The following is a 134,661-nucleotide window of genomic DNA, read 5'->3' on the forward strand; positions in this document are numbered from 1 at the left end:
AGTAAATGGATGAGAAAGATACAAACAGTAGTCATCAGACAGCTAGAGTGGCTATTTTAATAATAGATCAAATAGACTTTAAAACAAGAAAGATTACTAGACAGATATTTTATAATGACAAAAGCATCAACACATCATAAGATATAACAATTATAAGGGATATATATATGCACCTAATAGAGCATTAGATGTTTTAAAGCAATTAATTTTGACCAGAGGACCTGCCTGGAGTAGCACTGGTGTTGGTAAATTCTGCTTCTAACTTCCTGAACAGAACGTTAACTTTTTTTTTTTTAGATGAAATTTCTCTGAGCACAGTGACCTCTCTACTGGTACTAATATAAACTAAAGTGCAATTTCTGCCTTTTTCACAGAAAGGTTTCACTCCAGCATAGGGTCGGTCATTTGGTTAGAGACAGGATCAGAGAAACCTAGAGAATACATAATAGAACTCTGCTTTGAATCACACATTGAGTGCTGTTAACTTTATTATATAATAGCAGTAAGCTAGGCCAATCCAGTAACTAATGAACTAGGCTTAGCTGGCTAACATTAGCTCCTATGGCAATTTTCAGTTCTGGCTGTAAATTAAAATCACCAGGGGAGTTTTTTGGATTTTAATGCCCAGGATTCACCCTTAGCAATTTTGGTTTCATTAGGTTTTAAAGTTCCTTGGGTCCTAATATATAACTAGGAATGAGAACCACTGCCCTAGAGTGAAAGCTTTTGCCATTATTCTCTCATAAAACTCACCTATATTGTAAATGCATAGATGTGTTCAGCTAGAATTTGCTCCCTGGCTTCATGAAGCATTTCCTCAAGAATGAGTCACAGAGAAACAATCCTCTCAGACCAAAAGTATGTCGTGGTCAGCCCTGCAAACCCTGCTGCCAATAATCCTGGCACCCAAGATCTTCAGAGATAATTACTTTGAAGATTGGAAACGGTTGAAAATACGTGTCTAAACCGAGGGTTGGCAAACATTTTCTGTAAAGGGCCAGAGTGTTTTAAGCTTTATGGGACTTGCAGTCTATTGTAATTACTCAACTCTTGTCATTGTAACATAGAAAGTCGTATACCATAGGTAAACAAATGAGCATGACTGTGTTCCTATAAAACTTTATGGATACTGCAATTTGGATCTCACATAATTCTCATGTCCTGAAGTATTTTTTTTTTTTTTTTCCCAACCACATAAAAATATAAACACTGCCCTGGCCAGTTTAGCTCAGTTGGTTGGCGCATCGTTCTGTACACCAAAAGGTCATGGGTTTGATTGTCCATCAGGGCAGATAATTACGTTGTGGCTTGGATCCCCAGTCAGGGTGCATAGTGTATAAGAGGCAACCAATCTATGTCTCTCTCTCTCTCAAATCAATAAATATAGCCCTGGTTGGGGTGGCCCAGTGGATTGAGCACTGGCCTGTGAACCTCAAGATTGCCAGTTCAATTCCCAGTCAGGGCACATGTCTGACTTGTGGGCCAGGTCCTTGGGTAGGGGACATGTGAGAGGCAACCAACTGATGTTTCTCTCCCTTTCTACCTGTCTTCCACTCTTGCTGAAAATTATTTTTAAAAATCAAATGTATATTAAAATAAAATGTAAAAACCATCTTAGCTCATTAGCTACTCAAAAACAGCAGTGGATCAGATCTGGCCTGCAGGCCCTAATTTCCTGAATCCTGGTCTAACAAATAGCCAGCACTCTCAAACAATAGAAACATTATAGCACAGCATATTCATCCTTAGGCAAAGGAAGCAGTATGTTATTACAGGAGCTCAGGACTCTGGTGATTGTCCGCCTGACTTGAGATCAACTGGCCCATCTGCCTTGACCTTTGTCATATATGCAGCCAGAATTCTTACCCTTGGTGGTAAAAGGGTTTTCTAGAATCCAGATTTCTCGGAAGATATGTTACAACCCCAAATAAAAACTAACCATGTCTTTGTATACGATCACATCCAACCAACTTCCATTTTAGTCACTAAGGTTCCTTTTGGTCAGGGAATCTAGAGGTGGAGACATAACCTTAGGCAGCTGGTAGTCACATGAAATGGACACAGCTGATTCAAGGACTTCGCCTTCCTTATGGGTTAGGCTCCCTCACCTGGGCTCAATAGAGCTTGGGGTGGGAGACAAGTCTGCACCCTTTTTTGTAGAGAACTTTCTGCACAGAAATTTTCCACACCCTTTCTGAGCAGAATTCTTCAACTTAACCCAGATTATAAGAGAAAAACCTTGTACTAAAGTTGCAGAGTAGAGCAAGGCGTTGCAAATAGCAGCCTAAGGATCTCAATCCTCTGCAGACAGATTCAGACAGGAGACCAAAAGGAAAATGTGGTCTTTGAATGCAAGTGGTGATTATAAAGGCCGCACAGAAGACGAGATTAAACTTTTATGTGCTTGGTTTAATAGAATGCAGTCACTCATCCATGAACTCACTTTTTATTCACCATTTAAGTATTAATTAGTGCTAGGCAATGAGGAACTGGAACAGGCCTGGCACCGGTTGTCACAATCTGTCCTGTTGTAGCACACCTGCAGAGAAGTAAACAGGCCATTACCATGTAAACAGGTGTCCCACCATAAAAGAAGTTCAGTGTGCTGCGAACAAGGGAACCTAAACCAGACTTTTGAACACATGAAAGTTTTCCAGAGTGGGGAAAAACATGTATTTTACAAAAAAAAAAATTTGCCGAGACACCATTTTCAACACAAGACTGGTAAAAATAAACAACTTGATAATCCCCCATGTGTACCATGTGAGCAATGGTACAGGAAAACAGGCACTCCTACATACTGCCACCAGGGCAAAGTAACAATACCTAGCAAAAATATAAACGCACGTATCTTCCTCTGACCCAGCAATGCTACTTATAGGGATTATCCTCCATAGGCAGGGCCACATGTGCCAAATATTGTACAAAGATATTCACTATATCACTGAAACTGTAATTAGAAATAGCCCTCCTATCAATAGGAAAGTGATTCAATTGCTGTTACTCTTTGCTCAGAAACTCTTGAGGGAAAAGTGAGTCTTCTAGGGCATACAAAGTCCTGTGTGATGCATACATCCCACATCCCCCTGCCTTCCTACGCCACGTCTTCCCACACTCTCCCTCAGTTCACTTTCCATCGGCCTCCTCACCCTCCCACAACTCAAACTACTTTTGGGCCTTTGCACTCACTGCACCCTCTGCCTAGAACACTCTTTCCCCAGTAGTGTGGCTTACTCCCTCACTAGCTCACTTTCAGAAGCCTCTTTAGACCACCCTTCTTACACAACAGCAATCGGCTCCCAATCCCTCTTACCCTGCACTTCATTCTTTAACATATCAGTTATTACCCACCTGATACTTGTTCATTTCTCTCTCCGGAATTTAACCTCCATAAGGATAAAGGCTTTGTTCACCTCCATATTCCAAGGCTAGCAGTACCTGGCACATTGAAGGGGCACAGTATTTTACTGCATAAATTATGCAACATCCAGGCAACTAAGTAGTATGCAACATTTTTTAAAAGTGCCATTTTTACTTATATGAAAGATATTAAATGAGAAAAGCAAGGTGTATATATTTTGTTACAGAAAAAGGAGAAAATGTTTGTGTATATTTGCTCAGACTACATAACTGGTTAACAATGGTTGCCTTTTGGGAGTTAACTAGGTGGCTGAAAGTCGGGGGGCCTTCTCACCATCAACACCTTGAGTATATTAGCAAGTCTAAAAATGAGATGAAAATAAGTTGAGCCAGTGGCCTCTGGAAAAAGAGAACAAGCACTAAGTTTGAGAAATAAGCCTCAAAGTTAACTGGCTACTACATTCCAAGTGCTCCATAATTATCCTTCTATTCAGCATCTTTTCCCCATTAGGTCTGGAAAGACAACTGCCAAGTAATTAGCAATAGCATCTACAAAGGGTAGGAGCATCAGTTATGTTTTCTTAATGTCTTTTCCACATGCTTTCGTTTGAAATGAGCAGTAAGGTGCTTTATTGATTTAAAAAAAAAAGAGCAAATGCTTTAAAACCATAGGGAAGGTTCATACTTTTCCTACCCCCACAGCAGGCTAATAGTAGCATATTGTTACCAATCACCTCTTTTATGAAATGGGGTTAACAGTACTATTTGGTTGTGGGTATTGAAAATGTCCTTTGATATTTTTATGAACGTTAACAATAAACCTTTAAGGTGTGAGAAAGAGGATAAGGCTTTGAAACCATTTACTGGTGCTTTTTCCCCTTTATTGAAAATAATCCTGGCTCTAATAGCTTTAATACTATCATACTATAACCTAGGCACCCTTGCCCATTTGTTTAGCTTCTCACTCTAAACACTCCAAGGCCAGCCAGGTCCCTAGTATTCGTCACTTTGGCCTTCTTTTGCTTCACGTTTTTCCAGCTATACAATTATGTGTATATATTCCAAAGGTCTCTAAGCAGCAGCTGCTCACTAAGCCAGAGCTAATGAATTCTTTACTATTATCCTTCACTCTGATCAAATTGTCAATTTGTCAATTTTAGAGCTTTATTCCTAGTCACATAATGTATCTTTAGAAACCACTGTGCTCCTTTACTTTGACAGGCTATACAAAGACAACTATCACAATGCTACACACCACTCATTTAACCAAGTCTCAAATTGATGACATCTCAGGAACCCATTTCTATCCTTAGAAGGTACACTACAAGATGTAGGCCCACTCTTACACCTGTTACTTATCCTACCTAGTTCCAAGCTCAAGGGGCAACTACCATGTGAGGTCAAGGGTATGTATGCCATTACTTATGTACATGGGTGAGGACCAGATAAGGTTCTATGGTCAAAGCATGTCTGTTGTGTTAAGCTGTAATCAGAGCCAGGTTTAAAATTTAGAATGTCTTTCTCTTTCCCATAGGGTAGAACTTTCTGTGCTTGATATTCTTAAAAACCATTTTGTCCCTATCCCTCCCTCCATATATCTTCTATCCTTCATACTAATCTCTAGGACACTGCTAGTAATCCATCCCAAAGCTACAAAAATAACTCCTACTCTTGGCTCAGAACTCCCATTTTCAAAAACTGAGTATCAGGATTGTTGGTTCTTTGCAGATTTATTATTGAGTAACTTATCTTTATATAACACAGAACAATTAAAGCTGACCAAGTGCAACAAATAAGCCTGCCAATTATACAGTTTTATACCAACCATAATTCAGCCAGTATTCAAAATTCCAAATACAAATTATCCAAACTTCCAACATACTAGTGATCGTTCAGATCAAATAATTTGAGGCAGACCAGTATCCCCAAATTGCAATGCTATCCAATAACCTAAGGAAATGGACAAGGGCAGGTACTGTGCCATCAGCATTGCCCTTGTTCTTCTTCGCACAACCATTTTTCTCTTTTGCATCAAGGCTAGAGAATTCCTGGTAAAAGCTTGGCCAGGAAAACTCAAAATTAACTGTTACTGCCCTACTAAAGATACTTAAAATTTAAAGAATCTACAGACCATAATATTCTAAGGTCCACTAGATGCTACCTAAGAACTGTAAGATGTTGCTAAATATAGGTAAGATTTACAAAACTACCTCATTAACATTCCTGATTGACATCTTTTAATCACTTTTGCACCAGCTTGGCAAAATAAAAGTATGTTGGTGGTTGAGTACTGAAAAAGAAATTAACTGGGGAATTAACAGATCTCTGCTCAGAATAAGGCAATCCATTTGAAGGGATAGAGGAGAGTATCTGGGCTGGAAAATTTTGCAAAGCTGGTTTACATAGTCCCAAATTTAGACAATTCCTCAAACATGCAAAAATGTTGGTATAAAATTGGCTAACATTGAAAACAAAACATTGAGAACTTCCTAAAATGAAAGTTCTCATTTGACACCATCCCATCTAATAGCCTGAAAACTTCAGTCACTGTACTTAAAGTAGCATTCAGAAAATTCAGTTCCTAGAGCATTGAGTTCAATTATTTTTGGTACCATTTGTTTTAAGCTTTTAAGTTTTCTTGTCATGCTCATTTATAGGCAAATCAGTGGTTCCTCTACCTGACTGATTTGAGATCATTAGCCTGATAATACGTAATACCAACTCCAATTAATTCAGGGACTTGTCATGATGCATTCATGCTACTAAGGGACGCTTTAGTTCTTATCTTACCCAAACCCCTAAGGGGAAAAGAGAATTTCCCAAGTGTGTGTATACTACAGTTAATGATGTTGAAGACTTAAAACACCATTAAACTTTGAACATAGGTTTGTAAGAGTATGGCTGATATCAGGGTTGACTACTGAAGCTTACCAATTGAGTATTAATATTGAACACAGATCAAAAATCTAGTTAGAAAACATTTTATTTAAATGTGCCAAATAAAAACCCACATTTTCCAAACCATAAGATGTTAATACATTCAACAAAAATTTATATTATCTTACTGCTGTGAATTTACAGAGTAATAATCCAGATCCATTTTGATTAAATGATTGAACCAACCTTCCTAGGTTACATTTAACAAACATCACAAATCCCTTATAATAATGTAAACAAAATAACTTTTCCCTAAAAGGTGAACTTGAGAACTTCAGTCCACTCTTTCAGGACTTGCACTTCTTCGTGGACTTCCTGATGGGGAACGACTAAAAAGAAAAACATTAGGTTTGGAACCCATTAGTGTCTACTGAAACGTAGTCTTCTCATGAACCTTTCAAGGCAAAACTCAAGTTTCAATAAATTCAAAGGTGGCCAAAGAAACAAAGTTTCCATAGCAGAGATCTAAAAATTCATTAAAAATTTATATACAAATCCTTTGTCCTGGTTTAAGATTAGGCTTAATAGCCTCCTTGCTAAAACTGCAACATTAAAGAGAACTATTTGAATTTGGGATTTGTTTTTTTTTTTTTGCTTTTTTGATTAAGTGCCAACTAGATAATGGTTTAGCTGCAAGATTTCAACCTAAAAACATTTCTTCATGTGGCACTTCCTTTTTTACTTACTGTCACTATGTGGGCGATACTGAAACAAGAAAAACAATCCTCTAAGAAACTTAGATCTAATATATATATCACCAATTCTCCAAAGAGCTCAAAATCAAAGCCTTCAAAGTAGGCAGGAAGAAAACAAATTCTGTAGAGGCCACAAGTGATTTAGCTTACCTTCTTTTTGGAGATGGAGATCTGGACTTTGATCGGCTGTCAAAACATGAGAAATTCTATTAAGAAAGTGCGCTAACCAATCCCTTTCTTATAGTCACAGTATCATGAAATGAACCCCCAAACTGTCCTAAACTTTAAAAAAAATAAAGCCTAGCAACATTAAATAATATCAGCTTTAACTAAAGCCAATCTTCCAACAACTGTTCTTCATAAAAACGGACTGCTTTATCACAATTAACCTGCCTTAAGCACAACTATCTCAGAATGCTCTCCCATGCACCTATCATTTCTAACATGGGCCCTTCCTAATATATGTAACACCAAAGTCACTTAACTTCTTTCTCATTCATTATAGCTTGACATTCCCTTCTCTAGGAAGTCAGCCGGAACAGGCCAGGTACAGATAAAGTTCTAAAGTGTCGTTTATTATTAAGGTACTTTTACTGTGTTCCCACTTAACAACTAGGCTTATAGTTAACACTTGAAACTTCAACAATTCAAAAACACTGAACTTTTTGGATATTGGTGCCATATAACTATAATAGCATTAATCAAATTTTTACCCTTACCTGCTTCTTGGTCGTGAAATAGACCTGGACCTTGATCTTGACCTTGACCGGGATCTTAAAAACGAAAATTATACATTGGTCCATACTAGTAATTTCCTTAAACACCTCCTGAGTACCTTGTTAGGTAGGTTCAGAAGAGGCTAAAACTGACCATGTTGCAACTTTTGCCTTACATCAGTCTAAGATTGGACAAATTATCACATTTTCAACAAGCTCAGATAGCAAATAAGGAATCACCATTTCAACTATTTGTTTTTATCATACTCAATGAGCTGGATTAACTGTCAGTTACAGAGGTATAATATTCTTAAAAGTGTAGTGTCCAAGAGAAAATACATGATTTTCATTTAAGACTGCTATGACTTGATTTTTATCTTAAAAGAATCAAATCAACAGCACATAGACCCCTGAACTGAGAATTCAATTATTCAGGTGATAATAAGCTCAGCAAAAATAAAGTCACAATGGGTAAGGCTTTATTCTTGAATCAATAAGTTTTCATGGTTCAAGGCTATCAATTTATCACACAAGCCAAATCAGGCTGACATACACATCTTGGGGTCCTACAATCAAATTAAATTAATTTATCTAGACAGGGGGGTTCAGAGCTTTCACAAACAGACCTCAAATTTTACTCTGCATTTAAAGACTGAGAGAACAATGGTGTCTCCCAGTGGCATTCCCTACTAACTCATCATCTATAGTATTGACAACTCCTTATTTGTAGACTTAATTTCTTTCACCTTTATAGGCCTTCTAAAAGGAGTAAAAAAAGCTTACGTTTCCAGTTTGATTTTTAACTCCTTAAATTTCAGTGTCTAAACAAGCCACATTCACTTGTATGTACGCTACTAAATACTTCCCTAAACAACTTTCCAAGGTCTCAAATTCACCCCATCATCCCAGATTATGTCCTTAAGACATTACTACTGTCATTAAGACGTGACAATCCAAATACAAGTAAGGGGGGAAAACTGTTACATACTGGAAATACCTCGATCCTTTTATAGAACCAGACCTAGATCGTCTGAGTGAAGCTGATCGTGATCTACGAAGAGACACAGATCTTGATCGTTGAGGAGATGCTGATCTTGATCTAAAAATTAAAACCAAATAGGTTTAGGTCCACCTCCAATTCGTTTTTTATTGCTTGTTAAAACGAATTTAAGATTTCTCACCTCCTTCCCCTGCTCCTGCTTCGTGAGCGAGAGTATCGCCTACCTCTGGATCTTGAATGTGATCTAGACCGTGACCTATTTTTCAAGTTAGAAAACAACAAAATGTAAGATGGCAACTCGTTTTTATAGTTTGTGTGCCTCTGCTGAAATCAAATCTCAAAACTATTTAAATTTAGTGTATCATATGGAAATAAACTCTGGGCCTATTAGTTGCAGAGTTTGTTTTTTTTTTTCTTTTTAATTTTTAACTACCTAAAAAAAGATTCGTTAAAAGCTGAATTACATCTTATAATTACATAATATAAAACACTGTAATGTGTATTTAAAATAAACCTTGCAAGTTTGCAGGTCCGACCCTCTTTGGCCCATGGTCTAGAAGATCTAGACGATCTAGAAGTATCTATAGTCGATCGCTGCATCTAGATGTTTTCTTCAATCTAACGACGATCAAACTGACAGCCAAATGAGCCAGGTGAGGCTTGATTGACGCAAGAAGAATTTTCTAGTTGGGAATGTGGTCAATCTGGTGTTCCTCTTTCTAAACCGGAGGGGGCCCCAATTGTAAGCCAAATTTACTGTTACGGCGATCACAGACTCAAATTTTCTGCCCTTTAAATAAGGTGAAGCTAGGTGTAGATGACTCGAGGGGATCTGGCCTCTTATGCTGATCACCTCAAGGTCTAGGAGGATCTTAATTGTCGGATTTGCAAGGCGCCTCAGCATGATATCATAAGGCTCGTGACATTCTGAATCAAGGCGACTGACTCAAACGAAGAAACCTGAAAGGTTTTGACCAGGTTGATTATTAATATATTAACATTTAATTAAACAAAAATTGTAAAATACACCTGTACAATTAACATTTAAAATATATAAAAATACTAGTTTCTGCCTTGCTAATAAAAAAATTACTTGATTAACTAATATACCAACCATTCTTTTAAAACAAATACCTGCTTCTTCTTCGCCGGCTATAGCGATGACAATCATAAGCATAATGTCCCTTTTCACCACACTCATAGCATCTATCATTGGGATCAAAGGGACGTCGAGCAGGTGGTCTATCAAAACGAGATCTCCGAGGCATGCCTGTTGATAGTTCAACCCTCACTCGGGAACCACAAATCACCCTATAAAAGAGAAGCAACAAATTCTAATCCTAAAAGAACATGTGTCTTCTATCTACCACACTGCTTTCACAAGCTTCAGCTATCTTTGTAAAGTCCTCCTAACTCCACCTTTGCTCCCCTTCGTAAATAAATAAAATTAGCTATTTACTATCTCCTCTAGACCAGAATCCAAGCTTAGCACCTAGCTCATGACCCAGCCTACTATTCTAATGAACGTTAAGTTTCACAACCGGCATGTTACTTACTTGCCATCCAGGCCTCGCACTGCATCTTCTGCATCTCTAGGGTCTTCAAATTCCACAAAGGCAAATCCTGGAGGATTTCTTGCAATCCACACAGTTCTTAATGGACCATAATAACTGAAAGCCCTTTCTAACTCTCCTTTGCCAGCACCAGTTCCCAGGTTACCAACATACACCTTGGTTTCTGTTTAAAAATGCAAATAGAAGAATAAATGTTATGCAAAATTTGACCTAAATTTGAAAGAATTCTTTGCCTTAAAAGAGACCATCCGCTGTGCAAAGCATGTTTACTGCTCTATCAAGGATTTGGTCTTAAAACCAATAATGTCGGTAAATTTCTGAAGAGCTAGGCGTACGAGACAGTTCTTAACATTCTAATAAGATGGGGGAAAAACCTCCAAAACTCAGGTACAGATGAGCGGCCGAGTATTCCGAGGCGGGAGGCGGGCTCCGCCCCAGCCCCGCCCCCGAGTCCCGGCAGCCCCGGGCACGCTGGAAGCGCGCGGACCCGCAGCAGCAGCGGCGTTGGCGGGCGGGCCCCGCCGCCAGGGCCGGACCGGGAGAGCAGGGCTGCGCCGGCTCTCGTCCTCCACGGCAACCTCCCCAGGCACAGGCTCGCCCAAGACTCCAGCTCCCCGCCCCAGTCCATAAACGCGCTCGAAAGAGCTAAAAGAGAAAAGAAACCAGCCTCCAGACAAAAAGATTATGTCTCCATACCCACTCCGCAGTTCGACCGATTGTATGACAAGAAAGCACGGCCCTAAGCGGCCAGTTTTGTTCAGGCTCAAATTCACCTTTGGTTTTATGGCTGCGATCTTATCTGTCCGCTAAAGTGGCGGGAAAGCGCCAAGGAAATGCGCCACCATGCTCGTCAATGTGCGCAAAATGGCAGCCGAGGACGGGGGGGTGTGGGGGGCAGTCGGGCGGCTCGAAGAAGGACAACAGGAAAACAGTGACCGTGGGCCGCACTTGGGCTGGTATGCGAGACGAAAATGCCCAAGAATTAACATGGAACTCGCCACAGACCGACACTCGCCATCCCCCATCTCTTTCAATATCCCGCCCCCACTGCCTCCGGCTTCGTACGGTGTGCGCCGAAGCCGCCATTACGCACGCGGAATAACCGTCTCCCAACCGCCGCGCCAACCCCACGGCTTCCAACACTCGCTACACCCACAAAAATGTCCCTCACTGGGCCCTAGCCTCTTACCTCCTCCGTATCGCCCGTAACGCGACATGATGACTGGCCCGCGAGCTCAACTCGTTCAGCTCGCAGTGCCCAGGGATTGAGCAACTCAAACGCTACAACCCCTCACACGCCAACCGTCCTAGCGGCACTGAGAGGAAGAGCCTCGAGTTCCGGCTTATATATGCGACTCTGGGTTTTTTTTTTTTTTTTTCCTGCGCATGCGTCATTCAGCTTGCCGCGCGGCACAAAGAAGCTGGGCGGAAACACCAGAGAAGCGGCGCGGAGGGAACTGAAGAGGGAAAGACACCAATCACAGGCGGAGGGATACGTTTCCATGGGAACGTCAGAACCCCATCAGTAAACCCTTCGTCTTCCCCTCGGTGTCCCGCCCTTTCCCTGCCCCTTTTCCTTTACACTCCTCGCTTTCCTTCCCTTTTCCTCCCCCTCCCCCCGCCCTTAATTTTCTGCTGTTTAGGGACCCTTAGCTCTAGTAGGCTTACTACAGGTGTATTAGACCGGCCTTATGAAAGGCTGGAAAATTTAGCCGCTGATATTGCAGCCGTCGCCGCACTTCTGCTGGGGGTCCTGGCCTAGGCTTCTACTCAACGGTCTTTCGGGCTCATCAGAGGTAATAGAGAGTTTGGCCAGGGTGAAAACTCCATGTACCCCGCCATTCTGAGTAGTGGTCTTTGCATTATAGGCCTCCAAAGGGGTGAGGCCCGAGGGACCGCCAGCCCTGCACCGACTCCCCAATCCCTTAAGAACCAGCCACCAATTTTTACCAACACTCTCCGAGTTCTTGGAGTCTGGGGACAAATAGAGTTGTTTATTTTTCTTTTTTTTTCTTTTTTCTTTTTCTTCCTTTCTTTCTCCTTTTTCTTTTCTTCTTTTTTTTTGTTACATTGAAATTAAGACAAAACCCTAAGTCCTTAAAGCATTTTGACTCGTGACAATTCTGAAATTATTTGCATTTGAAGCACAATTGATCTGTGCTTCCCTTCTAGTTCTTTTTGCTTGGTATTGTAGCAACATCTCATCCACCAAACACTCAGATAGTACGGACTGGGACTTAAGTTTTCTGTAGTCTTCTTTCAGTAGCAGGCGCTTGCTGCTTAGCCCCTCATATAGCAAATATACAGAAACCTTTTCTTTACGTTAGTATAACTTAAACCCAGTTTTGATTTTACACATTACATTTGCCAGAAACCAGCTGTACAAATACAGATTTAACTTTATTTCCAATCCACCAGAAAAAAGACATTACACCATAAATACTCGGGATGCACGAGTTGGAGATGTTCCACATAAAAGAGGAATTCCTTAGGTATTTGTACTCTTTTTTTTTTTTCACCTACTGTATCTTCACTTGGTGTGTATAGGTGTGGGATACAGAGTATAGGAAAAAAGAAGCTTAGTTGAATAAGCCTTAATTCAGGTGAATAAAGTATGGATTCTCTCCAGGCAACGCGATGAATTTATACATTATTTTCAGATTTATCAAATTATGGAAAGAATTAGCCTGTCTCAAGGAAATTTCTAGCAAGGAAAAAGAAGTTTTGTATAGTATATTTGTTCTCCATTAGCTTTATTGATATTTTTCATTTACTTAACAGGGTTCTTCTCAAAAGAGTTAAATGATAAAGATACTTTTACAAACTCTGAAAGAATAAAGCATCAATTCTAAAAAGCCTCATTAATTTGACTTTCTCCTATTAAGAATTAATACGAATTGCTGTTGGACAAAACATAGATAACATCAAGAGATAGTACTTACTAGTCAACAGCCATACCACCTTGAATGCCCAAGATTTGGTCTCATCTCAGGAGCTAAGCAGGGTTGGGTCTGGTTAGTACTTGGATGGGAAAGATAGTACTTATTATGATGCATAGGCCTCAATAAATATTTTTTTGGCTCTGAATACAAAGTCCATTGTACAGAAGACAATTTCCAAGCAAGTAATGCTAACAATATGAAAGGAGCAATTTTCCAACTTACAACAAACTGCTTTCAAGCACATTAAAGGAAAACGGGCAAACCCTGACTGGCTTGTCTGCCTTTCTAGGAGACAGGCCCTTTGATAAGCTAATTACACATTATTTATCTCTTAAAAGAGGGCCAATTCTAGGCTGGGCTTTGCTAACATAGTTGCCATGAAAAATTAATAGTACTGTATACCATTTCTGTATACTATTATACTGAACACTTTCTCATAAGAACATGTAACCAGTTATTTTCACTAAACGTTAATCTATCTAAATCAGGGAGATCTTATCGTAAAGAGTACTTTTATTCCTGCTGATTCTTTTGAAATCAGTTTCAACTACATTTTTGCCTCTACAACTCTGTGTTAAATTAAGATCTCATTCCCAGATTCAATTTGAATTTGAAAACTTCTTAATTCAATTCAACAAATATTCTAATATTTCCTAATATGAAATATTGAGTAATTCTTAACATATCAGTGTTGTTAAACATTGACAATATTATTAGTTGGGGGTGGGGCATTCTTAATCCTTTTACAGGAGCTTTCAAAATTCATCTGCATTTTCTAGTCTATTTTCAGGGAAGCAAAAGAAAAATTTCACTTTTTATCTTATTTTCTTCTCCATTTTAGTTTCACTTTTAAGTCATTGTCACCATTTTAGATTGGATATAAAAACCTTAAAACAAGAAAAATAAGTTTAGACCTTTTGCACATGTATCGATTTTTATTCTAACTAAATAGTCTGTAGTTACAAACACTAGTCTTTTAATATGTATGTATGTGCTGTCAATCTAAACAGCTATGTTCAACTACAACTTTTTTTCCAATATCTCATAATCTTCTGTAGAAACTAGAATGCTGTTAAGAGTTCTGGGAAGTAAAACTTCTTAGAGGCATGTTTATAATTTTTTCATACTGTATGAAGAAATTAATATCTCATTACCCAAGTAATGGGTGACAATCAGCACTGAAGTATGAGTTGGGGTGGGGCAACAGTTAAAGAAAGCCAGTGCTTCGACCAACTTCAAAGAGTGAAACTAGGAAGAAGAAAACTGTGATGCAGGAGTGCCCTGCTAATACAAGTATTACCAAAATGTGTGATTTCAGAGTGTAAAAGAATCTAGGAAGAGTGAGACTTTCTGAGGCATGCCTGATTGTATTAAAAAGTGTGAAACTGTAAAACCATTAAACATTAAGCCAATCAATTGTGCTATTCCTTCTCTAAAGAAAGAATATACATGAAAGGGATTTAGTCAGCTTGAAGTCTTAACAACAGGGCTAGACAAGTTTTTTTTTTTTCCGTTTTTAAATTACATTTATTGGGATGACATTGGTTATACACTACTTTATTTTTTAAAGTATATTTTATTGATTATGCTGTTACTTACAGTTGTCCCAATTTTCCCCCTTTACCTCCCTCCACCTGGTATCCCCTTCCGGTCATGATTCCCCTTTTTGTTCATGTCTATGGGTCATGCATCTTAAGTTTTTGACTTTCCCCTTTTCTATACCATTCTTCACATCCCCCTATTTTGTACCTACCAATTATGCTTCTTTTTTTAAGTATATTTTATTAATTATGCTGTTACAGTTGTCCCCATTTCTTTTCCCTTTGCACCCTTCCACCAAGTACCTCCCTCCCCTCCAGAAATACCCTCCGCCTTAGTTCATGTCCATGGGTCGTGCATATAAGTTCTTTGGCTTCACCCTTTCCTATATTATTCTTAACTTCCCCCTGTCTATTTTGTACCTACCAATTATGCTTCTTAAAACCTTTTCCTTTTCTCACCATCTCTCCTCCCCCGCCCCCAGCAATAACCCTCCAAATGATCCCCATACCTATGATTCTGTTCCTGTTCTGATTGTTGGCTTAGTTTGTTTTTGTTTTTTAGATTCAGTTTTTGAAAGTTGTGAGTTTGTTGTCATTATAATGTTCATAGATTTGATCTTCTTTTTCTTAAATAAGTCCCTTTAACAATTCATGTAATAATGGCTTGGTGATGATAAATTCCTTTAGTTTTACCTTGTCTGGAAAGCCTTTTATCTGTCCTTTGCTGGCTAGAGTTATCTTGGTTGTAGGTCCTAGCTTTCCACAACTTTGAAAACTTCTTGCCAGTCCCTTCTTGCCTGCAGAGTTACTTTTGAGAAATCAGCTGATATTCTTAAAGGAACTCCTTTGTAGGTAACTCTCTACTTTTCTCTTGCTGCTTTTAAGAGTCTCTCTTTTCTTTTAATTTTTGGCAATTTAATTATGATGTGTCTTGATGTGGTCCTCTTTGGGCCCAACTTGTTTGGGACTCTCTGTGCTTCCCGGACTTGGATGTCTATTTTCTTTGCCAAATTATGGAAGTTTTCTTTCATTATTTTTTCAAATAAGTTTTCAATTTCTTGCTCTGCCTCTTTTCCTTCTGGCACCCCTATGATTCGGATGTTGGTACATTTAAAGTTGTCCCAGAGGTTCTTAAGCCTCTCCTCATTTTTTTGTGTTCTTGTTTCTTCTTTTTGTTGTGGTCAAATGTTTATTTCTTCCTTTTGTTCCAAATCATTTGAATCCTGGCTTCCTTCCCTTCACTATTGGTTTCCTGTATATTTTTCTGTATTTCACTTTATGCAAACTTCACTTCTTCCTTTATTTTTTGCTGTACCCTATGAGTTCTCTGAGCATCCTTATCACCAGTGTTTTGAACTTTGCATCTGATAAGTTGGCTATCTCCATTTCATTTAGTTCTTTTCTGGGGTTTCATTCTGTTCTTTCATTTGGGCCATATTTCTTTGCCTCCTCAGTTTGGCAGCCTCCCTGTGTTTGTTTTGTGTATTAGGTAGAGCTGCTTTGACTCTCTGTCTTAGTAGCATGGCCTATGTAGCAAAGGCACCTGTAAATTATGAGGGGTGGAGACTTAGTTAATTGCCAGGATGGGGCCAACCACTTCACTGATCTGTGGCTCTGTTTGTGGCCGGGGCGGGGGTGGGGGCGCTCAGAGAGGGGACAATGCCACTGCCTGGCTCCTGGCGATTTTCCCAGCTCTCACCCCATTTCCAGTCACTCACCCACTTCCCATATACGATTGGTGCCCTTCTAGTTGCTTCCCTGGGTTTTGCATATCTTCTAAGAGCATGTGGGCCCTTTAAGTGGCAAAAATCCAGCAATTTCTTCTGCTGTCCCAACCCCCAGTGGTTTTTATAGCCAGAGGTAATGGGGGGTTTATCTTTTTGGTGCCGGAACCCTGAGCTGTGTTGTCTGGCCTGGGACTGGGATTGCTTGCTCCTGGAATATCCCTCTTGATGTTTACCCACTACACATGAATGTGGGATCATCTGTTCCACCAACACTGCTGCCACCACTTTTCTGAGCCACACTGCCTCTCCACTCTGTCTCTGCAACTCTACCCCTCCTACCCGTCTGGATGGATATGGCTGTTTTAAATCCTTGGTTGTTGGACTTCCATATAGCTCGGTTTTCTGATGGTTCTGGTTATTTGTTTTTGAGATCTGGTTATGATTCTTTCTATGGTTGAGTGAGGAGGCAAAGGGTGTCTACCTACATCTCCATCTTGATGAGAAACTTCATTCTTAAAATCTTTATTCTTTCATCTGGACAATTCACCCTTCCCTAGTCTTAACTAAAGACCTATGCAAATACTGTACATTCCCCTTTCAAGCCAGATTCTTGTCCCCCAAGGCTTTCCTAGATATAAATTTTACAGCTATCACAGTACCTTCTATAACATAAATACACAAAAGCATGATATTAGGAAAATAATAGATTGGAGGGATGGTTACAAAAGAAGTCTTCTGTTTACAAAGGATTTACTTCACAATGTTTTAAAAGAACATGTTTCCTTTAGTAAGTTCCAAGTGATTTGCATTTTTCAGAAATACATCTCTAGGTAAATAAAATTATCTCCCCCCCCCCTTTGTCTGATCTAGATGAGAATGTCCTAATGCTGCACCTCACAGCTCTTCGTTTACTTGCCTCCATTATAGTAGTGACACCTCAGGCCGTGGAAGAAGTGACCCCAGTCAGAACAGGAGCTACACTCACTGCTACTACATTACTCCACTGCCAATATATCCCACCTCTAAAGTAGGGTAGTGAATATGTCACTTGTTCCAAGTAAAAGAGAAAATAACAAGGAAGATGACTTGACATCATATACTTTATGCAAGAAAGAAAATGATAAGGAGGACAAGTTTGAAGATGCCTATGAAGTTATCCCTGCAGCAACAACAATGAATCTAATGTGTTCCCTGGAAGAATGCACTACAGGATTGTATTTATTTCTAAATAACAGATTCTCAGATGCCATAAATCGCATTCATCCATGGTCGAAAAATAGCATGTACCATGCTCTAATTTATAGCATCCTTATGGTTGTCAAAGCCATCTTGACATTTGATCCACAGGATATAGAGGTTGGAATGACTGCTGCAAAGGAAGCTTTGAAAACCTGTAACAGTTTCCGAAGAAAAGCTAGAAGGACAAGTTTTTCTCATCTAGTGAGTAAACATGGAATAAAGGATGTCAAAGAAGAGGAATTGCATGCAGAAGTCTGCTATGCTGAGTGTTTGATCTTGAGATCCACTGTAACATTTATACAGGATGAGAGTATACTTGGTTTTCTTAAAAGTGGGATCAGCATTGGATTAAGTCACCAAATATACAAAGACTGTCAACAAATATTAACACAGATACCTAACAACCAAAGCAAAACCTACAGACACCTGGTTGGAGGAGTAAAATTTGGTCTTGGAGCATTCAATTTGATGTTATCACTTGTGCCACCAAAGACACTTAAGTTACTCAATATTGTTGGATATTATGGTGATAAAGAGGTAGGCTTGTCTTTGCTTCTTGAGAGTGCATTTGAGTCGCATATAAATAATGTCTTAAGTATTTTGACTCTACTCTTCTACTACAATTATATCTGTGTAGCTTTTGGTGTTGAAAAGGGTCACACTTCTACAATAGAGGACCTCTTCCTAATCTATCTCCAGAAATTTCCAAAGTGTGTCATACTTAAATTTTTCCATGCACGTTTTAATATGCTGAAAGGAAATTTTGAAAATGCACAGTTAACATTAGAGGAGTGCATCTTTATTCAGAATGAATGGAGGCAGCTTAATCACCTCTGTTACTGGGAACTCATGTGGTGCCACATTTTTCTGCAGGATTGGAAGCAGGCGTACCACTATGCTGATCAGTTATTTCAAGACAGCAGGTGGTCCAAGGCAATGTATTCATACAGTAAAGCTATGCTACTGGCTTTGCTTCCTTCTGGATTTGCTAAATCAGGAAATGATGGCATGAACTCTCTCTTTTTAAAAGTGGATAGCCTGAGAATCAGATTTTTAGGAGCTTCTGTGCCAATAGAAAAGTTTGTTGCTGAGAAGGGTCAGCGCTACGGTACCACTACAGGCTGGTTTACAGCACAGCCCCTTCTGGAGTTCATTTATGCCTGGAGTGGTTTCCGAATCATGAGCAAAAAACTACAACTTATTTCATGCTGGCTATCAATAATTGACAAAGGAAAAGACCTTTTACAAGAAAACCCAACTAAAGAGTATGGCACAGACGACATAAGTTTGCTAAATTTACTGAAAGGTCTTTGTCTGAAACACTTAGGCAAATATTCGGCGGCTGAACAGTACTTCAATAGTGTCATTCAAAATGAGAAACTGTTAAAACATGACCACTACTTGGTGCCGTATACTTATTATGAACTGGGAATTCTATACTATCTGAAAGGAGATTATGTCCGTGCAACAAAAAACCTAGACAACATAAAAAACTACAAAGACTATTCCATGGAAGCCCGATTACATTTTCGGGCTCACATTGCTCTCGAACAAATAGCTAAAGAAAAGTGATTTAGGCACAGTGTGGCTTTGTTTACTATAAGTGAAGTATCTACAGTCAGCAAGGTAACTAACAGGTAGAAAAATAATTTCTTTGTGGAAGAAATCCAAAAAGAGGCAGCTGCTGAGAATCTGGTAACAAGAAAGAAATTACTTTTCCCTCTTTCTTTCTCCATATCTATAAAATGGAATGTCTTAGACTGGCAAATGGAGTGGTGTGCATTCTTGAAAAAGAAAAGACAAACAATGTACATTATAAAAGATACTTTCTCATAGTTATGAATTTATCAATCATGTTAAACATTTTTAAAAACTCAAAATATTTTTTAACATCTCATTAGATAATGTATCCAACTCATAAATAAATTAGGGAATGTAGCTACACTAGGAATCCCAGTGCCCTGTAAATGTTTTTATTTAATTGGCAAAAGAAGGAAACAAAGAATTCATTCAAGGTCTTAGTAACATTTCCAAACAGTGACGAACTGACGACCATAGACTCTGAATGGTTTTCCCTCATACACAGTAATTTTTATTGGCTTCTTATACAAGGGAAAATATTTTCCCCCTGTGTGCTCAGTAGTATATTTTACCTTTTTTCATTAGGAAGCGCAAATATGGGGCTATAATTTACAGGAAGAAAGAGAAAAAAAAAAGAGCCTCCTCCCGTCCCCCCATAAACCCTTTGCAGATACTTGGAGGCGGCCAAGAGGACAAGTGTACTGGGTAGAAAGAAAAAAAAAAAAAAGACAAGATGAGGCCATTGGAGGGAGAGTTTAGTTACCGCTAGCCTTCCCTTTAAAAAAAGAAAGATTATATTTGTTTTTAGAGAGAGGGGAAGGAAGGGGGAAGGAGAGAAACACTGATCAGTTGTCTCTCGTAAGTGCCCTGACCAGTACCAAGCCCGCAACCCACGATTGTACCCTGACCGTGGATCAAACTGGCAACTTTTTGCTCTGTGGGACTACACCCAACCAACCGAGACACGCGTCAGGGCTAACCCTCCCTTTAGCTGCCCTCCCTAAGCTGTAATTCCTATTATGACCCACTATTTAACATAATTAAACCACTCGCAACTATCTTGTGTTATTGTTAGTAGGCTACCCACCTTAAGGATAAAATCAGTCCCTAGTTTTTAGAGCAATTAAGTCTGACTGAGTGTATCTTCTGAGCAGTAGTCACTGTGGAGAAAGAAGTTGCTAGGAAAGTTTGCTTTGTGCTAAAACACATGAGTGAAACACATTATCTTAATGCTTTGGGTGTCCAAACAACCCACTGGAGCACATCATGGGACTATATTTCCGATTTAGAAATGTTTAGGTTGAAAACATTAATTAAAAACAGACTTTTGCCCTGGCTGGTGTGGCTCAGTGGATTGAGCGTCAGCCTGCGATCCAAAGGGTTGCCAGTTCGATCCCCAGTCAGGGCACATGCCTGGGTTGTGGGCCAGGGCCCCAGGTCGCGGCGTGCAAGAAGCAATGAATCGATGTTTCTCTCCTACATCGATGTTTCTCTCCCTCTCTTTGCCATTCCCCTTTTCTCTCTCTTAAAAGAAATAAAGTCTTAAAAGAAAGAAAAAAAGATATAAAAATTCAATTCAAATCGAGTACCACCTACTACTAATACCAGGCAATGCCCTAGAAGTAGTGTGCATGGAAACAAAAACAGATCTGGCTCCTGACCTTAGGGTGTTTACAGGGCATACTAAGTGACTGTGTGTCTTAGTCATGAAAATTTAGAGCTGAGAGGATCTTGGGTCATCTAATCCCATATTTTTACTTATAGATAAGAAAACTGAAATCTAAGGAGGCAAATAAATGACTTCCAAAGTCCTAAAGCTGGTACAAGCAGTCAGCAATGTTCAGGAACCAGCTTAAACTGGCTCAGAAGAACCCATTGTTAATTTCATACATTTTTTTAAGCAGCTGTTAAATCATTGGTACCTTTAAATCAGTCATGGTAGAAATTCTTACACCACAGGAATCAGCAAATGGTACAAATCAAGGTTTCTTTTTTCAGGAAAACAGATTTACCAGGACATTACAGATTTGATCAAATTGAAATCTAGTTCGCTAAAACTCCCCACCCACTGATTGTTCTTCCCAATTCTTTGATCAGTTTCTGTATCCCATAGACAGAATTTTTTTTGTGGGTGGTTATCATGGCCTATAAATCAAATTCAAGCTCTAGCTGAGTTGGAGCATCCAACCAACTGGTTCAATCCCCAGTCAGGGCACATGGAAGAATCAACCAATGAACTCTTTCCCTAACACTTCCCATTTACTATCACCTCCAGGTAGAATGATAGCTCACTTGTTTACAAGTATAAGGAGACATCAACTCCCCAAAGACAAGACACTTTTTAAATCAGTTTTTGAATTCCTAGATCTTAACAGAAAGCACAGCATGTATAGGTACACAATATATGCTTGATGAATAAACAGGGACATAAATAAATGAATGCTTTGAGTGGGTTCTACTTGTGGAATAAATGAAAAAGCCAGAACATTAAAAAAGGATCTTCGGTCCCTGGTTGGCATGATTCAGTGGATTGAGTGTCACCCTGCAGTCTGAGAGGTTTCGGGTTCGATTCCCAGTCAGGGCACATGCCTGGGTTGCGGGCTGGGTCCCCGGTTGGGAATGTGCAAAAGGCAACCAATTGAGTTTCTCTCCCTGTCTTTCTCCCTCCCTTCCCCTCTCTCTAAAAATAAATAAATAAAACCTTTTAAAAAAGTTTCTTACTAAAATTAAATGCACTCCAATATCTAAAATAAGCAATTTTGGTATTGGCAGAGGAAGGGGTTGTGTGTGTGTGTGTGTGTGTGAAGGTTTTAGGGGGAGGTAGACCTTAGGAAGGAGTTAGAGGAAGAGGGACTGGGAAGAGGGAAAAAAGTAGATAATGAGAGAGAAGACACCAACTGGTATGAGGGACACACCAGGATGACGAAGGATAGGGGCTGACTGAGGAAAGGAAGTGGCACGACCTTATCTCAGTGATGAGGGGCTGCAGGAGAGGGTCCTTCTGAGAACTTGTGGTAAGGAATTTGCATCAGTGATTTGCATCAGCAGATGCTGAGAATGAGCCTTTGGTTTAGTTATGAGACTAATGGGAGAGGGGAGAAGAGGAAGGGAAACTGCCCAGTCTCATCATTTTAGAAGGGTAACTTAAGCTAAGCTTGAGGCTAGCTTCTACTTGTAAAATTTTATGTATGTATAAATATATAAAGCAAAGGTGGAAGTCTTTCATTGTGCAGTACAGATAGAAGGCTTAAAATGTAAATGACCAGTTGATACAAAATGACTGGATATTTATGAGGTGAAATGTTTCCTTCACTCTATAATAATAATTGATATTTAAATTAGCTCTTTGTATATTTACAGAGGACTTTAACTGACAAAAACTAATTTAACCCACTAAAGCAACATTAATATGATCAGCCAATCATTCCATGAGTGAAGGTTGTGGGAAGAATTTTCTTGAAATGATGACAATAAGAAACAGGATCATATGGAACTCAAATCCCAAGTAGTAAGGGAAAAGATGATTAATTTTCAATATTTTCTACATTGTGGTTTTTGTAAGTTTCCCTCGGTGTCACATTTGCAGGAACTCAACATTTACTACTTTGTATCATTTTTCAAAATCACAGGCCAGAAAAACTTCCGGACCATGCCAGGAGCAGACTAAATATCTGACTAGAAACCTGTGGTGGAAAAGTCTTTTTCATTTTTCCACTTCGGAGTGGGGGTGTCTATAGCGAGTCTTTGGCTAGGTGTAATTCAACCCAACGCCATGCTTTTCTTTCTGCACCTCCTGCAGGAGTGTACCCAGGGCACATCCTAAAGGAGCAGGCACCTTAACTGCCTTACACGGGCCAAACACAAGAAATACCTAGTCTCTGTCGCTCTTCTCCAAGGCACTTTCACCTCACACTTTCAAGAGCTTTAGGATTTACCTAGAGGCTTCATGTGCTTTGAATACACGGCAAAACTGGAATTCCATTTCTACTGTCAACGAGGAACTGGCAAGAGCATTTTCCTCTTTGAAATAACTTTTTAGTCCTGGCTGGTGTGGCTCGGTGGATTGAGTGCGAGTCTGTGAACCAAAAGGTTGCCGGGTGGATTCCCAGTCAGGGCACAAACCTGGGTTGCGCAGCAGGTCTCCAGTTGGGGGCGTGCCATAGGCAACCAATGGGTGTTTCTCTCCCTCTTTCTCCCTGCCTTCTCTGCCTGAAAATAAAATCTTAAAAAAAATTTTTTTTAATGCGCACCGTGGGCACTGGAGAGGAGTGGCCCCAGCGAACAAGAAGGCTTATTACTATCACACAAAAATCTCTGCCCGCTGCCCACAACGTGCCTTTAACACTCCAGGGCTCGCGACTCTCAGATCCCTAGGTTTCGTTAGGTAGGGAGACTCCAAACCCCAGGATTCTGGGGGAAGGAAGTGACGCCCGGCGCAAAGCATGCTGGACGCAGGCGGGCTCCGCTTAAGAAGGGACTCCTTACTCACAACGTGGTTGCTGAGTACTGGGTTCTTTACGTGGTTTTAAGTGGTATTTTCTCGTTTGTGAGGATTAAACGTTAAGTACCACCCGGTTTGAATACGACTCAAAGTGCCATGCGGCTGCAGGCTACGCCAAGAAATGTGAGCGCTAGAGCCTTAGCTGCTGCCTCCGCGTTTATGCACCCTCCCAACGAATCTTAAGAGAACACAGCGACAAATCCGGGGACCGGGCCTCTTCCTGGAGGCAAAGCCAAAGAGCGAGCGGGTGGGTATCGGAGTCTTCTTTTTCAGTTTTTGACTAGAAGTGGTATGGAGCGAGCTCCTTCGGTCGAAGGAGAGCATAGGGTAAGGGTTTGAGCGGACCGGAGTTCAAAGCCAGCGGGCGGGAAGGCAATCTGGAATGGGCTTGGGGTGGAATTGAGGTGTGCCAGGTGAGTCACCCCAGACAGGCTCTGCGGCGACCCGGCGTCGGTCAGCCTTAGCTTTCAGACTGAGTAGTACATGCTCTGTTAACTAATTTTCTGAAATGGAGTTTGAGGCAAATCACAGATGATGTTCTAGGATGGAGATTAGGGTAAGACATTTGCTTGGGTGGAACATATATATTAACCCGAACTGATGGTGGTTTTAGATCTAGCCAGATGGCAGCCACGAATGAGTGGATGAAGAAGGGTCCCTTAGAATGGCAAGATTACACTTACAAAGAAGTGAGAGTAACAGCGAGTGAGAAGGAATATAAAGGATGGGTTTTAACCACAGACCCAGTCTCTGCCAAGTGAGTATGGGTCCTGCTTCCCTGAAATGACACCCCATTGTGCTGCCTCTATATAATAGCCAAACTCAAAAAGCCAATAACGAAAAGCTAATTATTCCCGTATAAGAATTTTAATGCCTTGGAATCTAAATGTGGCTCTAACTAATGGATTACCTTGTCAGACCAAACACGTTCATAGAAATGAGATATTTCTTCTTTTACTACTTTTTTTTTTTTTTTGGAAAATTTCAAACATACACAAATGTAAAGAGAATGGTATAACAGACACTAATCTTACCTCTCTTTCCACATAGTTTAAAGCCAATTGCAGGCATATAATTTTGTTCATAAATACTTCAGTATATCTCTTAATAGATAGGGACTCTTTAATACATGTAAGCACAATATTATAACACCTAACAAAAGAAATAATTTGAATAATTAGTTACATCCTAGTCTGAGTTCAGATTTGCCCTATTGTCTCAAAAGAACATTTTTATATTGGTTTATCAATTTGGTTGCTATGTCTCTCAAGTATCTCAATCTATAACTCTGCACTTCCTTTTTTTAGTGTTCCAACTCCTTTATTTGTTGAACGGAGTTGTTTGTCTGATATAATTGAACACATTCTGATTAGAGTTTCCAAGGCAGGGACCTGGAAGTTTCTTTAACAAAGCTACTCAGGTGATTAGAAGTGAACACATTCTGGATTGAGTTTATTGCATTATCATGATGTAGTTTAACATGTTCTTTTATCTTCTGTATTTCTTGTCAACTGGTATTCATATCTAGAGGTTTGTTAGAATCAGATTTATTTTTTGCAAGACTACTTTAAAGGTGGTGATACACGCAAACACACACACTTTTTATTTTGGAATAGTTTTAGATTTGCAGAAAAGTTGCAAAGAAAGTACAGAGAATACTCATGTACTCAGCTCCCCCTAATGTTAGCATCTTGTCAAAACTAAAAATTTATGTTAACTGAACTGTAATCATTTGGATTTTACCAGTTTTTCCACTAATGACCTTTTTCTGTTCCAGGATCCAGTTAGGATCCCACATTATGTTTAATCATGTCTCCTTAGTCTCTGCTGATCTGTGATACTTTTTCAGTCTTTCCTTGTTTTTTAATGACCTTGACTCATTTGAAGAGCACTAGTGAGGTATTTTGTAGAATGTCTCTCAATTTGGGTTTGTGTGATGTTTCCTCATTAGTAGACTTGGATTTGGGGAAGAGTGCCTCAGAAATGAAATTCCTTTCACATCACATCGTATCATATATTGTATTTTATTTAGAATTTTTGTATTTGTATTTGTGAGATTAGCTTGTAGTTTTATTTTTTAATTCTGTCTTCTGCTTTTGGTATCAAGGTTATATTAGCCTCATTAAGTATGTTAAGGCATAGTCAGCCCCTTTTATAGTCTCTAGAAGAATTTGGTTAGTTTGGCAGTTTGATCCGTGAAAATTTTACAGAATTTGCTGGTAAGATTGCCTGAGTCTTTTTTCCCCCTACCACAGCAAGTTTTTAAACTGGTTTTTCAGTTTTTACTGACAGATTATAGAATTATTTACATTTTTTTTGAGTCAGTAGTAGAAACTTATATTTTTCCAGGACATTATCTGTTTTAAGTTCAAAATTATTGGCTTGAATTTGTTCTTAATATTTTATACTGCCTTATTCCTAGTATTATTTATATGTGTCTTCTTTCTTTTTTGTTATTAATCTTTCTGAGCTTTGTGATTTTTTTTCCCAAAGAACCGACGTTTGGCTTTGATGATCCTCTCATTGACTCTTGTTTTCTATTTTATTAATTTTATGCTTTGTTATATTCTTTTGTTCACTTTGAAGGGAAGTTAGTCACCTTTTTTTTAACTTTAATAGTTAAGTCTGCATCCTCTCTTCTTTTCAATTCCCACTGAAGGCATTCATAACTCTTTGAAGTAATGCTTTCACTGCTTCCCACAATGATTCGCTTTAGGCTGGACAAAATGTTCAGAAGTTTAGGACCCTTACTGAGCCTGTGAAAACATCCAGTGGTGAGAAGATTAATTTTAAACAGGGAATAGCATTTCCTATTATTCTAACGATCTGCTGGGTCGATGAAGCCTCTCATTCCATTTCTTGTGCCATAGTTTTAGGAGCCTCTAGGCCTTTCTTTTGCAAATCTGCTCTGAACTTACTTTTTCTCCAAAGTATCGTCCTCGTGAACTTCCTTGAAGATGACAGCATGTCTGTGACCGGCATCATGGGACATGCTGTGCAGACTGTTGAAACTGTGAATGAAGGTGACCCTAGGGTGAGAGAGAAGCTGATACATTTGTTCCTGTCTGGAGACTGCAAGGCATATGATATTGAGGATCTGGAAAAGAGAAAGAACAGCCTAAAGAAATGGCTTGAGAAGAACCACATCCCTGTCACTGAGCAGGGAGATTCACCCAGAACTCTCTGTGTGGCTGGAGTCCTGACTATAGACCCACCATATGGTCCAGAAAACTGCAGCAGTTCTAATGAGATTATTCTGTGCCGTGTTCAGGATCTTATTCAAGGACATCTTACAGCTTCCCAGTGAGAGGTCAAGAACTAGGGATGCACTGAAATGAGACTTCTTTTTCTCCTTCATAAAGTGTTTTGAATATTAAGGCCATCATAATACAGGACTTTAAAGGCACACAAGGGTGTGTATGAGCTTTAATTTGTTGCTTTGGTAAAATCAAAGATGTTGATTTTAAGTGCAAATAAATAAGTGAACTGTGGCAAGGATAACATCACATCAAGACAATTAGCAGAAGGACATCAGAATTGTAAGTCTTTTGATGGGACTATACCTCCATTTTTGTTAGGCAAGAAATGTATTTGGAAAAAAAACGCAACATGTTATATTCAATATAAAATGTTATTACGTCCCTTGCACTAACTGTATGTGTCTCTAAGTTTTTATTTTTATTTTTTGGTGTAATGATGAAACTTGGTTGAAACTTGAAAGTTTTGACTATTGGTAAAAATCTTAACACAAAAGTCTTATAACTCTCAAAGCCTTTAAAGAGAACGGACTGATTATCTGAGGAAAAAAGTTAAATGTGACAGGTATTCTGCGGCTGAATTCAACCCAGATCCTTTGCCTGGTGGAGTAAGCCCAGGCTTCTGACTCATGACGCTGGTCCCCATTCCCCAGGTTAGGCTTCACGGAGCCGGGAGAGTACAGGACGTGTGCTTTGCTGCACCTGACCCATGGCAGCCAGTCAGGGCCAGAAACTGTAGGTTTCAGGCCTAAGAAGACACCTCAGATGATTAGTTTTGGGGTTTTTTCATGGGGCATGTCTGGAATGCTGCAAAGTCTTACTAGAACTCCCAGGCCCTAACTTGCTAGGACAGGGATCAACAAAATCTTGGCCCTTGGAACAAATCCTGCCTGCTGCCTCTGCTTGTGAAGTTTTATTGCAACACACTGACTAGTTGATGTTTTGTGTGCAGCTGCTTTTGAGCCATTGACAGAGTTGAGTATTGGGACAGAAACGATATGACTTATATTTAAGAAAAATATGGCCGTTCCCAGAGTCTTTCCCTCACAACTTTAAAGTTCCGTGATCCTCTTAAGTGAAATTGAGTGCATAACCTTTTTCCTTGTGACCCTGGAATGTCTTTGGAAAGCAGATGGGGGAAGGGGAATAAAATTAAATTCAATGTGGAAACAGTTCTGACAAAATGAGGACTTGAGAGTAGCAAACCATCTAGGAAATTATCCACAGCATCATTCGGGCTTGGTCCTTGGCTCAGGGACAGGTGTATTGGTATTGGTAGATTTATTTGCTGCCTGACTTAATGAACTGGGGACAGAGACTATCTTGGTGACTTCTGATTGTTTAAACAATTTGCCTGACAGTTGAAGAGGGTAAGCAAACTGTCTGTGCCTTGGAAACCTGCCTGCTTCCCCTGGATCCAGATGCCAAGAGGGAGATTCCGCCCTAAAGCTGCTCTGCTCCCTGCCAGCTGGAGGCAGTAGCCAGGGCAGTCTCTGAACATACTGGGTATCAAGAGTACTTTTCAGAACAAAGGTTGTTAGGATTTTCACTGAGTGCTCTGTGATCCCCTTGGAGCAAAGTTTCCAACATTTGCATCAATTTTTTGCTATGTCATTGTTCACTCGATTTCCTAAATCTCCACCTTTTCATAAAGTTATTGCTGAAATAGGTTTTTCCATGAATTAAGTTAAAAGAAAATTATTAGTGAGAATTTTAAAACACTGATAATCATTTTATTTGATGAGAACTGGTGGAAATTTCATGATGCCTTGAAGCAGATTCTAGAATGCTAGAGTTAGAGGTAAGGATTACTATAATTCATGCTTATGTTTTGGGAAAAATCAGAGCAGTAAAGGACTATAATTACATATACTTAACTGCTTCTACTGCCAAATACAAGTGTGTTTTTTAAACCACTTTATTGAGGTATGATTAACATAGAAATTAATCATAGGTTGGTAGGTTGGAGATACATCTGTGAAACCATCACCACAGTGTTTGCCATAAGCATACCCCTCACCTCCATAAGTTTCCTCCTGCCTTCTGTATTATACAATCAGGTTTCATTGTTCAAACAAAATTAAAGGGTTTTTCTTTTATTAAAAATTATTCTAGTATCCATATGTGTTTATGCTTTGTATATTTCTAATCCTTTAAGTTTTTACATCATTGTAATCAATGTATTTTGTTCTTTAATGTTTGCTTTCATAATATTAATACTTAAGACAATACCCTCGTCGTCGGCAGCCGTCCGTCTCGAGAGACGATGGCGTAGCTTCCTGAGAGTCTGTCTGCACCGCCGAGAATGGCTGTGCAGTCCGATTTGGGAGTGACAATCCCTGCCGCACTTGGTACAGGTGAAGGCAGATGGCTGTTGTTGCTGCTGCTGACGCTGCTTCCGCCTCGATCTTTTCTGGACCGCCTCCTCGTTGCGCGCAGCCTCCGCGCGTGATGTACCTTGCCTGACCGCGAGCCTCCAGGCTAGGCGGTCGTCTGCTTGAACTTCCCATGTGTTGAGATTGATGGAGCATTGTGTCATGTCCTTTTTGCAGATGTCTTTGAACCGCAGTTTTGGGCGCCCTGTCATCCTCTTGCCTTCTGCTAGCTCGCCGTAGAGGAGGTCTTTGGGGATACAGCCTGCATCCATTCTTTAAGACAATACCCTATTGTGTTGATAAACCACACTTATTTAAACATTCTCCTAAATTTTGATATTTGTTGGCCTTTTTGCTATCATAGATTATGTTGCAAAGTGTATCTTCATGAATGCATCTTCATTGCTATTATCAAAGACTATTTCAGTGCTTAGAAATGAAGTCCTTTCAGAATATGAACACATACAGGTTTTTCCTTGTATTTTTAAGTGGTTTGTGCTGCTTTACATTGACAAGAACAAAAAATAAGTCTATATACAAATGTCATCAGACCTTAAGAGTATTAAAATTTTGTTTAATTTTTGCTACTGAACATAAAACGGTGTTTTAAAGTTGTTTTAACTTGTATTTCTTTATTAGCATTTCCCCATGTGCTTCTTTATTTTCAGTATGGGCACTGTTTGATTCATAGCTTCATTTTTTAAAAATTTAATTTTCAAGAAATTATTTCCCCTGTAGTCTCATGTTTCTTGGTTTCTGTCTAATTTTTACTCAAATGGATACGTGTTTATAAACACTGAAATTATAGCATACATATACTGCATTTAACTTATTTTGGCATAATGTTAAATTTACAGAAAATTTGCAAGAACAGGACAAAGAATTCCCATATTATCTTTTCCCCTGAAAATGTTAACATTTTACCACATTTGCATTTACCGTTTTTGTGTATGAGTGTATTCATTTTTTTAAAAAAACTGTTTGAGAGTAAATCATGGACACAATGAAAAAAATGAGTTCATTCTCTTAAATGATTGCAGGACAATCACCAAAATCAGGAAACTAACATTGATACAGTATATGTTTTAATATGGATCTTGTCAAGATTTCGCTTATCTCAATGTCCTTTATAGCAACAAAAAAATTTATTTTTTTCTTGACTTGTATCTTTTTAAAAAATTGTTGACTCATGTATTGCATTCAGTTGTCACGTCCCTTTAGTTTCCTTTAATTTGAAATAGTTTCTCAGTCTTTTACTCATGATATGGATATTTTTTAATATAGGCCACTTATTTTGTGGAATAACCCTCAATTTGGGTTTGATTTTTTTATTAAACTATTTATTTATTTTTAGAGAGAGGGGAAGGGGGAAAGAAAGGAAGAGAAACATCAATGTGTGGTTGCCTCTCGCATGCCCCCAACTGGGGACGTGGCCTGCAACCCAGGCGTGTGCCCTGACTGGGAATCAAACCAGTGACCCTGTGGTTCACAAGCCTGGTGCTCAGTCCACTGAGCTACATCAGCCAGGACATTTTTTTTTTCTTTTTTAATGATTCAATACAGTATGTATTGGAACACCCTGGAAGTGATAGTGTGTTTTCAGTACATCATATCAGGCGGCACATGATGTTAATTTGTCCCATTTCTGGTGATATTAACTGGGATCACTTAGTTAAAGTTGTGTCTGTTAGGTTTCCCCACTATGAAGTTACTATTTTTGTAATTAAAGGTATCTTCATACATATTTTTAAAAGGAGCTTTATTGAGATATTAATCACATATAAAATTCATCCACTTTAAGTGTATAATGCAGTGATTTTAGTAAATTTAGAGTTAGGCAGCCATCATCACAATCCATTTTTTAAAAAAATTTCCATTGTCTTATTACATCCCTTATTCCATTGTAGTCAATTCCCATTCTCACCCTCTGTCCCAGGCAACCACTAATTTACTTTTTGTATCTATAGATTTGATTTTTCTATACATTTCATATAAATGGAATCATACAGATGTGGTCTTTGTGTATGGCTTCTTTCACTTAAAGTTCACCCATGTTGTAGCATGTATCAATTCCTTTTTATTCCTGAATGATATTCCATTATGAATATACTATATTTTATTTATTCATTCACCAGTTGATGGATATTGGGTTTCCAGTTTTTTCTATTATGAATAATGCTGCTGTGAACATTTGTGACAAATCTGTGTGTGGACATATATTTTCAGTTTTCTTGGGTGAAAAACTTAGGAGTGGAATTTTTGGATTATGTGATAAATTTACTTAAATTTTTAAGAAACTATCAAACTATTTTCCAATGTGGCTGCACCATTTTATATCCCATCAGCAATATTCCTCTGCGTCCTTTCCAGCACTTGTTACTGTGTGTGCTTCCATACACAATGAAGTAGTATCCTGTTGTTGTTGTACTTTGCATTTCCGTAATGGCTAATGATGTTGAGCATCTTTTCATGTGCTTGTTAAGCCATTTGTGTATCTTCTTTGGTGTGATGTTTACTCAAAAGAAATTTGCCCATTTAAAAATTGAGTTGTCTACTTGAGTTGTAAGAGTTCTTTATATATTCTAGATTAAGTGCTTTATCAGATATATGATTTGAAAATATTTTCTCCCAGTCTGTTTTGTATTTTTTAAATTGTTTTTGAACTGCATAAGTTTAAAACATTGATTAATTACCATTAATCAAAAAATTTTTTCTTTCATAGATCATGATTTTGGTGTCATAGCTAAGAACTCATCGCTTAACCCAAGGTCACAAAGATTTTTTCTTTTAAACATTTTAATTAAATCTTAAACTTAGGTTTATGTTCCATTTTGAGTTAACTTTTGTGTATGGTATGAGATAAGGGTCTAAATTCATCTTTTTGCATGAGGATATTGAAATATCACACTACATATATTGAAAAGACTTCTTTCTTCATTGAACTATCTTGGCACTTACGTTGAAAGTCAGTTGATCATAAATTTTATGAGCTTATTTCTGGGCTAATAGTTGTGTTGTTTTGCTTTATATGTCTGTCCTTATGTTGGCAACACATTGTATTACTATAGCTTTACAGTAAAATTTTAATATTTATACATGTAAGTCCTCCAACTTTGATCTTTTAAAAGATTGACTATTCTGGCTCCTGTGCAGTTCCACATAAATTTTGGATGAGGCTGTCAATTTCTGGAAAAAAAAAAATTAACTGGGATTATGATAGGGATTGTGTTGAATCTATATATAGATCAACTGGAGGAGAGTTATCATCTTTAATATTGAATCTTCCATTCTGTGAACTAGAATGTCTCTTCATTTATCTTTAATTTTCTTAAAGCAATGTTTTATAGTTTTTGTATTAAGTCTACTTATACATTAAATTTAACAAAAGAAGTATTGTATACTCCTTTTGTTAAGTTTATTCCTAGGCATTTTTTATCCTATTGTGAATGGAATTGTTTTCTTAATTTCATTTTTGAAGATTTTATTTATTTATTTATTTAGTTAGTTTTAGAGAGAGGGGAAGGGAGAAACATCGATGTATGAAAGAAACATCTGTCGCCTCCTGCACGCTCCCATCTGGGAACCTGGCCTGCAGCCCATCCATGTGTCCCAACCGGGAATTGAACCAGCAGCGTTTTGTTTGCAGGACAACACCCAACCCACTGAGCCACACCAGTCAGAGCTCTTAATTTCATTTTCAAATTGATTGCTATTATATAGAAATAGTTGATTTTTGTATATTGATCTTCTATCCAGCCTTGCTGAACTCATTTTTCACACACATACTTTGCTCCCATCTGGGGACCTGGCCTGCAGCCCATCCATGTGTCCCAACCGGGAATTGAACCAGCAGCGTTTTGTTTGCAGGACAACACCCAACCCACTGAGCCACACCAGTCAGAGCTCTTAATTTCATTTTCAAATTGATTGCTATTATATAGAAATAGTTGATTTTTGTATATTGATCTTCTATCCAGCCTTGCTGAACTCATTTTTCACACACATACTTTTGAGTTCCTCTTCCCTTACTTAACATTACCCAAATACATTTTAAAGAGAGTAGGTCATACATTTATTCCTTACAGCTTCTTCTTTGGTAATATGCAGGAGTTGCTCACAAGGTTTATAGAAGCACACCTAATTGCTGAACAAGATGAGAGTCTAAAAAGCAGAATTAAGGGAAACAGGAAAAAACCAAATGGGTCTATGTTGAATTAAAAAGCTTCTGCACAGCTAAAGAAACGATCAGCAAAATGAAAAGGGAACCCACTGTGTGGGACAACATATCTGCCAATGACAAGGGATTAACGGTTTAATCTCCAAAATATATAAAGAACTCATAGGACTCAACACGAGGAAGACAAACAATCCAATTAAAAAGTGGTCAAAGGACCTGAATAGACACTTCCAAGAAGGAGATGGCCCATAGACATATGGAAAAATTCTCAACATCACTAGCCATCAGAGAGATGCAAATTAAAACCACAAGATATCACCTCACACCTGCCAAAATGGCTATCATTAATAAATCAACAAGTGCCGGTGAGGATGTGGAGAAAAGGGAACCCTAGTGCACTGTTGGTGGGAATGCAGACTGGTGCAACCACTGTGGAAAGCAATATGGAATTTCCTCACAAAATTAAAAATGGAACTGCCTTTTGATCCAGTAATTTCACTTCTAGGAATTTATCCAAAAGAATCCTGAAACACCAATTCAAAAGGACTTCTGCACCCCTATGTTCATAGCAGCATTATTTATAATAGCCGAGTGCTGGAAACAAGCCTAAGTGCCCATCAGTGGATGAGTCAATCAAAAAGCTATGGTACAGCCTTGGCTGGTGTGGCTTAGTGGATTGAGTATGGGCCTGATATCCAAAAAGTTGCTGGGGACATGAGAGAGACAACAGATCACACAATGATGTTTCTTTCCCTCTCTCCTTTCCTCTCTCCCTAAAATAAATAAATAAAAATAAACTGTTCCTGCTTTTCAAAATGCATTAAAAAAAAGCTATGGTACATTTACACAATGGAATACTAGGCAGCAGTAAAAAAATTTTTACCTTTTTTGACGGCATGGATGAATTGGAGGCTGTTATGGTAAGTGAAATAAACCAGTCAATGAAACAGATACTATATAATCTCACTTATAACTGGAATCTAATGAAAAAAAATTAATGAGCAAAACAGAATCAGTGGCAGAAATAAGGGACAGACTGACAGCTGTAAGAAGGGAGGGGGAGGTGGGGACTGGTTGAAAGAGGGTGAAGGGATTAAAACATGCACGATTCATAGACATGAACAACAGTGTGGGAATTAACTGGGAAAGGGAGGGGCTGGGGGAAAGGGGACAAAAGGAAAAATTGGGGTAACTGTAGTAACAAATAGCACAATAAAAACTTTTTAATTGGAAAAAAGCAGAATTGAGACTTGATCAAAGCCATTAGCACCTTTCCTTTTAATTTCAACATACAGTTATCTGGTCTTTTTAAAACCTTCAGAGACTCTTGCAGTGGGTATATTATTTCCTGATTGAATTTATTCAAGCAAACTACTTTTCTATTTTCCTGTTTCCCTGCTTGCTTTGTATCCTGAGTTCCTAGGGTGACTGTCACATAGCACCTGGTTAAAGTAAATTGATTATATTGAAATTATTAGCATAAATGTGGGAGGAATTTCTGCAGCCACAATATGGGTCTCAAACTACATGTAGCACACACTAGTTATAAACTGGACAATCGGCCTCTTGTTAACTAATCAGATTTCATGCTTCAATTAATCCAGTCTTAACCATGCTTACTGTAAAAAGGATGATATAAAGATTTATGGGCTGGAAATAATGGGGACAGTTAGGAGTTTAAATGGGACAATGCACGGTGATTTTCAGAGACAGAAGGGTGGCATTAACAGATATGTCTATAGTTACAGATTGTTTTGTGCTGGGTCTAATCAGTGGATTAGTTTCCTCAAATGGGAGAGTCCCTTGGTGCCTACTGTATAACATGGGCCCTGATTTGTAAAGACATCTGCCTTCTAAAGAACATAACACATCTTTGAATTCAATCTGGTAATGTTACTAATGAAGTCCTAAAACAGATTTTTTTCCAGTTCAAATTACAGGAGATGGGTTACTAAGCCTAGAAATTATAGTTCCTAATGAGGTTTCATGTTAAGTTTAAACCTTTCACAGTCATATATCTATAGAACTATATACTCCCATCCGCTCCACTTTGAACACTATTTGTGTTTCAGTGTATCGGCCAAAGTCTATTAGGTTGGACTGTTAAGATAGCACAAGATAAGGTAAGGGTGTGTCTCTGTGTGTGTATTTTAAACATTTAAATTGGGCCTAAGTGTGAGAACTTGAGTTTTGAAGGGTAAAGTGTTAGCACTATTAGTGTCAAATACAAGTCATATATTTGAAAGGCATGTTTTAACTTTTCACATTTTCAAAATAAGTGTTTAAAAAAACAAAACTTAGTGGTAGGGCATATTTTTAAAGTAAAGATATCCCTACCCATCTGTGCATGGCTTTTCCCATTTGTACATGCAATTTTCTCAAATTCTTAAGTACTCTCTAGTTTTGATAACATGATGTGTTTATAAGCTCTTATTCATACAGTACATATTTATTAAGAGTTGATTTAGCAGATATTTTCTTTTTTAAAATTTTTAAATAGCTTGGGTTTAAAAAAATTTGATTTTAGAGAGAGGGTAAGAGAGGGAGAGAAACATCAGTGATTGCCTCTCATATGTGACCTGACTGGGGACAAATCCACAACCCAGGCATGTGCCCTAACTGGGAATTGAACTGGTGACCTTTCACTTTTGCAGGATGACACCCAACCGACTGAGCCACACTGGTCAGTGCTATAATAACCTCTTACGGACATTTTTAAACCATTGGCTGGAAAGGAAAGGGAACATTTACCATAAGCCTACAGATCCACAGGCTGTATGCTTTGATATATTATTTAAACTTCTCAGATAACAGAATGGGAGGATAAAGACCAAAGTTCAGTACTTGTCAGGGAGTTTGAATTGTAATATTCAGATATGCACTCAAGGAGGAAGACAAAGCTAATGCTTTGTCAACCTATGACTACTGCTATAAGAGTGTTTAGCTCTTCTAATTTTCTTAGAACTTCTCATTTAGAAATAGTACAAAACAGTACTGCAGACTAATTTCGTAGCAAGTACTTTATTATTAATAGTGTTCCTTAACTAGAATCCAGTAAAAGTAAAACAGATATTTAAGAAAACATTTACAGTTGTCCATAAAATTAACATTAAATTCTGACCTTGCTGGGACTTAGAAATCCAGTTTTACACTGAAATTATCTACTGCATTTGGATTTTTAATCGCAAAGGAGTAATCTTGGTTCCTATTCCATAATCTTAATAGTTCTGGGGGCGACGGTCTTCTTCTGTGCCTTTAGTCAAGGCATCCAACCTTTTTTTTTTTTAAGTTCTGGCACATCTATAAAATAGGGTTTGTGCATTTGTATGTGACTGCAAGTAACCAGCCCAAGAATGGCTTCCTGGAGCGGGAGAGATTTCTCAGCACTCTGAGTGGAAAGTCTTGTTAATACCTCCCAGCTGTGCGCTCTGCTGCAAACTTGTGTTAAAAGTCTCCATGGCTCCAGCTAGGGCAGCATGAGCTGCATTATAGCACCAAGACAAGACTAGTTTTAAAAAACTTTTTTAGAGGGTTAGCAGAGTTTTCTCTATCATTTTTCCTCATGCCCCAGCCTAATCACTTATGTAATATGAGCCTTGTTTCAATAGCAAGTCAGGACTTAGATACTGTACATGCTATGCATATGTATGTTTTTTATTTAAAGTGATAACTAATGCCTTGAAAAAAATACTTAAAGAGTCTAAGCTCCAAGTGCACTGAAGCTTAAATACACTCGATAATGATAAGTTTGGATAGTCTAAGAGGTTTCCTGGAAACTTAACTAAAATAATATCTTAAAAAGTGAACACCCTTCACTGAGGTGGTTTTTCTTGATTAGTTTGAATTCTATCTATAGTAATGAAACTTGTAGTGACTCTCTACCTGAGGGCTAGACAAACACAGGAATATTTTTTCCACTCAGTTCTTTGGGATTCTTTTTGGCCACACTGATAAATGTCCAGGGAAAATGTAAAAAATGCTAGCGTCCCATTAACCAAAGTGTTGTTTGAAAATCAGCAGTCTCATGGGAGGTATTCTATCGCTGTACCAGCATGGCAATCTTTTCTGCCTCAACCACGCCAGCTCTGTGCTGAGAATGCCATTAGCATTCCCCTCTGGGTAATGGGAAATGTGGCCGTTAGATCTGGGTGAGTGCATAAGAGTCAAGATTTCTAAATGGAAAACCTAGACACCCAGACTGTTCTGCTTTTAAGAATCAGAGTGTTAATGGATAAGACCAGCTTGCATCTTAATAAAAAATAAGAGCTCATTAAATCTGCTTTTTAAGGCTCACCTTGAATGAGTCAAAATAAAAATCCCTCACAAATCAAGTTTACTCTGTAGCTAATAGCCTAAAATGAAATTTTCATTTTTCTTACATGATTTTTTTTTCTTCTCTGTTCTGACTTCCCTCAGTTGAGCCTATATGACAGAAAAAACAATCAGTATTTCCCCTCATGCCTCTATCTCACCTCAGTAAAAAGCAGGAGAAAAATAATCCATAGGTTAAAGCAGAATTGTATTAAACATTCACTTTTGTGTTATCAGGCGTATTTCGTTCATTGCAGGACAGTCACAGGGAGACAGACAGGCAAGCCCATTTTTAGACTGTCTTACCACAACACTCCACATTGTGCTGGGAGTGCGCGCTGCTTTGTTACAGATACTTAAGTCTGGAAACTGCCTGCCCTAAGGGGATGTGGCACCGCAGTGGACTGAGCGGCATGTGCCCTGGACTCCTGTGTCAGCACCAGCCCAGCCTGGAGCTTGAGTTGAGGTAGCAGCGCTGTCAGGTCCCAGGTGCACATGAAGCAGGTGAGTAGCGAGCACTCTTCCCAAGACTGGTCTTTATTGTGTGGTGACAAGTTTCACAATCATGCTGATGATCCGGGATCCTCGGGGACATGTACATAGATCCATGCTCGGGTTTTTAATCTTATCCTGGAGGAGCTGGTCAAGTTCACAGCGCAGTTCCTTGACTAATTCAGCCACCTAAAAGGAAAGCTGCGATGTAAGTAGTGCTTTGACTGACAGGGGAGGGAAGGTTATTGAAGGAAATGCCCTATAAGGACCATTCTTCTAGATTTCTGGTATTTATTTTAACTTCATTAGTGGGGGTGGCTGGGTTGTGGAAACAAAACACACTTTCATTTTAAAAGTGCTTCTAAAATTTCTTGATGCAACAATAGGAACAGTCAATGTCAGCTCTGTAATATACTAAATGAGGCCCAATATAGTCTCCTTTATCACACATCTCATTTAAAAAGATTAAATCTGGAAGATTGGCTTTTATGTAGTGTTCTTCACATTAAAGCTTGGTCAGCTTTTATAATTTGCTCCAAGAAGAAAGCAGGAAAATGGAGAATTAAAAATAGTGGATATTAACCAAAAAATTGCTTTGCTTTGGTATTCATTTTATGCTTTTGTGGGGAGAAATAATGCCTCATTTTTTATGCCACTTTGGTTATGCTGATGTAGCGGCACTGAGCTGTCTCCCCAGCTCCTGTTTTGCCCCTCCCCCACTGTGGACCCTCATCGAAATCAAACAGGCTCCTGCCATGGGCCTTGCCAGGGTGAATGGCTCAGGTAATCCCGGCCTTAGAGTCCATGACAATCCTGTGGCCACAGGAATTGACTGAGGAAGAGGTTTGATGGGAGCTTCCAGCAAAGGTTTTAGTCTTCCCGTCTAGACACCACGCTGCACAGACGGCAAGCCCGGGGCTGCTGCGGCCATCTTGCTAGCCCAGGTCCGCCTTGCTTTACTGTCATTGAGCTGCCGACTTCAGTCAGCCCTGCCTGGCCCGCTCGACCGGTGCTGTCCACCACAGGAGCCACTATCACACGCAGCTCAGCATGAAAAAAAAAAATTAAAAATCTCAATAAATTTTTATATTGATTATATGTTGAAGTCAAAACCTCTTAGATATAGTAGGTTAAATAATATAAAGATTAATTTTATCTCTTTTTTTACTTTTTAAAATGTGACTACCAGAAAAATTAAAATTACACAGTGGCTCAAATATTTCTATTAAACTGTGCTGCTTTAGACTTTACAGTGAAATACACCAATAAGTTCCCTTGAATGTTTGACCTGGTGTTTATGCTTCTTGCAACATAAAATTTCTAACAGATGTGAGTGTTAAACTTAATTTTTATTTCTTAAAAACATATATTCCCCCTTAAATGTTTTCTACAGACTATACATAGTGCAAAATTAAGACCTAAGAATAAAAGAATTTGGATCCATTATTTTTTTTGTGTCGTTAATGGGAATGGTAGGACCAGGGTGATTTTTATTTACTTTTGCTCATCTCTATTTTCTGATTTTTCTCTGGTGAACAGATAGTTTCCTAACCTTCGGGAAGGTTCAACACCTACTCAACAGCTTCCGTCCCAAGCCTTTCACACCAGCCCATCCTGGGCTTCCCCTCCCACTATACTGCCGTAAAAGTCTTACCAAGGCTCCAGCCCTGGCCTCATTTCAGCCTCAGTCTTTCTTAGTGTCTCAGTGCAGACTCATCCTCCACTCTCCATCAGTTCTGTTGTCCATGGTCCTTCAAGGAATGCCCTGTACTTCCTATTATCAAAGCCCTTCATGGCTTGAGCCTCATAGGACAGATCTGCACGGCTTACCTGATGGGAAGCAGCTGCAAAACGAATCCAGCCATCATCCAAGGAGACAATGAACTCTCCCTTTTGAAGCTGCACATTCACTTGGCCTCCTCCGAACAAGACCAGCGGGTACACAGACACCATGCTGCAGTCTCGGATGAACACCCGACTGGTTTTGATCTTCTCGTGGTACAGCAGGTAGGGGCTGTCAAAGTGTCTGACCTGGAGCATAAAACCTCAGATGATGACTGTGACGTCACTCACAAAATAAGGGGACCGCCACCAGTCCCATGGATTTACATACCACCTGTCAATGACTTGCCTGTACCTTTCCACTGGGCTCCAGACTTGTACATGCAACTACCTACATGACATCACTCGGATATCTAATAAACATGTCAAACTTACGTTCAAAGGAATTCTTGATTTTTACCCGCCATGCTGTGTTCACCATCTCAGTAAATGATACTCCCATTCACCCGGTTGCTCAAGCTCCAAATTAGGAGCCATCCTTGATTGTTCTTTTTCTCTCACTCCATCTACATCATCACTAAGTCCTCTCAGCTCTATTATCAAAATACATAAAGAACTGACACATTCTCACCACTCCTCCAGCCACCTCCTTGCACAAACCATCATCATCTCGTACCAACCACTGCAATAGCTTCCTAGTACTCGCCCTCCTCTTTCTGCATCTTACAGTTTCTTTTCCATACAGCAACCACAGAGATCTTTTAAAAACACGAATCCAGTTAGGGCTCAAAATCCTCCAGTAATGTCCCAGAGACAGTCACCAATCCTTACTGTGGGTTACAAGGCCCTGCATGGCCTGCCTGCTGGGCGCTTGTCCCCACCCCATCTACCACCCTTGCCACCGGTTCTCCCACTCCACTTGCACTGGCCGCTGCCGCACAGGTCCTGAGGCACACCAAGCGTGCTGCCCTCTTGTGGTCTTCACATGGTCCTGTGTTGGAATGTGGAATGCTCTCATCTGCATGGCTTGCCCTTTACCGCAATTGGGATTTTGCTCCTCAGAATTCTTCTCTGACCATTCTCTGTAAAACAGCTCCTCTCCTGTCACCTTCAATCTCTCTGACTGTTTTGTTTTTCTTCATAACATTTGTTACCAAGCTGAGATTATCTGTTTACATATTTCTTGCCTGTCTTCCCCACTGGATGTGTGCTCCCTGAGGGCAGAGACCTCAACTGTCTAGCCCAGCCGCTGCCCTCCGTGGCCTTACCCCAGCGCCTGGCATAGAGGGGGTGCCTGTAGATACTAAGTGGGTGCATGGATGATCTGCACTCACTGTAGGAGGGGCGCAGCACACTTGGGAGAGGAGGAATGGAGCACACGCAGGCCTCTGGTTCCCAAGTACACATGCAGCTGAGAGGGCAGATGAGCTCGCAGTCCTCCAGCTCTTCCGAGCTTAGTTAAGGAGCTCCTTTCATGCTCTGCTGACACTTGACTAAGTAGTTTCAGGGGGCTGACCAGCCCTAACACTTCACAATCTCTCCTCCTACTCTCCTTTCCTCTTTTTCTCCTTCATTTCTCCTAAAGGCTTTCTCAAGCATCTGCTTTCAGCCAGGCACCATGCTAGACATCAAGAATATAAAATGAATACAGTTCCCATCTGTAGGAACCTCATAGTTCCATGACAGAGACACACCATAAATTGTAAAATAACACGACAAGCACCACAGTGGACAAATGCTCACTATATGACAGTGGGACAGAGGTAAAGTGACTTAGGTGGAGAAGGACACTGGGGGACTGGTATTTAATGGCAGCTTGAAGGGTAAGTAGGAGCTTGTTGGGGAATGAGAATGTCATTCCAGGCACACAGAACAGTGTGTCTGTCCTATGTCATGGCATTTGGGGACATTGTTGGTAATCTTATGTTGGAGCATATGGCATGACAGAAGGAGACAGTTGAGGGGCATATGGTATAAGAAGGGGCCAGACGTGAAATGTCATCTGAGAGTTTGCAGATGCCAGAACTGAAGTGTTAAGCAAGGGAATGACATGATTGAATGTATGTTTTGTAAAGATAATTCTGGCAGCAGTAACGTAAAGGTGGGAGAGAGAAAGCGTCAGAAGTAAGAAGAGTACTTTAGGCACAAGATAGATGTTTGGGGATTGAACTGAGAAAATGGCAGTGAGGATAAGGGGAGTAGGTAAACCTGAGACAAGTCAAAAGGTGCAACTGTTGGGACCTGGTGACCAATTGAATGGAAGCAAGGACAAAAGAACAGGGTCTATGTCACGCCAGAGTTCTGATGTGAATGGCGCCATTCTAGGACAGGGAACACAGAAAGAGAAGAGTGAATTGGGAGATAATGAGTTTGATTTTTCAGCTTTTGAGTGTGAGTGACTAGAAGGCATGCAACTCAGAAAACCCCAGGCATGGAGTGAGAGATTTGAGGTGGGGGGACCTGTGTCAGCATGAAGGTCGCTGTCAGAACCATGATGCTGTGGTCTGGTTGTTCAGTAAGAGTATGTATGCTATAATGAGAAAAAAAGGACTTAGGACAGAACTTCTGTTTCAGAGCAAAGGAAGAGAAGTAGTAAAGGAGAGAGGGGAGGATGATTAGAGGAACAGAGGATGACAACAGAGAGGCAGAAAAAAGTGATTTTGTAGAAGGGAGGTCAGCCATGTCAAATACTACTTGAGAGTCAAGTATGATGAGGACCTGAGGATGTTCACTGCATGTGACAACTCTGAGGTTCCTTGTGACTTCTGACGACTATAGTGGAGTGGTGGAGCAGAGGCCTCAGGGCACTAGACTCAAGGAGGAATGCGGGCTGAGGATGTGGGATCAGCTGGTATAGGTCACTGACTTCCAAGGCACAGATTCCATGATGCAAAGAAACAATTTTATGAAGGGATTGAGAAGTTCAAATCGACAGTTACAAAAACAGTCACGGGGAAGTACAGCATAGGAAATATAGTAAATAATAAGTAATAATTAGTATGGTGCCAGGTGGGTACTGGAAGTATTGGGGTACACTCTGTAAGTATATCATTGTCTAACCACTATGTTGTACACCTGAAACTAATACAAAATAATATTGAATGTCACCTGTAATTAAACATTTTTTTAATTAAAAAGAAACACACACTTCAACATCTGAAAGCAGGCTTGAACATTTTTTTGTATCTAGTAGAATTTTCTTGAAATGGAAAGTCTTTCCAGAAGTAGTCCAATATCTAGTCTGTTTACGCTTACTCAACCTTCCACAGTTCAGTGGTGTTGCTGGGGACAGCAAGTGACAGAACACAGTCTGAATGATTTTAAGGGACTGTTTCTCACCCCACCTGCTATATGTAAATACAAGTACAGCCTGTCATTCTGACCTGATAGTTCACTGATGAAGGGTGAATGTGTACATATCCATCGTTCTTGGTGACAAACTTCAGCTCATCTGATTTTGGTTGCATTCTGACAGCTCCAGTACTGGTCTTCTGAAATTTACCTTCTGGGCTTTTCACCTAAACAATAAGTATTTGTAAAATAGGTACATAATATGCATATTTCCACTCTAGGATGTATTCTTTGTCACAAAACCTGTTCTGTTTGAATGCCTTTGCTGTTCCTGCCCTCTCTCACTTAAGTTTCCATTTGAAAGCAGTATAAGCATAATATTTTCTTTTCTATTCAAATTATCAAGAAGTATAAATGTAGGTGTAATAGCACTGGGTGATTATACCACACACCAGCCACATGGGGAAGAAACTGTATTGATATTTTAGGTATACACTAATGATTAGGTGCAGAGAATCAGCTGGTAACACCAGACCAGGAAACTGCTGACTGCCAATTCCAACCTCAGCCCCACATTTCCAAATGAATTTCTTTCAAACAGCATGACAAATTCTATGAATAAACAGATTATTTCATTTGAAAAAAAACTGAACAGTTTATGTATATACACATATATAAGAATTATATATATATTGCAAATCATGTTTACTGTATAAATAACATATTAGGGAAAAAAAATAAAGATTTCCTGTAATCACATAATTAAGAAATAACAAGCATTAGTATTCGATAAATATCATTTTAGTTTTCTTGGCTAGTTTTATGTGTATACATGTAGAAAACCATAAAGACAATATAAATAAAAATACACCTATGTATTGAAACTAATGTAGGATTGTTTTCTATAATATACTTCTTAAACTTAATATATTGACAACTTTTTCCATGTTTTAAAATATTTTCCTAAAACAAGTCATTTTTTTTTAATTGTTTTATTTATTTATTTATTTATTTATTTATTTATCACTGTGTGGTTGCCTCTCACTCACGCCCCCAACTGGGGACCTGATGTGCAACCTAGTCATGTGCCCTGACTGGGAATCAAACCAGCGACACTTGGTTTGCAGGTTGACGCTCAATCCACTGAGCCACAGCAGCCAGGGCCTCTAAAACAATTCTTAATGGCAATATAGTACATTGTTGTAATGATCTATAACAATTTAACCAATAAATTCCCTATTATTAGAATTTTAATTGCTCATTCTAACAGTTTATAATTGCAAACATTTCCCTAGATGAACCTTTATGCCTATATGCAATTATTTTCTAAAAATCCTTAGAAATGAAACTGCTATCTAGAAAGTATACATCAATTTTATTCCTACCAAGAGAGTATTCGTTTTAAGGGGTTTATGACAGCATTATAATTTTTAAAACATCATTATGATATCATGCAGTATTTTCACTGCCCTAAAAATCTGTGTTCTACCTATTTATCCCCTGCCAATCCCTGGTTTTATTTCTATGTCTCCATAGTTTCATTCCAAATTATTTTTTGTGGGGAGGGCACTGACTGGGGATTGAAATCGCAAACTTGGCTTTAACCAACGGAGCCCAGTCAGAGCCCAAGTGATTTTTTTAAAATCCTCACTCAAGGATATTTTTTTCCAAATGTTTTATCTATTTATTTTTTAGAAAGAGAGGAAGGGAGGGAGAAAGAGAGGGAGAGAAATATCGATGAGAGAAAAATATCAATCAGTTGCCTCTCGTATGCACCTGACGGGACTGAACCTGCAATCGAGGCATGTGCCCTGACTGTGAATCAAACCATCAACCTTTCGCTTCGCTGGATGATTCCCAACCAACTGAGCCAACACTGGTCAGGGCCTAAGGACACTTTTCGTTACTTTTTAGAGAGGAAAGGAGAGAGAGAAACACTGATGTGAGAGAGAAGCACAGATTGGCTGCCTCCTGAATGTGGCATCTGGACCAAGGATCTTATGTGGCCAGACCTGGGACCAAACCCACAACAACCTAGGTATGGGCTCACCACTTTCGGGTTATGGGATGACACTATATGAACCACACCGACCAGGGTCCAAATGATTTCCTATAGAGTAAATTTCAAATTATTTGAAAAGCTGTAAGTACTAAGCAGAAAATGAACCATAAATTAATCAGTGGATGTCAGCTGAGCATTTAACAGAAAGTTAAAAAATAATTCAGTACTTAGACAAATTCAAATTCTAAGCTGACAAGGACTGGATAATTAAAACTCAGGTAAGAGTCTTAAAAAGGGGTTTTCAGAAGAGGAGGCATAGGTAGTTCCACGGCAAAGCACTGACTTGTTTGATTTTGTTCTGATCTAATTTTAGCCCAGGGTAGAGGGCATAAGAAAAAAGGTAGTAGAATCAAGTTTCTATCTTAACACAGGAAGTTAGTTATGCACAGGTAGGCTGAGATAGTGACACACATGTCCACTTTAATTCCTGGAATGTCATAATATGTCAGAAGGACTAATGAAGAAACCCATTTAATACAATAAATGTTCTTGAACAAAACATCTAAACACATTTAAGGAACTGAAGGAATAGAAATGTATCCTAAGTTTTAAAGGCTCTGTGTGTGTTTGTGTGCAGTCATTACGATGATTGCATATGAATTAACTATATCCCTTGGCTACAAGTCAGACAAGTAGTGGAAGAATCCAGGAAAAATGTTTTGTTACCTGAACTACATTTGGATACAGAGCAGCACACAGCATTGCTGATATCAGCTTGTGGTTCTCAGCATTTGAATTTGCCTATGAGAGAAATGCAGTATTAATTTTATAAGTAACGTGACTACTTCCGTTTTTGTCCTGGAGTTTACCATTATATTTCATTTGATTTCTGTCTTAGAACAAACAAAAGTATTAACTTCTATTCCTGTGCTAGAAAAATCATTTTTTTCTAAGTAAACAATAAATGTATTAAAACACATGCACACAGGACCCACTCTAAGAAGCCCACAATAACTCCTTCCAGATTTCTGCAAAGCAATTACAAAGCCAGTGTTCTTAAGGATCAGTGGAGAATCTGGTTCATGAAATGTTCACAGTCTCCAGAAAGGCCTAACTTCACTTAGAACACAATGGCATCAGATTCATGTTGAAGCAGTGTTCTTCCTATAGTTCAGTGGTCCCCAACCTTTATGGCACCAGGGACCAGTTTTGTGGAAAACCATTTTTCCACAGACCAGTAGTGGGGTGGGAGGGATGGCTTTAGAGCCTTCCACCAGATGCAGCTTAATTGTCACTTGCCATTCACTGACAGTGTTTTTATATAAGTCTGCAAGCAATTGATTTATTACGGTCTCTGCAATCGGACCTCGTGCTAATGATCATCTGTATTTGCAGCCGCTCCCCAGCGCTAGCATCACTTCCTCAGTTCCACCTCAGATCACCAGGCGTTAGATTCCCATAAGGCGTATGCAGCCTAGGTCCCTTGCATGTGCAGTTCACAGTTGGGTTCCTGCTCCTATGAGAATCTAAGGCAGTAATTCCAGCGATGGGGAGCAGCTGTAAATACAGATGAAGCTTCTCTCCCTTGCCCACCACTCACTTCCTGCTGTGCAACCAGGTTCCTAACAGGCCATGGACCTGCTGGTCTGACTTAAGAAGACATTATTGGAAAGTCTCTTCTTCTTCCTAAGGACTTAATCAAGAACCAGTGTGAAATTAAAAAAAATAAAAACAGTAGCAACAATGAAGACAAAAACCCTTCTCTTTTTATGAGTATTAGCCGACACTTATTTGTGGGAAGAGGAAAACCAAGAATGCCACAAACCCACTGCTCAAAGGGCTCACATGAAGGTCACCAACAAGTGTTCCGGAGTTAAAGTACTCTTCATGTGCTAATTAAGAGAAAGAAGAACTAATTACACATTCTTTACCTCTTCTCCTGTGGCTTCCAGGATACCGTCTCCTCCTAGGGCCCTTTTCTCTATTTCCCTGGCTCTGAGTCCCTCCTTTACAAAGCCTATATCTGATAACAGTTCAGTGAATTGTCGTTTGAGGCTGGCCATTTCCTAAAAGAAGTGGAAGAAATCTTTAAGCAGAGGCACCAACATATCAAAAGTAAGTGTAGATAGTCTTACAGTGATGAATAAGACAAACACGCATTACTTCAGCGGACAGTCATGAGGCTCACATGGGCTCATCAAACAGGTCACTTCCAAAAAGGCAGTTTACACGTATGCAAACTGGCAGAGAGTGAAACAGTTACACAGAAATTCACCAATTATGAAAAACCCAAAGACCATTCGTTTACTTCTAGATGACATTTAAAAAATTTTGTTCATTGGGTTTTGGGTAGGTCTGATTTTCCTGGAAATTCTTAGGACAGCAGCACATGTAGCTTCCTTTGTTTGGAACCCCAACTCCAGGTGCTGGGACACCGTCTTGTTTTTCCTACATGCATTTCTGCTCGGGTCCCCTTAGCTCCTCAACTGAACTGGAGTGGTTAGTGCTGCATTCATACTGCAGAACATCCACCTCAGAACCTTCCCTCTTTCCCTTACCTTGAGGTCTTGATGGTTCACATCTTTTCCTAGGAATAGGGACATTATTAAGTGGTTTAGATTTAGACACTCCTTTTTGTAGCTGAACACAGTGTGAGAAAGAAAAGCCCAAACCTCTTTCTCTTCTGGCTTCTGTTCAAATAAATATAGGCTGTATATCAGATAATAGAGGAGACAAAGAAATCAAAGGAACTGAAAGCTAAGCAACACTCTCCTGTCTTTTGATGACAATTTAAGTATTTTCTTGGAATGCCTCAAGTACATATGGAAAATATGGCAAAATATAACTAAGAGTTAAATATAGCATAAATACATGGTTTTAACTGATATCTTAATAAAAATAGTATAATCTAAGTTGGAGTTCAGTGAAGAGAGGGAACTCTGATGAACCTCATAGAGTACAGCAAAATCTACATGATCCTGAAGAAAAATAAATAAATTTAATAAAAAATGTAACTTAAAAGATAATTTTATACTTCAAAATCTCTTTTCAAAAAAAGATTTTATTTATTTATTTTGAGAGAGGGGAAGGGAGGAAGAAAGAGATGGAGAGAAACATCAACCGGTTGCCTCTCGAAAGCCCCCAACTGGGGATCGAACAGGCAACCTGTCAGTTTTCAGGAGAGGTACTCAGTTCACTGAGCCACACCAGCCAGGGCTATACTTAAAAATCTTAATGACTTGAGGAAATATTTATTATTGCATTTTACATATAAAATACCCTTTAGAGTAGTGGTTTGCAATTCTTCCTACGTATTTGAATCACTTGGTCAACCCAACAACGACAATAAACAGATGTTGAGGCCCCACCCCTACAGATCCAGAGGTAAGTGGCATGGGGTGGACCTGGGCATTTTTACTTTTTTTTAAGCCTCCTTAGGTGAATCTAATGTGTAGCAAGGACTGAAAAATTATTGCTTTTGATATACTTAGAGTAAGCTAGAGCCTTTGTCTTTACTGAAGTACACCTAAAGGCAGATGAGACTGAAGGCAAATACTGGGATGCAGGCATTTATTCAATGAATCTGTACTGAGCATCAGCTGTGCACTAAGCACTGTTCTAGGCACTGGGGATACAGTATTGAGCAAAGCAGATAAGGTCTGTGCCCTGCTGGAGCTTCTGGGATAGAGAGATACATAAATAATGTCAGGTACTGGTAAGTACTAAGAACATTAATTTTGTGCTCTGTTCCAGGATATCTTTTAATATGAAAGTAGAGTTCTTCCCCCTTCCGAGCCTCAAAATCTTTCAGTAAAATAGATGCTGTGTGACGATGTGCACCATCAGTATCTGACTTCTTTTACCATGTTGGAAGGGGGCCTAGAACTCTGGCACAGCAGAGAACAGAGCCCTGTCTGTTACCATACAGTAGCTGCTGATGGACATAAGAAAAACTAACAAAGAAAATCTGGTTCAGTATTCATTCTTTGGATTTGGGGAGAGGATAAGGGGTTAGGGATGGTCATAGACCACTTTGAGAATTTGCTGAAAGCTACGATTCCTTTTCCCCAGAGTAAGGCACATATGTAGAACATATGATTTTGTACACAATTTCAGGGGTTTATGGGTCCAGGTTAAGAATGCTGCCTGGTAAAATTACTGAAAGAACTTGAAAGGATAAAGTCAGCGCCATTTGCTATTGGTGGAACCATTTGCTGAGCAGGCCTGTTAGGGATAAAGAAGCAAGCCAGTGACTCTCAAACCAGTAGGAGATAACTAACAGATGAATCATGGAAAAGAGGGAGGAAATGACATTCCGCAGCTCCTCACACATATCTCTGGGATCAAAAGGAGGAAGACTGTTGTCACTAAACACAGAGAAATGGGAAGATGTAGCTAGATAACTTTGCAAATAAGTTGGAGATAGACCTATAACTAGATTACCCTTACTTAATCACACCCTTAATTAAGTAGTTAATCACATTAGATTGTGAACCTGGATTAACCAGTAATGGAGAAACGGGGGGAGGAGGAGAGGGGAAGGGAGCTAATCGCATTAGTATAAAACCAGTTTTCTTTGTCTACTTTGTTCGCTCATGCTCCTGGCTGGTGGTGGGCCCAGCTCTGCAGACTCAAGAATAAACGCCTTGCTTTGCTGCTCAAGTCCTGTGTCCCGGTGATTTACTGTGAGCGTTTCTCACAGGCCTATGACCTTGTTAAACAGAACTGCATTTTACTCTTCTGAGCTTCTGTCCCCAGGACTGGAAATTACTGGAAAGCAAGAATAAAACTAAAACTCCCTACAGCCACAGGCAGAAGATAAGGTCAGAACAAACTGCAGCCTCCTGTTACAACATGCCAACAGCCCAGGGGCCACACAGCAGCACCCCCACCCTTTTAAAATCCAATTATAATCCAATAAAAACTCAAAGCCCTCACTCCTTGATGCTGGTGTATCTCTTGACACCATGCCCCTCTCCTTTCTTGGACAGTGAATAAAAACTTTACTCTCTACCCCTTCTTCTCTTTGTGAATTCTTTCACAGCCCACGTCGCCAACCACCCTAACAAAACTGACTTGGAGTAAGCAGTAGCCTTCAGAAGGCCTACAGTCCCCATCCTCCACATGCCATAAGTAAACAGGTTCACCGAAAAGAGGTAAAATGGGTCAGTGAAAGGGCTAGCGCAGAAGGCCTGACATCATACACAGTTCAGGAGTCTGCTCCACACAGCTGGAAAAGCTAAGCATATTCCAGAATTGACATGTTCAATGACAACGCAGGACGAGCAAGAAGAAGCTGCAACACTCCCTGCCATGCAGCTACAACAGAAAATGAATGAAAACCAACTGCCACGGAAAGGACTCACCTGAAGAACTCTTCCTGACAAGAAGTTTTGTCTGCAGTAATTGTAACTGGTACGCATACCTTCCTTCACACTTAGCTGCCATCCCTAAAGTTTGGAGAAAATCAGAATAAACTTCCTCTGTCTTTAGCACCAATTCTGGAAATAAACCTCAGCTATTAGGTTATATACTTACCTTATATGCTCGTAGAAGGGCCAGGTAATCACTGTTTGCGAATGCAAATTCTAACTTCTTCTGGTTAGCTTCCTCTTTTTTATCCCAGGGAGACACCTAAATGAATAATACCAGGTTTGAAGGTCACATTTTACCTCAGGTTTCACATGGGCTCCTATTGCTAAAGACAGGTGTCTTGGGAAGTGTTTTGTGTGGAACAAAGAGAACTCAGTGGGTGACTGACTAAAGGCAGTTACAGTGGTCATGGGCAAGCTGCCACTTACTTGTCCTTGCAAGGCTGTCTGCCCATCCAAAATAAGCTCTACTGGGTCTTTCAGCTCCCAGTGGCGACATGTCATCAAAGAGCCCCTCATTCAAAAGCTAGAGTTAAAATCTAGAATTCTGACACTGCAGTACCTTTTTTTTATAGACTCTTATATTTTATACTTGAGTCTCCCTTACTTCAATACCCATAACTAATGTTTTCTTCCTGTATTTTATAATGCTTACAGGCCTGCCTTTCCCTAACAATTGGTAAAATTAGCCAAGAACTTCATTTCTAGTGCTTCCCCCCACCCCAGCACACCCGTACTAAAGACACTAGCATGAGCTGCAGAAGCTCCTCACAGCAAGCTGATAAAGGCCCAACGCTGGGAAAGGCAGACCCTGATTGCCTCGGACGGTGAGGCCCAGAGGGCAGGAGGACGGATCCCGATCTCCCAGCGGAGAGTAAAGGCAGGAATCCATTTTGGACCCCCGACCCCACTCAAAGTGCCACAGCGCGGCAAAAAAGTTGCAGATCGCTGTCGGTCACCGGGTAGTGACAAGTACACAGGGCTCTGCTCCCTACAGCCTACCCAGAAAGCAAAGCAAAACACAAATCTGTCAAAATGAGGCAGACAACTACAGAAATCCTGGTGACACAGCTCACCAGGCAGCAGATGAAGAATCTGACAGACGAACAAATAAGAAACCTTTCAGAGGCTCAATTCAGAGCTATAGTCATTAGGTGGCTTACAGAATTAACAAAAGATTTGGAACAAGACTGGGAAGGATTGAGAGCCACTCATACTGAAACGAACGAAAACACATACGAGACAAGTGGTGAGGAAATAAAATTCAGAGATCAAATCAACAAACCAGAACATAGGGAAGGAACAGTCAACCAGTGCAGAGAGAGGAAATGGGAAGCAAGGATGAGAGGATCAGAAACCTCTGGGACAGCTATAAGAGATTGAACATATGGATTATAGGATTGCCAGAGGACAAAGAAGAACTAGAAATTGAAAAATTAAGTGAAAATATAATAAAGCAGAACTTCCCGGACTTGGGGAAGGAAATAGACTTACAGGTCCAGGAAGCACAGAGAGTTCCAGAAAAACTGGACCCAAGGAGAACCACTCCAAGACACATTATAATCAAAATGTCAAAAATTAAAGATAGAGAATCTTAAAAGCAGCAAGAAAGAAGAAAAGAATCATGTACAAAGGGGTCCCAATTAGACTATCAGCTGAATTCTCAAGGGAGACCATGCAGGCAAGAAGGGACTGGCAAGAAATATTCAAAGTAATAAAAATCAAAAACCTACAGCCACAATTACTCTATCCAGTGAAGCTGTCATTCAGAATAAAAGGGCAGAGAAAGTGCTTCCAGGACAAAGTAAAACTGAAGGAGTTCATTAGATCCAAACCACTGTTATATGAGATGTTAAAGGGACTGGTTTAGAAAAAGAAGGATCAAAACTATGAACATTAAAATGAAAACTGCATCACAACAACCAACAACAGAAGCTAGGGAATCGAAACAAAGGCAAACTAAATAGGCAACGAGAGTGGAAAAAGAACCATAGGTGTGGGGAACATACTGGGGGGAGGTCAGCAGGGAGGGGGAAGGGGAGAAAGGGAGGGAGATGGTACAGGAATTAAGAAGCATAGTAGGAGGGAGTGGAGTAGACAGGAAGATGTTGAGAAGAACTATATGCACAACCAATGGACATGGACTAAAAGGGGGGGACAACTGGAGGGAAGGGAAATTGGGACAACTGTAACAGTATAATCAATAAAACATATTAAAAAGAAAATGAAAGAGGGGCCATTACTACCAACCTCTCAGAAATAAGAGGTCTATAAAGGAATACTATGAATAATTTTATGTTAATAAATCAGATAACTTAGATGGAATGGACAAATGCCTAGAAAAATATAAACCATTAAAACTAACTCAAAAAAGAAACTATCTGCAGAGATCATAACAAGTGAAGAGACTAAATTAGTAATCAAGAACTAGCCACAAAGAAAAACCTAGGTGGCTTCACCACTGAATTCTACCAAACATTTAAAGAAGAATTAATACTAATCCCTCACAAATTCTTTTAAAAAAAAAAGGAGAGATCGCTTCTCGGCCTTTTGGCTAAGATCAAGTGTAAAAAAAAAAGGAGAATAATTTTATGTGGACAGTATTACTCTGATACCAAAGCCAGACAAACACAATACAAGAAAAAGAAAATTACAGAGCAGTACCATATGAAAACTCTCAACAAAATAACAAAAAGAACAAAGCTGGAGGACTCACACTTTCTTTTTTTTTAATTTACAACTTAAAAAAATTTTTTCTATTGTTAGCTTTTTTTTTAAAAATTTTTTTAGATTTTCTTTATTTACTTTCAGAGTGAGGGGAGGGGAAGGAGCAAGAGAGGGAAACATCAAAGTGTGGTTGCCTCTCACGTGCCCCCAGCTGGGGACCTGGCACGCAACCCAGGCATGTGCCCTGACTGGGAATCGAACCAGTGACACTTGGCTCACAGGCTGATGCTCAATCCACTGAGCCACAGCAGCCAGGGCCAGGACTCACACAAACTAGAGTAATCAGACAGTGTGGTACTTAATAGATACAATTGAGTCCAGAAATAAATCCATGTATCTATGATCAGTTAATTTTTGACAAGTATGCCAAGACCATTCAATGGGGAAAGATAAGTCTTTTCAACAGATGGTGCTGGGACAACTGAAGGTCACATGTAAAAGAACGAAGCTGGATTCTTACCTCACACCATGTACAACAATTAATGGAAAATGGACCAAAGACCAAAATATAAGAGTAAAAACTATAAAATTCTTAGGAAAAAAACAGAGGGATAAATCTTTATGACTTTGAATTTGGGAATGGATTTTTAACTAAGGCAACAAACAATCAGATAAATTGGACTTCATCAAAGTCAAGAACTTTTGTGTTTCAAAGGACATATCCAGATTGTTAAAAAGGTAATCCACAGAATGAGAGAGTATTTACAAATCATTTCTGTGATAAGGGACTTGTATCCAGAATATATAATGAACTCTTAACAATTCAATAATGAAAAAGACAAATAACCCAATTAAAAAATGGGCAAAGGATTTCTTGAAAGAAGACATAGAAATGGCTCATAAGCAAATTAAAAGATCTTTGATATCATTAGCCATAATGAAAATACAAATCAAAACCATAAATTCACACCCTGTGGGATGGTTATAATAAAAAAGTGAGAGAATAGCAAGTGTTGGCAAGGCTGTAGAGAAACTGCAACCCTGATAAAAGGCTGGTGGGAATGTAATATGCAGCTACTTGGAAAGAGTCTGGAAGTTCCTCAAAACGTTATTACCATTAAATCTAGTAATTTCACTCCTAGGTGACCCATGACAGCTGAAAACATAGATCTACATAAAAACTTATGTGTGAATGTTTATATCCAAAGGTGGAAACAACAGTAAATGTCCATCAAGTACTGAATGCATAAACTAAATGTGGAATTATCCATACAAAGGAACATTATTTGTTCATAAAAGGAATGAAGTACTGATACATGATATAACAAAGATGAATCTTGAAAGTATTGTGCAAAAATACCAAAAAAACCCCATATATTATATTATTTCATTAACAGGAAATGTCAGACAAGGCAAATCTATGAAGACAGAAAGCAGACTGGTGGATGCCTAGGCTTGGCATGGACGGGGGGGTTGGAAGGGAATTGGGGAGTAATAGCTCTGGGGTCTCCTTATGAGGTGACAAAACATTCTAAAACAGACTATGGTGATGACTGCACAGTACTAAAAACTACTGAACTGTACACTTTGGATGAATTATATTTCAATAAAACTGTTAAAAAAAAGGTCCAATGTGTTTTACTGCCTGTTAAAATCTTGCAGGGGCACCTCTTACTTGGTTGCATTTTTTTGATTTTTCTATAATGAGCAAGTATAGTAAATACAATAAAAATTACATTTAGATTATTTTAATAAATTGGATCTCCAGTTCTTTATCTTTATTTGGGGCATGGATTTATTTGAGGATCAGATAAAAAGTTATAAATACTATACCCTGAAAAATTCACACGCAATATCTGAGAAAATTTTTAGGGGGCTCAAATAACCCGGCAGCCCCCATGGTCCCCTTAGAGACCTACAGACTCTAGTTTGGGTGAATGTTGTTTACTTACAAAAGGAGACTTAAAGGCCAAACTGGCAGCAATGGTGAGAGCAGGATCCAAACAGCGGAAGATAGACCCAAACAGCATCAGTTTGCCGATTCTCACATCCACGGGCAGAGAGGCCAAGTGATACCCAAGGGGGGTCAGTTTTTCATCTGAAGTTAATGCTCCCAAGTCTCGTAATCGTATTTTTGAGGCACGAAGAGAATCAGGGTGTGGCGGTTCGATGAGCCGAGAGAACACGGATTGGAGAGTATGAGTGCTAAACATCTCTAAAATTTTAATTCTGGAAAAAAAAAAAAATCTGTCAATTTTATTTCTGGTGGGATCACATCAAAGAGTAAACTTCCTTGAATGAAAATAATTTATAATTTCCTAGATATATGCTTTCATAAGTCAAACAATGCTAGTTTAAAATCTTTAAAAATATTATGCCTTCTAATTCTCTAGCAATAAATTTCAGAAATACTTTCAGATTCTGAAACTTACTGATTCAGAATAACATTCTCTCTATAAATTTTCAAAATGCTTCTTTCCATAACAGTGGGATCAAATCATGAAATAAATCCATTGACTCTTCTTTCCCACATCTGATATTGCACAGTAATTGTTTATAAAATCAATCTGCATATTTTATTTATTTAAAACTTATTCTATTACCTATTTTTATTATTTCCATATGAACAACTATAAACCTACTTTTGCCAACCCCTGTATTTCATTTTTAAGCTGTGAACCCATAAATATACAATTTTACATATTTACTAATACGTATGTACATATTTGGTATCTAGCTTTTTCCACTTAAATCATGTAGATGTTTCACTTTAACACATGTATTGACAGTAATCCATTTAAATATTGAATGGCAAAAAAAAAAAAAAGAACCATGTTATCTTACATAATTTACCTGTTTCCCCACTATTATATTTGAGTTGTTTTTAAATCATGCATGCTACATATATTACATTTCCCCTTCTCTCATGCTCCCTCAAAAGTCAATCAACTTCCAAAGCTCCTTCAAATCCCTTCCCTGCTATTCATTTGCACTGCTACTACCTGAGTTCAATGCATCTGCTTGCCCAGTCTCTTAAGACCTGGCCATGAACACCTGAAAACAGGGACTGTGTCTTGTATCCCACAGTATCCCTAGTGCTTAGCCCAAGCTCTGGCAAAGTAATGCTTTCAAAATATATCTGCTGGATAAAAAAAGAGCTGTAACATCTTCGCATAAGGAACTTTTCTCCTTTGCGTTATTATTTTATGAGCACGTTCCCTCAAAGTGATGACTTGGCCAAAGGGCATGAATAGTTTTAGAGTTCTTGTTTAATACAAGCAAGTTTTCAGAAAGGTTGAACCACAGGTTCCCCAGCATCAATAACATTAAGTTTGATCATTCATTTATTAAATTCCATTTTATAATACTTATTTTTATTTGTTCATCTGGTAAATAATGGTGTTTTCAAGTAGTTTTTGTTCACTTTGCTCTAATGATAATGAGGCTATAGATTTTTCCCTGTGATGATTTAATATTGATGGTACCTCTAACTTATTTCTTGATAAGTTAGATTACTATTCTGTCTTAACAAATATATACTTATGGTATATTTTAGGGCCATCCACTGCAATGTAAGAGATATTTATGTGTAGAAAGTTAAAAGGAATGGTAAAGGCAACATTAAAAAGCTTTCTTTGTTCACTTTTTTTAAAAAGGATTTATTTATTTTTAAAGAGAGGGGAAGGGAGGGAAAAAGAGAGGGAGAGCAACATTGATCAGTTGCCTTTGTACGTGCCACATCTGGGGACTGAACCCGCAACCTGAGCATGTGCCCTGAATGGGAATTGAACCAGGGACCCTTCACCTTGCAGGACAATGTCCAACCAACTGAGCCACTCTGGTCAGGGCTCTCTGTACACTTTTAGAAAAATGTCTCCTACTAAGAAAAAGCAAACATGGAAGTACCTTAGACAGAGTTGTTCCAATGGCACTCTTTGTATTTCCGGTAGCTGCTGCTTTAGAAGCTGGTGACTGAAGTGATGGCTAGTGAATAAATGGAAGCAGACCCCAGATGCAACACGACCTGCTCGACCTTTTCTTTGCAGAGCATTGGCTTGAGAGACAAAAGTATCCTCTAGACTTTCCATCCCTTTGCTGGCATCATATCTATAAAGAAAAAGAAAATTGAAAAAAGTTAGTTTCTAAAACGTGGTCAAGACTATTTAGCACGGACAGATTAGATGAACTGCCTTACTTCCAGAGACGGACACAGGGTCCTTTGTGTTCTGTGACAGTTGAGTCCCTGGTGCAAGCATAGTGCTAATTTAAATGGTATCAAACACTACTACATACAGTTTCTTTATTTAACTTTTTCTTTTTTAAAAAATTCTTCCCTATCTTCATTTATTTTTGCAAATAAAAATTATATATATTTACGGTATACCATGTAATATTTTGATATATGTAGACACTGTGAAATGATTACCAACATCAAATTAATTAACTATATCAACTTTTTCATTCAAGCACATGCAAAGCATATAAAAAAGAGAGAGAGAAACTAATTAATTACTTCTAAGATAGAACCTTAAACTTTCCATCTTTATTTGACTTTAAGATTATGGTCGGCTATACACTCACTCATATATCCATATACGGTTTTCATACAGTACTTTTAAAAATAGTAATCCATGTGTTTTAATAGCAGTAGCTATTAAGAGCTGTGTTCCTCTAATGAAGGCATCTTTAGCCTGTCCCTTATATTGCCAAAAGAGAATACCTCTTTTCTTTCATTTTCCCAGAATCAATGACATAGACAACATCATCGATGGTTATGGAGGTCTCAGCGATGTTAGTGGAAATTATTATCTTAGTTACACCTACAGGAGGTTTTATAAAAACAGCCTGCTGCTCTTCACTGGATAAAGATGAATGAAGTGGGTGAACAACACATCTGAAAGGCAACAGAAGCACATTGAGTGTTCTAGCATAAAGCACTGAAATTGTATTACAGTGTGTGAATTCCTATTTAATTGTCATACCAAATATCGGCAGCTTCCCCACCACCTGCCCTCAGGGCCTGGCTCTTCTAAATGGGAAGGTTCTTTCTGAGCCTTACAAAGTATTTACTCTGTTCTATGAACTAAAAACTTTGTATCAACTGGGAAAACTGGAGTGTAATTCAGTAGTAAATAATGAAGAGGACTAAACAGTTGGCATTCGACAAGTAACAGGACTAGAGCACACTAACCAGCAAAGAATCATTTGTGCCTTACCTTTAAATCCAGAGAAAGAGAGGCAGAGACAGTGATGCATACTAACGAATTTCATTCTTATATTTCTAGGGAGACAGTGATGCATACTAACAAATTTCATTCTTATATTTCATCTGTCAAGTAGTTGTTCCCTTTGATATGAAGACACACCCAATGTTTCTTGCCCCAAGAATAGGAACCACTGAAAATTATTTTTTCTCAAAATGGTAGCATTTCTCATTGTTACTAACATAGGCTTATCCTATCCCCTGTATCTGGCAACTGAAATGACTCGCAATTTTGCTGAGTCACTGTGCTAAGAGAAGAGAAACAGTTTTATTGAATGGAATGGGAATGACTGATTTCTTGGAACAGACAGGTTTGTCTATTTCCGGCTGGCATAAACAAACATTCTTGACGAGTGACACCAGAATCTAAAGGGGGTGATGACTGTTAAAACGACCTTTCTGGTTGCTCATCTTTGCATATAACTGCGATAGGTGATTGAGGATATAGAAAGCAATTAACTTACCGATTACTACGTCTGTTGTTGAAAAGAGAATTAGACTGTAGCTGTTCATAAAGCATTTTGATTTCTGCCAATCCCGGTAAAAATACAAGTATAGCACCTAGGTATATAAAAATAATCAATCTGATAGATGCAGAAAAGTAAAAACTAACAGATTATAGAGCTATTTTAAGTGAAAAAAATGTAATAATCTGAGATTTTTCACTTTCAATTAAGAAAAATTTTTTTAAAAGATTTTATTTATTTATTTCTAGAGAGAGGAAAAGGGAAAAAGAAAGAGAGGGAGAGAAAAATCGGGTGGTGGCCTCTTGCATGCCCCTAAACAGGAACCTGGCCTACAACCCAGGCATGTGCCTTGACTAGGAATTGAACTGGCGACCTTTTGGTTTGCAGGCTGGTGTTCAACCCACTGAGCCACACCAGTCAGGGTCTCAATTTTTTTTGAAAGGATTTAAGAGATTAGAAACTTTAAAAATACATTTTCTGACTTAATGACTACCAAATGAATGGGAAATTATCTCTATAACAGAAATGTGGGAAAATATAATGGCTTAAACTTATACGAGCATCACTAGCAAAGCCCTAAACATTTTAGTTCACTTTAAGTGCCTTGGTAACTTGGCCAGGTCACAGAGTTAGTAAGAGTGGAGCCTGGTACACAAACCTAGAGTTTTTGGCATCAGATACATGCTCTTTCCACTACATACTGCATGCTCCTCCCTATTAAAATACCACATTTAAGAGTGGTAAGATAATCTATATGGATGGAAGAAAATATTTTGTCTATATTTTTGTATGCCTTCTGATCTGTCTTACCCTTATAGCTTGGCCATATGTATCAGGGATATCTCGAATACTCACAAATATATCACTAACTCCCTAAACACTACATCTACTGGGCTTTGAATGCAGTAATTTTCTACCATTTCTTTTTGTCTGCTATTCTTGATTTTTTTCAATAATAGTCGTTTCCTTTATGAAATAAGATATTAAATCCAGTGATAATGCATTAACCAACATTAGCTACTTGCCAAGAGATCAGAAATAAGGCAGTTTAATATCTATTTTTATGTGGCTCACACATCTCTAGAAAATACCACATAATGATTCAAGTCTAAGCCAGCAATTTTCAGCTGGTATGCTGCCAAGAATTTCTAAAGTGTGCCATACCTAACTATTTAGTTAGGGGTACTGACTTCTCCCTCTGATTGTCAAATAAAAAAGTGACAACAGCCAGCACAACAATAGCCGCCTCATGTAAATACCATGTCTTGAACCATAAATATATAGGTCATAAAGATAGTTGTATTTTATGGGTCATGTTGCATAATAAGGTTGCATCTGATTGGTTAATTCTTAGTACCAGAAATCCTGATATATAAGAATAGGCACCTGACTCTTAAAAAAGTCACTTTGGAACAAAAAGGGTAGGTAATTACTTCTATCATTATTTTTTTAAATCAATCAACATTATACTTATTTTTTTGTCAGATCAGCAAAAATTGTATTTTTTGGTGAGCCACATAATTTTAATAATTAATTTATGTGTGCCATGAGATGAAAAAGGTTGAAACTCATTGGTCTAAGCAGAGGAGGGCAACCATTCCCATTTCTCTTAAGTGTAATGAGCACATAATGTAATTGTTTGATCTATTATTCAAGTTAATCACCACTCAGTACTGACTGCATCTATTCATGCATCAAAAATAGACTCTGTACCTAAATATTCCAGGAACTGTTCTACGGTCTGAGGCATACAATGGTGCCCAAGAAATCTGATTCTTAAGGAGCTTACATTCTATTGAAGGAGACTTTCAGTAAGCAGAACTGTAATTTTGGATAGTGTTAAGTGCTATAATAAAAATAAAAATCATTTTTGGATATTTTAATGGAGTAGGGAGGGCAAGACAACAGATAGGGTAACCAGAGAAAACTTTTCTCTGAAGAAAGGACATGTGACAAAAACCTGAATGATTTTAAAGATTCAGTCATGAGAAGACCTGGGCCATTCATTCTGGGGATGAAGGACTTCACATGAAGTGAAGACAGCCACCAGGGTGGAAGACAGTAAGGGAAAAGCAGTTGCTGTATGCTATAGCAGCTGTAGTAGTAACAGTGATAATAATAATGATGACAAGAATTACAATATTACCATTATTAGGGGTAGTATCTACTTGGCATTAACTCTATGCCAGGCACTGTGCTAAGTGCTTTACATATGGCTTCTTTTAATCATTAACAGAGCTTTACCTAAGATTTATTAAAGGTCTACATTCTACAAACAAGAAAACCGAGGCACAGAAAAAGATGATAAGGACTTTATCCAAGGTTACGGAGTTCCTGAGCTGGGAAGTTCATCAGACTCTAAAGCTGTTTTCTTAACCCCAATGCCCTGTGGCCTCCATGTGCAAAGTCTTCATGTGATTCAGACCTCATTACTAGTCTTCCATTTAGCCAGGGACTGAGTGTTTAATATGTGGATCATTCAGGCCTTCTTTTCAGCTTTCTTCCTTTGGGACTTTGTATTGTCAACACCTTCTTGTTCAGTGAGAACAAGAGTGGAGAGTGAAAAAAGTGAGTGAACCTCAAAAGGCAAAAGGTAAAATTTTCCCCCAGGAGCCTAATTAAAGCAACTTTACACACTTCTCCACAAATGACTTATTAACTATAACGGGAATAAATAATAACTACAAAGGTAAAAAACCTAGCTGACATGACCTTAAAAGTGATCAAAGTTAACATCACACAGCTGGAGTGAAGGGTGGGGTGGGGCCAGGGCTCCAGGAAGGGAGGCTGTCCCCACAGGGCCCAGGATCTTAGTAAGCAAGCTCCCCTCCCTTTTGCCATCTCATACATAAATGAAGACAACAAGCAGTTACCTGGGGGGTAGGAGTGCTTTCCATCTACAATCCATTCTAACAAGGCCTCTATTAATTCAAGATTAACCTTTTCAAAATCCATGACGGACATCGTTTTGATGACTGATTTGCTAATCCCTGAAAGAAAGGTAAAAATCAAGGATAATTATACCTTATTAAAGGCAACACACCTGTGAACTAGGTATCTTGATGTGATTTAATAATACAGATGTTCACAGTTAATGTACTAAAATGAATTTTTTTCCTTTCGTTTTTCAGAACATACACACTCACTCAAAGCACTTTTTGCTTAATAGGGACCCAAACGGCAGGCTCCTAAACCCCGCTGGGAAGGCCGAGGTAGGCCACTCTCCCCCTCCTTCCATCACACACTTGTTGACAACTTTAGTCCGAGAAATAAAATCCAAAGTCAAATACTTTAGAAACCCCCTCCAGATTCAATCAAGGCATGAGTCAGATCAGACGGAAGTCCAGATTCAATCAAACCCATGGAAATCAATGGACAGAAACCACAACATTCACCAGCATCTTTATAACAGTAATTCTTAACCTTTCAGTTCATTGGAGAAAATAAGTGTTCTGAATCTTCCCTGAAAAATACATGTGATTTCAGAGGCTTCACCAACACCTCTGAAGTCTATCCACAGACTTTCAGGTTCAGGGTCTACGATTTCCTTCTGATGTATCTGATGCCTAGTGAAATAGACATTCTTCCAGTTGTACTATAAGCCCCAGCCAGCTCTTTGAAAAACTAACGGCATATTCTTGGGGAGACCAACTCTTCAGAAACTGCTGCCCTTTCTTCTTGGCTCCTCCTAATGGTCCATCACCCTAAATACAGCCTAACTGGAACAACGTAACTATAACAGGTATCAGGAAAGGGACTCTTCCCATATTAATGCTGCAAAGTTAGAAGAAGGAAAAAAGTTTCTAAACAATGTTTTTCTGGAAGAGTAAACTGTATGTGTGTCCAACCAGAAAAGAAAGGAATAGGCTATACCCATAAGGGTGTGGTTGAGTGTGGAGACTGGAGAAGGAATCATTTCTATTTGTCAAGATTCCAAATAGGGAGACTTTTCAAAAAGGAGAAAGGATTAACTAACTGAAAAAAGAGGAAGAGAAGTGAAAATCATTTTTTTAAAAAATTTAAAAATACTTTGGCAATTTTTATTAATCAATTATATACTTTAAAGGACTGATTTTTTTTTTTTTCTTTCCCCAAACTAGGAAAGGTTTTACAAATTGAGCTTGGGAACATTATTAAATTTCCTGAAAAGTGCAAGAGCACTGATCAACTAGATCAACCCTGCCTCCCTCTCTCTCTCCCTCTCCCTCTCTCAGGGAAAGGGAGGGAGGCTCAGAGAAGCTAAACAATCAGCCCAGCACCATACAGAAGCTAGTGGCAAGGCTAGGTTTTCTGACCCAAATCTGCCATCCTCCTTTCTTAGAATAAGGAAATGGGAATTCTCAGTTAGTATAATGTATAGAAAGAATACAAACTTCTGAGTCAGATATATTTTAATTTGAATCCAAATGTGCACTTACTAGCTGGGCACTAGGCGTGGATTTCTATTATCTTATTTAATCGCCAAATAACTCCATTGTAGATAAGGAAACTGAGGTATAGAGAGGATAAGAACCTTGGCTCAGGATCATATTTGCCTACCTTTCTAAACAGCAAAACCATGGTTAATACCCAATTCCTTGATGATTACCATTTCCATGCAGAATTGGGAATCAAGTCTTTGGTGGAAGAAGAAAAAGGAAAACTCACTTGTCTCTTCTCCTATGGAAGCAGTAACAGGGCGTTGGGGGACCTTAGTCCTTGAAAAGTAAACACTTTTTTGGAGGGGAAGGACTAAGAGGAGTTGGGGTGGCAGTCTACGGAAAAGAAGGCAGGAAAAGCAGCTCTGATCTATCTCTGGTCTAGGATTTAAGGAAGAAAGCAAAGTAGTACCCTTGGGGTTTCTATGGGTTCAGCCCAGCTTATGTGTACAGAAGACTATGTAGGAACAAAGAATGGCTGGGTGGGCTCTGGCATGGGAGGAGGGAAGCCCTAACAACATGGTATATAAAAAAGGCTCAGCACAGGGTAGAACCCTCAAAATATGTTATTTGAAAAGCCCATGAAGAATGCTAAAACTAATGGGTAAAAATCTGAGGATATTACAGGATATTTAAAGTCTCAACTATCTCTCCACAAAAGACTTATTAACTATAAAGGGAATAAATAATAACTACAAAGGGTTTGAAAAGCCTAGCAGACATCACCTCAAAAGTGATCAAAGTTAACATCGCCAATAACAGGACAAACCAACACCATGTGTTTCCTGATACGATGTCCTGAGAAGGACTCAACATTGTTTCTGTGGTTTTCTCACCAAAAATGCACCTCCTAAATTGAATCATAGGGAAACATTAGACAAACCAAATGGAGGGATATTCTACAAAACTGATCCAAACTCATAAAAAAAAATGTCAAGGTCATCAAAAAAATAAGTAGAAGTCTAGGAAAATTTTCTAGATCAGAAAAAACTAAGGGCACATGACACCTAAATACAATATATAATCCTGGGTTGGATCCTGGACCAGGAAAAAATAGCAATAAAGGACATTACTGAGATAACTGGCAACATTAGAATATGGACTGTGGATTAAGTAGTAGTATCAGTTAAAGGTCTTCATTTTGATTATGTCCTATGCTTATGTAAGAGAATGTTCTTGTTCTTAGGAAATACATGCTGAAATATTAGGAATTATGAAGCTTCATATCTGCAACATACTCTCAAAAGGTTCAGGAAAAAATATATACAGAGCAAATGATAAAACATTAAGCAAAATAATAACAATTGGTGAATTGAAGTAAAGGATGTATGAGTTCATTGTACAAGTATAGTCTTACAAACTTTAATTTTGAATTGGAAATCGTATCAAAATAAAAAATTACAGACTGACAGCTGTCAGAGAGGAGGGGAGGGGGACAGATGAAAGAAGGGGAAAGAATTAGCCAAAGAATATATATGTATAACCCATAGATACAGACAACAGTGTGGTGATGGCTAAAGGGAAGGGGAGGTGGGGGTTGGGTGAAGGTGGGGGGAATGGGGACATCTGTAATAATGTCAATAATAAAAATAAAGAAATTTTAAAAAATTACAAAATACTCAAGAATATAATATATATTTTACCCCTCCCAATTTTCTATAATAAACACATTTCTTTTAAAATCAGAAAAACCCACTGATGACTATAATAACAATTATAATCTAACATGTGTTGGAGCTGCTCTTTTTCCAAGTTTAAGGTTGTTCTGATGAATTAATGACAAAGTAACTCTAAGAGCCACATTTTTCTTCTTCAGGATCATGGTGGGGGAAAAAACTACAGGTGACCCTTGAACAACACAAGGGTTAGGGATGCCAACACCCTGGCACAGTTGAAAATCCACTTAAAACTTTCGACTCCACCACAGCTTAAGTACTAATAGCCTACTGTTGACCAGAAGTCAAACTCATTAACAGTTGGTAACACATATTTCATATGCTATGTGTATTAAAAAGAAAATGTCATTCAGAAAATCATTAGGAAGAGAAAATACATTTATAGTATTCATTTAAAAAAATACACACGTAAGTGGACTCACATAGTTCAAACTTGTGTTGTTCAGGGGTCAACTGTAGTTATTCTGGCATGACTAATTTCCCCCAGGAAGCACATTACCTTTATAGCGGGCCAGGAGCTGCTTGAAATCTAACTGCTGATCCGGCACTGCGTCCTTGACAGAATCCTGATCCTGGAGGTGAAGGGACAGCCTCAGGTCTTCCTCTACTTCTTCAAATGCAGTTCTGTTGCGCCTTGCTTTAAGCTTCTCCTTTGCCATCTGTTTCATGGAGCGCATATATGGGCTTCCGTCCTGTAACACGTACCTGAGGAAGGAAGACAAAGGAACGTTTCTGTGTGTATGTGGATCTGTAGGTGAATGAAAATCCTCACCTGTTTTATGTGCTCATTCGCAGAATGGTGCTGTGTTTCTAATTACTGTGCTATTATTGTTCCACCAGTCCAGGATTCTGGAGGGGAACGCACTGGAATGCTTTTGGCTTTATTTTAAGATAATTCTAAAGGTGGTAAGTTTGAAAAAGTCAGAGAATAAAGACCGGTAAACTAGTTGAAAGATGATTTCCCCACAGTCACATTCAATGGAAGTGGAATAGGGCCCATAAAATAACTTTCCATAAGCTCTTTAAGTATGCTTATTGCACACCAAAGTTAGAGCACCATTGTTTTTGGATTTTGGGGTTCAGTATTGTACCATGAAATAAATATAGAATTAGGATGGGGATTTAGCAGGAATGAAAGGAGCAGGGAAAAGGAGAAAATTCTGAGTTGAGTGTATGGTGTCAGACAACAAGGTGTTTTCATTATGGAGCTCTGGCTTCAGAAATGAAGATACTGATCTGGGGGTTCCTGGCACAGAGGTGACAGCTGAAATCACACAGGTCTAAGAGAACTAAGGAAGAGTTTAACAGTGAGAAGAAACAATACAAGGATAAAGCCCTGGAGGAATCTTCAAGGTTAAAGAGTAGGAAGAGGATGCAGAGCTCTCAAAGGAGAGAAATCTGTACCCAACAGACATTACCACTTGCCATCCAGTACTAAAATTATATAGACATCTTAGCACTCAAATTATACTGCAACTTCTGGAGGGTAGAATGATGATGATAATAATAGCTAACATTTATAAAGCACTTGCTATGTACCTACCAGTTGAAGCACTTTGCAAGTATTAACTTCAAGTATTAATTAATTCATTGTCCTCGTAACAACCCTGTGAAGCAGCTACTGTTAATACACCCATTTTACATATGATGAAACTGAGTCACAGAAAGATTAAGGTACTAATGTTATAGGTTGTAAGCAGAGGGATTTAAATGTGTACTGCAGTCTGTCTACAGAATCAACACTTCTTTTTTCATGTTAAATTCTCCATACATTTGGTCCATCATTTTTTGAAATAGATTTTATTTTTAGAGCAGTTTTAGGTTCACAGCAATATTGAGCAGAAGGAAGAGAGATTTCCTACATACTCCGTCTCCCCAACACATGCACAGCCTCCCCCATTGACAACATCCGCCACCAGAACAAACATCTGTTTTAAGTGATGAATCTCCATCAACACTCACGATCACCCACGTACATAGTTTGTAGTAGGGTTTCAGAGTCAGTACTCCTAATATATAATACTGCCTGCAAATTGCAAATAATTTGTACAATAAATACTTACTGAAAGGGGAAAACAAAATCCTCAAGTGGAAAAATCAGAAGAAAAACTAACACATTTACTAGTATCCTGGCACTCTGAGGTAAAATAATAATTGTATTTTCAAAGACTTTCACCAAACCTTAATTATCATCTTCCTTACCTTGTCACAGCAATTGCATCTTCCAGAAAAAACTGGTCAACAGGAAATGTACGACCTGGAAAAACAAACAAAATAGAAAATAAATAAAATAATAAAAATAAAAGCCTCAGAATGCCTGTCAACTATCTTGAAATAGTTTATATATGCAAAACTCTTAAAACAAAACTTGGCACAATAAGGTACTATTGTTTTGTGGTTCAAATGATAAAACAAATAAAGTTTTTAATGACAGCAATCGGAAGGCACAGATCCCAGTTCGTGAAGAAAGAAAGAACTGCACAGGAGAAGAGATGATCATTTGCTAATAAAACTTTTTACCTTTAAAAAAGATTTTGTTATGCTCTTTCCATTCTTCCCTCATCCCCCACAGAGAACCTTTAAATATTCAACAATTGTACTCTAGATCAAGTATGTAATTTCTTCTTTAAATCTACTGTCAGTATTCTCTATAACCAGAACAAACATGAGTATTTTATTCATCTGTCAGTGCTTCCCAGTTGTCCCTTGGCAATCAATTGCAGAAGGATAAACGAGAGCCCAAGGTGATAACTTAATCCCACAATGAGGCTGTGAAAGCACCAAAAGAAGGCACAGGTTACCCAACTTCACTTTCTCTCAGAATCGACCAATACCCAGAAATTTAGCTGAATCCAGCAATGAACAAATACGTGCTACACAGATACAACTTACTTCTTTATGACAGATTACCATTATAAACTCACATTTTTAGGTTAAACATAATGGAATGCTAGAAATACTAATAACCTGGACTTTTCAAAACAACACATGTAAAATTAAAATCTCCCATAAAATGGACATGTTACCTCTTTATTTATTTCATTATATGGTTACAATTTTATTTGTTACAAACTAATCACTTCTTCCCTGGAGAGAGGAATTAATACCTATCAATTTATATTTCAATTTAACTTTAAAATAATTTCATTTGCTTATTAGAACAATATATATTTAATGATACATTTTAATTACCTGGTATAGTAATAACTGGGCAAGAATTGAAATATTCTGAAAAGAGCTCGGCATTTAAAGTTGCACTCATCAGAATAACTTGGAGAGTTGGTCTCTGCAACACAATGTCCTTCAAAACCAGCAGTAAGAAGTCACTAGAGGAAATAAAAGAAACATCTGAGGACCAAACAAATTTATTTTTATTTTAAAAATATTTTATTTATTTATTTTTAGAGCAAGGGGAAAGGAGGGAGAAAAAGAGGGAAAGAAACATCAATCAGTTGCCTCTTGCATGATGACGCCAACTGGGGACCTGGCCCGCAGCCCAGGTATGTGCTCTGACTGGGAATCAAACCAGCAACATTTTGATTAACAGGCCAACACTTAATCCACTGAACCACACCACCAGTCAGGGAAAATTTAATAAAATTGATATATATATATATATTTTTTAAAATAATTTATTTATTTGTTGTTTTGTTTATTTATTTATTTTTAGAGAGAGAAAGGAAGAGAGAGAGGCAGAGAAACATCACTGTGTGGTTGCCTCTCACTTGCGCCCCTAACTGGGGACCTGATGTGCAACCGAGTCATGTGCCCTGACTGGGAATCAAACCAGCAACACTTGGCACGCAGGCCGAAAAACTGATATATTTTGAGCAAGGAATGTGTAAGACCTATGTCACAACTATTATAACATTCATAGAAAGATGTGTCATGTTCCCAGAAGTGAGGACTTAATATTAAAAAAATATCAGTGCAGTAGTAATCAAAATACCAGTAGGATTTATCATCGCATTGGTTAATTCTATTTTGTAATATCTACATGTACATGAAGAGGCATATACAAAGATTTTCATTATGGCATTATTTGTAGTAGTAAAACAACGGAAACTACCTAAATGTCCACTAACCAAGAAATGGTTAATTATAACACTACCACCTATTCTGTGGAATAAGATGAGGGAGATAAAGGAATAAGGTAGAGTTCTAGATACTGATATGAAAACATCTCTATGACAATGTTAGTGAAGAAAACTCAAGTTGCCGAACGACATGTACTGTAGAATAGCAATACTCTAGCTGGTCTCCCTGCTTCAGCCCTTATCCCTTGAAATCTATTCTCAATACAGTAGACCAATAATTCTGTCCAAATGTAAATCTGATTGTCTCACCCTTCTGTGACTTTCCATTGATATCCTCACTACAAGGTGCTGTGTGACATGATGTGGACCCCCATCACTTATTTCCTACTGCTGTCCCTCTGGTTCACTTGGCTCCAGCCATACCACCCTCCTTGCTGTTCTTGAGGTATGCACCTCAGGTCCTTTGCACATGTTATTAATCTGCCTGGAATTCAGAGGTAGCTCTTTTCTTCCCTCAAGTCTTTACTCAAAAGATACCTTCCTTTTCAGCCAGGCCTTCCCCAGCCACCCTATTTTAAAATTTCAAATGCTCCCCTCCCTTGCATGTCATATTACCTTTACTCTTCTCAGCGCTTATCTCTATGTTTTACTTATTTATCTTGCTTATTGTTGGGTTCCTCCACTAGAATATAAGCTGTGTAAGGACAGGGAGTTTAGTTACTGTGTTCATTACTCCAGTATTTAGAACAATGCCTGGGGCTTAGTAGGTGCTCAATAAATACTTGTCGACTTACTAAACGAATACATCATTTGTGTAAGAAAAAGGTCAGGAAACAAATTACCTATTTCTAACAAAGTAAAAACATATCAACGCATAGAAGGGCATATCTTCAATCTCATTATGGTAATTATCTTTGGGAACAGGACAGGGAATGGTTTGGAAGTGTTAAGGGGGATTTCCACCTTTTCTGTATTGTTTGAATTTTTAACGAGAGCATACTGTTGTACTATTTAGTTCTCCTTAATTAAATGAGCTAAGTTAGTTACATTTGATTACTTTGTTTCTTTTTTAGGTAAAAGGAAAATAATATAACAACAGGCAAATGTTTAATTTATGGTACATCCATACTTTAGAATTTCTTTATGCAATTATTAATAATAATTTTCAAATACAGTTCATGCTATTAGATCAAAAGCATCACAGAGTTGTTTGTGGAGACAGATCTCTTTACCACATCTCTCCCTAACTCCCAATACAGTGCCAGAAGACAGACCAAAACTGTAACATGTAATTAGCAATTTTACAGGGGAAAGAAATTCTTTATTTTTTAAATATTTTCTAAATGTTTTAGAATAATCATGTTATCTCTATGATCAGGAAATTTATTAAAAAATTTAAACTAACACAACTGTAAATTTTTTCTATATTCAACCTTTATTTTTAAATTAAAAAAAAGTTTCTTGATTAGAGAAAGGGAGACAAACATCTTTTTGTTGTTCCACTCATTTATGCATCCATTGGTTGATTCTTAAAAAAAAATAAATAAAGATTTTATTTATTTTTAGAGGGGAAGGGAGGGAGGAAGAGGGAGAAACATCAGTGTGCGGTTGCCTCTTGCATGCCCCCAAGTGAGGACCTGTCCTGCAACCCAGGCATGTATCATGACTGGGAATTGAACCGGTGACCTTTTGGTTTGCAAGCTAGTGCTTTCAATCCACTGAGCCACACCAGCTAGGGCCACTGGTTGATTCTTTTATGTACCCTGACTGGGGACTGAATCTGTAACCTTGGAGTATTAGGACAATGCTCTATCTAATCAACTGAACTACCTAGCCAGGGCTATTTTTTAAAATTGATTTTTAGAGAGAGAGATGGAAAGGAGAAAGAGAAAAACATCGACTTGTTGTTCCACTTATTTATTCATTCATTGGTTGATTCTTGTACGCATCCTGACCAATCATTGAACCTTGGCTTATTGGAACTACACTCTAACCAACTGAACTACCTGACCAGGGTCCTATATTCAACCTTTTATCTTGGCTATATTTTTACTGATCTTTGTTCCTACATGACTATTTTCTGCCTTTTTCAATCTGAGTTAGCAAATATCCCCCTACTTTTTCTTGTAACGTGTATATTCCTTTCCCAGGGTCTGTAATACTAAAAATTCTGAGAGAGCACATGTTCATCACTAAGAGTCATCCTGTTAGATGGACATCATCTAATTAGAGATACTTAACACCCTCCTGGCATAATGCTGAGCTAGGCACTGTACTTAGCGGGAATAACAGATGTAACACAAGCTGTAGCTGATGGACTGGTCGATTTGGGCTTCATTTGGTCATTCATTCAGTCCTGACGTTCATTCATATTTTTATGGAGCCTGTAATAAGTGCTCCCTTCTCTGGTGTGCAATTTCTCTTTATTCAGATGTAAATATATTTTGAACTTTTAAGTGTTGTTACGTCATTAGGTTTTATAAAAATCTTCTGAGAACACTACTGAAGCCAGGAACCAGATCCAGTGCTATCTATGCTCCTTTCTCTGAGTTTGTGGGAGAATAAATGTTGTGAAACACAAAGCTATTCATTATATTCAAAGTTAAACTGGAGATAATTTCCCCTGAAATTTTAAATTTATTTTTATAATACAATTATTTAAATATTATCAGTCTGGTGGAATATTTTGATTTCCTCTTCCAAGTTGTTCAGTGATCCTGTTAAAAAAAAAATCATCTTTCAAATCTTCGTTTAAACATTTAGCTACAAAATGACACTACTTACCGTTTTTCCCCACCACTGTTTTCTGGAGTCTCTATGAGATCATTTGCCCCTCAAAGGTTCTCAGTATTTTGTTTGTAGTCATTTAAAATTTATTATTATTTTGTTCTAGGAATTCTTTCTCTTTAAAAAAATGTTTTATTTTAGAGAGAAGACAAGGGAGGGAGAAAGAGAGGGAAAGAAACATTGATGTGAGAGAGAGACATCGATCGGTTGCCTCTTGTACGCACCCCAACTGGGGACAGAACTCCCAACTTGGGCATAAGCCCTGACCGGGAATCAAACTTGTGACCCTTCAGCTTATGGGATGATTCTCCAGCCAACCAGGCCACACCAGCCAAGGCTCCCATTACTTTTTTTTACTGCTCTGGAGCATGATCCACATGACAAACTATGATAAGTGCCATTTATTTACCTGGCACTAACTTCCAAAATATTGAGAACATTGATTTTATACTTCAACCCTCTAACATCTTCTAATTCCATTTAAACTAAGTCCAAATGCTTTATTATCCATGATGTAAAAGGCCCTGGAATATCTGGCTCCTGCTTTTCCCACCTGCCACTTCCCTGTCCTTTACTACACAACAGCTGCACTGGTACCCACCAGCTTCTGGACTGCCAGGGAAGGTCCCTCCCACTGTAGTCCTTGCCCCCATCTGTCACATAGGACTCTTCCTCATACTTCATGTTTTAACTTAAATGTCATCTCCTCAGACATATGATCCCTGGCTATCTTTTGGGTCTGTCCCTGAAACACAGCATCCCATTTATTCCTTCATAGTACTTATTCCAATTTGTAATTATTTGTTTGTTTACTTGTTCATTATTTGTTTTCCCTACCAAACCATGAGATAAAGGAGAACAATATACACTTGTTCACTCTAGTATTCCTATGATTAGCAGATCACTTGGCATTTAATATAGGCCCCACAGATATAGGAATGGATGCCAGGACTGAATGAATGACTAGATAAAAGTCCACATTGACCAAGCCATCAGCTACAGCATGCATTAATTACTCTTGTTATTCCTGCTAGTACAGTGCCTAGCTCAGCATGACACCAGGAGGGGTCTTAGCTCTTATTACATGATGTTCATGTAACAGGATGACTTTTAGTAATGAAAATGTGTTCTCCTAGTATTTTTAGTATTACAACCCTGGAGACCCAGAAAGCAATTCCTCTTTATAACTTAGGCCTTCTCTTGGCAAATTACCCTTTACTAACTCTAAGAAACGGAATTGTAAGAGAATAAAATTCTCTCAGCCATGTCTTCATTTTATGTGTGAAAAATCTTTGTTTTACCTTTTTAAAATTTTTATATATTTATTTATTTTTAGAGAGAAGGGAAAAGGGAGAGAGAGAGAGAGGGAGAGAAACATCAGTGTGTGAGAACACCCCTCATACTTGCCCCAACCTGGAATTGAACTGGAGACCTTTCACTTTGTGGGACAATGCCCAACCACTGAGCCACACCGGTCAGGGCTGTTTTACCTTTCTTCTGTCCTCTCGTGAACTTCATCAACAATGATGTGGGTGACTCCTTGTAGAGCTGTATCTCCTTCCAGCCTTCTCAGCAGCACTCCTGTGGTGCAGTATAACAGCCTGGTGGCTGAGGACTTCCATGTAAAAGGGCGTAAAAAGCATTCGTGAAATTTTAAACAAAAGGAAACACTTTTCTGGAAAAGCCATTTAAATACATAGGGATAAAGAGTATTAAAAACAATAGCAGTTCCATTTAATATGAAATCATACTAAGTGCAGTTTCTTACTGGTGACCACAATAAAAGCTTTTCTACTTCATATCAACATTTTAAGGTTAGGATTCATAAAAAGCATTCAGAAAGTATTATAAAACATAAAAACAACAGTGAGTGATAAAATCAATTCTGAATTTGTCCACTCCTTACTCAGTTAAACAGATTAATTTCCAGGTTTAAGAGCAAAACAGCACTTACTAGATCACTTCTGCCAATAGAGTAAAATGTCTATAGAGGAAATTAAGTATAGCCAAGTAAGAGTTCTTATACCAAAATATTTCAAAAAGGACTTCTGAGTACATCTCAAATTTCCCACCAATCTCCAGAAACCAAGAACTATTCCTTTATACTTGAAAACTAAATTTCTGTTTAATAAGCGGAGCATACAAACCTTGACACTCTCCAGCCGGATCTGGTACCCCACAGTCAGACCCACTCTTTCTGCTCTTTCTTTAGCAACGCGTTCAGCGACCGAGATTGCAGAGATTCGCCGGGGCTGGGTACAGATGATGTTAGCCACCTTTTCTGGTGGTCCAATCAGAGAATCATCCAGTATAAACTGTGGAATCTGTGTGGTTTTCCCACATCTGTATGTCAAACAAATTAAGTCCTAAAATGAGAGTTAGCAAGTGCTGGCTAACTAAAAAAGAAATCATGTGCAATGGGGGATGACAGAAAGATAATTAGAATAAAAGTTGTTCAGCTTTTTCCATCTTCTAACCTGATATCTACTGATTCATTACCTAAGGCTGATAACTCCTAGAAATTTACACTCATTACCAGCACGATCAAAAATTAGCTTGTAAAATTGGGACAATTGAATAGACATTAGATTAAGGTCAGTAAATGCTTCTAGGAATGTGAACTCTACATATGACTCCTAAAGGAACAGGAGTACTGTCTTCAAATTATTAACCCTTTGAGTGCCATGTGTAATTGCTAAAATTCGTGTGAGAAATGCGAGGCTATTTTGCTGAGAAATGCAGAGTTTATGAAAAATGTCTATAAAAACATTATTATTCATAATAATTTGCTGAAAATTTCACGACATATAGTAAATACACTCTTTTTTTGTAAGCAGTGTTCTTTGACGCAATTCAGCAAAAATGTATTGCATTAAAGTTATTTTATTATAACAATTATTTTAGAAAAAATAAATTCTTTCCTTCAATATAGCATTTGAAGTATAACATATGGCATAATACAAAACCTATGATTATTATTTGAAAAAACACATAGCAACATGGATAACAAGCAAGAAGTATGCCAAATAATGCATAAATTTTTGAAAAAAGAAACCCTTCATAATGTACACAAAAAAATGAACACAAATGGCATTCACACTAGACTTATATCAATAGATATCAACAATGAAAAACAGTTTATAAACAAAATGCTAACGCTATACCATGAAGCAGTGAAAATGTCATTAGCAAAAGCTTCCTTATCATAAACAATGCATAAGAGTTTCAATGATTATTGCAAAAATAAATGAAATTAAAAGGACTGTTTAAAATGTAAATAAAAATTATAACAATTAATATGTCAGTTTGAACAAGCATAAAAATTTGAAATTTGGATCAACATGAGAAAAAGTTATATCAATATATAACCTGAGGTACAAAAAAAGTGAACAGAACATAAAATATGAATTATTCCATTGTTATTTACATTTATAGCCATGAAAAAAGAGTCGCTGGAAGTGATGCTGGCACTTCTGGGAAAATGTGTCAGCGTCGCTCACAGTGACGTTGGCACTCAAAGAGTTAAAATACTTTATATATTTTTTCCTTTGATGTATATTGATTTGGCTATAGGTGAACTGAAATTAAAATGATAAGAAACTGCAAGATACAAAGTTAATACTACATATCAGTTAGTCTGGGCATAAAAGTAATTATTAAATTGCAAACTCTTGAATAGATAACTAAATTATGCCTGTGACTTTCCTCCTGCTAAATAGGTTTCAATAACATATATAGAATATGAAACAGGAAAAATAATGTGCTGTAAGTTGTTCTTAAAAGAACAAATAAAAGCTCTAAAGAAAGCATAATAAATTTAGAAGATAATAAATTTTCAAGCTAAATGTTCTGAAGCTATCCTTTACATTTTAAAATGAACCTTGTTAAAAGCCTTCAGTGATCTTTTGGTTAAGATGGCAGTGTAGGCAGACATGGCTCACCTCTTCACACAACCACATCAAAATTACAACTAAAATATAGAACCATCACTCAGAACCATCAGAGATCAAGTTGAATAGAAGTCTGACAACTATGAAATTAAAGAAACCACATCCATCCAAACTGGTAGCAGGGGTGCAGACGTGGAACGGGCTGGTACCTCAACCACATGAAGTGGATAAATATTCGAAAGGGATATCTTGTGAGTGAGAAGTGAGAACCCAGCCCAGGGCTCCAGTGCCAGGAAGATAAGTCCCCAGAACTTCTGGTTGCAAAAACCAGTGAGAACTGAGTCAGTGGAAGAAACTTCTGGAGCCCAAGAAGTAACTCTTAAAGAACCCACACACAAACTCATCAACGCAGACTTACTACCTCTGAGCTCAGTACTGGGGTAGCAGCTTGAAAGGAACCGGTGGTATACAGGAAGAAACTGAAGTGTCTGGCATGAAGGCAAGCAGAGGCCATTGTCCCTTTTCTAACCTTCCCCTCACAGAGCCAGCAAGCTGGTGTCATATCTGAGACTCCATCAAACTGGCTAACAGTGTTTGACCTGCCTTATAGATCCCCAGAGACTCCACTCCACCCAACTTATGGACCCACCCAAGCTGCTTTTCCATACAAATGGCTGGTCTTGGCTCTTGCTTCACAACTTCCTAAACCCTATCAAACAAACAACAGCTGGCCTCAGTGAGCCCCAGGCCCAGCACTAGCAGCAACCAGCCTAGATTCACAGCTTGGGTTTGCCTGGGAAACTTCAAGCCCAGCACAAGTAGTAGGAATCTTAGATTGTTTCATAGCTCAGGCACGGTGTCCCCGGGCAAACACAGATCGGGGCTGACCTTGGCCTGCTGTACCCAGGAAACCCAAGGGCCAGTGCACCCAGTGGATAGCTATAGATCATGTTAGAACACTACCACCCTGCCCCTGCACAGATGATCCTCTACAAAGGGCAGAGGTTGGTGGTAAGTGGTTAAAGCCGATCCTTGTAGCTGACTGGCCTGGGTAAATCTTTCCCATTGACCTGCCAACAGCAATCAAGGCTCAACTACAAGAGGAGGGTGTACTAGGGTGCAACTTGAGTACCCAGCTTGGGTGATAGGGGAGGCTGTGTCACTGGACCCTACAGGATACTTACTACGTTAGGCCATACTACTATGACAGAGTCAAAGCAGTTCTACCTAATACATAGAAACAAACAAAGGGAACTGACAAAACAAGGAGACAAAAAACCATGGCCCAAATGAATGAACAGATCAAAACTCCTGAAAAAGAACTGAACAAAATTGAGAGAAGCAATCTATCAGATGCAGAGTTCAAAACACTGGTTAGAAGGATGCTCAAGGGCCTTAGTGAGAACCTCAACAGCATAAAAACAATCCATTCAGAAACAAAGGAAACACTAATTGAAATAAAGAACAATTTACAGGAAAACCACAGTAGAGTGGATGAAGCCAAGAATCAAATCAATGATTTGGAACATAAGGAAGCAAAAAACAACCAATCAGAACAACAAGAAGAAAAAAGAATACAAAAAGTGGGGGGTATAGTGTAAGCAGCCTTGGGGACAACTTAAATCATTCCAACATTTGCATCATAGGGGTGCCAGAAAGAGAAGAGAAAGAGCAAGAAACTAGAAATTTATTTGAAAAAAGAATGAAAGAAAACTTCCCTAATTTGGTGAAGGAAATGGACATGCAAGTCTAGGAAGCACAGAGAGTCCCAAATAAGATAGATGCAAAGAGGCCCACTCTAAGACACATCATAATTAAAATGCCAAAGGTTAAAGATAAAGAGAGAATCTTAAAAGCAGCAAGAGAAAAGCAATTAGTTACTTACAGAGGCGTTCCCATAAGACGATCAGCTGATTTCTCAAAAAAACTTTGCAGGCAAGAAGGGACTGGCTAGAAATACTCAAAGTCATGAAAAGTAGGGACTTACAGCTAAGGTTGTTCTGCCCAGCAAAGCTATAATTTAGAATTCAAGGGCAGATAAAGAGTTTGCCATACAAGAAAAAAACTAAAGGAGCTAATCATCACCAAACCATGAAATGTTAAAGGGACTTATTTAAGAAAAAGAAGATCGAAACTATGAACAATAAAATGGCAATAAATACAAATCAACAATTGAATCTAAAAAACATACTAAGCAAACAAGAAGAACAGAGTTTGAACCATGGATACAGAGAGCATTTTGATTGTTGCCAGATGGGAAGGGAGTGTAGGGGGAATGGATGAAGAGGTGAGGGGATTAAAAAGTACAAATAGGTAGTTACAGAATAGCCACAGGGATGTAGTGTAGAGTATAGGAAATGGAGTAGCCAAAGGACTTATTTATACTCATGACCCATGGACATGAACAATAGTGGGAGGATTGTCTGATAGAGTGGAGGTTGCTGGGTGGAGGGAGGACAAAGGAGGAAAATCAGGACAGTTGTAAAAGCATAATCAATAAATTGTAATTAAAAAAATAAAAAAATAAAAGCCTTCAGCTAAACTTTTTGCCTTAAAATTACTTCAAGGCAGAGGTGTATAATATCTATAAATTTCTAGATGTATTTCTGAGTTCTGTTTTTGTTCTGGCTCTGTTGGCTACAGATGCTGAGTATTAGTTCCTGTGAAATAGTATTTAATATCTGACAGAAAAAAGCACAAATACCACCTAATGGCTTTTCAAAAGTGTAAATGGCTATGGTAACCAGGGTACATACCATATATAGACGAATGCTGCATTACAAATAAATTGCATTCTTACCCAGTCATACCACTTATAACAAGTACTTGGTGCTTGCTCAATAATTTAAGGATGTTTGCTCTTTCTTCCCAAGCAGGGAGTGATTGTCTTTCTTGCAGAATTGACTGGAACTGTCTCGAAGCCTAATGAAATAAAAGATAAGGTATCAGTTGGGTTATTTTGAATCACCTCTCATAAAGTTCTGAATGTGAAAACCCATAGTCAGACCCACCCTTTCTGCAGATCTATTGGGATTGGATATCGATGACTTTAGTCAGAAGGCTGCTCAGAGGATCAGCCAGAATAAACTGTGGAATCTATGTGGTTTTCCTAATTGGAATAAACTTAAAGACCTTATAAGAGAAATAAACCCCTCTTGCTTACTACTTATCTAGCTCTTCCTAGCAAGAGTTTCCACACCAGCACTGACCAATATTTTCACTTATTTATTTTTAAATATTTTTAAAATTTATTTTGAGAGAGGGGAAGGGAGGGAGAAAGAGAGGGAGAAAAACATCAATGTGGGGGGACCTGCCCCACAACCCAGGCATGTGCCCTGACTGGGAATCGAACCAGTGACCCTTTGTTTTGCAGGCTGGTGCTCAATCTACTGAGCCACACCTGCCAGGGCTGTCCAATATTCTTTTGTGTTGATGTATATGTCTATATTTGCGTTGGCTACATGTGGCCACTTTACTGTGGTCGGTACTACTGAGGAACTGAGTTATTTTATTTTATTTTTATTGATTTCAATTTAAATAGTCACACACGACTAGAAGCTATGATATTGGACCGCATTTCTATACAATATCAGGTTTTTAGCCAAGTCAGTGATAGTAAGAGCCCTCAGTGAAGGGTTCTTTTCAGCCAATCATCACATCTATGCAACTCAGCCTGACATCTAATGCAATGCTACATACTACTATATATTAAAACTAAGATGTATTTTTGAATATGTAAGAAATTTATACTAACATATTATTTTCTGCATATAATTTTATCACACAAATTTGTCACCTCTAAACACACTGAACAAATTGAACTTGTAATTTTTTGTTTTTACCATCTTATTATTTATGGTGCGATTTTCTACTCATTTTGACATTTTATGGGTATTGTACTATATATGAGATAATTTTACACTGTGTCAAAATCAAATCACAGAACTTTAGAACTGGAAGGGCCCTTACACAGTATCTCTAATCCAACCCCCAGATTGGTTAAGCCACTCCCATTTGTCCTGCCTCCACAACTCTGCCTTCACAGTTCATTTGCGGGTTCTTTTAGAATAATCTTCCTGTAAATGGGGTAAAAACAAGGGCTCTGGAAACGGAGAATGAGCTTGAATCTCTATGTCGCCACTTCCTAGCTATGTGACCTAGGGTAAGTTATTTATCCTGTGAGCCTTTTTGAAAAGGGTAAAAGTCCCTCCTTACCCTTCTCTTTTTTCACAGTGATTTCTCTAAATCACAGTATTAATTTTCCTTCCATTTGCCAGATTGCCTGTCAGAGTACCAAAGCCACATGGTTCTGAAAATACTTGGTGTATACGTGTATATTCCATTTTCACCAGCCACTGGATTTTCCAAGACTACTTAGGACATGTGCCCAAGTTTGCTGTGGCATGCAGAGTTCTGACCACTCAGTAAAAGAGAACCAAAAGCATTCTAGGGAGGGTAGCCAGAGCTTCCCAATCCCTAATCCCTCCATCCACGACATCAGGGAGGCAATGCCAGACATTCTCTCAGAACACCCTACCTGTTTTATTCGGAACTGCTCGCAGATTTTAGCATTTTCAGCATGTACTGATTTTGCCTGCCAGTCATATCTTTTGGAAATCTTTTTCTTAAGGTTCACATAGCTTTCATTCTCCACTACAACTGGTGCAGGACCTTCATCCTCATCTGTCTCCTCCTCAGGCTCTGATTCTTTTTCAACTTGAAGGGGATAAAAGGAAACATTTTCGATATGGAGCCCTTTCTTTATCAAAGGGGGAACGTCACTATCTAACAAAGTAACAATAACAAAATCATAAAACAGAGAACAGGTTAAAGCTTGAATAAAGCAGGTTCATTCATTTCAATACTACTACTTCTGCTGCTAAAGAACTTAAAATGCATCTTCAACCAAATTTTTATCAAGCATAAATGCCTATCGTTAAAAACAAAATTAAATTAAAAACAAAGAAGAGAAAATCATGGCATGCCTTGTTAACCCAGTAGCTTCTTTACATCCAAGGAATTAACTTAGAAGTTTCAACTATTTGCAAATGTACCTAAAATTCCATGACACAAAACAACCTATCAAATAATGAATCAATAAACAAAAGGTGGTATGTTAATATAACAGACTATTCAGCAATAAAAAGGAATGAAGTCCTGATACATGCTACACCATGAATGAACCTTGAAAACATTAAGTGAAAGAAGTCAATCACAAAAATCCACCTATTGTACGATTCCATTCCTATGAAGTGCCCAGAATAGGCAAATCCATGGAGACAGAATAGAGGTTTGTGGTCATCAGGAGTTGGGAAGAAAGAGAAATAAGAGTGACTGCTAACAGATACGGGGTTTCTTTATGAGGTGATGAAAATGTTCTGGAATTAGACAGTGGTTATGATTGTACAACTCTGTGAATATTCTAAAAGCCATTTAATCGTGTACGTATTTAGAAGGGTGAATTTTATGGTATGCAAATTATATCTCAATAAAGCTGTTTTTTTTTTTTCCTAAAAAGTCCACAACCCAAGATTTGTCATTTCTCGGGGAATACATTTGAAGCCCAGTGCCAGTCAAGCAGCGAGTGAGTGATCCCAGATAACTGTCAGCATCTGTACCTCAGTGCAGCTTCATTGTTCTCTACTCATTGACATTTCCCTAGGAACTCTTGTGAGATAATGAAAACTCATTTCTCTGAAAGAAAGATAGCAATAAAGAAGAGAGAATCCTTTGATGAACTAAAGGGGATTTACTCGTGGTGTAAGAATCACCCAGCAAACCTGGATGTGGATAAAGCCAGAAGCCTGTATAAACTATTGTTTGAGGATTTAGAAAGATAGCTCTACTCCAATGCATTTTAGGGGTCTAGTGTACTAAAAGCAAGAGGGTATGAATGAATAGTTGTTATAGAAAGAAAAGTATCCCTAAAAACTCATTTGAAAGTAATCCCATATAAAGTATCAGAAATAAGCAAGTAAAACCAAATGAATTAAATGAAACAGGTTTTCTGGGAAGATGCTGTTTCTTCTAACCCTCAACTGCTCAATGTACACATCACTTCACACTTTCAATTCAGGGGGCCCAATCACAGTGACAAAATAAGGCCGCACAATTCAAGTCAGGCCATAGTTCAGGGGATTGTCATTCTTTTTGCCCATGGACTTCCCTAAGAATACTGGGGCAGCCTAGACTAGTCCTCAGAACCTTTGATTTCTTTACCCATCATTCTGAATGTCCCTCATCCCGACCCCAAAACACCCTCCATGAAATCAATGCCTTACATACCTTTTGGAATTGGACTTGAAACAAAAGAATTATATGGCATCACTGCTTTACGACAGGCAGGATTATTTATTCTGGTTCCAGAGGATATTGGCAAAAAGTTCACTGGAGGGACACTGTACTTGTGATGGGTATTTGTTAGTAAATTGACTATTTCTGATTCTTCCTCTAAAAGGGTAATCAAAGAATATACAACAGGTTCCGAAGTTTCAGCAAATGTCAAGGCCTTGCCATAAAGGAACTCAGAAATATGTAAACGACAAGCCAGAGGTAGGTTCTCATTGGTGGAATAAAATGCCACAAGGGGAGCTTCATTGGGGTATTTGTGATCTTTAGAAAATCGAATTTCAAGTTCGTATAAAAAAGATGCATCTTCATTAGCATTAAGATGAGAATCATCTACACTTCTTTCTACTCTCCCAACAATTTGATTGGGGGGCACTTCATGTTTGAATTTGCATTTTGACCCAAATTTGCAATTTCCTTTGAGGTAAAATTTACAGATCTCAAGTGATGGCTCTTGTATATTTTTGGTACTTTCCTTTTGCTTGGATTTGCAGAATTTACTTGTCAAATAGTCCAGTTCTAATCCAATGGTCCAGACTCTGTTCTGAATTCTTTCTATGAATTTTTCTCCACAGATTGACTTGAGAGCAAATGCTTCTTCCTGTCGCTGTTCCACACATTCTTCCATGCTTATACGGGCAACTGCCTCAGAGATCTTCCTCCTCTCTCCAAATGTCTCAGAAAAACACTGGGTGAGCAGATGTTCTAGGGATGCCCCCACATCTCCACCACAAATCCTCAGAGCTGCTTGACAGCGTTCACTGTTGAAACCATACCTGCCAAGTGTGAAACATGACAAAAAAGGAGTGATATCAAATCACTGAAGTGAAGTGCATTTAAAAACACTTACATGAAGTTATAACTACAGTATTCCCTCACTTATCGCAGGTATTACGTCCTAGACCCCCAGCGATAGGTGAAAATCCATGAAGTAGGCACCTTACATTTATTTTAGTATTTATATGTATTTTAAGGCTTTATAAACCCTTCCCACACACTTATAAACTGTTCCCAGTCCCTTATTAACCTTTTCCACACTTTTATAAACACTACTTATGGTCTTAAACATATTCTACACTCTTAAACCTACATAACTTTAACAACATACGTATACAGTACTGCAAAATCTCGCGATATGGCAAAAAATTCTCAATAAATAATTAAATATAACATTTAAAAAAAATCCAACGATATAGAGAGGGACTATTGTATATTTAGGCAGGGTTGTATTTTGAAAAGGAGTCTCTGATAATACAAATTCCTCCTTAATTTCCCTAACCTAAAAGAGAGAATGTTAGGCATAGCAGGCACTTCTGGAACCCACACAAAAGGAAAGTACTCAAAGGGAAGGAGTGGGAGCCGGGTTTACAATGTGTTTTCCAGTTCTTTGAATTCTCCCCCAAATCTTATAAATGTTGAAAGCAGACACCTGGAAAGTTTTTGCACTGCAAATGCTGAGACTGTAAATTCTGGGTCAGGAGGCTCCACGAGGCCCAAGCCAGCACAGTCCAGAGGGTCCGAGTCGGGCACAAGGGAAGCTTCTCGTCCAGCTAACCAGCACTGCGCATCATCACAGTCAGGCTCGTCATCTTCCTCCTCCCCAGAGATGCTTCTTCTGGAAGGGTCACGTTTTCATATATTATACCGTAATTTCCACTTACTTCAAAGAAAACTGAGCAAGAGTCTAAAAACTTAATTAAAACAGCGAAAGGGCATAGGATTCTGACCACCACTCAGTCACTTACTAACTCATATTTTGGTAATTAACATTTATAAGGCATTTACTGCATGCCAGGTACTATGTTCAATGTTTTATATGTATTATCTCTTTTAAAATCTTCCCAGTAACCCAGCCAGATACTACTGGAATCTCCATTTTTCAGATGATCAATTAAAATTAGAGAGGATTAGTAATTGTCAAAGCTTATACAGTAAAGAGAAACTAGAGATTTTAACTGACAGTCTCACCCCAGAGCCTGTGTGCTTAACTACAGAAGTCCTGACTACCCTCTCTTTCTCTTCTCATTCATAAAAATCAGTCGTATTTTTTTGTTTTGCTGCAAAACAGATAAGAGATTTGTAGATAGGATGGAAATTGAGCTGCTCATGATTGACCACTCATTAATTCTGGCAGGTGGAAAGAATTAGTCGCTCCAACTGAAATCACAAAGCAAAGAGTCAAAAAAGTAAAAGTTGTTTTTGTAGGCAGATGATCAGTAGTGTAATTTTTAATTTTAAAAAAATTTTATTAATTTTTAGAGAGAGGGGAAAGGAAGGAGAAAGAGAGGAAGAGAAACATCAGTGTGTGGTTGCCTCTAACATGCCCCCAACTGGGGACCTGGCCTGCAACCCAGGCATGTGCCCTGACTGGGAATCGAACCGGTGACCTTTCGGTTCAAGGCCGGCAAATCAATCCACTGAGCCACATCAGCCAGGGAGATTAGTGTAATCTTAAAACTTCATCAGATCAACTTGATATTTGCTCCTAGAACAATACTTCTACTTGTTCACTACAAGGTTTTCTTTAGAAGGTTGCCAATAAAGCAATTACTGAGTCCATATTAGCACTGTCCTAGAATACCAATTTTCAAGTACTGTGCCACAAGAATTTTTAAAACATGCAATACCTGACTCTTAGTGAAGTGCACTGACCTCTTCTCCCTTAGACTGTCAAATAAAAAAAAGACAATAGCCAACACAACAATAGCTATCTGGTATGGATAAATCAAAATTATACCTATTTTTCTGCTAGATCGACAAAGAAATATTTTTTGGTGTGTCATAGATTTTTAGTAATTAGCTTATGTGTGCCACGAGATGAAAAAGGTTGAAAATCACTGTCCTAGAAAAAGAAAAAAGATGAAAAGGCAACCTGTACTACTGCTCACAGATACTATAAAACAAACCCACTTTAAAACTGTTGCTCAATAATTATTCTTGCATTTCTCTTAGCTCACTTTCAACTAGCTATACAGCCACAAGAGGATCAGCATTGATACAACACAGTATTCAGAGGACACATTGGTATGTGAAGATACCAATACGTCTTCCTTAATAAAATAATTTACTTAAATAAAATAATTTACTCAGATCCAGCATCTACATCTTGTTCTTGCAGGTCTCGGAGAAGAGCTTTCACTTTCTCTTGATTCTCAGAGGTCATATGTAGAGTCTGTAAGGGCACCTTGGCTTTGGGCTTCCATTTGGGGCGTGCCTCTCCTTTTCTTCCACTACTGTTGCTAGGTCTGCAAAGCATAAAAGAACAAAATTACCCATTTACCTTTATCAGAACTGTTATATTCTTCAGAGTCCCCAAATATATACAATACAAACTAGATTGTCAAGTATCTTATAAAAGGTGACAATAAATGGGAAGAGGTTCTCTATTTTCTACAATCCTTACCACACTTCATTATGTTGGAACTGCTGGAAAAAAACACCAACCAGATTCTTAATCATTAAAACTGGCTTCACCAACTCAAGAGCTCTCTGGAAAAAGCAATACTATCATGACTCCCTCTGCACTAGAGAACTTTCAAAAGGAATATGCTATACACAAAAAAGTGTTTATTGCATTCTATTTTAGGTAACCAATCTGACAACAGTCAAGAGTTACATTTTACTTATTAATACTTACAAGTTAATACTAGACTTATTTTTGAAATATTTACCTAAATTATAATTTTCTGATTATAAGAAAATAATACATGTTTACTATAAAAAGAACAAAACAAAAACAGGTCACCCTAATTCATATTATCTTTTTCATATATATTTTAAAAATTGTTCAGCATATATAATCTTTTTTAACTGATTCATTTCCCTATCAAAATAAAGTTGGCATTTAAAAATTAAAATTAAATATTCACCCACAATATAATTTTAAATGGTTACATAAAAATATAATGTACTAGAATTTATTTCACAAATCTCACATTGTTAAAATTTAGATTTTAAAGGACTCTTTAATATTTAAAACATTAAGTTCTAAGTTTAACTTTATTCACTAAATTTCTTTTTTGTTTGTTTATTTGGCATGTTTCATTAAAATTTTTCAGATCTAGGGAAACATTCTCTATATTTATAATGCAACACATTACTGAGACTTTGAAAGAACCATACGTTTACACTTATAAAACCAAGGAGCAAAGGAGAAAGCAGAGTTGATTGTGGTTTTTAACTACTTAGTTGCAACCTCTGAAAAGAAACCTTAGCCAGAAATTCATTATTTTCACTAAATTTTTGTTTTGAAAAATTTTAAACCTATAAAAATAAACACCTTTTCTCTAATTCACTAGTTCTTAACATTTTCCATACAGATATGTATGCACATATTTATGCACTTCTCTTCCTTTGTCCACACACACACACGCCTATACACACAAGGTCTGTCCAGAAGGTATCCAGCCATGTTATATAAAAATAGACATTTATTGAAGAAGATACAAGAAACATTGTACATAGGACAATGATACCTCAGTCCCCTTCAAAGTAGGTACCTGAGGACCTCACACAGTTCTCCCAATTGCCATCAGCCTACTTGTCGTATTTTCCTGAATCTCATTGATGGTAGGAAATTGCTTCCCTTTCAAAGGTGATTTAGTTTTGGGAAAAGCCAGAAGTCACAGGGTGCCAAATCTGGGCTGTAGGGGGGCGGGGTGAGTCACCTGGGTGATTTGATGTTTTGCCAAAAACGCTGCATGAGGCATTGTGCATGAGTGGGCACGTTGTCATGATGAAGCTGCCAATCACCAGTTGCCCACAGTGCAGCCTTCTGAACCATCTGAATAGTTTCCGTGAGAGAATGCTCAAGCTTAATGCAAAATTTGATGCAGATTTGTTGCATCTAATAACAGTGAAGTAGTCATTGTTCACGCATGTGCATTCCAGGCCATGCTCCTTGGCTGCCAGGTTACATCGATGTCATGCAAACTGTTCTCGTTATATTAACAATGGCTGGACTTTTTCTGGACAGACCTTGTAAGCCTTCCTTTCTCTCTATATGCATGTACATACACTGCTGAACCACCTGGATGCAAGCTGAAGCTATCACATTCACTCAAATACTTCAGCATGTATTTCCTAAGAATAGATATATTCGTATATAACCGCAATACTATTATCACTCACAAATATTTTATACTGATACAGTAGCATCTAATATATAATCCATATTCAAAGTTCCTAATTGCCTTAAGTATGACCGCTTTAGATTTTTTTATTTAGTATCTAATGGAAAATGACATTTAGTCATTTTTTTCAAACTTTTGAATTTGGAACAGTTCCCTCACCTATTTCCTGACATTGACATTTTTGAGGCACTCAGGTCAGCTGTCTTGTATAAATTCTCAAAATTTTGATTTGCCTGATTGTTTCTTCAAAGTTAGTAAAAAAGAAGATAGGGGAGGGGGAACCTCCACATGCTTCTATCTCATCCACCACTTATTTGTGTACCCATATACTTTGCCTTTCTTCCAGTTACGCAGGATAAACCATTCTTGATCCATCAATCCAACTGTTTGCAAACTGTATCCAAATCTCTTTAACCTCATCAGGAAAATCATTCCAGCCCTTAATCCCCTCTCTACATCATCAGTTCTTTGTTCCCCTGTGGCTCATTCCCGTCAGCATACAGACATGCTATATAGTATCTACTGTTTTAAAAAGTAACCAACAAAATCCTCCCTTCAACTGCAAATCTCCCTCAAGCTATAGCCTCATCTTCCCTTCCTCTCCTGACCCTTAGAGCAGTGGTCCCTAACCTTTTTGGCACCAGGTATTTGTTTCATGGAAGACAATTTTTCCAGTCAGGGGGAGGGGGATGGTTTCGGGATAATTCAAGCCATTACATTTGTAGGGGAATCCTCCTTGTGGTTTCGGGAACTGTAGCCCAAGCCGTGAGCCAGGCCTCCTCGGGAGGCCTTTAAGTCTCAACGGAAAACTGGAAGGCTGAGAGGCAGACAGGACCGAAGGCCACTCAGAGGGTTCCCATGGGAATTGGATTTAAAGAACGCACATTATGCTTTAGTTTGCTCCGCTTTTCTTATCTCTTAGTTAACTATAAACAATCTGTAGCTAAAAATGTAGGAAGTCTTGCACCTAATGCCAGTGTGGCATCAAGATGTTTGATAAACCCTGACATAGACTGGTCACTGAGTTCTTTACACTGATATCTGTAATCCGTAACAGTGAACTGTAACCCAAGCGTCTGAAAGCTTATTGATGACTCATAAGTCTTGACCTTGTATCTGCTGAATCCCCTCCTCAACAAAAGGCGTGAGAGACGGAAGTTCTGTGTTCTTCTCCACTAGAGATTTAGCTGCCTCCCATCCCTCCAGACAAAATATAGTGTCCTGGAAAAATTTGTTCTGTGCTGATTCTGAAACTTCTGTGGGACGGAGTTTCTGACCCAGCTGCAGTGCTGGAGGCAGGACAGCCTTATACATTCAAGCTTACCTGCTGTGCAGCCTGGTTCCTAGTAGGCCCAGACTGGTACCTGTCTGCAGCCAGGAAGTTGCAGACCCCTGACTCAGAGCAAAACTCAAAAGAAATAGCTAAATCATTGTCTTTGTCTCCACTCTCATTCTGCTTCACTCTGAAACACCCTCCAATCAGGGTTAGTTCCCTACCAACCATGGCATACCAAACAGCTCTTGTCAAGGTTACCATGCCAACCACATTACCAAATCGAGTGGACAACTGTCAGTGCACATTTTTCTTGACCTATCAGAAGCACTATTTTTACAACTGAATATTCCCTTTAAGTATCCAATCCAATTAGATTGGATAATCCCCTTTAAACCACTTCTATTTCTTCCAGAAACCATGCTCTTAGTTTTCCTTCTGCTTCATTGGCAACTCCTCCTCAGTCCTCTTTGATTCTCCTCATCTCTCTCAGCTCTCAAGCCTAGAGTTCCAGGGCTCAAAGTTCAGACCTCTATCTATAGTCTATCTCATCCATTCTCATAGCTTTAAAAAGCATTTCTTTAGAGAGCAGTCATAATATTTACTTTTCTACCCCAGGTCTTTTTCTTGAACTCCAGACACATACTAACTTGTCTAGGACATTTCCACTTGGAAAGTGCCTTCTAACTGGTCTTCCTGGTTCCAGCCCATGTTCCCCCACAGTCTACTCTCCACAGAGCACAGTGAGACAGGGCTCCTGAGCATGGCTGCACAGACTGTGCACTGTGCAAAGGCCCCTGGAAGTGGTGAAAGGGGGGTGAGAGAGGAGAAGACAGCAAGAGCTAAAGTCCAGCCCATGCTGTGCTCCCCAAGTCAGGCATCCTGAGGCTGTAACTGCCCAAAGAAAGATGCGCCATTTTCTAATAGTAGCAACTCTGGCCAGAGTGACTGATGTCACACACCCTTGCCTTAAACCCTGCCGATGACTTCCCATCTTACTGAAAGCAAAAGCCAAAGTCCTTATAATGGCCTATAAAGCCTACAAAGGGTAGACTTTCAGCTCTGTTTATCACTCTCCTTTTGATCCATCCACTCTAGCCACTCCTGGCTTAGGGATTTTGTACTTGCTGTTACCTCTGCCTTGAATGTTCTTTCCTCTGCGAGCTTCACAGCTCACTCCTTCACTTTTTTGTCCCTGCTCAAATGACACATTATTAGAGAAGATTTTTCTGATCACTGTATGTAAAATAGCAACTATTTAAAATACCAGCAATCTATTTTGGTATTTTTCTATCACCTCTGCCCTCCTTTATTTTTCTCCACAGCACTTACCACCTGACAAAGTATACATTTATTTATTGTCTTTATACCTCAAACCTCCTTCTATGAAGACAAGAACAGTATTTTACTCATTGCTGCAATTCTAGTTCCTAAAATAGTACCTGGTACATAGTAGGCACTCAGTATCTGCTGCATGAATGAAAGTCTAAGACTGCCAAGAACCTATAATGTCTATATTTCCAAAAGGAATGAAGCTGCATCTAACTCAGAAATTGGAATCTTAATCAGCAGCTAAGGTGAAAATATAGTTTAAAATTACTCTGGAAGATTCCTTAAAATGCTGTGAAGTCTGAGACTGCTACATTATCTCTCAATATGTCCAAAATGACCATTTATCTTCTAGAATGAAAAAAAAAGTAGATTCTCTTGTTGAATACCAGATAAAGTATTTGATTATGAATGAAAAACACATTTAAACCCTAAAATCAGTGCATCAGGGACTTAAACTACAAGAAGCACTTGGAAACTGAGACTGACTCGGGGAATAGCAGATCCTTTTCTCCATATCTTGCTCACTATGGGCCCAGATTCATTTCATGGCAAGTTTAAACTACTTAATGCTTATCTGTTTTTCTTTTTCTTTTTTTCCCGAATGCACAAAATTGGATTCATCTACCTTAAATGCTTGAGAGTTATTCCCATAAAAGTGTGTATGTGTGTGTGTGTATGTGTGTGCATGTGTCTCTTTAAAGAAATCTCTAAAAATTCCAGTGGAAAACTCACAATGCAGTTTGAGAGTTACAATTTTACATATATATTGCAGAGCATGCAGTAGTAAATCTTTACTTTCATTAAATAATCATTAGAATTATTTATTCATTATTTAAAAGTTGATTATGAGAGAAGCCTGGATACAACGTCTATCACTGGTCATCACACGAAGCACCAGTGAAGATTTAGTCAATCTGGTTGGAAAACAGAGAATTCATCAATTAGAAAGACATAGCCTAATGAGGTCACATATTGGGATCTTTAAACTACAAAGCCTAAGAAATACTTAAAATAATTTTCATCATTTTCACCATTTCCAGTATTTACTTTCCTAGTAACATTGGTTACAATAACAGTATTACAGTCAATTCACAGTATCATGTGGAAGTTAAAAGTTAACTTCATATTCTGAACTTCCAAAAAGAAAAGGCTGTTATTTGCCATTGTGCCTTTAGAATATATTATAAAGAGGGGGACTGCGAAGTTTTAAAATAAGGAATCACTTGGCATTTCTTCCCCCTTCCCTTAGGCATTTGTATAGATTAGGAATTGATACCATGTCTATTTTGAACATTCAAAGAGCATAATACCTGGCTGAGTGCCTTGACTCACTGAAGATACAAAAGTCATCACCATCATCCCAAATTCTACTTGAGGCCTTTCTATTGCCACCACTGCCACCACCACCACCGCTGCCAGCCCCGTGAGATTTACTAGCGTGACTCCTGCCTCCTCTTCCTCCTCTAGAAGACCCTTTTCCACTTCCTTTGCCTGGCTTCCCTTTTCTTCTTACTGAAGAGCTCATTTTCACCTGCAAGAGAAAAAAGTAATACAGGCATCATAAAAGCAGACAAGTAATATAATTCTCTGTTTTCAAAGTTATGGATATAACCTATTTTAAAGAAATAAAGGGGAAAAAATGCACCTTTTAAAAGGGCCAGTTTAAGGAAAGCATGGATAAGTTGCTTCACAAAATATGTACAAGCACATCCTTGTCAGGATGAATATTTAATGAGTTTCTCTGACACAAATTTTTAAACCAGAGGTGTGTATTAGAAACACGTGGAGAAGTTTCAAAATACACGTGCCTAGGCCCCAATCCTGTGTTTTGATTTGGTTAGATGTGGTAGAGTTTAAGAAGTTCTAGTTGAGTAAAGATGTTTTCATTTACTGAATAAGTTATTTGATAAACAAACTTTAAACTGACATATACACTTTCAGAACACAGCCCTGGCTCAGAGATTATGTCCATAGGGAGTAAAAGTGTAAAGCTTTTGTATGCAATTCAAGTTAAGTTGCTATCAATTTACAATAAAATGTTATACAATTTTTTTAGGTAAGTCTTGTTGAGGAAACTAAAAAGCAAATATAGTAGATGCACAAAAAATAAAGAGAAAGGAATAAAAGCATAACATTATAAAAAATCATTAAATCACAAAGGAAGACAGAAAGAAAGGAACAATGAATCTATAAAACACAGAGGAAACAATAAAATGGCAAGAGTAAGGTCTACCTATCAATAATTACTTCAAATGTAAATAGTTTAATTCTTCAGTCAAAAGACACAGTGGCTGAACAGATGAAAAAACAAGAGCCAACTATATGCTGCCTACAACAGAATTGCCTCAGCTTTAACACACAGAGAATAAAAGTGAAGGGATGGAAAAAGATATTCCATGTGACTGGAAACCAAGAAAGAGCATAGATAACTATACTTATCGTAGACAAAACACACTTTAAGTTAAAATACCTAAGAATAAATTTGACCAAGGAGGTGAACGACTTGTGCACTGAAAACTACAGAATGTTGAAAAAAGAAACTGAAGAAGACACACATAAATGGAAAGATAGTCTGTGCTCAAGGATTGGGAGCATATTGTTAAAATGTCCATACTATCCAATGCAATCTAGAGTCAATGCCATCCCTATAAACATCCCAATGACATTTTTCTCAGAAATAGAACCAATTTGTATGTTTGTATGAACATTTCCTAAAATTTGTATGAAACCACAAAAGACCCCAAATAGTCAAAGCAATCTTTTTTGAAGTATATTTTATTGATTATGCTGTTACCTTTCTCCCAATTTTTCCCCTTTTGCCCCACTCTGCCCCTTCCCTCCAGCATCCATCCCCCTTAGTTCATGTCCATGCGTCGTGTCCATAAGTTCTCTGGTTTCTCCATTTCCTATACTATTCTTAACATCGCCCTATTTTGTTCCTATCAATTATGCTTCTTAATTCCTGAACCATTTTCTCCATTCTCCCTCTTCCCCCTCCCAGATGATAACCCTCCAAATGATCTCCATACCTATGATTCTGTTCCTGTTCTGGTTATTTGCTTACTTTGTTTGTGTTTTTTACATCCAGTTGTTGATCGATGAGAGTTTGTTGGCATTTTAATGTTCATAGTTTTGATCTTCCTTTTCTTAAATAAGTCCCTTTAACATATTCTGTAATAATGATTTGGTGATGATGAATTCTTTTAGCTTTACCTTGTCTGAGAAGCACTTCATCTTCCCTTCCATTCTAAATGATAGCTTTGCTGGATAGAGTAATCTTGGTTGTAGGTCCTTCTTTTAATCACTTTGAATACTTCTTCCCAACCCCTTCTTGCCGACAAAGTTTCTTTTGAGAAATCAGCTGACAGTCTTATGGGAACCCCTTTGTAGGTAACTCTCTGCTTTCCTCTTGCTGCTTTTAAGCTTCTCTCTTTCTCTTCATCCTTTGGCATTTTAATGATGATGTGTCTTGGTGTGGTCCACTTTGGGTCCAACTTGTTTGGGACTCTCTGTGCTTCCTGAACTTGTATGTCTATTTCCTTCATCAAATTAAATAAGTTTTGTTTCATTATTCTTTCAAATAAGTTTTCAATGTTTTGCTCTTTCTCTTCTTCTTCTGACACCCCTATGATTTGGATGTTGGTACGTTTAAAGTTGTCCCAGAGGTTTCTAAACCTGTCTTTTTTTTTTTTTTTTTTCATTCTTGTTTCTTCTTTGTTTTGATTTAATGTGTACTTCTTCCTTTTGTTCCAAATCATTGATTTGAACCCCGGCTTCCTTCCCTTCACTGCTGGTTCCCCGTATATTTTTCTTTATTTCATTTTGTGTAACCTTCATTTCTTCTTTTATTTTTTTGCCATACTCTATTAGTTTTCTAAGCATCCTTATCACCAGAGTTTTGAACTCTGTATCTGATAGGTTGACTATCTCTGTTTTGTTTAGTTCTTTTTCTGTTTTTTTTTTTTTTTGTTGTTGTTGTTCTTTCATTTGGGCCATATTTCTTTGCCTCCTCAATTTGGCAGCCTCCTTGTATGTTTCTGTGTATTAGGTAGAGCTGCTTTGATTCCCTGTCTTAGTAAAGTGGCCTATGTAGCAAAGGCACCTGTAAATTGTGTGGGGTGGGACAATCTGCTTCATCATTTTGTGGTTCTTTGGTGGTAGGGGGCTCACAGTGGGGACAATGCTCCTGCCTGGCTTCTGGTGATCTGCCCAGTACTCACCCTGTTTCCAGTCACTTCACCCGCTTGCCATATGCGATTGGTGCCCTTCGTGCTGCTGTGGTTTGCATATGTTCTAAGACCATGCAGGCCCTTTAAGCAGTGAAAATCCAGAAGTTTCTTCTGCTGCCTCAACCCTCAATGGTTTTTACTGCCAGAGGTAATGGAGGTTTATCTTCCTGGTGCTGGAGCCCTGGGCTGTGTGGTCTGGGCTGGGATTACTCGCTCCCAGGGTATCACTCCTGATTTTTATCCACCACACATGAATGTGGGACTGTCCATTCCACTACTGCAGCTTGTCTGAGCCACATCGCCTCTCTGCCCTGTCTCTGTGACTCCGCCCCTTCTACCCACCTGGATGAATGTGGCTTCTTTAAATCCTTGGTGTCAGACTTCCCATAGAGCTTGATTTTCTGACAGTTCTGGTTGTTATTTGTTTTTGAGATCTGGTTGTAATTCTTTCTATGGTTGCGTGAGGAGGTGAAGTATGTCTACCTACACCTCCATCTTTACCAGCAATTACTGCTTTTTTGAGAAACTGTTTTAAATTTTTTCTGTAAAGACAGTTTTCTGCTGAGGGTGGTAGAGGGGGAGGTGTAATTAACTTGGAGTGAAAGTGAAGGCTTTTTTTTTTTTTTCAATAACCTCTTCATTTTTGTTTTTAGCTTTCTTCTTTGTTGTTTGAACTTAAGCATGATTTTAGTCTAAGAGCCCAGGGATTAAATGAAGTCCAGGCAGTGGCCTCTCCTTCGCCATGAAGAAAAATTCAAAATTATAACCTCCCCAAAGCAATCTTGAGAAAGAAGAACAAAGCTGGAGGCACCATACTTCCTGATTTCAAACTATATGACAAAGCTATAATAATCAAAACAGTATGGTATTGGCATAAATGGAACAAAATAGAGAACCCAGACATAAACTCACACATTTATGGTCAATTAATTTATAACAAAGGAGCCATGAATATATTCAGGGGAAGGACAGTCTTTTCAATAAATAATGCTGTGAAAACTGGACAGCCAAATGCAAAAGAATGATACTAGACTACTGTCTTATACCATGCACAAAAATGAACTCAAAATAGATTAAAGATTTAAATGTAAGACCTGAAACCATAAAGCTCCTGGAAGAAAACATAGGTGGTAAGCTCTTTGACAGTGGTCTGGGTGAACTGTGGTGCCATGTGCTCAGAGCAGGAATGCTAGGGAGAATAAGATTTGGGGGGAGAAAGTCACAAGTTCAGACTGGATATGTTACATTTGAAATGCCTCTTAGATAATGAAATGGAGATATATAGAAGGTAATTGGATATACAAGTCTTTGATGAGGGGAAATGTAAGATTTCTAAATCCTCTAAAAATCTTGTAAGGTAAATACTATTTTTTTTATTTTAGAGAGGAGAATACTTGTCTAATATCATCAGTGACAGAAACAAAATCTGGAGTCAGTTTGAAACAATCCATTTGAGTCCAAAGCTGAAATTCTTTGCACCACATTGCCTCCTTATATACACCTACCAATTCAGAGGTTTTTGAATTGCTTTTGATAAGCTTGCCCCCCTCAGATTTGTGCCTGGGTCTTAACTCATAAATGTGACTGAATGACAACATGGAGAGTTCAATGCCATTGACAGAAAAATTCAGTGTTACAGTTCCCTTAGAAAGGAAAGCCATGCCATGCTACCTGGGCCACAGGGGGAGCACCAGTGAGGAGGCAGAAAGGAGCCAGGGGAAGGCAAAAGCCACAGCTTTTCTGGGGGTTCCATGGGAAAGGCAGGGCAGGGTAAACAGTTTCAAACTGGGTAGTCTGAATAATTCCAGCAGGCTTTGGGGACATAGAGACTGTCCCTACTTGCCTGGTACCCAGTTTTGGGTTGATTTCAGGTCAGGGGAAATTAGGAGGTGTTTGAGGCTGTGGACTCCAGATTGGTTGGTGTGCATATGAAAAGGCCTATTCACAGGTCAGTTGATACTTAGCTCTCCCTAGGAAGAGCAGTTTCTTCCTGACCAGCTAGGCCCTCAATGTGTCAAAACATCATAAAAAATGGAAAATAAGAAATATTTATAATCCAATGCAAAATTTAAACCATATCATTACAAATTTCCTGACTCTAGATATTCTTAGATAAGAACATAAGAAAAGAAGTCTGCCTCAAGTTCTTCTGTAAAAACAATAGTAAATATACATACACTCACAAAAATGTAGTCATTAAAAGCTTAACAGAACCAAAACAACGAGACAAACTGAATTCCATAAAGTTGTGCATCAGTAATTACCTATTATTTCTAAAATTTAGAAAAGGGAAAGGGATATACAAATCAGATGGAAAGATCAGAACTTCATTTCAAAAACCAACCAGCCCAGATAAATCTGTGTAGTAAGAAGCATTAGGGAAAAAAGCAATAAAATACTGTGCTTTAATTTTTATAAAGCAGATTGGCTAGCCAACCAGACCAAGCCACAGCAAGCTTGCCTAAAGAGCGACCAACATTGTCTCACACCAACCCAAAAAGTGTTACCTTTACAACTTGATCTGAGATCTGCTCTCAAATTAAGAATGAAGACTTGCTGTCTCCATCCAAAATGTCTCTCTTCAGAAGTTTTCCAGGGAACAAGAATTAGGTTGTATAATTCACAGCGATATAACCCACTATTCTATCCCATTTAGCCTGGGAAGATTCCAACTATCTTTTTTCACCGTGGACACAGGGACCTAAGTTTGGCTCGAAGAGTATCCTTTGTTTCACACGCAAGACTGGTTCTCGGGAACAGAATCACTAAGCGGGTCGCTCAACAGACACACACCACTCGCCTTCCGGGCAAACCTCTGACTGACTCCATATTCCAGCTCCAGCACATACCCAGACCTAGTACCTTCCTCCCAGCATGCGTCGTCCCCATTCTCTCCCTCACAGAGCCACTCGGTTTAAGGAGAAGACGCGAAATGAAACCTGAGCCCCGCCAATCCAACCCGTTACCCAGCTCCAAGCCCCAGTTCACCTCCCCCACCTCCAGCCTGAGGCTGATGGACAAGCTCAGCATTCGACCCCCGTCTGGCCTGGGCCTAGGGTCTGGGATCCTGCTGGTCCAGGCTCACCCACCCCAGGCAAACAGGCTGGATCCCACCAGACCCCGACCAGTTCGGGAGAGGGAGGCGGGGTGGCAGGGTCTGTACACTGACAATCAGGGCGATGCAAAGACCACGCACATGGAAACACACCCCTGGCCCGCGGAAGGGGAGGCCGTCTGGCGCTCACGGTGCTGCTTTCCGGGGCGGCGGTCAGGAGGGAGCGCTGGGGGCTGAGGGGTCCCGCTGGGATCCACCACTCTCACGGACCTCACCTGGAGCTGCTCGCCGCGGCCCAGCTGCAGCTGCACAGCCCTGGCGCGTTTTGATTGGCTCAGTCTTGGTCCTCGTATTTTAATTTCCGGGTGAAAGGTGCCTGGTTGCCCCAGCAACCGAGTAGCACTCTGCAGGGATCTAGCTCTTCTTTTCCTCTTCGCAGCGGAGCTGGCGACTCCGGGGGAATCCCAGAGTCAAGAAAATCTCTCCACCACCTTTCTGTCAAGTGAGTGGCCCTCCTCCCAACGTCTTGAGCTGGGAAGGGTGCCTTTAAGTTGAACTCGCATTGATCGAGAGCTTGGTCCCTAGTAACTCCTGTACCGGTGTGACATATTTCCTGAACGTCTACCCTGGGGGGTGGGGGTGGGGGGCACGGAGAGCCCCTGGCCTGAGGATCAGGAGATCAGGATTCTAGCTCTGATTCGGCCATTGATTTGCTGTTGTGACAACTTAGGCAAGTGCTGACCTCTCTGTGTTTGTCTCCTCTGTGCTGCCAGATGATCTGGATTTCGTAGGCTCGTTCCTTCTAGCTCCACCATTTCAAAGTTTGGAATGTGGAACCATTTAAGAGGAGTTGAAAACAGTTCGGTTTCTTGTACGATCAAGTTAAATGCTTTGAATTTAACGATTGCTTTCCATGTGTCCTTCATTCACTAGACATTCAATTCCTACTAGTAAATGGTAATTACTGCGCTGATACTAGGGTGAGGACTAACCTGTGATCCCTGACCTAGACGAGCTGGGTATCGTTATGGGGGATTCTGGTACAAAAGCATGGTGTTTTTTTTGTTTTTGTTTTTTTTTAGTAGGGCCCTGCGTGCTATGCTAGGGATAGGCCCAGAGTATTGTGGGAGCTCCTAGAGGAGTTCACGGGTGAGGGGAGATAAGAAAGGCTTTGCTCAGGTAATTTCTCTTTTCCTTTGTGTCTCTTTCTGAGAAAAATTTTCAACCTTGTATTTCTAGTTCACTAATTTACTTTTCAATCGTACCTTTGCTATTCAACCCTTCTAAGTTTTATTTTATCAATTACCGTATATATTTCCTAGACTGCTCATTTGTTGTTTCTCACAACTACCTGTTCCTGTCTCTCTCAGGATGTATTTTAAAGTCTTCTACTTATTGTGTTATTAACTCTATTTCCTCAGAGGGGATGAGCCTCTAGTTTTTCTCACCTGGCACCTAAATTAATTTTTAAATTAAAAGTATCAGTTCTCTTGCCTCACCCATAGAGATTCTGATTCAGTAGTATAGCGTAGAGCCTAGGAACTTGCAAGCACCCCAGGTGATTCTGATGTATAAGCCACACTTTGAGTGACAATCTAGTAGCCTTATTGTCCTAGAAGTCTGAGTTTGTCTTTTCAACATACATGTTTTCTTCAGTATTGTAAAATTTAGTTTTTAGTGTTTTAGTTCACTAAATGTCCCAGAGCCCTGAGGCACAGGTTCACCCCATTCCTTGGTTTCTTTCTTCCTTTTCCCCTGGTCTCCATTCCCATCTAATTCTGTTTGGGCACTCCCACCCTCATCCGTCTTCATGTACTATCTTTATTTTCTATTTTTCTCCTTCTGCCAAATCAGAGAGTCCTTACTCTGTCTTACCTCTGAGACAATCAATACATCATATAGGCTACCCAAGAGAAAGAAAAGCTTACATGAATGTCCATAACAGTATTATTTATAGTAGCCTATACTGGAAACAACTCAGCTGTCCATCAACTAATGAATGATAAACAAATGTGTTATTTCTGTACAATGGACTATTATTTGTCAATACATGGATGAACCTTGAAAATATTATGCTAAGTAAAAGAAGCTGATCACAAAGGACTACATGTTGTATGATTTCATATGTATGAAATGTCTAGAATACACAAATTCATAGAGACAGAAAGATTAGTGGATGCCAGGGGCTGGGGTTGAGGTGGGGTGGGTGTGGGGGAACTAAGGGGATGGAGAATAGCTGTGAATGGGTACATGATTTCTTTTTGGGGTGATTAAAATATTTTAAAATTAGCAAGTGTAGTGATAGTTATACAACAATATTCTAAAAATATTGAATTGTATGTTTTTAAAGGGTATGTTTTGTGGAATGGGAATTACATATTAATAAAGCTGTTATAACAAATACATTTTAAAAAATGGATCATCTAGACAAAATTATTTCTCCAGGACCCTACACTAGATAATAGAATGTCAACTAAGCATGATATGCTTGTGATTATATGAAATGAGTCTATTTGGTCAGCTCTTAAAGCACATTTGTTATATATCTTTTGACATAAAAATATTTAAGTTTCTGTGACTTTTCCCTAATCTTTTAAAACAGCTGCAGAAGTGTATAAGATAAACTTTATATTTCCAAATGGAGACAAATATGGTAAGCGTACATTTCAATTACTTTTTCTATACAGGTTAAAATTAAATAGCTTAAGAGTAAAAAAATTAACTGTAACATTTAAAAAAACTACTATTGGGATATTAACTCCATTAAATAAAATAATATAGATGAACAGATTTTAAATCTATTCTAATGTTAAGTCTAGGCAGTATGCCTTGGTAATTTACGGGATCTATCAGTCTTCCTGGTCTTTGGGTCTCAATGATTACAAGACCTTCTAACTACTCATCTCTGGTCTCATTGGTTTCAGTTCTGGGGATCCAAAGATTAGACCTGAATGTACATACTTTATTACTTCGTCAAACAGGTTCCCCTTTATAATCTTCAGTATTTCTCTCTTCTTTAGATGGTGATTGTACAAGAACACCTTCTGGAATCTTCGAGAGAAATGGAATAGGTATTCATACCACTCCTAATGGGATTGTCTACACAGGAAGCTGGAAAGATGACAAGGTATTATTTTGGTTTGAATACTAACAGTGAATAAGTAAACTTATTAATTAAATGATTCCAGAAATTTCTCCATTAATTACAAACACATATGAGAAGACTATACAACAAAAAACGAATGAGCCCTGGCTGGTGTGGCTTAGTGGATTGAGTGCCTGCTTGTGAACTCAGTTCGATGATTTTCAGTCAGGGCACATGCCTGGGCTGTGGGCTGGGTCCCCCAGTTGGAAGCATTCAAGAGGCAACTGATGGATGTTTGCCTCCCTCTCTTTTACCCTCCCTTTCTCTCTCTAAAAATAAATAAATAAAATCTAAGAAAACCCCAAATGATTATATTTAATACAATATAGATAAACATATGAGTCATATTAAACTTACGCAGAGAGGTAGTCACTTTCATCTTTCTCATCTCCTATTCATTGAGTAAACCTAAACTCATTACATCAATTTCTCATTTAATCCTCAAAGCAACCTCATTGAGGAAGGTACCATTGATACTGCCATTTTACAAATGAGGTAAATCAGGCTTAGGTTTCTTGCCCAGATAACAAGTGATGAAACAAGAATGTGTACTCAGGTCTCCTTGAATACAATTGAAAAAAAAAAAAGATTTTATTTATTTATTTTTAGAGAGAGGGGAAGGGAGGGAAAGAAAAGGAGAGAAACAGTGATGTGCAGGATAGGTTGCCTCTCACCACCACCCCCCTCAACTGGGGGCCTGGCCTGCAACCCAGGTATGTGCCCGGACCAGGAATCAAACCAGCGACCTGTCAGTTGCAGTTTGCGGGAGGACACTCAACCCACTGAGCCACACCAATCAGGGCTGAATACAATTTTTATTCTTAACGTCTTTATACTGTTTCCTGGACTAATTAAACTGGTTGCCCTTTAAGATTTTTGATAATTCAAGGTATCTCAAGGACTCCTGTTATCATCATCATGGTATTTAAACCATGATGTTCAAGTGTCCCAGATGTTCAAATGCGCCATATCAGGAACATTTGACTTGGGGGGAGGTTGCTTCACAAAGAGATGCATATGAAGGAAAATTATTAAAATGTCTTATTTTTTATGGAAATAAATGGTAATACACTGATAGATTAAATACAGTAGTCCCTTTCTATATCGCTGTTCACTTATCGTGGCCTCACTATATCGCGGGATTTTTAAAAATATTATATTTAATTATTTATCGCGGATTTTTCGCCATATCACAGGATTTTGTGGTACTGTATACATATATTGTTAAAGTTACATAGGTTTAAGAGTGAAGAATATGTTTAAGAACATAAGTAGTGTTTATAAAAGTGTGGAAAAGGTAATAAGGGAGTGGGAAAGGTTAATAAGGGACTGGGAACGGTTTATAAGTGTGTGGGAAGGGTTTATAAAGCCTTAAAATATATATAAATACTAAAATAAATGTAAGGGCCCTACTTCGCGGATTTTCACCTATCGCGGGGGTCTACAATGTAATACCTACAATAAGTGAGGGAATACTGTAATACCCAAGTGGATGTTATTTTTTCAAAGTGTTTTAGGGAAACTGAAGGTTAGTTACTGAGGTCATTTCCTTTGTTACAAACAGATGAATGGTTTTGGAAGACTTGAACATTTTTCAGGAGCAGTATATGAAGGACACTTTAAGGACAATATGTTTCATGGATTGGGGACTTACACATTCCCAAATGGGGCAAAGTACACTGGAAATTTCAATGAAAATAGGTAAGCTTAAAATAAAAATCATTGTAGTTCTTTGTAAAAGATTCTTTCCAGGCATGTTTGCTTAAATATTATATTTAGTTAATGCTAAATAGTCTTTTGTAATATATTTTGTTAAAACATATTTATAATATATTTATATATATTATATTAATAATATATAAAAATATATATTATATAAATATATATAATATATAATTATATTATAATTATAATATATAATTTATAAAATATATTTATAATATATTTAGTAAGAAATGTTGGATTTTGGTGAGGGGAGAAAAATGTTATGAGATTCTAAGACCATCAGAAGCCTTCAAAAGAAAATACCATTCATGTTGATAATCTATTACATTAGACTTTTCATTTCTTTGCTCTTGAACTCCTCTATTCCTATAGAACTTTTTGTAGTTAGCTTGGAAATGGAAAACTTGTTGCAGTTACTGAGAAAATTTAAGTCAAAAATTACTTTCACTTGAAATATCTTATTAAAGTTTTTAAAAGAAGCCTTGGGGATAATGTCATAATTGTTTATTTTATTTTGACCGGATATGTGCGTGCATTTTTACTAGGCTAATTTTAAAAATGTACACAAAATTAGTTAATTTTAAAATTGTAGAAAGGTACCCACTTTACAAGCTTAATCTTTACACTGAATATTATGCCATGTCATCCAGAGGCTCATGTTCATTTATAAATACCTCTTTACTGTTTCCAGAATTGAAAACACAACCTAATTGTTATGAAGTGGTTGATGTGACTACATTCTGAGAAGGGAAGAAAGGTGTCCATTTATATTGACTCCAAGTCTGTGATGATAACACATAAACTTTTTCTGGTTATGTTAATAAAGGGAGAAAAACCTAACCCATGGAATAAAGGTCTATTTAAGTGAAGTGCATTTTTATCACTCCAAAGAGTCCAAGACAAGCGCAGAACACAGTACCCTAAACATAGTTACTGGTCAATAAATATTTGTTTTAGAAACAAATGACCTAATATAAACTTCATTTTTAAAATCCTAAAATCTTGGATACCAGAATTTGTATAATGACAGTGTTCACTTGAAATAGTAATATTAATAGTTTATTTTTTTGTAGGATATGAAAACAGGTGCTGGGTTTTAAATCAGAGTCTGAAAATGGAAAGCTATAAATTCTTCATACATAGTATATATGTCACAGACTAGACAGTCTTATATTTGGATCGTAAATTCTTGGTCTTGGTTAATGAACAAACTTATGTTTTACTATTGCAGGGTGGAAGGTGAAGGACAATATACTGACATCCACGGACTAGAATGGTGTGGTAACTTTCATTTCACAGCTGCTCCAGGCCTGAGACTAAAGCTCCACATGTAGATATTCTGCATTAAAGTTTTAATGTGGTAATTGAAGCTTTTAGTTTTGAGGAAAACAAATCTGTCACCTGAAATAACTTCATGCACCACCTCTCTATGACAATTTTGCCAATAAAGCCGTCATTCACTTATGCCTTTTTGAACTTTATTTTCATCAACTTATAATTAGTTTAAAATAAATTATGTGATTCATTTGAGAGTTTGCTTATTTAAACAGCAAAACTATCCAAAATCATGGCAAAGTCTGTTTCCAATCCCGTGCCTGAATTTTGACATTTTTAAAAAGTATATCTGTATGTTAAAGGAAACTATCAAGAAAATGAAAAGATGGCCCTGGCCACTAGCTCAGTTGGTTAGGTGGTCGTCCTGATACAACAGGTTGTGGATTTGATCCCTAGTCAGAGTACATGCAAGAATCAATCAAAATAAATGCATAAATAACTGGAACAACAAATAGATCTCTCTTTCTTTCTCTCTCAAAAGCAATTAAAAAAATAAAAAGGAAAATGAAAAGACATTCCATAGAATGGGAGAAAATATTTGGAGATCACATATATGATAAAGGTTTGGTTTCCAGAATATAGAAATAACTCATATATAAATATATATATATAAATAAAAAGACAACCCAATTAATTAATGGGCAAGGGATTTAAATAGACATTTCCTCAAAGGAAAAACAACATCTAGTAAGCAAATGAAAAGATGCTCAGGATCATTACTCTTATTTTTTTTATGTTTTATTGATTATGCTGTTACAGTTGTCCCAATTTCTTTTCTTTCTGCTCCCCTCCACCCAATGATCCCCACTCCCTCCAGTTGTCCCCCCCACTTAGTCCATGCCCATTGGTTGTGCATATAGTTCTTCTCAACATCTTCCTGTCTACTCCACTCCCTCCTACTATGCTTCTTAATTCCTGCATCATCTCCCTCCCTCTCCCTCATCCCCCTCCTCGCTGACCTCCCCCCTATTTATGTTCCCCACACCTATAATTCTTTTTCCACTCTTGTTGCCTACTTAGTTTGCCTTTGTTTCGATTCCCTAGCTTCTGTTGTTGGTTGTTGTGATGCAGTTTTCATTTTAATGTTCATAGTTTTGATCCTTCTTTTTCTAAATCACTCCCTTTAACATCTCATATAACAGTGGTTTGGATATAATGAACTCCTTCAGTTTTACTTTGTCCTGGAAGCACTTTCTCTGCCCTTCTATTCTGAATGACAGCTTCGCTGGATAGAGTAATTGTGGCTGTAGGTTTTTGATTTTCATTACCTTGAATATTTCTTGCCAGTCCCTTCTTGCCTGCAGAGTCTCCTTTGAGAAATCAGCTGATAGTCTAATTGGGACCCCTTTATACATGATTCTTTTCTTCTCTCTTGCTGCTTTTAAGATTCTCTATCTTTAATTTTTGACATTTTGATTATAATGTGTCTTGGAATGATTCTCCTTGGGTCCAGTTTTTCTGGAACTCTCTGTGCTTCTTGAACCTGTAAGTCTATTTCCTTCCCCAAGTTCGGGAAGTTCTGCTTCATTATTTTTTCACATAATTTTTCAATTTCTAGTTCTTCTTCTTCACCTTCTGGCAACCCTATGATTCGGATGTTGGCCCACTTATAGCTGTCCCATAGGTTTCTGAGCTTCTCATTTTCCTCACTTTTTGTTTCCTCTTTCTGCACTGGTTGACTGTTTCTTTCCTATGTTCTGATTTGTTGATTTGATCCCTGGTTTTCCTTCCCTCACCACTTGTCTTGTATGTGTTTTCATTCATTTCAGCAGGACTAGCCTTCATTCCTTCCCCGTCTTAAGTCCCACTGTTAGTTCTGTAAGCTGTCTTATAACTATAGCTCTGAACTGAGCCTCAGAAAGATTATCTCTCTGTTCTTCCATTAATTCATGTATTTGCTTTCTGGTCAGCTGCGTGATTGGGATCTCTATCATGATCCCTGCCATCCTGCCAGTTTTTGTTTACCTTTCCTTCTGGGGGGGGGGGGCTGTCACACCTCCTACGCTATAGGGGGCAGAGCCCCATACACTCCTGACTACCTGGAGACCCTTCTCACCACACTGTGGCATTTTGTGTTGGGGCGGGGGTCCAAGATGGATTCCTGCTGTTCACTCTCTGCTGAGCGATCAGGAGCCTCCTTCTCCATCCCCACACTCTCTGGGCCTCACAGTCCAATGCAATGGGGATCTGCCTTCCCTGGCTTTGAAATCACGAGCTGATGGGTTTGGTCTGCAGCTAGGGGTGCTCCCAGGCGCTTCTTGCCTCCCCTTAAATACTGGTGTCTGTGCTTACCGCAGTCCCACTGCCCGTTGCTACAGCTGCCGCCACCAGCACAGCTTGACCTCTCTGCCCTGGCTTCACCCCTCCTACCCATCTGGACAAGCACCACTTGTTTATAACTTCATACGTTGGACTTCCATGTAGCTTTATTTTCTGGAACTTCTGGTTATTTCTGGTTTTGCGGTAGTTGTAGTCCTTCTCAGTTGTGGAGGGAAATGGAGTGTGTCAGTCTAGGCCTCCATCTTGGCCAAAAGTCCCTCAAGATCATTACTGTTTAGAGAAATGTGAATTAAACCCACAATAAGATACCACTTCACAATCACTAGGATGGCTCTAGTTAGAAAAGACAGATAAAGTTTGGCAAGGATGTGGAGAAATTAGAAACCTCAGACATTTCTGGTGGGAATGTAAAATGGTACAGCTGCTGTAGAAAACAGTTTCTCAAAAAGTTAGACTTGTAGTTACGATATGACCCAGCAGTTCCTAAGTATATACCCAAGAGAAATGACTTGTACAGGAATGTCCATAGCAGCATTATTCATAACAGCCCAATACTGAAAACAACCCAAATGTCCATCAATCAATAAATGGATAAACGAAGGTGCTAGATCCATACAATGGAATATTATTCAGCCACAAATAGGATGAAGTACTGATACATGCTACAACATGAATGAACTTTGGAAACATTGTACTAAGTGAAAGAATCCAGTCACAAAGGCCTTGTTATATATGGCATTGTGTGAAATGTCCAGTAGATTAGTGGCTGCCAGGGAAGGGAGGGATTGGGAGGTATGGAGTTTCTTTTCTGAGTGATGAAAAATGTTCTAGAATTAGTGGTGATGGTTACACAACCTTTTGAATATAAAAACCATTGAATTGTTCATATTAAAAGGGCAAATTTTGCATATGGTATGTGAATCACATCTCAATTTTCTCAAAAGTAGATCTTTGTGTCTTCGCATATTCTATGGCTAGAAAGCTCTTTACCTTTTACATAATTTTTTTTTCGATTACTAGAACAGTACATGGCAGCCACACATTAAAAACTACAATAAAGACCTGAGTGTTTTTGCTTAACTATTATTCTAAAATGGACAAAAAATGGTGCATGCACTAAATGACTTCTATATCATATTTATTCAAAATCTTGTTAAGATTTGTGTTTTTCAATATATCATTGCCAAAAAATATTGAAATTGTTTTGTTGTACTATAGGTCTGTGTTGAAATATATTCTAAAATAGTAAACTAAAAATGGTATTTCTGTTAATTTTTATAATAATAGCTTTGTATTTAATTTCAAAAGACCCTATATATTAGTGTTAAAAGATACAGTTTAAAAATTAGACATTTTTGGATTTGTTGCTTAGCATTACCTGGTATTCTTTTAGAATTAAATATTATTGTACCAGAATTTATAAGGAGACAAATACTGGACAGGTTAAGATAATGTGAGGGGATGTTTTTCAGGAGCAGGACATATAATGCAAATTCAAAACTTCTAGAAAATATAAAACATATCTGCTTTACTGCAAAGAAAATTTTCCCCAATGTTTTTTCTTTGATGTATTTAAAGTAGCAAGATATATACTTTGCTTTTAAAATCTTTAACTTTATTGATAATTAAAAAACTTTTCAATGCTCAAGTTTCAAGTTTTCTAAGATGCCAAAGGGATCCCTCTTTAACAGTTTTCTTTCTTTTACTCCTTGAAACTAAATACAGTTCAGTTATTTGATTAGTTGATGCTAGAATTTGACCTGGAGCTTATATAATTAGAAGAGACACTAGTTTTCCTCATTTAAAAGCCTAGGTAGCATATGACAGTCGTGTTTCCGGGAAAGTCAAACCTCTCTACTGTTTCTTTTTATAACCTTTAAGTTAATTCAGAATCCTGACAAGCCTTCATCCAAGGATGATATAACCACAGCAAACACCATGGGGTAAGTGCGTGCTTTTATGTGCTTTGAGAGGCATTGAGAGGGGAAATATTTTTATAAAAGAAGAAAGTGCATCAATCCTTAGTAATTTTGATTCAAAATATGCTAACATTAATTTAAGTTAACCATTTAAAGAAAGAACTTTTTATTCAAAAGTTATGACAATTTGTAGAACATTCATTTAGTTGCTTAGTTTAAAAATAATGTCATAATTCTTTATAGGTTGTCAACTAATTAAATGTTTGGAGACTGAAGAGTTTTGCATATTTACATATTTAACTGAAGCTGTGTTAAATTTTGAGAGCAATCTTAAACAAAGGATGATAGGGTTCTTGATAAACAAGGCAAATAAATCTAAGATTTCTTTAGGATTAAGAATAAAAAATGAAAAAGATTAGGAAGAAGGGAGGTTTTTTAGTGCCTTTTGCAACACAGAAAGGGATAAAAGAGTTCACTCTATATACAGAATAATGTGTACTGATTAATTACATAGGGACATTAGTGAATCATAATTCTAAACCCTTTGCAGGGTTTTGTGGGCAGGATGAGAAGAATTGGGTTTCACTTGAAAGATTTCTCTTCTTAAGTGAGAATAGTATTCCATAATAATTATTATTGTAATTATATGGGGTTTATATAATAACAGTGTTCTGAAAATATAGAAATATATTTTTATTACCTTTTTGTATTTTTAAATAGCTCCTTTCAATACAAAATTAATTTGTTGCAAATGATATATGAAGGCACTTCTGAAGGACTTACCATAAGTAATCAGAAATTTATACTAGAGAAATAACTTCTTGACACACATTTATTCTAAAGTTTTCATGAATTTAATTTTTGTTAATACTATGGGCTCTGAAAATGCAGTCTAAACCAGTCTGAAATCTCAGAGGCTTTTGAAAGGAAGATGATCATACTATTGTTAACCTTTACAATATAAAGATGAACAGATGAGTGCCTTGTACAAACTTCACATATGTTTGTCTCTCCCTATCCCTCTCTTTTTTCTTTAATGGTAGTAGTTCTTAACCTTTTTGGGGTCAAGGATCACTTTAAGAATTTTTGGGTACCAGCCCACCCCCTTTACAAAAAAATGTAAAATCACACAAAATTTTCCATACAATTTCAGGGGATTTACAGATGTTCTAAATCTAAACTATGGACCCCAGGTTAAGAACCTTTAATTTTGAATTTTAGGACTGGAATATGAGTTGCTGAATATTTTCTTAGTTTCTGGCGATTTATAAAATGTAAAAATCTTTAGGTTAATAATTCCTGCTAATTTTCTCTGAGGGACAATGTTGAATATGCTGATTCTCACATCGATCACCTCTCAACACACACACACACACACACACACACACACATGCAATTAACATGACAGTGAAACACAATTTACCAATATCCATAGTTTTGACAATCACATTACTACTGCTTGTCCCCAATGACTTGATTAATCGTTTGTGCTTTCAAGAGTGCCAGGAATTACCTTGGGAGTCATGGAAGGAAAAAATCCTCATTTTATTTGTAAGGTGCTTTCAGTGCCTCGAATAAGGTGAACTAAACCATAAATTGCTGTATATTACACAAGACACTCTTCCAGTTGGTAGGTTCACAATTATTTTGTTGTCTGCTCCTGCCCTTACTGAGAAAAGAGGTTAGTAGGTATTAATACCCATTTAAGTTTTCCTAAAATAATCAGAAAAATAAAAAGAGAAAGCTGAAGTTGATCAGATGTTCAAATTTGTGTATTTGAGGAACTCTGTACAATTTATCCCCTGAAAATGAGGAAGCAGCTATTTAGGATTTTTTTAGGGGCACTTGGGGTTATTTATCTCAAAGCTATTTGAGAATACAGTACCTTTTATATGGGTCTTTGCCAGTTCTATCCATTTTTCTGCAGGCTATGCTGACATGATTTTAGTGAGAAACGAAGAGGCAAATATTAGAAAATTATTCTGCACTCCAGAAAGCCTTTTCCGCTTAAGGTTGCACTGGGTTTCTTATGGTGTTTGTGGGTGGGTGGGTGGGGTGGGTAGAGATACCAAATAAGGGTGGGTAAAGGGATAATTGGGGAAAAAGTGGAAGAACCTTCCAGACACCTGCTATTTACCATAACACCTGGAAAAAAGGTGAATAATGGAAAATAAGCGATGGTTACATTTCTTTGGTAAGGTACTTTTCAATACTCTTTCTCCATCTCCTAGCAGTTCCTCAGTGCACTCCCAATCGACATTTGGCAGGGGGTGGGGGGGTGAGGGGGGGAAGGCTCTGCTTAAACTGCAGAACCAATAAGTTCATTGTTATAGCATGTTCAGCCTTTTTTAGTTTTCCAGTTCAAGGAAGCACAGAAAAAAAAATTAAAATTCTTTAATGGATATATTCTCCACTTCTGAATCTGAGAATTACAATCCAACTCTTTTTCCTGGGCAAAGCAGACATGTAACTCATGCAGTAGCTTTTGAAATGCTGCTTCTACCTGTGCCTTGCTTTCCTTCCTTTCCTTCCTACCCTAATTCAGGTCATCATCACCTTTAACTTGGATTATTAAAGGTGCTCACTCATGGCCTCTTTGCAGTCTGTCTTTCCGATCAAGTGCCACAACAGACATCTCCTTATCGAAAACGTGTGATCCAGTTACTCCCTTACTTAAAGACTTTGTGTCACCTTATTCTTTCCACTGAAGGGCAGCCTTCAAAGAAGATATTCACAGCCCTGCATCTGTGCCCTATCCACCTGTCTAGGCTTACCTCCCACTCTACCCTCCATGCTCCCTCGGGTCCCTGAATCTGCCTATGCCTTGTACCTTTCTGCCCGTGTGTTCCTTTGCTGATCTTTGTTTTATCATTTCTACATATTATACAAAGCCCAGCTCAAATCCTCTCTTCTTCATGAAACTTTCTCCAGTCCCTGCAACTGGAACTCCTCTTTTCTCCTCAGAAAGCTTTAGGCATGTTATATTTTTCTCATTGCATTTGTCACAATTTATCACATTCATGTGGCTCACCTTTCCTACTAGATTGTAAGCTCCTTGAAGGAGGAACAATGTCATTTTTATAAAATTCTCCCAGCATATGACACAGTGCTTTTTACATATCATGTGTTTAATACATACTTATTGAATTGAAATTAACTGCTTTTTAATAATCCACAAAGAAAGCTTGAGACAATTTTAGCCCAACTTCCTTTTTTTAAAAAAGATTTTATTTATTTATTTTTCAGAGTGAGGGGGAGGGAAGGAGAGAAACATTGATGTTTGAGAGATACATCAATTGGTTGCCTCTCACATGCCCCCAACTGGGGACCTGGCCCGCAACCCAGGCATGTGCCCTGACTGGGAATGGATCCCGTGACCTTGTGGTTCATAGGCCAGAGTTCAAACTGCTGAACCACACCAGCCAGGGCCGAACTTCCTTTGTTCTTACACAATAGAGCTGCTCTATTTTCCAATATATGGGAGCTAAAAATCTTATCTGAAGAGTTCAAATGAGTGTGATACCCAAAATATGAGTGATGAAAAGGAGAAAGGGCAAAAAAGAAAAGAAAAGGACTGGAGTGACACATTAGAGGCTTTTGAAGAATGAAGAATTTGTTAATAAAGAGAAAGCACACACATGCTTAAAGGAAACAAAAGAATAGTTTCAAGAATTAAAAATGGTTCTTGGTTCTAGATGACTTCCCAGAGTACCAACATATAGGTTGGATTCATCTGTATATAATAGAAAATCAAAGTAATACTGGCTTAAATAAGCTAGAACTTTATTTCTCACTTATGCTAGGAAAAAAAAAAGGCCAGAAGAAGGCAGTCCAGAGCTGTTAGAGCAGGTCTTGGTGTGAGGGACCCAGATTCCTGCTATGTTGCTCTTTTGCCATCCTTGTGCATCATGTCACGGTCCAAAGAGATTGCTAAAATGCCCCCTACCTTGCTGGTGGCCAGCCAGCAGTGAGAAGTGGGAAGAAAAAGATGTGTTCTCTCTTTTAAGGAGACTTCCCAGAGGTCACTCACATTCTTCCTAGTTACACCTCATGGGGAGATCTAGTCTCATGGTTACATGTAGCTGTGAAGAGGAAGGCGGGGTATAGTTTGTTAACTGGGTTACTAAAGAAAAATGAGAGACTGGGTACTGGGTGGCAGTTAGCAGTGACTGACAAAGCCAATATCAGACCTTATATTGCCTTTTATATTTCTTCAGGATAAAGAACAGCATTATGCACCAAAAGGATTCCTTAAAGAAAATTATCTGTAAAGTTAAGAGGGAAAAAGAGCAAGCTTAGGTGGGAATAAACATAGATTTGCTTAGGATAATGGACAGGAACCTCGACACAATGACATAGGTGACTCAGTCAGGCTCTGGTTCCACTACTGCCCACAGTTTCGCCTCTGGCCCTCAGCCCTCATCTCCCTTAATCCTCACACCTGCACCGTGAGATTACCATTACTGTTGCTATGCCAATTATACAGATCAACAAACTGAAGCCCAGACTGTGGAAAGAGGAAAAGACAGAATGCTATACTGGAACTGGAGGGGTTGAACTGAAATTTAAGAAGATACCAGAGTAAATCATGAGTTTTAATATATACTGACAGCTAAATATATTAAAGTGAATAAGTTTAAAAAAAGATTTAGTGACACGGCCAACCTGCCCTGGAGGTTTCAGATAATGAAAAATCAATAAAACAGAGGGCTGGCCTGGAACATGTTGCTCAGTTCACAAAAACCAGACAAATCATGAAGTATTCTCCAAACGGGTTTGTATTTAGTTTTGACTGTAGCTCACTTCAGTTAGCCCCTATAGAAAAACCTATTTAATTGTCACTTGAAGTAGGTGATTTCATTTAATGTGGGATACGTAAGAAAATCTGTTGATTTGCCTTTCATCATTTTAGGGTCAGATGAACTGCTCTGAACTCTTCTCATTCAGCAAAGCTCTGTAACCCATGTTGGAGTACTCCAGCTATGTTTTTAAATACACAGGCATTTATTTTTATTAATTACACCTAAGATACAAATATTGAGGTAGTTGTACCTACTCAACACCAAGTGACTGAAAAATTAAAGTCTACGAGAAACAAGAACTTTTACTTTTTACTTTTACATTTTGAATATAAATATATTTACTTACACATTTTTGAACTACCAGAAAATTTTAGCAATGCTTAGTTGTATATATAATAAAAACTTATAGTTTTAAAATTATAGGAAAAAAATATGGTATAAATTACAAGTACCTATCATTACCAATGGCATTTTATTTCTTATAGACCCTCTAGAGCAATCAGGAAGACTCCACAAAACATGGTGTGATGTCTACTGGTGGAGACAGGCCATGAGGTGAGTGAAAACTGCAAAGAACTTATTTCTAATAAGAACATAGATAAACTGAGAGTGTAATTTAAACCAGTGCACTTGGACTTAGTTTAAGCCAGTATTTGTACTTTATTCTTGAAGTGCAAGCATTATAAATTGCTTTGAAGAATTTTTTTAACCTTCTTTGTTTAAAACAAACAATAAACATATTATGGAATTCTATTATTAGTTAAGAGTCAAGGCTAATAGCCACCTTATGAACTAGCCATGTTACATTAGAGTTTTACTGCATATATGTCACAGTATTGAGACAATAATGAACTACGTGTTTTAATCGAGTTTTATTTTGGGTGTCTTTGGGGATTGCAAAAAAACCTGAAGAACAACAAAATTTACATTCAATTAATATTTACTGAGTCCCTATTTTTTGCTAGGCTTTGTGATACAGTAGCTATGTGAGATAGGTGAGCATTATCCTCATTTTACAGTTGAGGAAACGTAGGTTTAGAAAGGTTAAGTAAGTTTCCCAGTCACAAAAATAAGTAACACAGCGGAGATTTGAAGCTAGATGTCTCATGCACTTAAGAAAAAAAGTCCCATAGTTTAAAACATTATTTTTAAGTTTCAAAACTGAAAAGTACACATTGTAGAACAAACAAGCAAACAAACAAACTTGATCAAGAAAGAAGACTATAAGTAAACTTTGAAAGCTCATTCCACCCCTGCCCAAATCCTCTTTCCAGTATAACCCCTGTTAGTAGTCTGGCATAAATTTTTCCATATTTTTCTTTTTGTCCAGTGCGCTCTTCACTGTATCACTCTTCCTATCTACTTCAAAACATTAATGAATAGAGGAGGTTGAATTTACTATATATTTAATAGTATAAACATATATTCTTAAATAATAACTAAAATGTTCAGTTAGCTAACATTAGGCATCTAACTGCAGAGACTAAAAGAAGAGTAGAACTCACCCTCTTTTTCCTAGGGATTCATAATCCACTGCAGTGGGTCTTGGTTTTGAGAGTGCATATGGACTTCTTTGAGAGTCTGATGTGAGCTCTGAAACTTCTCCCTAGAAGAAAATGAACCTACATAAAATTTTGCCTATAATTCAGGGGATTCATAGGCACTCTGAGACAATATGGACCCCTGCTCTTGTAGAAGTAAGATTTTTAAATTAATAATTTATCATAAATACTAAAATAGAAGTGTAGACAAGATACTATGGCAGCAGAGGAAAGCAAGGTTTTTACTGAGACATGTCAAGAAAAACAGGGCAGTGATACTTGCACAGAATCTTGAAGGACACAAGAAGTTTGATGCTAGTTCAGGGTAGGGGAAGGATGTCCACTGAGGAACATTTATAATGCTGAGGCTATAAAGGACAGGGAACCACAGGTCTTTCTTTGTGATAGGAGTCTAGTGTGTGTATAAGAGTGACTGAAGATGAGTTTGCAGAACTGACTAGAGGCCAGATCATGAAGGCAGAGGTCTATTGTGTTAGGATGTTTGAACTTTAGGAGTCACTGAAGAATTTTGATCCAGATTTCCATAGGTAGGGAAGAAGTCTATAATTAATGCATGACTCACTAAATGATTGTGGGAATGATACTATGGATGACAGAATAAGAAATAGAAGAGAGATAATATGATTTGATTCAGATTTGTTGGGGGAATAATTGATAAAATAGTTATTAAAAAGTCATGTTGCTAAAAATCAGGTGGAATTCATTAGAGATCACTGCTTTTACAAAGGACATTGGGAGAATAAAGCTCTGAAACTGCCTTTGTAAGATAAACCTCAAAATTTGGGCAGCAGACCTGTTGCCTCATGCAGTGTGTCCCATGTGTAATCAGGCTGCTGTCAGTTACTCAGGTTGCCATTCACATCTGGTCTGCCACACCACCATGCCTCTCTGTTGCCCTCCAGTAACTCCTGATGGACCATGTGGTTTCACAGCAATTCTCCTATCTGCAGAGAGTAGGAAGGAGAAACAAAGAAATGGGTCAGGTTCTCAGTATTTCTACACTGAGCATGTGCTGCTTTTATAATTATTTTTGTAAATTCGGTTTTAAAGTACTGTAGTTTAAAGCAAGGCTGTACTTAACCTAATATACCTAACTAAAAATCCAATATTAGTCTCACCTACTCCTTGGCAGTGGCTTCATAACTAAGGCAAAAATACATATCTATGAACAATTGAATCTAGAAAACAAACTAAGCAAACAAGAACAGAGACAGAACCATGGATATGGAGAGCATTTTGATGGTTGCCAGATGGGAGGATACTTTACTTGATAATATTTATTATTCGCTTAAACTTTTACTTAACAGATGCCATAAAGGCTTTGAAGACTATATGCAATTTTGTATGATGTATTATAAAACATTTTTAGTACAAAGAAGAATTTGGCCTTTCCCAAAGGGTAGTGCTCCAAAAGATTTCTCAGTCTACATGTTTGGATAGTGAACTTTTGTTAAAACAAAATTTATGACTTAGGTGAAATAGCATTACTTTTTCCTGCTTGCCTTTTCTAGCTCATTAATTATAAAAAATGTGTCTCCTTGCTCTTAACATGAATAAGTAAAGTTCTATGTTGTTTCCTTTTCCCCCCAGATTTACTAAAGTAAAATTGACATATAAAATTGTAAAGATATTTAAAGTGTGCAATGTGATGATTTGATATACATTATGACTTGCTTACACACACATCAAGTTAATTAGCACATTCATTACCTCATATATTTACTTTTTCTTTTCTAAATTATATTTTATTGATTATGCTATTACAGTTGTCCTGATTTTTCCCCTCTTCCCACCCTCCACCCAGCAGCCCCCACTCCATGGGTCATGAATATAAGTCCTTTGGCTTCTCCATTTCCTATACTGTACTTTACAAACCCGTGGCTATTCTGTAACTACTTATTTATACTTCTTAATCCCCTCACCTCTTAACCCAGTCCCCCAAATCCACCTCCAATCTGGAAACCATCAAAATGCTTTCCATATCCATGATTCTGTCTCTCTTCTTGTTTGCCTAGTTTGTTTTCTAGATTCAATTGTTCATAGATACGTATTTTTGCCATTTCATTGTTCATAGTTTTGATCTTCTTTTTTCTTAAATAAGTTCTTTTAACATTTCATATAATAATGGTTTGGTGATGATGAACTCCTTCAGTTTTTTCTTGTCTTGGAAGCTCTTTATCTGCCCTTCGATTCTAAATGATAGCTTTGCTGGGTAGAGCAATCTTGGCTGTAGATCCCTGCTTTTCATGACTTTGAATAGTTTTTGCCAGCCCCTTCTTGCCTGCAAAGTTTCTTTTGAGAAATCACCTGACAGTCTAATAGGAACTTCCCTGTAGGTAACTAACTTCTTTTCTCTTGCTGCTTTTAAGATTTTCTCTTTATCTTTAACCTTTGGCATTTTAATTATGATGTGTCTAGGAGTGGGCCTCTTTGTATCCATCTTATGTGGGACTCCCTGCACTTCCTGGACTTGCATGTCCATTTTCTTCACCAAATTAGGGAAGTTTTCTTTCATTATTTTTTCAGATAGATTTCCAGTTTCTTGCTCTTTCTCTTCTCCTTCTGGCACCCCTATGATGCTAACGTTGGACCTTTAGAAGTTGTTCCAGAGGCTGCTTATACTATCCTTACTTTTTTTTTGGATTCCTTTTTTTCTAATGGTTCTGATTGGTTGCTTTTTGCTTTTTTATGTTTCAAATCATTGATTTGATTCTTGGCTTCATCCACTCCACTGTTGTTTCCCTAAACATTTTTATTTCAATTAGTGTATCATTCATATTTGATTAGATTTTTTTTTTTTATGCTGCTGAGGTTCTCACTAAGCTCCTTGAGCATCCTTATAGCAAATTTTTGAACTCTGCATTTGATAGATTGCTTATCTCCATTTTGTTTAATTCATTTTCAGGAGTTTTGATCTTTTCTTTCATTTGGGCCATATTTCTTTGCCTCCTCATTTTGGCAGCCTCCCTGTGTTAGTTTCCATGTATTAGGTAGAGATGCCCCTGGCTGGTTTGGCTCAGTGGATTGAGCGTCGGCCTGCGAGCTAAGTGTCGCTGGTTCGATCTTCCAGTCAGGGCACATCAGAGAAGGAAAACTCTGATTCCAAAAAACCTCCGCTGCCTTGCGGCATACCTCTTCAGGGGAAAGGCTAAGGGAGTAAACCCCGACAGAAAATCCGGAGCCGGAGTCCCTAAGGCGGTTTGACGTTGTAGTCAACACCGGCAACTCCTGCGGCGCACCTGAAGCCAAGCTGTATTGACTCCGTCTTTCCCTTGGATCCTTCAGCTGCGAAGAGAGGGGGGGTCTGCTGCACGGGCAACAGCAGACCCTCCATATCACCCTGCCCAGGCTCTGTAGCTTCAGCTCCACTGGAGAGGACACTCCAGCGTCATCGCAAGATGTCGATTCAACACGGGAGGAGACAGATACCGTGTCACTCCCAAGTCGGACTGCACAGCCATTCTTGGCGGTGCAGATAGACTCAAGAAGCTACACCATCGTCTCTCGAGACAGACGGCTGCCGATACGATTAGGTAGAGCTGCTTTGACTCTGTGGTTTGGTAGTATGGCCTAATGTATTAGGCATCCTGTAGGGTCCAGTGGCACAACCTCCCCATTACCCAAGCTGGGTACTCGAGGTATGCTCTTTGTGTAGGCTGAGTACACCCTCCTCTTGTCGTTGAAACTTGGGTACTATTGGCATGTCAATGGGAGGGAGTTATCCAGGCCAGTCAGCTGCAAGGATTGGCTATGACCACTTACCACCAACCTCCGCCCTCCATGGTAGATTGGCCACATAGGGGCAGGGTGGTGGTGCTGTGACATAGTCTGTAGCTATCCAAAGAGTGTACTGGCCCTGGAGTTTCCCAGGTGGTGCAGTCCAAAGCTGGTCCCCACCTGTGTTTTGCCCTGGCCACCCTTCTTGAACTATAAAGCAGTCTGAGATGGCTGCTACTTGTGTTGGGATTTGAGGTTCCCATGTGAATCTGAAAAGCTGTGAAACTAGGCTGGCTGCTAGTAGTGCTGGGTCTGTGGCTCACTGAGGCCAGCTGTTGCTTTGTTTGAGAGGATTTAGGAAGTCATGAAGCAAGAGCCAAGATCAGCCATTCATATGGAAAAGCAGCTTGGGTGGGTCCATAAATTGAGTGGGCAGAGTCTCTGGGGATCTACAAGGTGGGTCAAACAGTGTTAGCCAGGTTGATGGAATCTCAGGTATGGCACTAGCTTACCAGCTCTGTGGCTCTGTGGCTCTGTGGGGGGAGGGTTTAGAAAAGGGATAATGGCCTCTGATTGCCTTCATGCCAGACACTTCAATTTCTACCTGTATACCACTGGTTCCTTTCAAGCTGCTAGACTGTTGCTTGGAGCTCAGAAGTAGTGAGTCTGAGTAGGTGAGTCTGTGTGTGGGTTCTTTAAAAGGAACTGTTTGGGATCCAGCAGTAGCTTCCGACAACTCAATCTCCATTGGTTTTTGCTGCCAGAAGTTGTGGGGACTTATCTTCCTGGCACTGGAACCCTGTGGGGCTTGGACTACTCACTCCTAAGATATCCCTCCTGAATTTTTTTCCACCACACATGGGTGAGGGACCAGCTTGTTCCGTGTCCGCACCTTTCCTACCAGTCTGGATGGATGTGGTTTCTTTAAATCCGTAGTTGTCAGACTTCCATTCAACTCAATTTATGATAGTCTTAACCGATGATTGTTCTATATTTTAGTTGTAATATTGATGTGGTTGTGCAAAGAGACAAGCCATCTCTGTCTACGCTGCCATCTTGACGGGAAGGGTTTCTCTCTCTCTTTTGAGAACATTTAAGTTCTATTCTCTTTACAAATTTCAATTATACAATGCAGTCTTATCAACTATAGTCACCATGTTATACATTAGATCCTCAGAACTTAGTCATCTTATAACTGAAATTTGGTACTAATTTACAACACCTCCCTATTGGTTATTTATTTATTTACTTATGGAGAGAAATCATTAACCATAAACATCCTTTGGAATTTGATTAGATTCAACTCAAACTTGTGTTGAGTGTCCATGGCAAAAAGTTCTCACAATTTTCATGCCTATAATTCCCAGCAGGGAGAGATACTAATATGGTATGAGAATGTAGGTAGAAAAGGGATTGACTCATAATGACTTGGAAGTTCAGAGAAGACTTCTTAGAGAAGGTACTTGAACTAAGCTTGAAGGTTGAGAAATATATCATTAGATAAAGAAAGACATTTGAGGCATAGCCGATGGGAGGAACAAATGTAGAGAGTCAAGTGTTTGATGAAATGCATGAACTGTGACCATCTACATGTGTATATCATATACATTAACTCCTATAAAGTTTTATTTGGGATATATGAAATAGGATAACATTATAAATACATTAGGTTCTAATGTTTTAGATCATCCTATTTTCTGACCCTGTAACTCTGAAAATACCCTTTAGGGCCAAGACAAGGCATTTAATCCCATTGTTCCATTCTTCGGTCTGTATTTCCTGTGGCCAAAGTCTTCCTCTCTTGTCTCTACATTCTTGACTATTGATTATCAGCTTTTTAGGTAAAAGAACACTAAATTATTTTTTAAACTTCTGGGCCTTATTTATTTATTTATTTATTTTTAATACCCCATTACATATTACACAAAAACAAAAGTCAAATGAACTTGGTATTTATAAACTATTAAATAAAAATACAGGAATATATATTTATAGAGCTTTTTCTTTTCTTCTAAACTAACCGAATCTGTTTTCTTGTTTTATGATTTAAAAAGTAAAATAGCATACGCCCTAGAATAAGTAGGGAGTGGGTTTAATAATTACAGGACCCGGTTACCCTATTCTGCTCCTTCCTTGGCCTAAGCAAGCCCATTTGTCCCTTTGGGCTCTGTAAATTAGTTCTTAATAATTGATTAACACCTAATAATCAGAGGAGGATTATGTGCTAAACAGTTACCACTGACAGTGTTTGGCAGGTTTATCATCTTAGCCAACAAACTTTTAATGAACTTCTACTCTATGTGACAACAAAGAATGAGCACCAGAGATCCTAAGAGGTGGGGAAAAACTTCTTTCTCAAGAAGTTTATAATTTATTTAGCAAGTGAGATTATTTATGTAAGATAAATAACAGTGGGAAATTGTGGTTTGGGTTCCAATTGAGTTCCACAGGTATTCCAAGAAAAAAGAAATAATTTCCTTTTGGATTGAAGGGGGACAGTTCCAGAGAAGAATGGGCCTAAGTTAGACTTTGGGGAATGAGTAAGGATTTGACGTTGGAGTATGGTGAGGAGAGCAGACCAAGCAGCAGAGAAAGTGAGAGACAAGGTAGGAATGCAAGTGATAAATGAGATTCTGGAGGCTGGAATACTTCCTGCATGTCAGAAACAAGATTGGAGAGGAAGCTCAGGGTATTGTGAGAGGACTTTGAGGCTTCTAGTGTTGTTTAAGAAGAGAGCTTTTCAGGGTTTTTGTTTGTTTGTTTTTTGTTTTTTTTTCACAGGAGCTAAGTGACATTTAAAGGAAAATAATTAGTGGCAATATAAAAGAGGTGACAATGAAAAGATAAGGAGGAAATTTAAGAAACTTGATAAAGCAAAACCCAGAAGATTTCACTAATGGTGGATTGTAGGATGAGGGGAAGATCATTTTAAGGCTTTGAGCTTGTGTCAATGGTGGTGCTAGTAACAAAGCTAGGAAAATCTAAAAGGGGTACTGAATAGGGTAAAAGTGACTGATTAAACAGGTTGAGTTTGAGGGGACCATGGAACAGCCAAGTGAAAACATTTATTGCAAAGAAGAGCAAACAGGGTTATACATTTAGGAGACAAAAAATCAGAAGAATAGCTAATTCTGTTGTTGTTGTTTTTTCCCCTAAAAATAAAGACCAGAATACTAAAAAGTAACTAAAACTGCATAATGGTAGAACTAGGAATTAGGAAATTGTGAACTGCTTAGCATAATTTCAGTTTGGGTACAGTGTAATTTTTTTTTTTCCTTTAGAAAGAATAAAAGGACAGTAGTGGAAGGCTCTGGGGACTGGAGGGCTGGGAAGGGTGGCCACTGGTTGCTATATCACCATGTCACTGATCGATATTTGGAGATACCCTGCTAGATTTTAACCTCAGCATTTTAGAGCTGCAGAGACATTGAGAGTCTCCATACCAGAGATGAGGCAATGAAAGCCGAGACAGGGTGCCTGGCTTTCCCACAGCCCCACAGCAAGTGAGAAGTCAGGGTGACCTCAGTCCAGTATTCTTCCCATTCCCCTGCCCAGCCAGTTAGCAGGTGCACTACCTTCCTGACTTTTCGGGGGAACATTTTTACACAGTTCTTCAGGAGGAAGCCTGATGAGAATGTTCACAGAATGCATTATAAAAAGCAAAATGGACAGCCTATGAGGAATGCAAAGAACAGTACATAGCAGGAAAAGATACGGGACAGTGTGTGCACCCTGTTAGACAGATTTGCCTTCAGCAAAGGGGACTGTTTTCCAGTGACATCAAAACAAGATGAAATGGGCATAATATACATGGAATGATATCCTTCTAGTGTGCTTAAGCAGCCCTAGAATAGATTTCAAGTGTGGCTGTTCAGTGTTGTTTCATATATACGTTTAAAGGTTCTGAAGAACAGGATTGTTATCCAACTATCTGGGATGGGAGAAATATGTAATTCGTTTTGGAGACTGGAGGATGGAGCACTTCTATATTTTATTTACTTATTCTTATCTCACCTGTTCCAAAAAGGAAACTGAAATAGTGCAACAAAAGATTTAGGAATCAGCATATAGCTTCTTAGCAAAACCAGCCCCAATGTGTTCTGGTATCTTTATGAACTGTTTCTAGGCCTTTTCTTCTTGTGTCAAACTTACCAGATGTATTAAGAAGCTGCTCATTGGTTGGATTCAGTATGCCTTAGCACTAGGGAGGGCATGTATAAAATAGGCTAAAATTATAAAAGAAATAATACAATTAATGATGAATTTACATTTTTCATTAATCAATAAAAATGCCTAATAATTCTTATATCTAGGTTACTGTGCTGTTGGGCTCTACTAATAACCGGTCATAGGTTGCAGTATCCTTAGTGGAAATAGTGACAGTTGAAAAGAATGGCCAAGGCAGGTTTATGAAGGGTATGAGACAGAAGGCAGAGGGTTTTTGTTTTTTAAGTAAATCCTCACCCAAGGATGTATTTATTGCTGAGAGAGAGCGAAACATTGATGTAAGGGAGAAAAAAATGATTGGTTGCCTCCCCCCTCTAACACCCCAACCCAGGAGCAAACATGCAACCTAGGTGTGTGCCCTGACCTGGGATGGAACCTGCAACCTTTTGGTGTACAGGATGATGCTCCAACCAGCTGAGCCACCCAGCCAGGGCAGAGGGTTTTAATAAAGGCAGGGGACCTGCAGGGACTGAGATCCTCAGGTACAAATGCTGTGGCCTTGAAGGTGGACTAGTTCTGTAGGGAGAATTGTCATTTTATTGGCAAGAGAACATTGCTGACCTCTGTCAATGATGTGCAGGCTGTGGGCTATTCTTCTAATTGAGGCTATGGATTTGTATGGTTTGTCTATGATTCCCAGCTCCTGGTGTCTTTGTTCACTGGAGGTAGTGAGAAATTACTATCATCCTGAAGACTGGATTTTATTCTCCACTCCTTTCTAGCAGTTCTGAAAAGTGCCAACGGGAGATCCAAATTGGATTTGCTTGAACTATGAAAAACATTCTCCCAGGAGAGAGAACAGTAACCTGGTTTCCCCTCTCACCTAAAAAAAGGCTTTGGTGACTGATGATCTATTTCACAAGATACTACTAACTCAGCCTCATGATCCTGACCTTGTGAGTTCTGCAACTGCCTCTGCTCCAGCAGGAGGAATTCCTCCTGAGGACTAGTTAAGGTTACACCACATTGATATACCTGCTCTGCAAATTAGGGTCACCCCCTAGGACTGCAGGGAGCTTTCCCTGGAGCTCAGGGTGCTTTCCCTTCACAATTCTCTCAGGAGCCTCTCTTGCCTTTCACTGTCTTCCCTCTTTCCCTCTGAGGACTGACCTAGTGAAAATAGAGTGACAGTCGCTTTATTTATTTATTTATTTTTTTGAAGTAAGTATATCCTTTTATTGGGGCAACACAGTGCTCGCCGCCTCTTGCATGAACTATCTCGGAGACGCTCTTAACTTCCACTTAGATGAATCCAGGGAGAGAATCTATTTGAAAGGCTGAAATTAAAATATAAGTCAAACCAGGATTAAAAAAAGAGATTGAGCACATCTCCCTGACAGGACCCATAGCTTACAAAGCATTCAGGCTCACAAATCAGGTTCCAACACATGTATGCGAATCAATTAAATGAGTCAGAAGAGCCCCTGGAAGTACTATGAGCTGAAACTTTTGATACGTTTTGATGTCTTAAATGAGGAATTCTTAAATTTAAAATAATTATCTCTAGTCATTGGGTTGTGTTTTGTGTGTGTGTGTGTGTGTGTGTGTGATAGCATGCTGCTCTTCTTTATTTTTGACTGATGTTGACACATAGCAACTCAACCAAATTATCCTGATGGATACATTAGGTAATCAAAAAGAATTAACATGGCAGGAGAGTGGAGGCAGGAGGATCTCTATTATTCCACATGCTGACATAAAGAACCTCAGTGGCTCCTAAGCTGGGGAATTGCCCACCCTCTGTGAGGTGCCCTGTTCTCGCTTGCTCTGGGCACTCTGAGGTTGCTGGCCAGGGTGGCACATCAGTTATAGTGGTGTGGAAACCATTCATTAAGAAATGCTGCTCTCTCTTGGTTTTCAAGCCCAATGGTGAGCGCAGGGATATATTTCTGCCAGTGAAACTTTGCTTGATATAATAAAATAAGATTTTTTTTTTTCACTAACAAAAATAGTCTCCAGGCTAAACTATTTCTCTATGTCCCACTAATTCTTTTTTGCTCATGTCACGTGTGGTAAAAAGCATGTTTCTCTTGCTGTCTATTGGATGAGAATTCACTTCACTTCCACTAACATTTGTTGAACACATGCCCAGAGGAGCTGGGTATACGAAGATGAATAAAACATTCCCTCTGCTCCTGAGTGGCTCACTGTCTGGTGAGGGAACTAGCATTCAAGCAGTTAACTAAGGATGGGTTGCTGCTCTTATGGCCTGGTTCAGTGGCAGGGGTTGCCCACTTTCTAGTAATACCATATTTGAGAAAAAATCAAGGAAGAGGCTGACCTGAGGACCACAGACCATTTTCACAATAAGACTACTTGTTGTTTGGGATGTCTTGTGGCACAGACCTTTTTCATTCTTTAATTTATTCTTTTTCCCACTTTTAAATTTCTATGTATGCAAGGGTGACTTGATTATACATTTGTTTGGAAGTGGGTATTAAAAGTTACATTATCATTGAGGTATCCTTATTTTAAACACTTGCATACATGCCCTATGTATCGTGAAATTTGTTGTATCTCCTTAAGAGTCATACTGTGTTCTTTGTTTTCTTGCATTATGTTGATTAATGAATTACATTAATAGATTTGTAAGCATCAAGCCATTTTTATATCCCAGAACAAACTCTATTGGCTAAATGTTGTATTTTTGTTTTCTGATATTTTATTTAAAATATTTCTGTATTTAGTTAAGCTATCTTAGAGTAGATTTGCTACTAACCTCAGAGAATGCATTTAGTAAAAATTACATATACCCTGTTTTGTGGTAGGAATTAAATAACAGCACAATCCTTGGTATTGATAGAAACTTCCTGTTTTGTTATCTTGGGTTATTTTTTATTTGGGGATTAGATATTTGATACCCTCCTTTCAATATCTTTTGTAGACAGGTATTCTAGTTGATTTTCCAGTTTTTAAAACAGAGTTCAGGAATTTATGTTTTCCTAGCTTTAACAAATTATTGGCAATGTTACAAATATAATTTTTTAAAATAGCATTTCATAGCCTGTGAATCTGTGGTTAATCTCTCTTTTTTGTCCAATTTTGTGTTCTTTCTCTTTCTCTCAATCTCCCTCTTTCATCAGACTTGCCAGAACTTTCCTCATTTTATCAATCCACATAACCTGTTTTTTCAAATAGGTATCAAAGCCCACATAGGAACTGATATATTTTTAATGATAATAAAAGGGGTTCCTTATGTTATAGTGCTTTGGAGTCCTGTGGCACGAAGCAGATTATTTTAAAAATAGAATAACAGAAAAAATAATGGTCTTACTTGGAGCTACTTCCTATGAAACTCTGGGTAAATAGTTGTTCAAACTATAGTTTCCTTCTGTATAAAACGGATGGCAACACGCCCTGCTCACTGCACAGCACTGCTGCAGTGATGAGGTGAGGGAATGTACACAAGCACACTTTAAAAACGATAACAAGGTCACGAAATATGCTACTTCATGAAATATATGTTGCTCTTAGGTTGTACAGAAAAAAACAAGACCTTTCATGATTTTTAGAGCATTCTTCTAATCACAAGGATGATATAGACTCTCCTCTGTGAAAACATTTGCAGGCTTTGTCCTGATGAATTACTTTAGTTTCAGGGGGAAATATTTCCTCATTACCCTTCCCCCAACATAAAAAGTTCTCATTCTGCTAAATTAGAAATGTGCACTAAAGACCCATTCAATAAAGGACACTGAAATGGAAATTAACTCAAGTCTGCTTTCAATTAATTTCAATTCCCCAAAGTGCCAAACTTTCTTTTTCTGTCACAGCAGTAATTGGAAAGTAATAGACAATCCTAAGTTTCCATGGTCTTATGTGTGTATGTGTGTGTGGGGTACACATTCTAGGTCAGTGCAGGGGAGGGCCGGGAAATTTTTTGGTATTCTTTAGGTTTCTATTAACTTTATTATTTGAATTAATTATATAAAAATCTGGCTATAACTTCTTAGGTTAATGTTTCAACATTCCTCTTCCTCTATTTTAGAACCTTCATTTTTAAGCAGCTGAAACTGAGTGTAAAAGGAAATCTTTCCCCAAAAGCTGCAGAACAAATAAGAACAGAAAGACTCTCTGGTTGAAGGGAATGGGGAGGGAGTCCAGAAACCCACCAGCTTGGTGGCCTTCTCTCTGCTCCCAAGGCAGGCTCAAAAAAGCCAGAGGGCTTCCAAGAATAGAAAGTGAAAACTATTGCTCCATCTAATGATCAGGTGTGGCTTAGAGACCAGCAGCCTTTTTCTGAACATGTAACAGTATTTTCCCAAGGGTCTGCCCAGGTCTAGATGGGTGATTTTAGAGGCTAGCACAGCTGTTGTAGGGATGGAAAGAAAGGAGAAGGGCTGAGGAGGAATAGAAGCCACATGAACTTGAAGAGAGGAATACAGTAGCACTGACAATTATTTATTTAAAGTCAGGCAGTGACTAAAGGACTATAAAGGGCAGAGGAAAGAATTACTGGGCTCAGAGAGTGAGGGATTCCATAGAAAATGAAGATCTCACAGGGAATTTCATAATGAAATAAGACTCTTTTTACAAAGTCATACTATGTTTTCTTGTAATCCTGTTATTATTCTCCCTCTTGAAATATAGCTTTCAGTCTATATTACTTATTAATATGATCATATTTTTCAAATAAGTAATTCTCTTCTGGAACCTTAACCTAAGGAAACAGTGTGTTAAATGTGAGGGGGGAAAAAGCAATACTTCTTTTTATATTTATTTATTATAATGAAAAACAGAAAACTATCGTAATATTCAATAACTAGGGAGAAAAAGAAAAAAATTATAAATTTCCTCAAAAACTATTTTTCACTAATTAAATATAATAATGTGCAACTATTTGCAGAAAGCCAGGAGTGATAAAAGCACCAGTTCTGAAATCATAGAGACCTAAGTGTCAATTCTGGCTCCCTCCGCCATTTCCTACCCATGATCCTGGGCATATTATTGCCTCATTTTCCAAGGCCTCAACATTCTTATCTGTTAAATGAGGATAATGATGCATATTAAACAGGATCAATATGAAGCTGCAATTAAATGTGATGATATAAATAAAATACAAAGTGTAGTTCTTGGCACATAGCAGCTGTTCAATAAATGTTAATTCCCTACCATTCCTTATATAGCACATGGAGAAATGTTTATGCTCTATCAACAGATTTGTTGACAAACTTAAGGAAAAAAACGGTTTCCTAGGAAATATAAATCACAATATTAATTAGAAGAGTTGAACAGACCAATTACCTTTAAAGAAATTGAGAACTTAAAGATCAGTCTATCATTTTAAAAATGCACCAGGACCAAAGTTTTCATAGCCATGCTCTGTTACCTTTTAAAGAGCACATAATTCCAATTTCAGAGAAGGAAAACTCTGACTCCAAAAAACCTCCGCTGCCTTGCGGCATACCTCTTCAGGGGAAAGGCTAAGGGAGTAAACCCCGACAGAAAATCCGGAGCCGGAGTCCCTAAGGCGGTTTGACGTTGTAGTCAATACCGGCAACTCCTGCAGCGCACCTGAAGCCAAGCTGTATTGACTCCGTCTTTCCCTTGAACCCTTCAGCTGCGAAGAGAGGGGGGGTCTGCTGCATGGGCAACAGCAGACCCTCCATATCACCCTGCCCAGGCTCTGTAGCTTCAGCTTCACTGGAGAGGACACTCCAGCGTCATCGCAAGATGACAGATACTGTGTCACTCCCGAGTCGGACTGCACAACCATTCTCGGCGGTGCAGATAGACTCTTAAGAAGCTACACCATCGTCTCTCGAGACGGACGGCTGCCGAAGAAAAATTCCAATTTAATTGAAAACTTTCTGGATTATAGAAAAAGATAGAAAACTTTCTCACTTAATTTAAGAAGCTTCCATAACCTAATGCTCCACAAACAAAATAATAAAACAAAAAAACAATAAACCCATCATAGATCAAAATCCCTCATGAATATGAATGCAATGATGTCTAAATATTAACAAGTAGAATCCAAATCTTTTGTATTAAAAGAGTTATAACTTATAACCGATCAAATATTCCAGGAATGTAAAGCTGACTCAACATCAAGGAATCAGCATAATTCATTGTAATAATAAATTAAAGGGAAAAAAAGCAATTCTATCAATAACTACTGAAAGGGTTAATAAAATACAGTATCATTCCTGATAAGAAATTTTAGTAAAATAAAACTAAAAAGAAATCACTTAGGTATGATACAGATTATTTGCCAAAGAGCAAATATCATTCTAAATGACTGTAAATAATTTACATTAAAATCATAAAATAGATAATGCTGTCCACTGTCACCAATATTAGAAACCATTATTCTGGAAACTCTAGAAAATACAATAATATAGGACAAGGAAATAACCAGTATAAATATTTGAAAATAAGGTAAAAATCATCTAGAAAACTAAAATAAATAAATAAATAAATAGAGACATTTTAAAAATCTCCCGTTGGACTTCTGGTCAAGATAGAGGCATAGGTACACATGGCTCACCTTCTTGAACAACCTCATTAAAATTACAATTAAACTATAGAACAACCATCACTCAGAACTGTAAGATATTGAGTTGAATAGAAGTCTGATAACCATGGGATTAAAGAAACCACATCCATTCAACTGGTAGGAGGGGTGGAGACGTGGAACTGTCTGGACCCAAATCACGAGCTGTTCCCAAATCCACATGTGGTGGATAAAAATTCAGGTTGGATATCTCTAGGAGCAAGGAGATAGACCACCCTGCCCAGGGTTCCAGTGCCAGGAAGATAAATATCCACAACTTTTGGCTGCAAAAACCAGCAGGGATTGAGTTTGTGGGCGAAACTTCTAGAATCCCAAGCAGTTGCTCTTAACAGCCCCACACACGGACCTACTCAGACTCACTCCCTCTAAGCTCCAGTACTGGGACAGCAGCTTCAAAGGCATCAGTGGCATATGGGGAGGAACAGGCAAGAGCTGGGGACAGCTTTCTTCTAGACAGAAAGTCAGTCAGAGGCCATTGTCCCTTAGCTGGCAGACAGGTGCCATATCTGAGATTCCATCAACCTGGCTAACACTGTTTGCCCCACCACAGAGATCCTCTGAGGCTCTGTCCCACCCAACTATGGACCCACCCAAGCTGTTAACAGTGGCTTTTCCATATGAATGGCTGGTCTTGGCTCATGCTTCACAACTTCTTAAATTCTCTCAAACAAGCAACAACCAGCCTCAGTGAGCCCTCATCCCCCATACCTCTAAGTGGCCCCAGGCTTGGCACTAGCAGCAGCCAACCTAGGTTCATAGGATGAGTTCACCTGGGAACTTCCAAGGCCAACACAAGTAGCAGCAATTTGAAGATTGCTTTGTAGATCATACAGGGTGGCAATGGGAAGAACACAGGTGGGGGCTGAACTTGGCCTGTACCACCCAGGAATCCCCAGAGCCTGCTCACCCAGTGGATAGCTATAGACCACATTGGAGCACCACCACATCGTCCCTGCACAGCTGATACTCTACGGAGGGCAGAAGTTGGTGCTAAGTGGTCACAGCCAATCCTTGCAGCTGACTGGCCTGGGTAAATCCCTCCCATTGACTGCCAATAGCAGTTATGGCTCAATTACAACAGGATGGTGTATTTAGCCCACATGAAGGGCGTACCTTGAGTACTCAGCTTGAGTGATAGGGGAGGCTGTGCCACTGGACCCTAAAGGACACCTACTACATTAGGACATACTACCAAGACACGCAGTCATAGTAGCTCTACCTAATACATAAAAACAAACACAGGGAGGCTGCTAAAATGAGGAGACAAAGAAACATGGCCCAAATGAAAGAACAGATCAAAACTCCTGAAAAAGAATTAAACAAAATGAAGATAAGCAATCTAACAGACGCAGAGTTCAAAATACTGGTTAGAAGGATACTCAAGGACCTCAGTGAGAACTTGAACAGCATAAAAATGATCCATTCAGGAACCAAGGAAACACTAATTGAAGTAAAGAATAATTTACAGGGAAACCACAGTAGAGTGGATGAAGCTGAGAATCAAATCAATGATTTGGAACGTAAGGAAGCATAAAACAGCCAATCAGAACAATTAGAAGAACAAAGACTCAAAAAAAAGAGGATGTGTAAACAGCCTTTGGGACAACTTCAAGAGGTCCAACATTAGCATCATAGGGGTGCCAGAAGGAAAAGAGAAAGAGTAAGAATTTAGAAATCTATTTGAAAAAATAATGAAAGAAAACCTCCCTAATTTGGTGAAGAAAATGGACATGCAAGTCCAGGAAGCACAGAGAGTCCTAAACAAGATGGATACAAAGAGGCCCATTCCTAGACACATCATAACTAAAATATCAAAGGTTAAAGATAAAGAGAGAATCTTAAAAGCAACAAGAGAAAAGAAGTTAAACAAATCAACAAACAACAAGTGCTGGCGAGGATGTGGAGAAACGGGAACCCTACTGCACTGTTGGTGGGAATGCAGACTGGTGCAGCCACTATGGAGAACAGTATGGAATTACCTCAAAAGATTAAAAATGGAACTGCCTTTTGAACCAGCGACTCCACTACTAGGATTATACCCGAAGAATCTTGAAACGCCAATTCAAAAGAACTTATGCACCCCTATGTTCATTGCAGCACTATTTACAATAGCTAAGTGCTGGAAACAACCTAAGTGCCCATCTGTAGATGAGTGGATCAAAAAACTGTGGTACATTTACACAATGGAATACTATGTAGCAGAAAGAAAGAAGGAACTCCTGCCATTTGCAATAACATGGATGGAACTAGAGAGAATTATGCTTAGTGAAATAAGCCAGGCAAAGGAAGAAAAATACCATATGATATCACCTAATACAGGAAACTAAAGAACAACACAAACAAAGGAACTAAATAGAACAAAGAGCAGAATAGCAGTCAATAGCGGGAGGGGAGAGGGAGAGAAGGGGGATAAGTAAGGGAAGGGTTTAATTAAAGAGCCTGTATGAAGGACTCATGGACATGGACAACGGGGAGGGATATGATTGCGGGAGAGGGGGTGGGCTGGGTGGGGGAGAGAAATGGGGAAAAATGGGACAACTGTAACTGAAAAACCAAAAAAAATAAAATAAAATAAAAAAATAATAAAATAAATAAAAAATTAAAAAAAAAAAAAAAAAAAAGAAAGAAATCTGCCCCCAAACCTGGTCTGGTCAAATATTTCTGTGATGTAATTTATTAACTTCTCCTGGAAAATAAGTCCTAATAAAATGTTTGACCAATTAAAAAAAAAAAAAGAAGTTAGTTACCTACAGTGGAGTTCCCATAAGACTGTCAGCTGATTTATCAAAAGAAACTTTACAAGCTAGAAGGTATTGGCAAGAAGAATCCAGTCATGAAAAGGGGGAACTTAAAGCCAAGATTTCTCTACCAAGCAAAGCTATCATTTAGAATTGAAGGGCAGATAAAAAGCTTCCCAGACAAGAGAAAACTGAAGGAGCTCATCATCACCAAAGCATTATTATATAAAATAGTAAAGGGACTTATTTAAGAAAAAGAAGATCAGAACTATGAACAATAATATGGCAATAAGCACATGTGTATCAACAACTGAATCTAAAAAACAAACTAAGCAAACAAGAAGAACAGAGGCAGAATCATGGATATTGAGAGTGTTTGATGGTTGTCAGATGGGATGGGAATGGGTGAAGAAGTGAGGGGATTAATAGGTACATATTGGTAGTTATAGAATAGCCATCGGGATGTAAAGTACAGTATAGGAAATGGAGTAGACGAAGAACTTACATGCATGACCAGTGGACATCAATAAAGTTGTGGGGATGGCCTGAGCGGATGGGGTGCTGGGTGGACAGGGGCAAAGGGGGTACATTGGGACAACTATAATAGCATAATCAATAAAATAAAATTAAAAAATAAAAATCTTCCATAATTAAGAAAGGTATTTAGTAACATCACATAATATAAAATAAATATACAATAAAATAGAGAATACAAAACCTAGTTAGAATTTAAAGTGGAAAAGTATAATCACAATAGCAATAAAAAATATAAAATACTTAAGAACAAATTTCACAGGACAAATGCAGAATTTTAAAGAAGAAACTATGAAATCTCATCCATATAAATGGATGATAAGATCCAATGTAAGAAAAATGTCAATTCTCCCAAATTAATACATAAATCTAATGCAATTCCATGAGAATCCTAGTTTTTTTTGGTAATGAGTAAAATAATCTTGACATTCATTTATTCATATGGAAAAATAGATGTCATATGAAGCAAATTATAAAAAAGAATAATAGTTGATTTGCTCAACCAAATAGTTTTAAAACACTATATTTTGGTTTGATAAGGAAATTGAACACTCCCTCACCATATATATAAAGACAAATTTCAGATGAATTAAACACTTAAAAATGATTTAAAAATTAGGAGATAATTTAGAAAAACATATTAATAATTTTGAGCTTCAGAGAGCTTTTAAATCAACACAAGAAACAGAAGCAATGAAGGAAAAAGATCTATTTGACCCTTTAATTTTAAAATATTTCAATAGCAAAAGTGACCATAAAGTCAAAACACACAAAAAAGATGGGGAATTATTCCAAATTCATAGAATAAGTAAAGATTTAATCTCTTTTATATAAAAGCACTTACTAATTGATAAGGAAAAGGCAGCTGACCCAATACAAAATATGCAAAGCAGAGGAATAGATAATCACAGAAGAACAAATGTAAATGTCCAGTAAGTATATGTAGCAATGCTTGATAGCACTAGCAATGAGCAAAAGTAGCTATGAAATATCCTTTGTCACCCATCTGACTGGCAAAAAACTAAAAAGAGTTAACATCCACTACTGGCAGAAGAAAAGGTATTCATACACTATTCCTGGAGGAAATGAGAATAATTATAGCCTTTTTGGAAAGTAGCCTAGCTATACCTATTAAAACCCCATATAGGTAAAGCACCAATAAGTAAGTCTCAATGTACCAAGCTGTTTATTATGGCATTATTTACAGCAGCAAAATAATGGGAAGATAGCAAATGTGCATCAAAACAGAATGATTAGCACAGGTCATTTATGCCATGGATATTATGCAACCAATAAAAATAATGTTAGATCCATACCAATTACCTTGTAAAGATTGCCACAATGTATTATTAAACGAGAGAGACAAGGTGCAAAGATGCACAGAGGTATAGTAGGAACCTACATTGGCAGCCCCATATTATATATTTATGTTCTGTATATATGTTTGTGTGTGGTTATATGAGGATAAAGAAAGGAATGTTAGGATACCAGCAGGTAGTTAATATTGATTGAGACTGGGGAGGAATACTCAAATAGTCACAGTAAAAATAATATGAGTAATAATAATCTAATTTTTAAGAAAGTAAATTGCTTATGCTCTAATGTAGGCTTCATTAACAATCATATAAAACATTTAAGAGAAAAAAAGGCTAGCAGGAAATACAACCAAATTATCATGATGGTTGTTTAAATAGAGGCATTATAGTTGTTTTCTTTTTTTTGCTCTAGATTTTCAAAATTTTCTCTAATGCAGCTATTTTTACTTTCGTAATTAAATAAATAAAATAAAAATTATAATCCACTTTCTGTTAACTACATACTTTTTATTATGTCTTGAAATCAGTGACCGTATGGATATATGTGAGCTTGATAGTGTCCCAGCTCTAAAAATGTGTTTTACATTTTATCTGATATATGAAGGGATTTTGGGTTTATTTTCAATTAGTTGTAGGTTAGATAACTAAATCCTTATAAATAATTATCCATAAAAATATGGCTTTATATATTTCAAGATTTTTTCCCTCAAGCAGTAACTAAAATCACATCTAACAATAATTTTCAAAGCAGTGTGGCTTTGCAGACGAAATAATTTTCTTAGGACCTTTTGGCTCTAACGTTCTGTGAATCATGGAATGCATTAGCTACAAATAAATGAGTAATTGCTAAAGAGAAGAAAGTTTTCATTTTAGTAATGCTTATATCAGCTGTGGAAGATATTTATATAGCTAGGGAATATACTCTACCTTGACATAACTTTCATTCTCACATGAAAAATGTGCAAGGTTCTAAATAGCATATGGCCTTGACTTTCTTATATCCCTGATTTATAACTATATAGCTGTTGATCAATGCTTTTCTATCTGTTGTACCCTCTACCCTTTCAACTTATTATTTTGCTTTACTGACCTCAATATGTGAATGAAAAGTATTGATTCTACTTTCTTGAGGTATAACTTACATAGGATAAATACACTTAATTATAATACACTTTGATGACTTATGACAAATGTATGCATCTATATAACCACCACCACAATTAAGTAGAACATTTCTATCACCCTAAAAAGTTCCCTTTATCTTTTCCCAGTTAAACCCCACTTCCTGCTCTAGGCAACTATTGATCTGCATTTTGCACTATAGATTAGAGATGTCTTTTATAGAGTGTGAACAGAGTTTTAATTTGTGTCTTTTCAGTCTTGGATAGCATTAATATA

General features: G+C 38.3%; 4 protein-coding genes and 1 pseudogene across 7 annotated transcripts; 3 read left to right on the forward strand and 2 right to left on the reverse strand.

Moving 5' to 3' along the window:
* Positions 1 to 2,430: 2,430 nt before the first annotated feature.
* SRSF7 (serine and arginine rich splicing factor 7) lies at positions 2,431 to 11,608 on the reverse strand. 3 transcript variants are annotated; one of them, XR_016511899.1, is made up of 9 exons: positions 11,472 to 11,608; positions 10,265 to 10,445; positions 9,843 to 10,019; positions 8,890 to 8,964; positions 8,697 to 8,807; positions 7,712 to 7,765; positions 7,143 to 7,178; positions 3,352 to 3,438; positions 2,431 to 2,539 (listed from the first exon to the last, which is right to left on the reverse strand). XR_016511899.1 is itself a non-coding variant. In XM_090281177.1 (8 exons), exons 1-8 carry the CDS (start codon positions 11,497 to 11,499, stop codon positions 6,572 to 6,574), a joined length of 708 nt encoding a protein of 235 aa, XP_090137303.1. In that variant the 5' UTR covers positions 11,500 to 11,608; the 3' UTR covers positions 6,326 to 6,571. The 3 variants fall into 3 exon arrangements, 2 of the variants coding, with proteins under 2 accessions (XP_090137303.1, XP_090137302.1); XM_090281177.1 differs by lacking the exons at positions 2,431 to 2,539; positions 3,352 to 3,438 and adding an exon at positions 6,326 to 6,626 and having other exon boundaries at positions 8,706 to 8,807; XM_090281176.1 differs by lacking the exons at positions 2,431 to 2,539; positions 3,352 to 3,438 and adding an exon at positions 6,326 to 6,626.
* A 5,925-nt stretch (positions 11,609 to 17,533) lies between these two features.
* LOC150005852 (tetratricopeptide repeat protein 39B pseudogene) lies at positions 17,534 to 19,303 on the forward strand (annotated as a pseudogene).
* A 4,465-nt stretch (positions 19,304 to 23,768) lies between these two features.
* Positions 23,769 to 29,191, forward strand: GEMIN6 (gem nuclear organelle associated protein 6). The gene is made up of 3 exons (XM_090280224.1): positions 23,769 to 24,060; positions 24,427 to 24,570; positions 26,745 to 29,191. The coding sequence occupies exons 2-3, from the start codon at positions 24,437 to 24,439 to the stop codon at positions 27,118 to 27,120; spliced, it is 510 nt and encodes a 169-aa protein (XP_090136350.1). The 5' UTR covers positions 23,769 to 24,060; positions 24,427 to 24,436; the 3' UTR covers positions 27,121 to 29,191.
* Positions 29,192 to 38,124: 8,933 nt separating this feature from the next.
* On the reverse strand, positions 38,125 to 97,779 carry DHX57 (DExH-box helicase 57). 2 transcript variants are annotated; one of them, XM_090281178.1, is made up of 24 exons: positions 97,722 to 97,779; positions 91,473 to 91,693; positions 85,512 to 85,670; positions 83,855 to 84,040; positions 82,363 to 83,201; positions 80,615 to 80,793; positions 78,878 to 78,999; positions 74,335 to 74,530; positions 73,678 to 73,802; positions 68,556 to 68,689; positions 67,566 to 67,620; positions 65,863 to 66,068; positions 62,143 to 62,259; positions 59,267 to 59,363; positions 58,260 to 58,433; positions 57,446 to 57,646; positions 55,492 to 55,768; positions 51,039 to 51,134; positions 50,867 to 50,950; positions 47,432 to 47,566; positions 46,227 to 46,301; positions 43,591 to 43,725; positions 40,256 to 40,456; positions 38,125 to 38,614 (listed from the first exon to the last, which is right to left on the reverse strand). In XM_090281178.1, exons 2-24 carry the CDS (start codon positions 91,685 to 91,687, stop codon positions 38,471 to 38,473), a joined length of 4,152 nt encoding a protein of 1,383 aa, XP_090137304.1. In that variant the 5' UTR covers positions 91,688 to 91,693; positions 97,722 to 97,779; the 3' UTR covers positions 38,125 to 38,470. The 2 variants fall into 2 exon arrangements, with proteins under 2 accessions (XP_090137304.1, XP_090137305.1); XM_090281179.1 differs by lacking the exon at positions 97,722 to 97,779 and adding an exon at positions 97,600 to 97,704.
* A 2,737-nt stretch (positions 97,780 to 100,516) lies between these two features.
* On the forward strand, positions 100,517 to 103,780 carry MORN2 (MORN repeat containing 2). Its single transcript, XM_090281180.1, has 3 exons — positions 100,517 to 100,573; positions 102,156 to 102,292; positions 103,548 to 103,780. The coding sequence occupies exons 2-3, from the start codon at positions 102,156 to 102,158 to the stop codon at positions 103,648 to 103,650; spliced, it is 240 nt and encodes a 79-aa protein (XP_090137306.1). The 5' UTR covers positions 100,517 to 100,573; the 3' UTR covers positions 103,651 to 103,780.
* Positions 103,781 to 134,661: the final 30,881 nt, after the last annotated feature.

The sequence above is a fragment of the Furipterus horrens genome, unplaced genomic scaffold (genome assembly GCF_987537825.1).
Source record: "Furipterus horrens unplaced genomic scaffold, mFurHor1.1.pri manual_scaffold_6, whole genome shotgun sequence".
NCBI lineage: Eukaryota > Metazoa > Chordata > Mammalia > Chiroptera > Furipteridae > Furipterus > Furipterus horrens.

Excerpts from the sequence above, each read along its gene's own strand:
- SRSF7 (XM_090281176.1), bottom strand. The coding sequence starts at position 11,499 with ATGTCGCGTTACGGGCGATACGGAGGAG. Across the intron at positions 7,179-7,711 it reads ATTTCACGACCAAGAAGCAG|CCGATCAAAGTCCAGATCTC; the intron begins GTAAGGGTAAAA and ends ATGTTTTGACAG. Across the intron at positions 6,627-7,142 it reads TCTCCATCTCCAAAAAGAAG|TCGTTCCCCATCAGGAAGTC; the intron begins GTAAGCTAAATC and ends TTTTCTTTTTAG.
- GEMIN6 (XM_090280224.1), top strand. The coding sequence starts at position 24,437 with ATGGCAGCCACGAATGAGTGGATGAAGAAGGGTCCCTTAGAATGGCAA. Across the intron at positions 24,571-26,744 it reads ACAGACCCAGTCTCTGCCAA|TATCGTCCTCGTGAACTTCC; the intron begins GTGAGTATGGGT and ends TTTTCTCCAAAG.
- DHX57 (XM_090281178.1), bottom strand. The coding sequence starts at position 91,687 with ATGAGCTCTTCAGTAAGAAGAAAAGGGAAGCCAGGCAAAGGAAGTGGA. Across the intron at positions 79,000-80,614 it reads AGCAGTTCCGAATAAAACAG|GCTTCGAGACAGTTCCAGTC; the intron begins GTAGGGTGTTCT and ends TTATTTCATTAG. Across the intron at positions 46,302-47,431 it reads TGGAAGCCACAGGAGAAGAG|GCAAATTCAAATGCTGAGAA; the intron begins GTAAAGAATGTG and ends TTTCTCTCATAG.
- MORN2 (XM_090281180.1), top strand. The coding sequence starts at position 102,156 with ATGAATGGTTTTGGAAGACTTGAACATTTTTCAGGAGCAGTATATGAA. Across the intron at positions 102,293-103,547 it reads GGAAATTTCAATGAAAATAG|GGTGGAAGGTGAAGGACAAT; the intron begins GTAAGCTTAAAA and ends TTACTATTGCAG.